Source organism: Phyllobates terribilis, unplaced genomic scaffold (genome assembly GCF_046119375.1).
Source record: "Phyllobates terribilis strain yellow unplaced genomic scaffold, ASM4611937v1 Scaffold_2__4_contigs__length_985480577, whole genome shotgun sequence".
In the NCBI taxonomy this organism is placed as follows: Eukaryota; Metazoa; Chordata; class Amphibia; order Anura; family Dendrobatidae; genus Phyllobates; species Phyllobates terribilis.
The window spans coordinates 908,674,202-908,818,380 of record NW_027362762.1 but is presented as its reverse complement, the minus strand read 5'-3'; the positions used below and the strand labels follow the sequence as shown (position 1 = coordinate 908,818,380).

Below are 144,179 nucleotides of genomic sequence, written 5' to 3'. Positions count from 1 at the left end.
CGCCAAGGCAAAATTTTTCCAACCCGAAGGATTGTATTTTTGACAGACATTTATAACCCCTTATTTGAGACCTTAGATTCTGGAGATAAGGGGGGATGACCAAAAAGGTTTTAAATGGTTAGACAAAAAAACAAATCGTTCCTCACTTCCCTACAGTACTTTTTGGTATTGCAGCCCTACTCACTTTTTTGAAGCTGGACTGCGATACTGGACACAACCCATGGAACGGTTTGGCAAACATGGTTTTTCTAATCTTATTCTACAACTCCTTAAATCCTATTTGCTTCAAGTAAAAAGGGGCAATCAAGGCATTCTCCTATCTCTTAAAGTGATGACCTATTTCTAGCATATGCCATCACTTTTTGATGGGTGCAAGCAATAATTTATTTAAAATTTGTATATGATGGTCAGCCAATACTGGTCATTTCGTCCTCCAACATTATTGATGATTTGTGGACCTATTGGAGGCTGTATCTCATTCTTTCCTACTAGCAGCAATCTCCAGTCGGTAGCTTGCTAAGCCATTGGTTATTTCTGAGCTGATGTTGACTGCCTTTTAGTCAAAGGACTACTTTCTGTTCCTTCCATGATGTAATAGATTACTGCCCTCCTGAATTATTGACCACACTCCCCATGAAGAACGTGATCCATGCACATTCAGCTACTCTTCAACGTAATGGTGGTTGTTCATCAGTATTTTGCACAAGTGCCCGCCTCTGCCTTTAGGGCACTTGCCAGTGTTGTGGTGTGAGGGTATAGTGCCATGTTACGTTTTTATTAGCCCAAAAAACTTACTATATATTGGTTTATATACTGATTTAACTTATGTCCTTTTTCTTCTTAGGAATAGCAAAATGTGATCTTCTTCACACCAGATCGTTACGAGGTCACAGGGACTGTTTCGAGAAATATCACCAGATTGCAAACCAAGACTGTTCCCGCTCCAAGCTTACCAAGAGTCCCTATGAAGAAGTAAAGACTATTCTCAGCAAAAAAATAAACTGGATTGTCCAATATGCACAAAATAAGGATTTGTATTCTGATTCTGAGTGTCACAAGACCACGCATCACAAACTTTACAAATTCAGACATCTGAATGACATAAATCCGATTCCTCAGCAGGACTCGCAGGTCCCCAAGTATTCCGAAAAGTGGCTGGATACTGGGGCTGGGGGTATATCCACCTGTGCAAAGGGGGTTTTAGAAAGAAACGGCAGGGATTTTAATATGAGCGTCCTACATAGTACACTGTGGCCGAGTTCCTGTAAAGAAAAGCCTGATGAGAACTCCAACCAGCCGTCTGGACCCAACGTTCGGAGAAGACACCAGCAATACAACAAAGAACAATGTACGTGTCTACTACTTTGCATCTTGTTTCCATTGTATTAAAGAGGGCAAATTGGGTGGGAATTGTTATGTATATAATCTTCATATTAAACCCTTGAGACTTTAGGTTCTGGAGATGAGGAGGACAAAGTTTTAAATTATTAGACATTAAATAAAATAGTGGTTTGCGGTATAGCAGCCCCGCTCACTTTAAAGGAGCTGGACGGAAATACCGGACACAACCCATGGACAGGTGTGGCAACCATGGTTGTTTGTTTTTTTTGTTTTTAATTTTGTACACCTCTTTTAATCATATTCGCTCCAACCGAAAAAAGCACTTAAGGCATTTTCCTATCTCATAAAGTGATGGCATATTGATGCATATGCCATCACTTTAGGACGGGTGGGGGTTTGAACTTTTGGACCCAAACCGATCCTTCGAATTAAGGGAATGCAACACTGGCCACCTGGCTGCGCAGGGAACTGCTGCGTGGCAAAATAATGGGACCGGCTGCAGCGCTTCCTGCAAGCCAAGAAGCGGAGGAGGTCCTGTACTGGGAAAGATTAGGAGCAGAGGCCGTCCTGCACCAGGACACTTTTCAGGAACATTAAGAGTCTTTTATAGACTTTACCCCAACCAGTCACATAGTATTGGTACATCCGAACTATCTGATGGGAGAGTGCTTTTCTAGTGGCAATCTAATAAAAAAAAAATGTAAAATTGGACCTATGATTTTTGTGGTTTTGAAATTTGCGGTCACATTCTTCAAAGAGGTATGTTCTGTCTTGAGCATTCTTCAATCAACTCTATAAAAAGTCCCTCTCTTCTTATGACAGTCAGAGGAAGCAGAAAACTTTTGCAGTCACTTTTTTTTAATCCTTTTTTTTTTTTTTTTTTTTTTTTTGAAATAGGACATCCCCTAGTTTTTATCTACTTTTTCTTGACCCGTTCATGATATGGGATAAATTGTTGTCTAGAAGATGATTTGTCCTACAGGCCATAACGTAGAGCAGGTGTCTCCAACGTGTGGCTCCCAGGTAGATGTTGTGTGGCTCACGGCTGTCTGCCAGCTTAGTGCATTAGCACCAGGTCTAGCAAACAACTATGGAGAGTAGGTCTTCAGATGGTGCCTTTAGAGTAGCACCACACAGGAGAGCAGATCTGGGTGTGCATATGCAGGTGTGGAGGGGAGGATAAATCTAGCAAATAGGAGGCAGAATTATATTGCCAGTTAGAGGGGGGGGGGGGTGCTGAAGTTGGATGTGATAGTGTGGTTAATGTGCTTGATGCAAGAATGCCAAAGAGGGTAAAGTGGGCACCCCTGGATGCAAGTATCCTGCCATAAAGGGAGGGGGTACAAGATTTTGGCGTGCTTTCTGTGGGGTTGTCTTGGCTGTCATTATGTCAGGACTGTGGGGCTTTTGGTGTCGCTATGGTTTAAGTAGGATGGGTCCCGCTGAATGTGGCTCACGACCATCTATCAGATCTGAACGTAGTGCTCAAGGTAAAAAAAAAAAAGGTTGAGGAGCACTGACGTAGAGTATAAAATATCAAGTAGATGCTCCTCTAACACACAGGCATTTTTTATGTCGACTTTAGAGAAATTTGAGTTTCACATTCCTAGTCTGGCCTGAAGCCGGTCCTCCGTACTAGCGGGCCTTCACATCTGCGCCTGGCATCTTCATGTCGCTGGGTCTAATACAAGTGAAAGTTGCACAGGATGCTGGTTGCGGAAGTAACGCGAAGGACCAGACTACGCTGGCCTATGGCGGCACGGAATGAGTGGCTTCTCTATAGTTGGCATAGGAGATTCAACCAATGACAAACTAATTGCCACTTGTCTGCCTGCGATATAGGCACATTGTTATTAGGAAGATTCAGGTGTTTCTCGCCCCCATGAAGATATGGTCATTCTCACTCTGTCATAGTGGATGAGTTTGCTCATTGCAAAGAACAATCCAAGGTCACATCTTCTTCAAAACCCTGCAACCCCATCAGCTGCCGTAGGATGTTTGCTTTACAACATGGTTCGTAAGATTGACGGGAAGACAAATAGATGGTGACTTGTGTACAGGAGCATTATCTGGGCTTAGCAGATCATACATTTTGTAGATCTGTGTTTTGCCAATTGATTCGTTTATTGCAGGGGATTATTCTACAAGTATTAATGTGTAGATTTGTGGTCTCCAACCTGAGGGGTCTCCTGCTTGACCATTGTCCATTGCATAAATCGTGGCGCGGTAATGGCTATGAGTTTAGTGGACTTCATGGCGAGGCTTTGGGTAGAGTGTAACTGATCCAAATCTGCACCTTGTGTATGAAGAATTTAACACCGGTCTGCAAACTTTCTCTGAAAGCTGGTTTTGTGGTCTCGTAAACCGTTTTAAGACTTCGCCGCACTGCTACTGATTTGGCTCCCGAAGCTAATGAACACCTCGGTGCACACAACTGCTCGGTCTTTCTCTCCTGCCACGCTATTTAGTTGCTGTAGCCGTACACTGTCTGAGCCGATCCCATTCAGAGATTTTATTCTTCACTTTTTGTTGGATGTTTTCAATTACTTGGATTACTGCGGTGACGGTAATTGATTTTTTTTGTATGTTTCTCCCTCGCTTCTAGTGAGCTCGATGAGCAGAGAAGAACTGGGACGATTAAATGAACATCTCCTCCGGCAACTCCAGGGTAAGTCTCGATATCGAATGGCTGGCACATCCTCAGGAGATCAGGAGGCTTCTACTTCGTGTGCTGTAACATCGCCTCTACCCTGCACCTCCACGTTCCATCAATTTAGTAGAAATATGTGGTGTTTTTTTGGGTTGTTTTTTTTCCTTAACAGCACTTTCTCCCCTGCCTATTGCTTTTAAAAAAAATTCTTGGCGTTAAATCAATACGTCAGCAAGTGCAGCTCAGCCCTTCCATGGCAGCTGCAGATGTGCTGTAATCTAAGCTGCCGGCTAAGTATAGGTTACAGTAAAGCTCATCAGCGCCTGATGCTATTACAGACGTATTTTTAGACTACACTTTACAAGCCAGAGTAGATTTAACCCAACCATTTTATACAACAAAATGCATCAGATAATAATCAGCTCGTCTGTAGGTCAAGATCCTTTGAATGAAAGAGCAAATAAAATCCTTGTATGATCATGGCAGAGAAATGAAATGGCCTTCTTGTAGTTGTGTGCTTTGTGAAAATAATTGGAGCTTCTAAGGCACACATGTCCAACTCTGGCCCTTGGGCCAAATTTGGCCCTCGTGTTGATTATATTTGGCCCGTGACGCCATATGGGGGGCCATTATTCTGTATGGAGGACTATGGGGGGCCCATTCTGTATGGAGGACTATGGGGGGCCCATTATACTGTGTGGGGATCACAGTTGGGGCAACATACTGTGTTGGGGTCACCGTACTTTGCCAGGGGAGTTGAGGGGGGGGGGGTACAGTGGGGTCATCATACCATATGTGTGGAGGAATTCACTGTGGGGTTATAGTACCGTGTTTGGGGAGCACTTTTGTTGGAAGATATGCTCCTCTGTGACCCCACTGAATATTAAGGTGTTTTGTTTTTTTTAGGTTGGCCCGCGACTTAGTTCGTTTTTAATTTTGGCCCTCTTGTCTATTTGAGTTTGACATCCCTGTTCTAAGGGCTGAAGTTTGTGATTTAAATTTATCCCAAGGGTGGTACGTTGGCTCAGTGGTTTAGTGATGTTGCATTGCAGCGCTGGGGTCCTGGGTTCAAATCCCACTAAGGACAACATCTGCAAGGAGTTTGTATGTTCTCCCCGTGTTTGTGTGGGTTTCCTCCCTCACTCTAAAGCCATACTGATAGGGAATGTAGATTGTGAGCCCCAATGAGGACAGCGATGTTGTATGTAAAGTGCTGTGGAATATGATGGCGCTATAAGCAAAGCATAATAAATAAATACTGAATCCCATATCGACTGGAGAGGGGATAACTTTGCAATCACTGCCTATCATGCGCACTGCAGCTCCATTTATTCTTAATGTGAGTTCCGGAAATTGCCAAGCATAGTAATCGGCTCATCTTTGCACCTATTTGAATGTGCACATGATCGACCTCTGCTCCATTCTCAAGGAGCTCTTCCTAGTTCTTATGATCGGTTGGACACCAATCATCGTAAAGTTATCCCCTATAGGATAGATAGGGATAACTTTTTAACTTGAGAACATCCCTGTAAGGAAAGTGCCAAAATGGTGAGGGGACAATAATAGATCATGCAATTATGTCTGGGAAATAACATATGCAAATGGCAGGCCACACCGAGAGTGCACCGCGCATCTGTGATTGGTTTGAACAATCATTTTTGAGAACAAAATGAGATTGTACGTCATTTTTTAACATAAAAAGGTTGCAAACGTTAGAATATGCCCTTGTACAAAGTCACAATGTCCTGTACTCTAAATTAACTGGTTCTGTGTCTTTGTATATGATCCCGCGTGTTTTTAGAATGTGGATAGAGCATGGTGAATTTACTATTTACTTGACACAATGTATGCAAAACTTTTCTTTTCTTTTTTTTTTTTTTTTTGTTGTCACAGATGTGTTTGAAGACCTCAGCTGTGTACTACAGGAAAAAGACACTCTGTCCTCAGAGCTCCACGTCCGTCATGTTTCCATAGAACAGCTGCTAAAAAACTGCTCGAAGCTTCCTTGTCTCCAGATGGGACGGGCAGGGATTAAGAGTTAATATGACAATCAATAATCAGCGGATGGGAATCTAACCTGCACAAGGAACACCCTGGCGGTCTCTCGTAGATCTCACGCGGCTCTTTTTCTTTTTTATACTGTCCAAGAATATGACTTATGTCAAGCAATGAATGCGGACGCTTGTTGGTTGGCATTTCTCTCTTGCTTTTTCTTACTAAAAAAGCCATTCCAGTGGGATTGAATGAAAGCGATTGGCAATTGATAATTCAGCCTGGGATAGCTTGAAGTCGTGTGTCTCCAAAATCGGTAGGGCTGAGCCTGTCTCCTCACCAGCTATTGTCAATTGAGGTTCTCTTTTGGGTCCACCGTCTAAAATAGGCCACTTGTCTTACCAAATCACATACATCAAGGCAATAATTCCAAGTTTTGCTCCTTAGGGGGGGGGGTTAACATTTCAGATATTTTTTAATACTGGTCAGTATTGTGACAAATCATACAACTATTGTGCCTACTTGTAAAATGAATGGACTAAGGACCAGAGCAGATGGGATGATGCATTATTTCTATAGGCATCTATAGTTGTACATTGATCTTCCAAGAAGCAGCCTCTGTCTGTGTATCATCTTTAAAAGAAAAATCTTGCAACTTGCAGACGACGGACTGTTTTTTTTACGATTATGGAGTTTTCCTTTTATGGTTAAAAAAAATGTAAAGAAAAGAACAAAATTCACCTTTGCTTGAAACGCTTAAATTGTATTGCTAGAAACTTAAAAAAAATGTTTACAAGGAGCCTTTTTATGAGCTACTGTTTTTTACAAATAAATATTTTGGGTACTTATTAATAGTTCTATAAAAAGTTTGCTTCATGTATGTATTCTGCTTTGCACATACTGTTACCTTGTCTGATGGGGGGTGGGATGAGGGGATATTTGTCGTATTTGGTCTTTTTGGGGTTTTTTTTGTATTATTTAAATGGGTCATTTAATGATTTTTTTTTGAGGGTGTAGTGACTCAAAAGAGCGAAAAGTGTTCAGAAGTCGTATTTGTAAAGAGGTCATCCACTACTGGACAACGTGTTTGCCTGTGTATTCTCCAGTTTCTTCCCAAACTCCAAAGACATACTGATAGGGAATTTAGATTGTGAGCTCCAATGGGGACAGTGATGACGATGTCTGTAAAGCGCTGCAGAATATGATGGAGCTATATGAGTACAATAAATAATAAATACCCCCCTTCTTAATAGGCACAGGGAGGTGAGAAATAAAAATTGCTACTTACTTTCTTCACCCTCAAATAAAATGTGAAGGGTGCAACCGATCAGCGGCCGATGGTTGGCTGAAGCGATCATATAATGCCCATGGTGGATGTCAATGACAATCCTGGAGACTTTATTTATTCATTTTTTTTCCTTCCTCCCCTCTCGAGACCCAAAACTAAGGGGTTGCCAACTACTGGACAACCCCTAAAGTTGTGTTGTGTGTTTTTTTTTTTTTGTTTTTTTTATAGGAATATCAACATTGTTGCCCTATGATAAGGATAGACAATGAATGTTACAGACCTGGAGAATCCCTTTAAGTGGTTACGAATAGTGAGATTTCAGAGCAAGTGCTCGTTACTGGAGTTTTCCGAGGGTGCTCGGGTATGCACAGAGTATCGCGGGTGGTCGACTGACATGTTCGAATCGCCGCGGCCGTATGTTTAGGCAGTCCACGTGTTTAACAGGCGCGAAACATGCGGCCGCGGGGATTCGAGCATGTCACCCGAGCACCTGCGATACTCGGTGCATTATCGAACACTCTCGCCAAACTCCAGTAGCGAGCATTTGCGCTCAACACTAATTATAAATGTAGGAATTAATCTATTCCGTTCTGAATAAGGCTAATTCCTGTAGTTGGTCGAAGCACACAAATTCCGGTAGCGAAATTGCTCTTCCAAAATAACCAACGACCTTCCATCTTCTTGAAACCTATGTCATGTTACGTAGAGTACCCAGAGTCTCTCTAAACTGTTGGCAATCTCCGCCATCTTAAGCGTCATTATGGCCCTGTCATAGACGATTAGTTAAATGGGTAATTGATCACGACTGATTTTTAATAGCTTTATCTCTTTACCATAAACACGGATTAGAAAAAAAAGCAACGCGCAGAGATGCTATACTTCAGTATTGGTGCTTTAGATACGAATTGTGATGAGATCATCATGATAGATTCTAGTTATGATCAGTAACTGGTGCTATGCAATATCTTTTAGATCCCAGTATATACTGGCGGATTCAGTGTTACCACAACATTTTTTAAAATGTAAAAATAAATATATATTATTTTTTTTTTTGCTGTTTCATTGATGTGCCGGTATGTTCATTGATGTGCCGGTATGTTCATTGCAACTCAATTATTCACAGGGTAGCAGTATGACTTCTATTAAATTCTAACTATTGGTCAAATTAATTAAAATCGGTCATTTCATTTATTTCTAGATATTTTCATCACTGCCAAAGAAAAAAAAGAATTCATGTCACTTTGGTTATACTTTTGTATAGTATTCTTGTTTGGTTTTTTTTTTCTAGTGTGAATTTAGAGTAGTTTTTGTAGTAATTTTTTTTAAAAGATTTTAAGCCTATTTATTTTGCGGACCGTGTGTGTTGTGCTGATTATTTAGCTACAGTTTGTAATATGTTTTTCCCGTCGTGCTTTCATATTGCCCGGTTCAGGGTAATATTACAGGACTGTGCGGCCCTCATTGATTAAAAAGAAGAAAAAAAAATTTGGCGGGGGTGTTACCCACTGTAACCAATCTGACTCCAGCTTTCATGTTGCAGTGATTTGATTGGTGACCACAGACACCGCCTCTTTATTTATATTATTTTTTTACTCTGTTTTCATATGTATATATTGTTTTTTTAAGATCTTTACACTGGTGAAAGCTGTGCTTTTCAGGAAGCCTTGCTGACAAAAATTCTTAAGACCGATTTCGCTTTATTAGAGTGAAACTTTATTGGCTTGTTTTTTGTGTTTTTTTTTTTTTTGTTATTGTTTTGGATGTATTTAAGTTTGTTTCTTTTTTTTTTGCTTTGTGTTGCAATGTATGCCATTTTTTTTCTTTCACTTTTGAAATAAAAGATATTTTAATAATGATGTATAAGTGTCTGAGTGATATTTTACAAATGAACTTCTTTTTCTACCTGTGTTTCTTACCTTAAGATAGATAGATATATATATATATATATATATATATATATATATATATATATATATCACTGTTGAAAAAAATAAAGGGAACACTCAAATAACACATCCTAGATCTGAAGGAATGAAATATTCTCATTGAATACTTTGTTCTGTACAAAGCTGAATGTGCTGACAATAATGGAGGCCTGGATTTGGAGTCACCCCCAAAATTAAAGTGGAAAAACACACTACAGCCTGATCCAACTTTGATGTAATGTCCTTTAAAACAAGTCAAAATGAGGCTCAGTATTGTGTGTGGCCTCCACGTGCCTGTATGACCTCCCTACAACGCCTGGGCATGCCCCTGATGAAGTTGCGGATGGTCTCCTGTGGGATCTCCTCCCAGACCTGGACTAAAACATCCACCAACTCCTGGACAGTCTGTGGTGCAACGTGACGTTGGTGGATGGAGCGAGACATGATGTCCCAGATGTGCTAAATCGGATTCAGGTCTGGGGAACAGGCGGGCCAGTCCATAGCTTCAATGCCTTCATCTTGCAGGAACTGCTGACACACTCCAGCCACATGAGGTCTGGCATTGTCCTGCATTAGGAGGAACCCAGGGCCAACCGCACCAGCATATGGTCTCACAAGGGGTCTGAGGATCTCATCTTGGTACCTAATGGCAGTCAGGTTACCTCTGGCGAGCACAAAAAAATGCCACTCCACACCATTACTGACCCACTGCCAAACTGGTCATGCTGAAGGATGTTGCAGGCAGCAGATCGCTCTCCACGGTGTCTCCAGACTCTCTCATGTCTGTCACATGTGCTCAGTGTGAACCTGCTTTCATCTGTGAAGAGCACAGGGTACCAGTGACGACTTTGCCAATCCTGGTGTTCTGTGGCAAATGCCAAGCGTCCTGCACGGTGTTGGGCTGTGAGCACAACCCCCATCTGTGGACGTCGGGCCCTCATACCACCCTCATGGAGTCGGTTTATTACCGTTTGTGCAGACACATGCACATTTGTGGCCTGCTGGAGGTCATTTTGCTGGGCTCTGGCAGTGCTCCTCCTGTTCCTCCTTGCACAAAGGAGGACGTAACCGTCCTGCTGCTGGGTTGTTGCCCTCCTATGGCCCCCTCCACGTCTCCTGGTATCTGCTCCATGCTCTGGACACTACTCTGACAAACACGGCTACCCTTCTTGCCACAGCTCGCACTGATGTGCCATCCTGGATGAACTGCACTACCTGAGCAACTTCTGTGGGTTGTACTGTAGACACCGCCTCATGCTTACTGTACCTCTAGGGGTGAGAGCAATGGCAAAATGAAAAAGTGACCAAAATAACAGCCAAAAAGGATGAGAACAGAGAAATGGTCTGTGGTCACCTCCTGCAGAACCACTCCTCTATAGGGGGTATCTTGCTAATTGCCGATCATTTCTACCAGTTGTCTGTTCCATTTGCACAACAGCAGGAGAAATTGATTCACAATCAGTGTTGCTTCATAACTGGACAGGTAGATTTCACAGAAATGTTATTGACTTGGAGTTACATTGTGTTTAAGTGTTCCCTTTAAAAAAAATTTGAGCTGTGTGTGTGTGTGTGTGTGTGTGTGTGTGTGTGTGTGTGTGTATATATATATATTTCCAAATAGCGGAAATAATTGGACATGGGATCCTTATTAGGAAAAATACACGTGTGTGTGTGTGTAATAAATATATATATCATACACATATATATTATACAGTTGTGCTCAAAAGTTTACATACCCCGGCAGAATTTTTCCTTTCTTAGCCTGGTTTCAGAGAATATGAATGATAAAATAAACTTTTTCTCCACTCATGGTTATTGGTTGGGTGAAGCCATTTATTGTCAAACTACTGTGTTTTCTCTTTTTAAATCTTAATGACAACCAAAAACATCCAAATGGCCCTGATCAAAAGTTCACATACCCCAGTTCTTAATACCATGTATTGCCCCCTCTAACATCAATGACAGCTTGAAGTCTTTTGTGGTAGTTGTGGAGGAGGTTCTTTATTTTCTCAGATGGTAAAGCTACCCATTCTTCTTGGCAAAAAGCCTCCAGTTCCTGTAAATTCCTGGGCTGTCTAGCATGAACTGCGCGCTTGAGATCTCCCCAGAGTGGTTCAATGATATTGAGGTCAGGAGACTGAGATGGCCGCTCCAGAACCTTCACTTTGTTCTGCTGTAACCAATGACAGGTCGACTTGGCCTTGTGTTTTGGATCGTTGTCCTGTTGGAACGTCCAAGTATGTCCCATGCGCAGCTTCTGGGCTGATGAGTGCAAATTTGCCTCCAGTATTTGCTGATAACGTGCTGCATTCATCTTTCCTTCAACTTTTACCAAGTTTCCTGTGCCTTTCTAGCTCACACATCCCCAAAACATCAGCAATCCACCTCCGTGCTTTACTGTAGGAATGGTGTTCCTTTCATCATAGGACTTGTTGACCTCTATCCAAATGTAACGTTTATGGTTGTGGCCAAAAAGTTACATTTTCTTCTGGCGACCATGCAGCACATTTTTCTTTAAGTGCATCTTGAAACAGCCACACCACTAGTTTTCAGAGTCCTGAATTTCAGCTGATGTTATTTGTGGGTTTTTCTTTGCATCCCGAACAATTTTCCTGGCAGTTGTGGCCAAAATTTTTGTTGGTCTACCTGACCGTTGTTTGGTTTTTACACAGCCCCTGATTTTCCATTTGTTAATCACAGTTTGAATGCTGCTGACTGGCATTATCAATTGCTTGGATATTTTTTTGTATCCCTTTCCTGTGTTATACAGTTCAACTACCTTTTCCCATAGATCCGTTGACAATTCTTTTGCTTTCCCCAAGACTGACAATCCAGAAACGTCAGTGGCTGGATGAAAGATGCAAGAGTCTGTCTGGATCCCAGAAACTCACTCAACTTTTATGCACACACACTGATTACAAGCAAACAGGGCACAGGTGAGGATGTTGCCTTTAGTAGCCATTCAAACCCATTTGTGTCAAATTCTGTGCATGTTATCAGTCGAAAATCACTAGGGTATGTGAACTTTTGATCAGGGTCATTTGGATGTTTTTGGTTGTCATTAAGATTTAAAAAGAGAAAACACAGTAGTTTGACAATAAATGGCTTCACCCAACCAATAACCATGAGTGGAAAAAAAGTTTTTTTGTTATCATTCATATTCTCTGAAACAAGGCCAAGAAAGGAAAAATTCTGCCGGGGTATGTAAACTTTTGAGCACAACTGTATGATATATATATTTAACACACACACACACACACACACACACACACACACACACACACACACACACACACACACACACACACACACACACACACACGTACGTGTTTACTAATAAGGATCCCATGTCCAATTATTTCCACTATTTGGGCCCCTCTGTTTTTGGTTGGCATGGTGTCATGTAAGTGACGTCGATTTTTAAAGCTCATAGACACCAGGGTCTGAATGACGTCCATCTTGGATGCAATGCTAACATCATAATCAGCAGATGAGTGACCTTCCAACTCTTAGAAAGCTTGTTCGTTCCCTTGAAGACCGCACTAATTGCAGAATATGGACCTCATACAGTAAAGGAGGTCTGGCAGATTTGATCCGGCTGTGTATTATATGGATGGCCATGCATAGGAAATGTGTGCCATGTCGATCCTCCACCTGGTTCCTGATGTGTCGGCTCCTTTCGCAACCCCTATAGTTACTGAGAGTACTTTTAGGTTTTAGCTACCATATTATCACAGTCTGTATTTAGTGGACCGTATACAAGTATCAAAATTGTCTCCCTCCCAGGTACTTTTTGCTTATAGGTAGAGATGAGTGAACCCAAACTTGAAAGTTCGGTGTTCATACCGGACGGTCAGTGTGCGGTGCTAAACACCGAAAGAAGTTTGTTGCAATGTTCGGAGTTCAGGGGGGAAGACAGAGTGTATTCCTACGTGTAAGGTAACTACGTCCTATAGGTGGCACTAGTGAGATTTTTTTCCCGTCTTTCTGGGAGAGAGCTAATTCGCACACTTTCTCCCGTGGACTCCATACACTGCATCTCCTTTAAGGAAAGCCGGTTTCACCCAAAAGCAAGAAGTGTATTTAGGATATAGAGTTTCTGGCGACACTGACGTCCACTGCCATCATCTGCTGTTCACATTAAGCAGCTCAGATCATACATCCACTGAGTACATAAGTCATTTCTTATGATTTTCTTCACTCCGGCTCCAGATTTATGCCACTTTACCCAAGGCTTTTTATCAATATGATAATTAGCTAATGCCGGCCATGCTAATCTGTGATGGGTTTAGCACATAATTAGGACGATGCTGCCCTGTCCCTGCCGGTTCCATCATTTCATTCTTCCTCTCGTCTTACACCAAATAATAAGAACTTTCGACATTTTAGTGGTTTTCTAATTTTTAGGTTCGGTCTCTGACAATATGAGTTTCTCATACAAGTTGAACCCTATTTTTGGAGGCCATTTTCCACATGACTCTGGTTTATAGCGTCTGTCCTGACGAGGCCTGGATTATGCTGCTTTCTGCTTCATTTAGTCTAAACCGCTGAAGATCGTCTTGCAGAAGAGTCAGGATGACATACAAAATGTGCCTTGTTTGGCTACAGCTCCGAATTCTGGGAATTAGTAATGGAGAAAAGTTCTCTTGTATTCACAGTAATGTATGTAAAGGAAATGTCATCCAAAAGCGACCCATTGTTTAAAGGGAATGTCATTAAAAAAAAAATTCCAATAATTGAAAAAAATGTAAAATATCAGTGTTTAACTTTTTATCTTTAAAAATTAACTTTTTTTTTTTTTAATGGTGTAAAATATGAAAAACTATTTGAAAAAAGTTTGATATTTTCAACCTTCTAAACACTATGGGGAGCAGATGCTGAAATTTGTTATGAAAATCTAGTGTAATGCTAGCTCGCATTACGACTGCAGTAAATCTGGGTGGGGTCTGTGACATCTCTCCTCTCCTCCCCTTCTGGGCGTTTGCAAAAGGATCAGGGAGGATGAAGTTTAGGATCAAAGTGTGGAGACATTTTATTGGTGATTGTAGTGTGATACTGCGATGTGGACAGTGTCACTGAGGATGGCTGGCAGCACCGATTCTGTTGGTGCTGCTAGGTGTATCACATGCTGGGATTAGATACACAGACTGCATCATGCCCTTGGATTAGACTGGACTGTGTCACACATGATGGAATTAGATATAGAGTGTACCACACATGATGGGGGTTAGATATAGAGTGTACCATACAGGATGGGGGTTAGATATAGAGTGTACCATACAGGATGGGGGTTAGATATAGAGTGTACCATACAGGATGGGGGTTAGACATAGAGTGTACCATACAGGATGGGGGTTAGATATAGAGTGTACCATACAGGATGGGGGTTAGATATAGAGTGTACCATACAGGATGGGGGTTAGATATAGAGTGTACCATACAGGATGGGGGTTAGACATAGAGTGTACCATACAGGATGGGGGTTAGATATAGAGTGTACCATACAGGATGGGGTGAGATGCACGGCCCAGCTCTGCTCAGTCAGTGTAATGCCTCATTCAGAGGTCTGTAATTCAAGGACGTCTGAATGAGGCTTTACTGCTGATTTCTGATGTGCTTTTCAGACGTCCACGCGGCTATTTTTGTTTTCCTCACGTCTTTCCAATAGCTATAACTTTATCGTTATAGCTATAGGAAGGTTTTTTTTTTTTTATTATTATTTTTGGGTTTTTTTAGGAACAAGTTATACTTTTGAATTACACCACTCATTTTTACATATAATGTATTGAAAAACAGGAAAACAAATTCCATGTGCACACAGTCTTTTTTGCTTAGTTTTTGGAGCAGAGACTGAAGTTTTTGAGGAATTTTGAGAATTGGAGGAGGATTTGGAAAGTTTCAGCCTCGAAAAACTGTGTGCACAGAGCCAAAAGCTGTGTTTTTTGGGGGTTTTGTTTTTAGGACTTTACTAAAAAATAACAAAAAAAAAAAAAAAAGTATACAAGTTAGATGAGACCGATACAAAATATATCAATCTCTTTATATAAGTTTAATTAAGTACAAAGGATATATTTAAAAAATGGATAACGTGGTTGAAAAAAAAAAGCAGTATCACCAGAGGGATGAAAATGAAAACATTATTGTACAAGCAGGATAATGAAAATAATTAAAAAGGATTATAGCGACAAATCACGGCAGACCATGCCTACGTTTACATCACGATTGGTACAAACCTGATCCAGAAAATAATGGGTGACATAATGACCAGAATACCATGACACAGGCAGACATATTAGTAATGGGCAAGATAAATAGGGCTTGTTTGCACAAATGGACTAATATCAGGCCAATACTGAATGATGGCAGTAGGACCCCATATGGCTAAATACATAATGTACTGATCCCAAGACCGATAACAGAGCCGGTGTAATAGGAGTAAAACTAAAATCTTAAGGCCTCTATAAAGATGGGTACATGGTATACCCATCACAAGTGGAGGGGTTGTTGGTGCATTGAAAGCGATCCACCTTTTCTCGTTTCTAACCTCTTAAATGCCACTACTATTGATGAGCGAGTATGTTCGGTTAACCCTTTCGGCGAGTATGCTCAGGCGAGTACCGAGTATTTACAGCGTGCTCGGTGATGTTTGAATCACTCCTGTGTGCATGATTTGCGACTGTTTGACAGCTTTAATACATGTGAGGAATGTCTATTTCTTACACATTCCTCACATGTATTAAAGCTGTCAAACAATCGCAAATCATGCACACGGGAGCGATCCAAACATAACACCGAGCAGCTGTAAATACTCGGTGCTCGCCCGAGTATACTCGGCGAAAGGGTTAGCAAAACATACTCGCTCATCACTACTACCTGCCTGTTAGTTTTTAGGCCCATAGTAAGAAAAAAAATAAATAAATAGTCCTAGACAACCCCTTAAAACAACATGTCATTTGTTGATGATACTTTCCCATTAACCACAGGCTGGGAGATGATGGCACTGCGGTGCACCACTCCATACACTTTACATCTGTCATCTGCTGGAGCAGAAATCACCTAATAGGTGGCGGCACCGGTGTCAGACCCCCATCCATCTCACACTGATGATCTATCCTGTGGAAATCAATGGCAGTTTCGGACAACGCTTTTAACCCCTTAGTGACTAATAGATGTCTTTTTACTGACCTGCGATATAAGAGACCAGCGTTCCCCGACAGGTGACAATTCTGTAGCTGTCACCTGTACATTATAGCTGACAACTTGCTGCATCAGATTAGTGTTGGCACTGAGCATGGACGTTTAACCCCATTAGTTTCTGCTGTCAATAGTGACTACAGAATCTAAATAGTTTGGGGGCTCCCTCTTTAACCTCATCTTCACCCTGAGATCTTGATCGCGTGGTCCTGATGTTTGCCATGGCAGATAACGGCCAAATAACGGCCTTAGAGTCTGTCGGCTATAGCGGCCTGTTCAGAAGTTATCAAAATTTAGGTGATAAAAATAAACTTTTTCATTCTTGTCATGCCACTTTCCATTACTTCCTGAAAAGAACCAGAAGGGTTAATGAACTACCTGAAAGCAGTTTTAAATACGTTGAAGGGTACTCTTTTTAAAATGGTATCACTTTTGGGTGGTTTCCAACATATAGGACCCCCAAAGTCACTTCAAAACTGAACAGGTCCCTATAAAAAAAGAAAGTTTTGTAAATTTCCTTGAAAAACTGAAAAATTACTGCTACATTTTTGAACCTTCTAAAATACTAACAAAATAAAACAACACTTAAATGGCGCTGATGTAAAGCCGACATGAGGGAAATGTTATTTATTCATGTTTTCCTGTGGTAGGACAATCGGAATTAAAGGGATAGTCATTCAAAGTTTGAAAATTGCAATTTTTAAAACATTTTTGTCAAATTTCTGATATTTTTCTAAACTAACGCAAAACATATCAACCTACATTTATCACTATTATAAAGTATCATGTGTCACAAAAAAAAAACAGTCTCAAAATCAATGGGATTTGTTGAAGCGTTCCAGAGCTATTATTACATAAAGTGACACTGGTCAGATTTTAAAAAAATTGGTCCGGTCACCAAGGGCTTAAAATATCAGTTGTATCATATGATAAACACTGTAAAAACTGAAGCCAAAAATTTCAGAATTGCTTTTTCAATTTTTCACTTGCAAAAAAACTTTTTTTTATAAATTCCAAAATGGTGGCAGTAAAACACAATCTAATCCTGAATGGATGGAGCCATGTACAGTAAAATCCTGAGTAACAACCTCCTTCCCTCCGCCAGGACATTAAAAATGGGTCATGGCTGGGACCAAAATTCCTCCTGACATGTGCGCAACCCTCATCATCAACTACAAAAAAAAGTCTGACTGCTGTGCTTGGGTTTTGCCACCAAGTATTAAGTGTTGTTTGCCAGAGGGATCAAATACTTATTTCTCACTGAAAAATGCAAAAAAATGTATCTAATTTATACAATGTGTTTTTCTTGTTTTTTTTTGGGATATTCTGTCGCTCAATGTTAAAATTAACCTACCCTTAAAATTATAGACTGTTCATGTCTTTGTCAGTGGGCAAACTTACAAAAACAGCAAGAGATCAAATACTTATTTCCTTCAGTGTATGAGATAGTCAAGATAATTGTCTATAAAATGATGGTAGTTTCACGCTGGAAGCAGTAGTGAATGGTGAGATATGGAGCCTGAAAGTCAAAAGTTCAAACCAATACCACCCTTTTGCTCGTCAATGTACATATATATTTTTTTTGTGTGTGTGTGTATATGTATCTACAATATATATATAATATATATACGTATATATACATATACAGTTTTTGGATGTATATTTACATACAGGTGCATCTCAGTAAATTAGAATATCATCAAAAAGTTAATTTATTTAGGTTCTTCAATACAAAAAGTGAAACTCATATATTATATAGAGTCATTACAGAGTGATCTATTTCAAGTGTTTATGGCTGTAAGCCATAATCATCAACATTAACAGAAATAAACACTTGAAATAGATCACTCTGTGTGTAATGACTCTATATAATATAGGAGTTTCACTTTTTGTATTGAAGAACTGAAATAAATTAACTTTTTGATGATATTCTAATTTTGTGAGATGCACCTGTACATAACTCGCCCAGCCCAAAAATATAAATAAAAAGGATTTCAAAAATGGCATCTCTCTCTCGGAATGCAGTAATATGAAAATGAAGATAGAAACATATTTAGATTTGAGAGTCCTCAGTGGTTGATACCTTTTCATGGATAAAAGGTGTTATTCTACGCCTGATGAAGAGACCTGAGTAGTTTTGAAAGCTTGTAATTTGTTACCTTTTAATGGCTAACTCAAAAGATGGTATCAACCACTGAGGACTCTCAAATCTTAATATTTTTCTATATACTGGCCAACACGGTATAAAGATATATCTTTTTCCTGTATCAAAATTAAGATGTTCACTGTTGCCTCAGTGTCCCAAATATCTGAGCTTAGGTATCTCTGGCCAGATTCCACTATCTACCTTACTTATTTTCACTGACTTGTTGGTAGATAATATTTTTTTTAGTCTCTTCAGATTGGGATTGACTTGGAGCTTTCCCTCTGCTCCTCTCTGTGCCCCCCAGTCAGTATGTGAGTCATATGCGGTGACAGGAATCATGATAATTGGATAGAAGGTCAGAGTCCCCAAATCGCTGCCAGACATTTACGGATTGATTACTGTAAAGAATTCTTCTCCCTGAGTTGTGTGACAGCCACCAACAATCATCAGTGAATCTGTATCAATCCAGACGGAAACATGGAAGTGACAGACTATTGCTAAGTATATCCCTGTTCTGTACCTCAAGGGATTAAGGCAGATGTTTTACCAAAAAAATACTGACGCCAAACTGCAGGGGGCGCAATACAGATCATATATATAGATAGGGCAATTAAAAAAAATAATTAAATTAAATAAGCAATTTTGTGGCAATATGCATATATCTTGAAGATTAAATGAAGGTCCTAAAATCGCCATCACAAAGCCTAAATCTGCACTATGGTATTTGCCGCCTTCATTTTCTATCAGGTGCAGCTATTGTCATGGAAATTTTTCCGTGAATCCAAATCACCAAATATTAACGCTATCCACATTGTACCTGTCTGGTGTAATGACGCTTATCTGGACATAGTTTGTAGAGACTCAGATGAAGTCATAATTTAACATACAATTATCTGTCAGCAGGTTTTTCCGATGGAATCTGAGATCAGCATAATGTAGGAACAGAGACTTTGATTCCAGCAATGTGTCACTTACTGGGCTGCTTGCCGTAGTTGTGATAGAATCACAGTTTTCTCTGCTGTAGATGTAGCAGTGCTCAGAATGCTGAGCTCTGTATAACCCCGCCCACACCCCTGATTGGCTGCTTCCTGTGTCCACTGTATATTGTGAACAAGCTGCCAATCAGTGATGGGGTCGGGGTTACACAGAATAGCTGGACTACCTGGCACTAGACTACTAGTCCAACAGTGATTATCTCCTGCTGATAAAACACTGATTGTTTTGAAACTACAGCAAGTACTAAGCAAGTGACACATCTCTGGAATCAGGCTTTCTGTCCCTACCTCATGCTGCTCTCAGGTTACATATCAAAAGCCTATTGACAGATTCCCTTTAAGTAAAAATTATTAAAACTCTTATTTCACCCCTCCATAGACTGTAAGTCAACAAACTATAGTTTGAGAAAGTTTTTTCTGATACTCATTTGTACATGACACAAGCAATTTTTCCAACAAAATTTTATCAACGGATCATTTCATTCATAATAAACTAGATCAAATTTTCAGTGGGTCAGACGTTTACATACACCAAGATGTCTGGGCCTTTAAAATTTTAAAGAGAATCTGTCAGTTGTCGAGAGCGCGGTATAGAGAGCGATCTGTGGACAGTGGGGTTTAGAAAAGGAGAAGCTGCGCAGAATGATATAGAAGTTTGTTGGAAAAGATTCAGTATAAGTTCAATTTTATTCATTAAAATCCCTGGTGTTGTATGTATATGAATCCAGTGGGCGGTCCTCTTAGTGATTGACATTCCGGCAGGCACAGTCATACAGGGAAGACTGTCAATCACTAGTAGGACCGCCCACTGGACTCATATACATACAATACCAGGGATTTCAATGAATAAATCACAAGATATAATGAACCTTTTCCAACAAACATGTTTCATCAGCTCCTCCTGCTCTATAAAATCCTGCTGGCAGATCAGGTATAATTTTTAGTATGATAGGTTCCCTTTAAGTTCTGCTTTTCAGATCTACTTGCCTCTTTGCTTGCCATCATGGGAAAATCAAAACAAATCAGCAAAGACAACAGCAAAAGAATTGTGGAGCCTGACATGTCTGGTACATCCTTGAGAGAAATTTCCAAACACCTTAAGGCACCATATTCATCTGTTTGAGGTACAAGATCATTAAGAGTGGGGACTCCCGAAATGGGGGCACTGAGAATGGAGCAAAATCTGGAGTAAGGGCACTAAAGATTGGGGACAACTAGAGCAAGGACACTAAAAGACAAGATATAACTGTAGAAGGGGCACTAAGGATTGAGGACACCTGGAACAAGGACATTAAAAGACAAGATATAACTGTAGAAGGGGCACTAAGGATTGAGGACACCTGGAACAAGGACATTAAAAGACAAGATATAACTGGAGAAGGGGCACTAAGGATTGAGGACACCTGGAACAAGGACACTAAAAGACAAGATATAACTGGAGAAGGGGCACTAAGGATTGGGGACACCGGGAGCAAGGACACTAAAAGACAAGATATAACTGGAGAAGGGGCACTAAGGATTGAGGACACCTGGAACAAGGACACTAAAAGACAAGATATAACTGGAGAAGGGGCACTAAGGATTGGGGACACCTGGAACAAGGACACTAAAAGACAAGATATAACTGGAGAAGGGACACTAAGGATTGGGGACACCTGGAACAAGGACACTAAAAGACAAGATATAACTGGAGAAGGGGCACTAAGGATTGGGGACTCCTGGAACAAGGACACTAAAAGACAAGATATAACTGGAGCAGGGGCACTAAGGATTGGGGACACATGGAACAAGGACACTAAAAGACAAGATATAACTGGAGAAGGTGCACTAAGGATTGAAGACGCCTGGAACAAGGACATTAAAAGACAAGATATAACTGGAGAAGGGGCACTAAGGATTGAGGACACCTGGAACAAGGACACTAAAAGACAAGATATAACTGGAGAAGGGGCACTAAGGATTGAGGACACCTGGAACAAGGACACTAAAAGACAAGATATAACTGGAGAAGGGGCACTGAGGATTGGGGACACACGGAGCAAGGACATTAAAAGACAAGATATAACTGGAGAAGGGGCACTAAGGATTGAGGACACCTGGAACAAGGACACTAAAAGACAAGATATAACTGGAGAAGGGGCACTAAGGATTGGGGACACCCGGAGCAAGGACACTAAAAGACAAGATATAACTGGAGAAGGGGCACTAAGGATTGAGGACACCTGGAACAAGGACACTAAAAGACAAGATATAACTGGAGAAGGGGCACTAAGGATTGGGGACACCTGGAACAAGGACACTAAAAGACAAGATATAACTGGAGAAGGGACACTAAGGATTGGGGACACCTGGAACAAGGACACTAAAAGACAAGATATAACTGGAGAAGGGGCACTAAGGATTGGGGACTCCTGGAACAAGGACACTAAAAGACAAGATATAACTGGAGAAGGGGCACTAAGGATTGGGGACACATGGAACAAGGACACTAAAAGACAAGATATAACTGGAGAAGGTGCACTAAGGATTGAAGACGCCTGGAACAAGGACATTAAAAGACAAGATATAACTGGAGAAGGGGCACTAAGGATTGAGGACACCTGGAACAAGGACACTAAAAGACAAGATATAACTGGAGAAGGGGCACTAAGGATTGAGGACACCTGGAACAAGGACACTAAAAGACAAGATATAACTGGAGAAGGGGCACTGAGGATTGGGGACACACGGAGCAAGGACACTAAAAGACAAGATATAACTGGAGAAGGGGCACTAAGGATTGGGGACACATGGAACAAGGACACTAAAAGACAAGATATAACTGGAGAAGGTGCACTAAGGATTGAGGACACCTGGAATAAGGACATTAAAAGACAAGATATAACTGGAGAAGGGGCACTAAGGATTGGGGACACCCGGAGCAAGGACACTAAAAGACAAGATATAACTGGAGAAGGGGCACTAAGGATTGAGGACACCTGGAACAAGGACACTAAAAGACAAGATATAACTGGAGAAGGGGCACTGAGGATTGGGGACACACGGAGCAATGACACTAAAGGACAAGATATAACTGGAGAAGGGGCACTAAGGATTGGGGACACATGGAACAAGGACACTAAAAGACAAGATATAACTGGAGAAGGTGCACTAAGGATTGAGGACACCTGGAATAAGGACATTAAAAGACAAGATATAACTGGAGAAGGGGCACTAAGGATTGGGGACACCCGGAGCAAGGACACTAAAAGACAAGATATAACTGGAGAAGGGGCACTAAGGATTGAGGACACCTGGAACAAGGACACTAAAAGACAAGATATAACTGGAGAAGGGGCACTAAGGATTGGGGACACCTGGAACAAGGACACTAAAAGACAAGATATAACTGGAGAAGGGACACTAAGGATTGGGGACACCTGGAACAAGGACACTAAAAGACAAGATATAACTGGAGAAGGGGCACTAAGGATTGGGGACTCCTGGAACAAGGACACTAAAAGACAAGATATAACTGGAGAAGGGGCACTAAGGATTGGGGACACCTGGAACAAGGACATTAAAAGACAAGATATAACTGGAGAAGGGGCACTAAGGATTGAGGACACCTGCAACAAGGACACTAAAAGACAAGATATAACTGGAGAAGGGGCACTAAGGATTGAGGACACCTGGAACAAGGACACTAAAAGACAAGATATAACTGGAGAAGGGGCACTAAGGATAGGGGACACATGGAACAAGGACACTAAAAGACAAGATATAACTGGAGAAGGTGCACTAAGGATTGAGGACACCTGGAATAAGGACATTAAAAGACAAGATATAACTGGAGAAGGGGCACTAAGGATTGGGGACACCCGGAGCAAGGACACTAAAAGACAAGATATAACTGGAGAAGGGGCACTAAGGATTGAGGACACTTGGAACAAGGACACTAAAAGACAAGATATAACTGGAGAAGGGGCACTAAGGATTGGGGACACCTGGAACAAGGACACTGAAAGACAAGATATAACTGGAGAAGGGACACTAAGGATTGGGGACACCTGGAACAAGGACACTAAAAGACAAGATATAACTGGAGAAGGGGCACTAAGGATTGGAGACACCTGGAACAAGGACACTAAAAGACAAGATATAACTGGAGAAGGGGCACTAAGGATTGGGGACACCTGGAACAAGGACACTAAAAGACAAGATATAAATGGAGAAGGGGCACTAAGGATTGAAGACACCTGGAACAAGGACACTAAAAGACAAGATATAACTGGAGAAGGTGCACTAAGGATTGGGGACACCCGGAGCAAGGACACTAAAAGACAAGATATAACTAGAGAAGGGGCACTATGGATTGGGGACACCTGGAACAAGGACACTAAAAGACAAGATATAACTGGAAAAGGTGCACTAAGGATTGAGGACACCTGGAATAAGGACATTAAAAGACAAGATATATCTGGAGAAGGGGCACTAAGGATTGGGGACACCCGGAGCAAGGACACTAAAAGACAAGATATAACTGGAGAAGGGGCACTAAGGATTGAGGACACCTGGAACAAGGACACTAAAAGACAAGATATAACTGGAGAAGGGGCACTAAGGATTGGGGACACCTGGAACAAGGACACTAAAAGACAAGATATAACTGGAGAAGGGACACTAAGGATTGGGGACACCTGGAACAAGGACACTAAAAGACAAGATATAACTGGAGAAGGGGCACTAAGGATAGGGGACACCTGGAACAAGGACACTAAAAGACAAGATATAACTGGAGAAGGGACACTAAGGATTGGGGACACCCAGAGCAAGGACACTAAAAGACAAGATATAACTGGAGAAGGGCCACTAAGGATTGAAGACACCTGGAACAAGGACATTAAAAGACAAGATATAACTGGAGAAGGGGCACTAAGGATTGGGGACACCTGGAACAAGGACATTAAACTACAAGATATAATTGGAGAAGGGACACTAAAGATTGAGGACACCCGGAGCAAGGACACTAAAAGACAAGATATAAATGGAGAAGGGGCACTAAGAATTGGGGACACCTGGAACAAGGACACTAAAAGACAAGATATAACTGGAGAAGGGGCACTAAGGATTGGGGACACCTGGAACAAGGACACTAAAAGACAAGATATAACTGGAGAAGGGGCACTAAGGATTGGGGACACCCAGAGCAAGGACACTAAAAGACAAGATATAACTGTAGAAGGGGCACTAAGGATTGAGGACACCTGGAACAAGGACATTAAAAGACAAGATATAACTGGAGAAGGGGCACTAAGGATTGAGGACACCTGGAACAAGGACACTAAAAGACAAGATATAACTGGAGAAGGGGCACTAAGGATTGGGGACACCGGGAGCAAGGACACTAAAAGACAAGATATAACTGGAGAAGGGGCACTAAGGATTGAGGACACCTGGAACAAGGACACTAAAAGACAAGATATAACTGGAGAAGGGGCACTAAGGATTGGGGACACCTGGAACAAGGACACTAAAAGACAAGATATAACTGGAGAAGGGACACTAAGGATTGGGGACACCTGGAACAAGGACACTAAAAGACAAGATATAACTGGAGAAGGGGCACTAAGGATTGGGGACTCCTGGAACAAGGACACTAAAAGACAAGTTATAACTGGAGCAGGGGCACTAAGGATTGGGGACACATGGAACAAGGACACTAAAAGACAAGATATAACTGGAGAAGGTGCACTAAGGATTGAAGACGCCTGGAACAAGGACATTAAAAGACAAGATATAACTGGAGAAGGGGCACTAAGGATTGAGGACACCTGGAACAAGGACACTAAAAGACAAGATATAACTGGAGAAGGGGCACTAAGGATTGAGGACACCTGGAACAAGGACACTAAAAGACAAGATATAACTGGAGAAGGGGCACTGAGGATTGGGGACACACGGAGCAAGGACATTAAAAGACAAGATATAACTGGAGAAGGGGCACTAAGGATTGAGGACACCTGGAACAAGGACACTAAAAGACAAGATATAACTGGAGAAGGGGCACTAAGGATTGGGGACACCCGGAGCAAGGACACTAAAAGACAAGATATAACTGGAGAAGGGGCACTAAGGATTGAGGACACCTGGAACAAGGACACTAAAAGACAAGATATAACTGGAGAAGGGGCACTAAGGATTGGGGACACCTGGAACAAGGACACTAAAAGACAAGATATAACTGGAGAAGGGACACTAAGGATTGGGGACACCTGGAACAAGGACACTAAAAGACAAGATATAACTGGAGAAGGGGCACTAAGGATTGGGGACTCCTGGAACAAGGACACTAAAAGACAAGATATAACTGGAGAAGGGGCACTAAGGATTGGGGACACATGGAACAAGGACACTAAAAGACAAGATATAACTGGAGAAGGTGCACTAAGGATTGAAGACGCCTGGAACAAGGACATTAAAAGACAAGATATAACTGGAGAAGGGGCACTAAGGATTGAGGACACCTGGAACAAGGACACTAAAAGACAAGATATAACTGGAGAAGGGGCACTAAGGATTGAGGACACCTGGAACAAGGACACTAAAAGACAAGATATAACTGGAGAAGGGGCACTGAGGATTGGGGACACACGGAGCAAGGACACTAAAAGACAAGATATAACTGGAGAAGGGGCACTAAGGATTGGGGACACATGGAACAAGGACACTAAAAGACAAGATATAACTGGAGAAGGTGCACTAAGGATTGAGGACACCTGGAATAAGGACATTAAAAGACAAGATATAACTGGAGAAGGGGCACTAAGGATTGGGGACACCCGGAGCAAGGACACTAAAAGACAAGATATAACTGGAGAAGGGGCACTAAGGATTGAGGACACCTGGAACAAGGACACTAAAAGACAAGATATAACTGGAGAAGGGGCACTGAGGATTGGGGACACACGGAGCAATGACACTAAAGGACAAGATATAACTGGAGAAGGGGCACTAAGGATTGGGGACACATGGAACAAGGACACTAAAAGACAAGATATAACTGGAGAAGGTGCACTAAGGATTGAGGACACCTGGAATAAGGACATTAAAAGACAAGATATAACTGGAGAAGGGGCACTAAGGATTGGGGACACCCGGAGCAAGGACACTAAAAGACAAGATATAACTGGAGAAGGGGCACTAAGGATTGAGGACACCTGGAACAAGGACACTAAAAGACAAGATATAACTGGAGAAGGGGCACTAAGGATTGGGGACACCTGGAACAAGGACACTAAAAGACAAGATATAACTGGAGAAGGGACACTAAGGATTGGGGACACCTGGAACAAGGACACTAAAAGACAAGATATAACTGGAGAAGGGGCACTAAGGATTGGGGACTCCTGGAACAAGGACACTAAAAGACAAGATATAACTGGAGAAGGGGCACTAAGGATTGGGGACACCTGGAACAAGGACATTAAAAGACAAGATATAACTGGAGAAGGGGCACTAAGGATTGAGGACACCTGCAACAAGGACACTAAAAGACAAGATATAACTGGAGAAGGGGCACTAAGGATTGAGGACACCTGGAACAAGGACACTAAAAGACAAGATATAACTGGAGAAGGGGCACTAAGGATAGGGGACACATGGAACAAGGACACTAAAAGACAAGATATAACTGGAGAAGGTGCACTAAGGATTGAGGACACCTGGAATAAGGACATTAAAAGACAAGATATAACTGGAGAAGGGGCACTAAGGATTGGGGACACCCGGAGCAAGGACACTAAAAGACAAGATATAACTGGAGAAGGGGCACTAAGGATTGAGGACACTTGGAACAAGGACACTAAAAGACAAGATATAACTGGAGAAGGGGCACTAAGGATTGGGGACACCTGGAACAAGGACACTGAAAGACAAGATATAACTGGAGAAGGGACACTAAGGATTGGGGACACCTGGAACAAGGACACTAAAAGACAAGATATAACTGGAGAAGGGGCACTAAGGATTGGAGACACCTGGAACAAGGACACTAAAAGACAAGATATAACTGGAGAAGGGGCACTAAGGATTGGGGACACCTGGAACAAGGACACTAAAAGACAAGATATAAATGGAGAAGGGGCACTAAGGATTGAAGACACCTGGAACAAGGACACTAAAAGACAAGATATAACTGGAGAAGGTGCACTAAGGATTGGGGACACCCGGAGCAAGGACACTAAAAGACAAGATATAACTGGAGAAGGGGCACTATGGATTGGGGACACCTGGAACAAGGACACTAAAAGACAAGATATAACTGGAAAAGGTGCACTAAGGATTGAGGACACCTGGAATAAGGACATTAAAAGACAAGATATATCTGGAGAAGGGGCACTAAGGATTGGGGACACCCGGAGCAAGGACACTAAAAGACAAGATATAACTGGAGAAGGGGCACTAAGGATTGAGGACACCTGGAACAAGGACACTAAAAGACAAGATATAACTGGAGAAGGGGCACTAAGGATTGGGGACACCTGGAACAAGGACACTAAAAGACAAGATATAACTGGAGAAGGGACACTAAGGATTGGGGACACCTGGAACAAGGACACTAAAAGACAAGATATAACTGGAGAAGGGGCACTAAGGATAGGGGACACCTGGAACAAGGACACTAAAAGACAAGATATAACTGGAGAAGGGACACTAAGGATTGGGGACACCCAGAGCAAGGACACTAAAAGACAAGATATAACTGGAGAAGGGCCACTAAGGATTGAAGACACCTGGAACAAGGACATTAAAAGACAAGATATAACTGGAGAAGGGGCACTAAGGATTGGGGACACCTGGAACAAGGACATTAAACTACAAGATATAATTGGAGAAGGGACACTAAAGATTGAGGACACCCGGAGCAAGGACACTAAAAGACAAGATATAAATGGAGAAGGGGCACTAAGAATTGGGGACACCTGGAACAAGGACACTAAAAGACAAGATATAACTGGAGAAGGGGCACTAAGGATTGGGGACACCTGGAACAAGGACACTAAAAGACAAGATATAACTGGAGAAGGGGCACTAAGGATTGGGGACACCCAGAGCAAGGACACTAAAAGACAAGATATAACTGGAGAAGGGGCACTAAGGATTGAAGACACCTGGAACAAGGACATTAAAAGACAAGATATAACTGGAGAAGGGGCACTAAGGATTGGGGACACCTGGAACAAGGACATTAAACTACAAGATATAATTGGAGAAGGGACACTAAGGATTGAGGACACCCGGAGCAAGGACACTAAAAGACAAGATATAACTGGAGAAGGGGCACTAAGGATTGGGGACACCTGGAACAAGGACACTAAAAGACAAGATATAACTGGAGAAGAGGCACTAGAGGGGAGTGAGATGAGAGGAAAAGCATCAGATGAAGTGAATCTGGACCATAGGCCTTTGAGGTAAAACAAGATACACACCACTATACTACCAGTAGACATGTCAGGAAAATAAGGACTGGTACCAGTGTTAATACAGCTGCAGGCAGAGAGGTTATTCCTGACCCTAAATGTGCTTCTGGACTCCAGTGCTGAATCTACTGACGCGGCATCCGGTAGCCACACACAGAAAACATTGGGCTGGGAAAGCTGTTTTTCGTGAGGTTGCAGAAGACTTCTGAGGCAACCAGGTGTCTTGCCAGCTCATCTATAGTACAGAAGGTTTCCACCTTTTCCGTTAGTCTCTCGGACATTTCAGGAAAGTTGGTAGGAGTGAAATAGTTTAGTCGTTGCCAGTCCTGGATGTAGACGGATCCTGGAGTCCTATGTTACTTTCATCATCTTTTACAGCAAGCAGTTTAGTAAGAAGAGGGAGTAGAAGTTGCGGATTAACACGTGACTACAAAATCAGACTACACAGGATTTATTTGTAGTCTGTTACCATAGAGGCAAATAGGTCTGCATAGGAGCTGTTGACACAAAATGAGATTCTTAAGGATATTTTCCACCCGCCACACTCTGGCAGGAATTCTCTAAGTACAGTAATAAGAAGAACGTTGTCAAACAGCAACGGGTGGATAGAGCAATCTGGCATTTATGACTCTAAGTTCTAATAAGTTGTAAATATAGCCAAACTGCAAGATATTCACACAGAAAACACACACAAATCAATGTCACTACATTTACCATTGATGACTTGGTGCTAGGCCATAAATATGTGATCTGTGGGGGTGATTAGCATGTAAATGTGTTCAGTACCCATTTAAAGGTTTATTCCCAAAGTATGAAGTTATCACTGGTCAATAGGATAGAGCAGTGTTCCCCAACTCCAGTCCTCAAGAGCCACCAGCAGGTCATATTTTTAGGATTTCTTTAGTATTCCATCATCTGTGCAATACTAAGGAAATCCTGAAAACATGACCTGCTGGTGGCTCTTGAGGACTGGAGTTGGGGAACACTGGGATAGAGGGTAACTTACTAATTGATAGGGGTCTTAATGCTGGGAACCCAGTGTCCCGAAGTAGAGATGAGCGAACATGTTCGGAAAACGTTCGGTTTTTTCAAATTCGGCACAAACGTTGCACATTCGGATTCATGCTCGGACCCTCGAGCACATTTCTCCAAATTGACAAAAATCGAGCAAGAACCCGAAGATCCCTGGTTTCCCACCGTGACAGCACGGGAAAAAGGGGCTTTGATCTGCAGTAACATAGTTACCGCCGGTCACAGCGCTGCAGGATCACGCAAGTGAGTAAGTGAGGCTTATTTCACTGGGGCTTTACTTGCTGAGAATGACCGGCGGTGAACTCTATGAAGTCACTGCTAGTCACTGAGACTGAGCTCGCAGCAGTGGCAGCAGCTCATTCCTCAGTGGTTTTCAGCTGGGACAGTCGCTTGGCACTGTCCAGGTTGAAAACTATTTATCCCAGACTTGGATTATGGCGTGGGACAGAACTTCGGACTGGTGAGGGGTATTGTTGTTTTTTATTTTTGTTTTCTTACAGGAGACAAGGGCATCGGGGCTTAGGTGTTAGGTGAGTATAGCTGTGTTTGTTATTTTTAAATCAAAAAGTAAAACTGTGTGTGTGTTTTATTTTAAATAAAAGAATTGATTCTGAGTGTTTGTCTTTATTTAAAAATTTGACTATAGGATTAGTAATGGAGAGGGGTCTTATAGACGGTGGTGGCGGTGGTGGCAAGTGGGGTAATAGGGTTGGGGTTCATGTCAGCCTTGAATTGGCAGCTGACATGAAGCCCAGGTTAGTAATGGAGAAGCGTCTATAAGACACCCCCATTACTAACCCCAAGAAAAAGCACAAAACACCCAGAATAAAGTAATTTATTTGAAAAAATGACACAGTCCTTTATTTAAGATTATTAATTAACCAAAAACAATTATACTAACCTAACACCTAATCCACTGAAGCCCATGTCTCCTGTAACAAAAATAAAATAATAAAGCAACACAATACTCACCTGTCTGACGTGATGAAATAATCCAGATTGTCTCACGGTGATCGGATCATTGATAAAACAGTCACATCAGCAGTCACTTATGTGACTGCCCAATCCATCAGTCAGCGATACACTGATAGGAGCGTCATCGCTCCTGCCATGTATAGCACTGAGCTGCCGTGAGAGAGGTCACTTGAGTTCATCAGCTGATGAACTCCTGTGACCTCACTTACGGCACCAGCACTGCGTGAGAATTTTCAAGCCATTAGCTTGGCTCTGGATGAGCTGAAACGTTTTGAGGTGTGTGGAATAAAGAGGCTTAATTCACCACACGTGAGTGCTGGGATTTTTTGTTTCTCCCTATAAGAAGACAGGCTAAGTATAGAGGCTTATTGGCAATGATCTGTGGTAGAAAAGTATGCAAATTAGCTTTTTCTGGAAGGAGAGAAGTAGTAGAAAAAATATTTGGAAGATATGTTCAGATACTTGTGCTGATTGTCAGGCAGGGAACACGACATATGTTCATGGTGAAGACCGGTGAGGGCTGGAGGGGTTAGGATTAGAATTTACAGTAAAAGACAGGAAAAAAAATGTTTGGAAATAGAATAAATTACCACCCTGCGGAGAAGACATTGTTGTAGGTGATTTGCATCTTATTTACCATCTGTCACTTCTCCGCTAGATGGGAGAGAAATAACCACTCGAGATGAACAGTTTAGCGATATCGTCCAATTAATTTGCTTATTAATGGTTTCCCATGTTGTTTTCCCTCCTTATTCCTACACGTGGTGCATCACTTGTTTTTAGGGCCCGCTCTGATCTCGTAGCGATCTCCCAGCAGTCTGTCTCGCTGTTGTAATATGAGATTTCCATGGATTTCCATTACAAACATCTGCGTGGAAAGTCTTAGTCCATTAAAGCAGCAACACCATGTTCACCAGACCACCAGTACAAGGTGCAAAGTTGTGGTGGGATCAGTCGCTAGACCTAGAATACCACAGAAATGAACAGGGATGGAAACTACCTTCTTTATGGCCAAATATATCTTAATTTTGCAGAAATTTATGGAAAAGTCTTCTATTATTACCAGAAAATCACATCGATCACAGATCCTTGGTAGACCATCAGCGTAAAATTTGTGTAGACCTACAGCACTGGTGCCTTTACACTGCAGTACTTGGCAGTGACACTCTACATATGTGGCTGTAACTGGTACTGAATCACAGCTTTTTTAACTGAAAGGGTTATTCACAAAAAAAAACATAGTGGTTTCCTCCTATTTCTAGTTTGTTTATTCCCATAGGTTGTATATTGTGCACAGGTCCTATTCACGAGGCTTTTAAAAGTCTCCCATTTGCTTTGTGTACTTTTATTTCTCAGGACATTGTCCCAGTTTATGGCCCTAAAATAAGGTCTTCACGGTTGGAAATTTGACTTTCTGAAGTTTAGTGTCCTTGTAGCCCCATTACTACCCATGTCTCTGTTATTTGACATCCAGCCACGTCTCTGTTATCTCTTGTCCAGCCATGTCTCTATTATCTGTCGTGCAGCTATGTCTCCATTAGCTTTCGTACAGCCACGTATCAGTTATCTACCATCCAGCCATGTCTCCGTTAACGGATACGTGGCTGGATGAAAGCTAATGAAGACATGACTGGCCTACAGATAACGGAGTTATGGCTGGACAAGAGATAACAGAGGCGTGGTTGGATGCAGGGCTGGACTGGGTCAAAAAAGCAGCCCTGCCACACAACCCCACCAGCCCACATACTATAAGGGTATGTGCACATGGTCGGTGTTGGCAGCGCTTTGAACGCAGTATACTTTATGCTGTGTCCAAAGCCTTGCATGCAGGTGAATCCGCATGTGTTCATTGAACCATTCACCGCATCCTATACTTTGCACTGATAAAATATCTCTTGCGGAAACTAGCGACTCCGCAAGAGAAATGGACATGCTGCGGTCTGGAAAGACGCACCACATATCCGTGTCCGCAGGTGATCCGCAGGTGCCCGGAGATACATAGTGGACATGAGATTTCTACAAATCCCATCCACTATGCTGTAACATCTGGCCGCTGTGGACTGCACGCAGTCTGCAGCAATTACTGATCGTGTGCACGTACCCTAACACTCATTACCCCCGATCAGTGAATTTTGCTTTACTTTGTCGTGCCCCCCACTCTCCTAAAAGGAGTTATTTGAAGAGCCGCATGTGAATGGCGCCACAGTGCGTATGATCGGCCACAGCTCCATTCACATGGTGCTCTACAAAGTTCAGATTCTCGGGATCATGGGGGTCCCAACAGTCGGATCTCCAGCAATTAGACAGTTATTCCCTATCCAGAGGAGAGGGGATTACTTGGGATAATCAATTTAAACAGGTTTTCCAATATTTATTCTTATTTGGTCATAGTAATATTGAAAATACTAAACTAATATTGACGCCGACAACAGAACAGGAGGAGTGGTACTGTGCAGTGTATATATACAGGACAGGAGGAGTGGTACTGTGCAGTGTATACATAGGACAGGAGAAGTGGTACTGTGCAGTGTATATACAGGACAGGAGGAGTGGTACTGTGCAGTGTATATACAGGACAGGAGGAGTGGTACTGTGCAGTGTATATACAGGACAGGAGGAGTGGTACTGTGCAGTGTATATATACAGGACAGGAGGAGTGGTACTGTGCAGTGTATACATAGGACAGGAGAAGTGGTACTGTGCAGTGTATATACAGGACAGGAGGAGTGGTACTGTGCAGTGTATATACAGGACAGGAGGAGTGGTACTGTGTAGTGTATATATACAGGACAGGAGGAGTGGTACTGTGCAGTGTATATACAGGACAGGAGGAGTGGTACTGTGCAGTGTATATACACAGGACAGGAGGAGTGGTACTGTGCAGTGTATATACAGGACAGGAGGAGTGGTACTGTGCAGTGTATATATACAGGACAGGAGGAGTGGTACTGTGCAGTGTATATATAGGACAGGAGGAGTGGTACTGTGCAGTGTATATATAGGACAGGAGGAGTGGTACTGTGCAGTGTATATATACAGGACAGGAGGAGTGGTACTGTGCAGTGTATATATATAGGACAGGAGGAAGGAGTGGTACTGTGCAGTGTATATTTACAGGACAGGAGGAGTGGTACTGTGCAGTGTATATATACAGGACAGGAGGAGTGGTACTGTGCAGTGTATATATACAGGACAGGAGGAGTGGCACTGTGCAGTGTATATTTACAGGACAGGAGGAGTGGTACTGTGCAGTGTATATATAGGACAGGAGGAGTGGTACTGTGCAGTGTATATACAGGACAGGAGGAGTGGTACTGTGCAGTGTATATATACAGGACAGGAGGAGTGGTACTGTGCAGTGTATATATATAGGACAGGAGGAAGGAGTGGTACTGTGCAGTGTATATTTACAGGACAGGAGGAGTGGTACTGCGCAGTGTATATATACAGGACAGGAGGAGTGGTACTGTGCAGTGTATATATAGGACAAGAGGAATGGTACTGTGCAGTGTATATTTACAGGACAGGAGGAGTGGTACTGTGCAGTGTATATATACAGGATAGGAGGAGTGGTACTGTGCAGTGTATATATAGGACAAGAGGAATGGTACTGTGCAGTGTATATATACAGGACAGGAGGAGTGGTACTGTGCAGTGTATATATAGGACAAGAGGAATGGTACTGTGCAGTGTATATATACAGGACAGGAGGAGTGGTACTGTGCAGTGTATATATACAGGACAGGAGGAGTGGTACTGTGCAGTGTATATATACAGGACAGGAGGAGTGGTACTGTGCAGTGTATATATAGGACAAGAGGAATGGTACTGTGCAGTGTATATATACAGGACAGGAGGAGTGGTACTGTGCAGTGTATATATACAGGACAGGAGGAGTGGTACTGTGCAGTGTATATATACAGGATAGGAGGAGTGGTACTGTGCAGTGTATATATAGGACAAGAGGAATGGTACTGTGCAGTGTATATATACAGGACAGGAGGAGTGGTACTGTGCAGTGTATATATACAGGACAGGAGGAGTGGTACTGTGCAGTGTATATATACAGGACAGGAGGAGTGGTACTGTGCAGTGTATATATACAGGATAGGAGGAGTGGTACTGTGCAGTGTATATACAGGATAGGAGGAGTGGTACTGTGCAGTGTATATATAGGACAAGAGGAATGGTACTGTGCAGTGTATATATACAGGACAGGAGGAGTGGTACTGTGCAGTGTATATATAGGACAAGAGGAATGGTACTGTGCAGTGTATATATACAGGACAGGAGGAGTGGTACTGTGCAGTGTATATATACAGGACAGGAGGAGTGGTACTGTGCAGTGTATATATACAGGATAGGAGGAGTGGTACTGTGCAGTGTATATATAGGACAAGAGGAATGGTACTGTGCAGTGTATATATACAGGACAGGAGGAGTGGTACTGTGCAGTGTATATATAGGACAAGAGGAATGGTACTGTGCAGTGTATATATACAGGACAGGAGGAGTGGTACTGTGCAGTGTATATATACAGGACAGGAGGAGTGGTACTGTGCAGTGTATATATACAGGACAGGAGGAGTGGTACTGTGCAGTGTATACAGTACAGACCAAAACTTTGGACACACCTTCTCAATTTAAGATTTTTCTGTATTTTCTTGACTTTGAAAATTGTACATTCACACTGAAGGCATCAAAACTATGAATTAACACATGTGGAATTATATACTTAACAAAAAAGTGTGAAACAACTGAAAATATGTCTTATATTCTAGGTTCTTCAAAGTAGCCACCTTTTGCTTTGATGACTGCTTTGCACACTCTTGGCATTCTCTTGGAAGTAATAGTTTGGATGTACAGGCGTGTACAGGCGCTTGACAGCTTTTTTTTTATAGAAATGTTCCAGTCATGAGAGATCTGATGTAGAAGTAATCTGCAAATTAGACTGGAAGTGCACTGGGGGCGTGTCAGTGCATTTAAACTGATACTTCCATGCGCACTGACATGCCCCTAATACACTGATTTGCATATGGCTTCTACATTAGATTTCTCATGACTGGCACATTGGATTTGTACACAAAAGGTGTCATTTTTATTGTGGGAAAAGCACCTACACAGTCGTACCACGACTTCTATAGGTAAAAAAGTGCTGACAGGCTCCCTTTAAGGGCGAATCAATGAGTCTTTATGAAATTTCCATGTAATTATACAGACTACATTACCCATAATCCCATCATTCTCTATATAATAAAGCATAACGACTTCAGTAGATGCTGTGGGCCGATCACTTGGGAGCCCTGCATGGACTCTTTGCAGCTAAAGATTTTAATATGATTCTTATAATTCCTTGACTGTCATCTTAGAATTGATGGAAAGCATCTTGTGTTAGGCAGGCTGCGTCTCACCATTGTGTCTCCCTGTTATTCCCACTATGCCCATTCTCCAACTTGTTTTGACAATTATTCTTTAGGCGACACACTGAGCAATTATCGAGGCTTATATTAAGCCTAATGATATGTTGGCCGTAAGTATGGATATTTATTACATCTACACATTACGTCCATGGACTTGTAGAGGGATAAGGAGGTGGGTGGATTCATACCAGATTATAATAATATTGTCAGCCCATCTCCTGCCATCAATTCCCCACCGATAGTAAAATGTGTAGCAGCTTGATAGATGATATCCTTTTAACGCTGATGTTTGGCAATTAGCATCTAATTAATCAACAACCCCCTCTTGTGGTAAATTGTGCTAATGACAGATAACACTGCAGTCGTATAATTAAGAATCATTTAATCAGCCAGATCCCGAGTGGATTAGCGAGCTTGTTTTTTTTTGCTGAGAAAGATATTTTGTGTGATTTTCCTCCGAATAGTTAGATACCAGCATAGCTGTCACCTGCAAACCCTGCAATTACCCTACGAGGATACTAAATATTTGGGCTTCCTTGAAATAAATAATTGGAGAATGAAAATTTCTACAACTTTTTTTTATCATTTGTAATCTATTTTCTATGTGTGAGATTTTGTCACGCCAGGTGTGTGGAAGACTTAGTGCAACACAGAGGGAAAAGGGAAAGGGAACCCAGACACTAGGGAAAGGGGGGAAGTGGAGACCTCCTAGTCTGGTCTAGCGTCACCCTATCTCAACTATCGTCCCTATATTGCCTCCTCAGCAATTGCCGCACGCGTGCCTCACCCTACTCTCCCTGGTGAATGGCTACGGCTTTGGATGGGAGGAGATGAGCACTAGTCAACCTACACTAAACTCTATAGACAACAAGGGTGGACAAAACAGGGGAAATGGCTTAGCTTTAGATGAACTCCAAATAAGCACATGGCCTCAAGCTCCAGAGAGGATGAAGTACTGCTCCTGCTAAGCTTCACAAGTAGAAATGGATATAGCCGGCGACTCCCTCTGAGACACACCAGGTATATATACACCCAGGCCAGGGAGCTAATTAGCAAGAGAGAGGTAGCCACTCGGTCCTAAAGACAGCCTCCTATCTAAGAAACTGTCTGCAATGCCAAACGTAGAGCTCTCCTGCAACCCACTGCAGGACGACTGTCTGTCACCTCTGACACAACCGTGACAGATATATCTGCTTTCTGACTGTGAATGTAAAGTCTTGTTTAAATCCAGGTATTAGAAACTGGATCAATCTGATACATCTGACAGCTCCAATGTATCCATTCTAGACCATTATTTGTAAGCTAAACATCTAGACCTATAGCTTCACTGATACATTGTAGCAAAGCCTCACACTAGCAATGAGACTTAATTCCTCCATAAACATTACATGGAGGCCGACAGAACGATGCCGGCAACCCCCAAACGCAGGCGTGCTTGTGCGGCCGAATGCTCCGGTGCTCTCTATGAAACAGCCGTCGCCAGACAGGTCTGCCAGTGGCTTTTTTCCAAGACACAATACGTTCACGTGTCAAATCGGACAACAGCTTCCTGTGCATGTGAATTAGGATTCTGCAATGAAAAAAGAAAGAACATTTATCAGTTCATTTTTGGTGCTTCTTTGAAAATTAAAATGTTTGTAGTGAGTCATACCTGTACTGCCCCATGGGTTCTAGAACCGCCTTTGACTAATCATCAGGGAACAATGCTAGAAGCAGTGAGTGATACCAGTGCCGCCCCGATGACGATTCGTTTGAGAGCGGTGCTACAAGCTGTTGTCACTCACTGCTTCTAATTCCGTTACTTAGCAGCGGAGATAGAATCAGAGAGCTGGAGCTCCACTCACCTCTCCTGCAGCATCTATCAGCACTGTGAATCCAGGACATCTTCAGAGGGTGCCGATGCAAGAGACTATAGTAACTGCAGTGCTGCCCCTGATGACATCTTGTTTCACAGTTAGAAGCAATGGCGGCAGAGATAGAAGCAGAGAGCTGTTGCTGCACTCACCTCTCCCGGAGCGTCTATCAGCACTGTGAATTCAGGACGTCTTCAGAGGGCGCCAATGCAAGAGACTACAGTAAGTAACTGCAGTGCCAACCCTGATGATGTCTTGTTTCACAGTTAGAAGCAACGGCCGCAGAGATAGAAGCAGAGATCTGGCGCTGCACTCACCTCTCCCACAGCACCTATCAGTGCAGTGAATCCAGGACGTCTTCAGAGGGCGGTGATGCAAGAGATTATAGTAAGTAACTGCAGTGTCGCCCCCTTATGACTTCCTGTTTCATGAGTGACAACAGTAACTGCAGGGAAGTGAGTGCAGCCCCAGCCTGCTGTGACGTCATGTCTAAGACTTCTCTCAAACGAAACGTCACATGGAGTGAAGTAAAAAAAAAAAACATATTTAGATATTTAGGGAATGCCAGGCTAGGGAGAAGTGTAGGGCATTGTGTAATAAAGCAAATTACAAAAATGGTTGGGATGTTAGGATAGATATTAAGAAAGGACATTGAGAATATCGCACCACCCCTTTAAGGGTTATATATAGGACTTGTATTTTCTGCAAACTCTTTGCAAATTCACCGTTACCCATATTATCTTAAGTATCCACCTCACAGGGAATCTGTCAACATCATTTCACACAACCTCAACTATTCATATGCGGAGGAGAAGGCAGCGCTGGGCGGGGAATAGAGCTGGAGTGACAGAGGCTTCAGCTCTTTGCATATCAATTCAAACACTCATTTCTCAGTAAGGGAAGAACGGACTGGCCATGTAAAGGTATTGCTGGACTTGTCTTTGAAAGAACTGCATGCACATTAAAATAGCTTATGGTGTGAAATCCCTTTAAGGTGCTATATATCTTGTCTTTTGGTTTTCATTTTGTCTTGTAGTTTCCTAATCTGCAGATCCCCTGATGAATCATTCGTGCCCTCACTCCCACATAGGATAATTATCATTAGTAATGAACGATTGTTCACAGCGAGTGCTAAGTATACAGGGGACACAATCTGCTTTCTGCACTGAATATAAAGATGGAGAATTCTGAATTTGGGAGGTTAATTATCAGCGTATTTGTGCTATTTTTTGCATAGAAAGGTTTAGAAAGGTGAACAATTTCTTTCCTTGCACACAATGCACTTGTAGCTAAATCCATGGGTGTTAAATTTCCATTAAAGAACCATCCCTCCACCCCAATGAATTCTCCATTGATAATGTGGAGGTGGATTCGTTTTTTATATTAGTGGCTTAAAAAATATCTGTCACTGAACAAAAGTGCCATCTAGTGGCTGAAAATGATTTACCAGTCTAGACAGATTTAATGGTGTAAACTGCAGCAGTGATTCTGAACTACAATCCTCACCCCCCCCCCTGCCCCCTAAAAGGTGATGATTTGAGGATACCCTTGAAAAAGAATTCTTGTTCTTTCCGAAACATTGGTAATAATTAGATAAATGCAAAATTCTAAGGAAATCAGCTTAAGACCACGGACCCCACTATCAGTATTCGGTCAGTATTTTTAAAGAAGCAGCATGTCCATTCTTTGTGCGTTTTTTCCATACAATGCATTGGAAAACCCACTTTGCAAATCCGCAGGCAAAAACACATCAAAAGCGCATGAAAACGCATCAAAATTGCTGTGGATTTTCAGCAGCGTTTTTGCTGCCAAGAGGTGCAGAACCTTGCAGAAACGCTGCAGAAATTTCTACAAGCAAATCCTGATCGTGCGCACGTAACCTCAAGTGTTTTTTTGGTCTAAGATGCTTCTATATTCCAGAAGTCGCATGCTCTAGGTGTGGACTTGTTTTCAAGCATTTTTTCCTATACTCTTCTCTATAGGGCAGGGTCACAAGAGAGTATCTAAAAATCGCTCAGAGTTTCTTCCAGAAAAGTGGGACGATTTTTTTCCTCATTTGTCATCCGAGTGCCGGCTGTTTTTGTACAGCAGTTATTAATCATTTACAGTCTCCTGTTACAGAATTGTAATGTATCTTTAAAAATCAGATTCTATACTGTGGCTCCGTACGGCATCTGATTTTTCTTCCGCACCCATAGACTTGAATGGCAGCGTCTTATATTTACAAAGAAAAAACCTGGGAGTCTGAACTGAAACGTAAATTGATGTGCATGCAAAATGTAAATGCATGTTCACATAAGGCCACTAGACAGAGAAAAACCAAAGACAAGCAAAATACCCAAATAACTTGAAGTAAATGGATAAATCGCTCAGTGCAAACATAATAATAAATAATAAAGGGTATTTAGTTAACAGAATTTTGATCAAAATAATGTAAAAGCCATCCCACCACGTCACGGTAACCCTTATGGGACAGTCCTAACTCTAATATTAAAACCTTACCATTTTTCAAGTGACATACATATGGATAAGGGCAGAGAGACTGAACCCCTAGTAGAAGCATAGACCTGAGAGGCAGAATGAACCTTTCAGCTCAGACAAAGGGCGGCCACACCCTTATATGCACTGAAGCACACTAAACTACAAAGTAAGTCTGTCTTATATTTACAGTAGACAGTAGTGCACACTGTGATTTTTTTTTCACACGCAGATTCGGTCAGTGAATAGAAATGCTCATCTGCACTGCTCCATTGGATAACATTTGTCCGAGTGCTGTCCACTTTTTTCACTGACGGCACTCGGACCGAAAATATGGTCATGTGAACACAGCCCACAGGAAAAGTGCAAATAAAAAACGAGTGTGAATTTGCAAAAAGAAGACACCAAAAAGATACTTTATTTGTGGCAAAAACCACAGTTGCCAAATGTTGGCTGTAAGTTAGTAGGTAAATATTAAATATTTCCATCTCCAAGATCCATGACAAATCTCTAATGCCCCTTTGGTTTTGGCACAAATTAGAATCTAAACTTAAAGGGGTATTCCCATCATAAAGATCCTATCCCAATATGTAGTAGGTGTAATAATAATATTAGTAGTAATACCTCCAATTAGAAATGTAGTATAGTTCTCCTGATTAGTTACATTGCTTACCCCATGTGCAGGGCATTGCAGTAGCTTAGGTGTCCATGGTTATGACCACTAACAGCTGTCACTATATGAGTGGTCGTAACCATGGATACCTCAGGAGTTTCATAAAAAGATAGCCACTTTTCTTGAACTAATAAACACAAAAGATTTTCTAGCAAAAATAATGCAGCGTTCACACTACAGGGGAATGTGGCCTAACTGTGGTAGGGCCTAGTAAGTTCATACATACGCAGACCAGGAGCTGACTCTAGGCCCCCTGCTGCACCCGTCACCCCTGACAATCACAGGGGAGCTGATGCAGTGACAGAGGGAGCCCTTAACCACTGAGTGGATGTAGATGTATGGCACGGCCTCAGGGAAGATGGCGGATGTGTTATATGGCCACCACTCAGAGTTAGCGCCAATCATTGCTGCATAAAGGCGTATTCTCATCCCAATATTTAGTAAGTGTAATAATAATAATATTGGCAAATGCCTCCAATTAGAAATGTAGTATAGTTTTTCAGATTCGCTATGTCTCTTTCCTCATATGCAGACATTGTAGGACCTTAGGTATCCATGGTTACGACCACTAGCAACTAGCTATCACTATATCAGTGGTCATAACCATGGATACCTAAGGTCCTGCAACGCCTGCACATGAGGAAAGAGACATAGCGAATCAGAAAAACTACACTACATTTATAATTGGAGGTATTTGCTAATATTATTATTATTACACCTACTATATATTGGGACGGGATCTTGGAGATGGGAATACCCCTTTAACTACTTAAATGCCACCATCAATCTCTGACAGTGGCATTTAGTTTGTGCGATTCAGCCGGGGCATTCAGTGAGGAACCGATGTGTTGCCATGGCACCCAAAGATCTATTGAAGGCCTTAGTCACCGCCATCTTGGTTCTCCCATGAAGAACATCCTGCGGCTGAGGGCTTCACAGGAGAGCGTGATTTTCCCAATATATTTCGAGACTGTGGTACACGTGATCGAACCATAACAGGTGTCAAGTCCCCCAATGGGGACTAAAAAATAAAGTTTAAAAAAAAAATCAGATTAGGTAAATACCGTCAAAAAAAAAATGGGTGCAGCACAATTGCCAGTTTTTTGCTCACCGCACTTCCACCCCAAAAAAAAATGCAATAAAAATCGATCAAAACGTCGTATCTACCGCAGAATTGTATCAATAAAAAACTACAGCTCGTCACACAACAAAACAAGCCCCCACACAGCGCCGTCCACAGAAAAACTAAAGAAGAAAGGATCCCAGAAAATAAATTTTTTCTTTTCTTTTTTTTTCAAAAGTTCAGAATTTTTTTTAAAGCCACTAAATAATAAAAAATAAGTTTGCCAGGGCCGTAGTCAGAGTTTTTTGTTTCCCATGTATTTTTTATAGCACAGTGAAAGCCACAAAAAAAAATGTAAACTCTATAAAACAATGGCGGAATTTTTTTTAACCGTATTTCAGAGCATTTTAAGGTAATATATATAAACCTTAAAGAAGTTGGCCACAACTTTTTATTATGGCCCCAAAGAATTCCCCCCGGGGCCCATAAGTGTCTTTGTAATTACCTTCTGTTGCAGTTTTTGCCTGTGAGCGGCGCTATCGGTGGCCGCTCACAGGCATCACGTGACCCACATGTCACACCCACATCCACTGCGCACTTTCCCGATGAATGAGGAGAGGGAGAGCGCGCGGTGGATGCCGAGTGTGACGCAGGGGAATAACCCCACCCACAACCCAGCATCCACCGTGGAACGCAGAAGTAAGTCACCCCCGGCGGCATCTGGAACTTGACGTGACATCAACCCCTTTAATATATCATTCATATATACACTGCTCAAAAAAATAAAGGGAACACTCAAATAACACATCCTAGATCTGAATGAATGAAATATTCTCATTGAATACTTTGTTCTGTACAAAGTTGAATGTGCTGACAACAAAATCACACAAAAATCATCAATGGAAATCAAATTGATTAACTAATGGAGGCCTGGAAAAACACACTACAGACTAATCCAACTTAATGTCCTTAAAACAAGTCAAAATGAGGCTCAGCATTGTGTGTGGCCTCCACGTGCCTGTATGACCTCCCTACAACGCCTGGGCATGCTCCTGATGAGGTTGCGGATGGCCTCCTGTGGGATCTCCTCCCAGACCTGGACTAAAGTGTCCGGCAACCCCTGGTACAACGTGACAATGGTGGATGGAGCGAGACATGATGTCCCAGATGAGCTCAATCGGATTCAGGTTTGGGGAACGGGCGGGCCAGTCCATAGCTTCAATGCCTTCATCTTGCAGGAACTGCTGACACACTCCAGCAACATGAGGTCTGGCATTAGGAGGAACCCAGGGCCAACCGCACCAGCATATGGTCTCACAAGGGGTCTGAGGATCTTACCTCTGTACCTAATGGCAGTCAGGCTACCTCTGGCGAGCACATGGAGGGCTGTGCGGCCCCCCAAAGAAATGCCACCCCACACCATTACTGACCCACTGCCAAACCGGTCATGCTGAAGGATGTTGCAGGCAGCAGATCGCTCTCCATGGCATCTCCAGACTCTGTCACGTCTGTCACATGAGCTCAGTGTGAACCTGCTTTCATCTGTGAAGAGCACAGGGTGCCAGTGGCGACTTTGCCAATCCTGGTGTTCTGTGTCAAACGCAAAGGGTCCTGCATGGGCTGTGAGCATAACCCCCATCTGTGGAAGTCGGGCCCTCATACCACCCTCATGGAGTCGGTTTCTAACCGTTTGTGCAGACATATGCACATTTGTGGCCTGCTGGAGGTCATTTTGCAGGGCTCTGGCAGTGCTCCTCCTGTTCCTCCTTGCACAAAGGCGGAGGTAGCGGTCCTGCTGCGGGGTTGTTGCCCTCCTACGGCCCCCTCCACGTCTCCTGGTGTACTGGCCTGTCTCCTGGTAGCGCCTTCAGCCTCTGGACACTACGCTGACAGACACAGCAAACCTTCTTGCAACAGCTCGCATTGATGTGCCATCCTGGATGAGCTGCACTACCTGAGCAACTTCTGTGGGTTGTAGAGTCCGTCTCATGCTACAACGAGTGTGAAAGCACAACCAACATTCAAAAGTGACCAAAACATCAGCCAGAAAGCATTGGTACTGAGATGTGGTATGTGGTCCCCACCTGCAGAACCACTCCTTTATTGAGGATAATTGCCAATAATTTCCATCTATTGTCTATTCCATTTGCACAACATCATGTGAAATTGATTGTCAATCAGTGTTGCTTCCTAAGTGGATGTAACATACCTGGCGGCGTCCTTGCATAGTGGTCCATCTCCCACTGTGCAAGAGCGCGCACTTGATTTCCAGTCCAGACTGTCACTTTGGCTTCTTTCCATGTTGTCTGCTCTGCTCTGCTCTGTCTGCTTAGGGCGACGCCCGCTGAACTTCCTGTTTCTTGTAGCTGCTGCAGACCCACCCCTAATACGTCCTCAGCCTATTGCTGTCATTCACCTGGTATTTAACCCAGCTCCTCCCTGGAATCCATGCCTGAGCATCTTGTTCTATCAGTTGGCTTCTTGTCACTGATGTGCCAGGTCCTGTCTATGTTTCCTGCCTTGAGGTATCAGTTCCCGTGTCTGAACTGTGTCCTGTCTGTGCACTCTTGCCAGCTGTCTTTCTGCCTTTCCTGGAAGCTGTATTTCCAGACCCGAGTGAACACGCTCTTAGCCTGTTCGTCCTGCCCTCTGGGGGCCGCATACCCAGACTTGCTCCTGTATCTTGGTTCAGTAACAGTTCCTGTCTGAACTGTCTCCTAACCTGCTTCCTGTTTTTCTCTATGTCCGTACCATCCCTTTCTCCTGCATTGTCTGAACCAACACTTGGCTTTACCTTGGCTCGTTCCTGTATTTGTTGCAGTAACAGTTCCTGTCTGAACTGTCTCCTAACCTGTCTCCTGTTTTTCTCTATGTCCGTACCTTCCCTTTTTCTGAAGAGTCTGAACCTGCACCTAACTCCTACTCGTTGTCACTGTACTTCCGTTTGTGAGTTTAGAGTCCACTCGCTACTTCATTGCAAGTATCTTGTGTGTATCTGGTTCTGCCTTTCCCTTCCTGTCTGTTCCGTGTGAACAGAGCCCTGTCCCCTCTGCTCTGCCTTGCTCACCGCTCCGGCGGTTCTAGCTCTGCTCTGCCTTGCTCACCGCTCCGGCGGTTCTAGCCCTGCTCTGCTTTGCTCACCGCTCCGGCGGTTCTTGCCTGCTTTGCCTTGCTCACCGCTCCGGTGGTTCTAGCCCTGCTCTGCCTTGCTCACCGCTCTGGCGGTTCTAGCCCTGCTCTGCCTCGCTCACCGCTCCTGCGGTTTCCGCTCTGCCTTGCTCACCGCTCCTGCGGTTTCCGCTCTGCTTTGCTCACTGCTCCGGCAGTCTCACTCTGCTTTGCTCACTGCTCTGGCAGTCTCGCTCTGCTCTGACCCTTTGCTCACTGCTCCGGCAGTCTCGCTCTGCTCTGACCCTTTGCTCACTGCTCCGGCAGTCTCGCTCTGCTCTGACCCTTTGCTCGCTGCTCCGGCAGTCTCGCTCTGCTCTGACTCTTGCTCACCGCTCCAGGCGGCCTCGTTCTGCTCTACTCTTGCTCACCGCTCCAGGCGGCCTTGTCCTGCTCTACTCTGGCTCACCGCTCCAGGCGGCCTGGTCCTGCTCTACTCTTGCTCACCGCTCCAGGCGGCCTCGTCCTGCTCTACTCTTGCTCACCGCTCCAGGCGGCCTCGTCCTGATCTACTCTTGCTCACCGCTCCAGACGGCCTCGTCCTACTCTACTCTTGCTCACCACTCCAGGCGACCTCGCCCTGCTCTACTCTTGCTCACCGCTCCAGGCGGCCTCGTCCTGATCTACTCTTGCTCACCGCTCCAGATGGCCTCATCCTACTCTACTCTTGCTCACCACTCCAGGCGGCCTCGCCCTGCTCTACTCTTGCTCACTGCTCCAGGCGGCCTCGTCCTGCTCTACTCTTGCTCACTGCTCCAGGCGGCCTCGTCCTGCTCTACTCTTGCTCACCGCTCTAGGCGGTCTCGTCTTGCCCTGCTCTTGCTCACCGCTCTGGGCGGCCTCACTCTGCTGTTTGTCCACCGCATCTGCGGTTCTGTTCCTGAGTTCCAGTCTGTACTGGGTCCTATCCCGTCTGTGCTCCAACCTGCTAGTGCCTCCCTGTCTGCTCTCTAGCCGTGCTTGCCTGTACCCCCCTGCCTGCATACCCGCCTGCCTGCATACCAGTCGTGCCTGCCTATACCCACCAGTCAGGGTGCCAGCCGAACCAGCCTGTTCCTGTATTCCCCGGTATGGGTCAACAGCCGTGTCCCGGGTCTGACCTGGAGTAGCACCTGGTCCCTCTGCTCGGTTCCTCCCTGGTGCACTGGCGTCGTATGCCGTCGTGCGACCTTGGTCGGATCGGGCAGATACTTAGTTACGCCCCTCCAGGCACTCTCCGGTTCATGGTCCAGTGGGATCACTAAACACGCATACGCCAGTCAGTCCGGGCGTGTGCATTACAGTGGACAGTTTGATTTCACAGAAGTTTGATTTACTTGGAGTTATATTCTGTTGTTTAAGTGTTCCCTTTATTTTTTGAGCAGTGTGTATATATATATATATATATATATATATATATATATGTATATATGTGTGTGTTTGTGTCTGTAAAGCACTGTGGAATTAATGGCACTATACACACGTGGTCAAAATTATCGGCACCCCTCGTTTAATGAAAGAAAAACCCACAATGGTCACAGAAATAACTTGAATCTGACAAAAGTAATAATAAATTAAATATCTATGAAAATGAACAAATGAAAGTCAGACATTGATTTTCAACCCTGCTTCCACAGAATTAAAAAAAAATTAAACTCATGAAATAGACCTGGACAGAAATGATGGTATCCCAGAAAATAGTGTGTCGCACAAAGACATGGTGGTTAGAACCAAAGATCTCAAATTTGGACTCATCAGACCAAAGCACAGATTTCCACTGGTCTAATGTCCATTCCTTGTGTTCTTTAGCCCAAACAAGTCTCTTCTGCTTGTCGCCTGTCCTTAGCAGTGGTTTCCTAGCAGCTATTTTACCATGAAGGCCTGCTGCACAAAGTCTCCTCTTAACAGTTGTTGAAGAGATGTGTCTGCTGCTAGAACTCTGTATGGCATTGACCTGGTCTCTAATCTGAGCTGCTGTTAACCTGCGATTTCTGAGGCTGGTGACTCGGATAAACTTATCCTCAGAAGCAGAGGTGACTCTTGGTCTTCCTTTCCTGGGGCGGTCCTCATGTGAGCCAGTTTCTTTGTAGCGCTTGATGGTTTTTGCAACTGCACTTGGGGACACTTTCAAAGTTTGACCAATTTTTTGGACTGTCTGACCTTCATTTCTTAAAGTAATGATTGCCACTCGTTTTTCTTTACTTAGCTGCTTTTTTCTTGCCATAATACAAATTCTAACAGTCTATTCAGTAGGACTATCAGCTGTGTATCCACCTGACTTCTGCACAACACAACTTATGGTCCAAACTCCATTTATAAGGCAAGAAATCCCACTTATTAAACCTGACAGGGCACACCTGTGAAGTGAAAACCATTTCCGGTGACTACCTCTTGAAGCTCATCAAGAGAATGCCAAGAGTGTGCAAAGCAGTCATCAAAGCAAAAGGTGGCTACTTTGAAGAACCTAGAATATAAGACATATTTTCAGTTGTTTCACACTTTTTTGTTAAGTATATAATTCCACATGTGGTAATTCATAGTTTTGATGCCTTCAGTGTGAATGTACAATTTTCAAAGTCATGAAAATACAGAAAAATCTTTAAATGAGAAGGTGTGTCCAAACTTTTTTTTGCCACATTTCTGGCTTTAAACATTTATACGGAGACTTGATTACACACAGGTGGATTCTATTTATCATTACCAGTCATTTAGGACAATATTGGATCATCCAGAGATCCTCACTGAACTTCTGGAGTGAGTTTGCTGCACTGAAAGTAAAGGGGCCGAATAATATTGCACACCCCACTTTTCAGTTTTTATTTTTTTAAAAAGTTTAAAATATCCAATAAATTTCGTTCCACTTCACGATTGTGTCCCACTTGTTGTTGATTCTTCCCCAAAAAATTAGAATTTTATATCTTTATGTTTGAAGCCAGAGGCAAGAGGTAGAAAAGTTCAAGGGGGCCAAATACTTTCACAAGGCACTGTATATATAAATATAGAAGCCATTCGGCTACATCAGCTCCCAGACGAAAAATATATGTGTAGAAATGAAAAATGTGAAAAATTGTGAGCTGGTGCCTAAGCAGAAAGTATGTAAGAAAGTTTTGGAGCTTTTTCTTTTTGTCTGATGTCGCTATACATTATCCTGATGTAAGATTTATTACAACTCAGTGCTCAGCCTCCATATTACAGAGAAGTGAACACTGTACAGTTTGTCCACAGCCCCCCTCACCTTCCAGCGTCTGAATTCTCTGCCCACAGTAAAAATGGCGGCAGCGGCCTTCACTTCCTCGTCAAGACGATTGGACGAAAGTTTCTGGCGCCACAGCGGCATCTAGCGGTGGGAAAGTAAAACCGCAGTGGAATGTGGCCCGGATGGCGGCTGACGTCAGAGAGCGGCAGAGCAGGCGGGAGCTTCTCCAGTGAGCATCATCTGGTCACGGTCAGCGGCGGCAAAGTCCCGGACTCCATGAAGACTGCCTGGGGTGAGAGGTTGTGCGCGCGTCTTCCGGGGGGACCAGCTGCGGCCGTGCTCGGCGCTGTGTAGCTGAGTGCTAACAGGTTTGCGGCTCATCCTCCAATCCGGGAGGTAGAAACCCGGGAATCGTGTCCCATCACGGCCCCGTTGGTCAGACGTATTAACCCCTTAATGATCAACAGATTTATTTATTTATTTGCACATGTTTTCCCTCCCATATTTGTCAATTTTTTTTTTTTTTCGCTGGCGAAACTTTAGGGAGAAATGTATTTTTTTTGTTTTGTTTTGTTTGGGGGGTTCATATAAATTACTTTGTCATTTTATTTAATTTTTAGATGAACTTATAGAAGTTTTATTTTTCTTCTTTTTCTCTTGTCTGTTTTTCTGTTGGTGTTCTATTACCTCTTCAGGTTATTCTGGTGGTGGGTGGCGTGGATACCTGATGGGTGTAGTTTTTCTTTTTTATGCAATATATATATATATTAATGGTTTTCTTTTGTTTAGTTCTTTAAACTAAATATTTGACCTTTTTGGGGGTACATAGAGATGTATAATATGTCTCTCTCTATCTCTATGCACCCGCAGAATATATCTTTTATATATATATTTTTTCTCAGGAGTTGGTAATAAATGCAGAACTGGCGACTTGTTTCAATCACCCACTCCTGAGACAAAATACTGACCGAATACTGATAGTGGGGCCGTGGCCTAACTGGGGCATCCATAGGGAAAACCTTTGCCCATAGTGCCGCTGAGCGCCGGAGACCTGACCTGCTAGATTGCAACAAGGCCAAAAGACACTGGGCAGTAGGGAAAGAGTTAAAGTTGTCAATCAATGGTGCTGTTTTTTTTTTTTTTTTAGTTGTCGTGCACCTTTGTAGCCCCCCAGTAACTCTCCAAATGGGAATATCTTATATTAGTCAGTGTATTGATTTAGGTGCATCCCTGTCCTATCTGGACCGAGCTGATGGTGGGATGAGGGTCCTTATTTTAAGGTGCCATATTAAAACAATATGTTCATAGTTTGCATCAAAGATACTAATGTTTCTTAATCCTGTATTACATTACAACAGACATAAACCTCATTTATTTATACTGGTGAGTATAAGAAAGAAAAAAAGAAACTTATTCCAGGATGGATTTGCACCAAAATTTGCAAATTTCCCCTCTATGATGCTGCTCACTAATAATAGGGCAATGACATACAGGGGAAATAGAGATAAAAGAAAGCTGCTGCTCGAGAGTATCAGAACAGAGTTTTGCAGTGTGATCTAGTGATACTTTGATGTGCCACTTGACCACCCAGAGATCTCACTCCCACCGCTTACTGGGGGAGGAGAGCGCTGAAGCTGTGAAGATCATGGTAGCGGTGTTATACCTGTAGTAGGTCCAGCTGCTCTGGCACTCTCCTCTGGCACTCTCCTCTGGCACTCTCCTCTCCTTTCCCAAGGCTGCAATGACTGGAAGCGGTGGGAGTGAGGAGATCTCAGCGTGGTCAAGTGACACCTGGTGGTTCTCTGGTGGCTTTTTTTTTTTTCTTTATTTCCCCCAGCTCTGAAACTGCCTTATGATACAGCAGCGTCAAACAGGGAAAAAGTAATTGCCCCCAAGAAAGAATCTGTTTCTGCCCCCTTTCCATTGGTTGAAGATTAAATTTACATATTGTGTGCCCTAGATTTCAGGAGCCCAGATCACCTCAATGCAGTTGAGAAAACTCAACACCATTGGATCAGCCCCTTTTTAGTGAACTATACTGTTTAAAAAAAAAAAAAAAATGTAGTGAATGGGGTCACCGTGTCATTGTTGGCACTGACAGTGCAAAAGCCGGGATCAGTCATAACTTTCATCTCGGCCGGTTAATGTCCCAAAGATTCAGGGTAATGGATACGTCATGAAAACCTAAGTATGAGTTTAGTGGAGCGGACGGTGGAGCATTCTTCCTACAGCTCCATGCATTGTGTATGGCATTGGTGAGGATAGCCGAGACCTGTGCCTATGGACAGTGGAGAGGCAGGAGCGCATGTGAGAGTGGCCCATTCAGTAAGCGCCTCCACATGCAGATCTAACAAGATGACAGTCTTCACTTCTACAACTGCCATTCTTGGCCATGCCGAAGATGCTAACCGCAAAAGGGAGGACCTGCCATGGAGAACTGGATACCGGACTGGGGCACAGAGAACCTTTTTGCAAAATTTAAAGGGATTGTCTGGGACTTTTTTTTTCTCCCGTATAAGGCTGAGCACTTGTCTGCAGGTAGTTACTAGCTAACTGCCTATCCTGCTCTGCGACCTTCTCTTCCAACTCAGAGCAGTCACTGATGACCGCTCCTGCCGGCATTTCTCCTCCCTGTGACGTCACGTCAGTAGAGCAGCTTCTTCTCTTTTGCTCTGTCGACAGGGTGTCATTGCTGACATAATTCCAATTGATAGCCGTCACCCAGCAGATAAACCACGGGGAGCAGGCTGCCGACCTTCATGACGATGGTAATGACGCCCCATCGACAGAGCGGAAGAGAGAGAACTGCTGTATTGACGTGATGTCAAATGAAGCCGCAGGATCGCTTCCTGAGCTGGAACAGTCATGTAGTTAGCAACTACCTTATGTCAAGTTCTTGGCCTCTTCGCAAAAAAAAACCCCAAAAACCCTTTAATTATGCCCTATCCAGAGGCGTTATCTCATGAAGAACCACATATGTGATTGGTGCGGGCCACGTGTGAATGGAGGTGTATGTATGACCAGTGCAGCAGAGTGTGCATTGTGGCTTTATTCTTGTGATTGTGCCCTCGCCCATCCTACATTTATCACCTGATTGTGGGATGACCCCTGATTGTTTTTACCTGTTGTACTTTACTTTGTTGCACGGCCGCTGCCGGTAACTTGAGATTGCTCAGCTGCACCTACAACAGTCCAGGTTGGGTGCCGCCATCACTCTGCGGTGGGTGCAGCTCTGCGCTTGTGACCTCGGCTGTGTCCTGTTCAGATCACTCTTATTTCCTTTGTTTGTCTGCTGTCATACTGCCGCTGTGGCTGTGTACAGATTACAAGGGAGGCCCAGACCTCAGCTCCTTCTTTTTCCTGTCAGATTATCATGTCACTCCTGCTTTACTAAGGAGATTTCAACCTGTAGAATAATGTCTATAACAGGGAATCGCGTGATCTCCCTATAAGATCTGTTATACACCATCTGTACAGAAATATCGGGAGACCTACACGTTACATCTTATTCCTCCTCCACAGAAATTAACATTGAGTTGCCCCTCACGTCGCTCTCACTCTTCTGGGAAGACTTTCTACAAGATTTTGGAGATGTCTGTGAGAATTTTTTACCCGTACATCCAGAAGAACATTTGTGAGGTCAGACCTTGATGTTAGGGAGACACTTGGCTCACAATATAGTTCATCCCAAACTTGTTGGATGGGGTTGAGGTCATGTTCTTCCACACCAAACTCCCCCCAACCATGGGTTTATGGACCTTGCCTTGTGCACTGGACACAGTCATGGGGAACCGAGAAAGGGCTTTCCAAAAACACTTCTGACAAAGTTGGAAGCTACAATTGTCCAAATGTCATGTGCTGAAGCATTAAGGTTTCCTGTCACTGGGACTTCAGGACCCCTGAAAAACATCTCCATAGTATTATCCTTCCTCCACCAAACTGTACTGCGGGCACAATGCAGTCAGGCGGGTAATGTTCTCCTGGCATTCGCCAAACCCATCCATCACATGCCAGATGGAAAAGTGTGGTCCATCACTGCACAGAAAACGTTCCCACTGCTCCAGAGTCCAGTGATGGCGGCTTTGCACCATACCATCTGACACTTGGCATTATTCTTGGTAATTTAAGGCTTGCAAACAGCTGCCATAAAAACCCGTGTCATAAAGTCCCATGGACAACATGCATCTGCTGCCATCATCCCTTTCCAATGAGTCATTTCAGAGCTTCGTTCTCAAGATCAATGGGGTTGAACCAATGTGGTTAGGTATTAACTTTGTGGGATGGGACAATATCCCAGATTTATGAATGTCTACCTTGAATTAAAATGCGTCAACAGCCTTGGAGGAGAAGTGTCCGTCAGGCTGCTGATGTCTAGAAACGTCTTGTTTGGTCTCTGCTTGGAAAAATCATTGTATTTGTCAGTGATGACACATGAAAAACAAGGAACCTGCACAAATTAACCTTTTCAATAGGTTTGTGAGAAGTGTCTTGACCACAAACACTGTGCGGAGAATGAGACATTGCGCCTCAGGCGGTGCTCGTGTATCGGGGCTGTCGGGTGACCTTTTTAAATCTCTGAGCCTGTTTCTGGCTTGCTGGAACCAAGCACAATGTTGGGTGACGTGAGATCATTGTGTTTCACCGACAAGACCAGACATGGATCTACGCAAAAAAACAAAAAAAGAACACTCCTCTCATCTTCTGTCCTCCCTCCGATTCAGCACTGACGTTCTGGCCATCCTCCCAGTCTTTGTTTCCAAGCAGCCAGCGTGTGACCGCAGAAATCCAAGCTGAATCCTCGGTGACCAGAGCTCTGGATTTCATGTTGGCAGAATGTCACTTTATGATGTGGATTTTACCTTTTGCAATGAAGAGAATGAGCTGTGCCATCAGTCTGTAGCATTTTAACAACAAAAATCTGCGCACTTCTGTAATTTTAGTCTCAGCGGATAATTCTACAGGGGCCAAGCCCCAGTGTGGTCGTACCCTTAAGATGCTGAGACACTTGGGGTATGTTGACATCAGGTTTCCTCCACACGTTTGTGACTCTTATCAGGGGTTACATTCCAACCCCTAAAAAACTGCGCTATTATTTCTCGGTTGAAAGAGGCATACCGCCAAAAAAAGCTCAACCGACATGACATCACATCGACAGCGTGCATCACCACTGCAGATAATCACTGAGCGCTAGATAATTTGAGGTCCACTTCTCTGCAAGTGAAAAATCCCTTTAATTTTCTTTTAAATATAGCCATTTCTGTTTTGGGAAAGGAGTGATTTTAAACTTTTTTTTTTTATTCTCTTTAGGCAGACCTGGGCAAAGTGTGGTCTGTGAGCCACATCTGGCCCTCTGGCTTTTCCAGTCCGGCTCACGGACCGAAACAGTCAAGATGCTGACAGCGGTGACTACATTGGTGGAAGATGGAGCCAACGGCTTCTTCCACCAATCAGTGCGTGAGCCAGCAGAATCAATGACGGGACAAGGAGAGTTTTTTTTTTGTTTACATGTGTATAGGAGGGGGCTGTGGGGGGGCTCGCACTCAGATAAGGGGCTGTTGGGGGGGCTCGCGCTCTGTTAGAGGGGGGGCTGTGAGGGGGGCTCGCACTCTTAGATAGGGGGCTGTGGGGGGGGCTCGCGCTCTGTTAGGTGGGGGGCTGGTGCTCTGTTAGGTAGGGGGCTGTGGGGGGGGCTCGCGCTCTGTTAGGTAGGGGGCTGTGGGGGGGGCTCACGCTCTGTTAGGTGGGGGGCTGGTGCTCTGTTAGGTAGGGGGCTGTGGGAGGGGCTCGCGCTCTGTTAGGTAGGGGGCTGTGGGGGGGGCTCGTACTCTGTTAGGTAGGGGGCTGTGGGGGGGCTCGTGCTCTGTTAGGTAGGGGGCTGTGGGGGGGCTCGTGCTCTGTTAGATAGGGGGCTGTGGGGGGGCTCGCGCAGTGTATGAATGGGGATATCGGCATACTTAATTCTGCTCAATATTAAGTGATATAAAATAACTCTAATTGTAATTATTTTGTTAATATTAATAATGAGCAGAATTCATTTCAGCCTATTGGTTCGGCCTCCACAACAGTCTCTCATGTAGCCCTTCAGGAAAATTAAAGGGGTCGTGGGTCTAAAATGAAAAGTTTGCGGTCACTCTGCGCACAGTGGGCGCTCGTGCAGAATGTAGTGGACACATCTCCTGAACACACTTCTATTATAAATGTGCCACAATTGTTCCTTTGCTCTTCGTTTGGCTGCTTTGCTTCTGTATACGGTGTGTAGAAAAAGAGCACCATATTGCATTTATCTATACAGAGGGTCACCATAATAAACCTATAGGGGCCCATTCATCACAGCAATTTCGATAGAATTCTTGCGGGATTCTCTTGGAAAAGTGTCAAATTTCTTGCGCAACTCGAAGTTACACAAAAATGTTGCAGCTTTTGGCGTTTTCACACCAGTTAATAATAATAAAATTAAATTTTTTATTTCTATAGCGCCAACATATATATATTACTCAGCACTTTACATTTTAGAGGGGACTTGTACAGACAATAAAGATATTACAGAATAAACATAACTCAGATACCAGGAGGAGTGAGGGCCCTGCTCGCAAGCTTACGGTCTATGAGGAAATAGGGGAGACACTAAAGGTAAATGGTAAAATATGCTTATATTGTACATTTTCTCCCAGATCTGCCAAAATTGGCTGGACGAGGGCGTGACGCCATAGTTCGTCTAATTCATGACGAGCTGTGACGCTCCTTACTCCAGTCCTTGACCATCATGGTGACCAGGGCTGTGGAGTCGGTAATCCAAACCTCCCGACTCCTCAATTTCCATGACTCCGACTCCCTCATACACGGCTTATGTTTAAGTGATAAATTTACTGTAGCACAGATTCATCTCAGCTAAAAGTCTAGACCCTCAGATCAGGAATAGGACAGACATTTATAGGACATTTCATAACTTTCCCAAATTCTTATGAAAAAATATTCGCCACAAACTGCATTGAACTACTGTACCCAATTTATTATATATTTTAGGAGTCGGTCCATTTTATTCTGACTCCACAGCCCTGATGGTGACAGCTTTATTAGAAGTAATTACCATATTTTTCAGACTATAAGATGCACCTAGGTTTTAGAGGAAGAAAATAAGGGGGAGGGGGTCTGCTGCTGACACTGGTATATTGGTAATGTCCCCCAATTCTAATAATATCCCCCATCCTGGTAAATATGCCCCCCTTCCTATTATATGTGGCTCCCCTCCATCCTGGTATGCGTGGCCCCCCTCATCCCCCTATCCTGGTATGCATGGCCCCCCTCATCTCCCAATCCTGGTATGCATGGCACCCCTTATCCCCCAATCCTGGTACGCATGGCCCACCCCTAATCACCATCACACTGCACATAAAAAAATAAACACTCCTACTCGCCTTCCTTCTCTCTCCTCCAGCGCTGCGTCCTGTCTGCCTGCACTGATCTCGCCATGTGAGTTGCGCATGGCGCCACTGCCAAGGGACTGTGTGCGTGGGGAGCGGTGACTTCATGCTCCTTAAAAGCCGCCACACAGTGTAGCCGCAGCGCGGCTCCTGCTGCTGGGTGATCGCGTGTGCCCGCTATTAAAGGGCATGAATATTCACCCCCTCTCCACGCCCATGGGAATGGAGAGGGGGTGAATATTCATGCCCTTTAATAGTTGGCATATTCAATCGCCCAGCAGCAGCAGAAGCCGCGCTGCGGCTACACTGTGTGCCGGCTATTAAGAACAATGAATATTCAGTGCTCCCCACGCCCATGGGCGTGAGGAGCAGTGAATATTCATTTTCTTTAGCAGTGGGGACAGTGTAGGCTGCTGCCTCCTGTGCCCCGCTCCTCCGCCGCTACCACACCCCACACAGTGAAAGTGAAAAAAGTGCGTCTTGTAGTGCGAAAAATATGGTATACGGTTTTGATGCCCTTTTTTTGGTGTTGTACCACCGCTATGTGCAAATTGAATGGATTATAGCCTCAAAGTTCTCCCGGCCGGAGCGGTCACTGACATATAGGAGTTTTCTTTTCATATAGACTTTGCATTTTGTAACGTTCGAATCTGGGATGGATTAGTTGCTGGTAACATGAAGTTTTTCCACCTCAGAGCAGATTTGTTGTTATGCCGATCATCCACAACAACCAGACTGTCGGACATGACTTGGTTTTTCCATTTTATGGCTGGATTGGGACTGGAAGTCATCTTGGCTGCAGTCACAATTTTGTAATCCGTGGTTGTTACAAACCAGAAACTTGGGAGAATCCATTGTATAATCCGATCTGCTGCTTCTAGAACACACAAATCCTGGGAGCAAATTTGCCACGAGGCCCTAACTTTTTTTTTTTCCTGTGTATATAAAGCATCAGGGTAATTCTGAAGATGGAGTCTAGAAACAATCTGCACCTGTAGGTCCTATATGACGAGCGTCAGAGCTCTGCAACCTCGTCTGACTCTGGGTCAGAGAATTTCCGTGTTCCGAGGCTCAATTATGTACGTGATGAAAACCACGAGAAGAATGCAACGATGAATAGAAGACTGCTTCATTCACTGACGTTTCCACGATCGCTCGGAGATGACGGAGGATCCCGACATGAACTTGCTCTTTTGTTTATGGAAAAAAAAAAGTAGTTCCAGGCAAATGTATTATTACTGACAGAAATCCTGGTCCGAATGCAGGAGTAAGCCCCCTAACTGGTTTATGAAGTTGTCTGGTTGGGTGCTTAGACATTAATGCAAACTTGGATGGATGACCAATATATTTCCATTACAGCCACCTGGAGTTTATTGTAACTCTGCTTGTCCAAGCTACCAACTAATTCAGTGACACCTTCCCTGCCACTTTGGCAAATCTATTAAGTTATAGATCAACCTTTCTGGACTGTGAACGCTGGGTAATGACCCACCACTAGGGATGAGCGGACCCGTGGAAGTTCAGGTCTCTCTAACTCAAACCCCAATGTTCGGGTCCACTCATCTCTACCCACAACATTCCCAATGACGAATGCGGTCTTCATTTGGACTCCCTTCTATTTAGCAAAGGATCAGGAAAGAGGTTTTACTCATTTCTTCTAAATGCCTATGACTGAGGCTGGCCACACACTTAGCTTTATTTTTCGAATGTAGCCGATCAGTCTTCTGTCGAATGCTTTATACAAGTGATCTGACCGCATCAAGATGTCATCTTTAACTCTTGGATCAAACACTTGTCTATATAAAAAGTAGTGATATGATCTTGTGGAAAGTGGTACTCGGATCAGCCCAATTTAGTTGATCATGCCGTACAAACGATCTTAAGTTGACAAAGGGAGAAGATTTTTGTTACAGAGAAGTCCATTTCCAGGTTAAACTGAAATCTCTTCATGGCCTCTATCGCACCGCCGATAACCAAATCCTGATTATGTACAATATGGTCACTGTCAGGATTCTGCTCTGCTTACTCGAGCTGTTATCACGTGACTCCGCATATACAATTTTTACGGTTGGGCTCTCATTCCACTTCTCTCAATAGAACATTGAGAGAAACAGGAGAAGTTACTATTTGGCATGTGACCATAATTATGCACATCGCTTATATGATCAGTCCGATGAGAACAGCTTGAGTAGGCAACAGAGTGGCATCCTGACAGTGCGCATATTGTACCGTGTCAGGATTCGGCTATCCGCAGTGCGATAGAGGCCTTGAAGAGATTCAGTCTTAGTCTGGAAAAACCCAGATGATGATTTGCAAACAATGGTTGGTTAAAATCAGCCATTTCGGCTGACTTTTATGTTATGTATGGGCACGGTATAGCTCGTAGATTTTTCAGCGTTGGATGTTCAATGTATTTATGCGTTTTTCACTTGTTGGAAAATATTGCTAATTTTTCTAATATCATAATTTTTCATGTTGTATTTAAAGGGGTTGTCCTATAAACAACATAAATTACCTGTCTACTGGATGGATGAAAATTGTCTTATTGCTGGTGGTCTGATCATTGGGACCCCCACCAAAGTCTCTAGTGTGACTGAAGTGTTACTGAGCATGAGCAACCACTACTCCTACCGGTCTGTAAGGGCTGAAGTCACTTCACAGAGGGTGTACTTGGGATCATTGGTGAATCTTGGTGTTGCTTACTACTAGTCAAGCCATCGCCCTACTTCTGTGCTGTGTGTGCCCCCTATAGCATGGATCATTACATAGGCTGGCCGCGTGGCTGTGGCGAGTGACTGCGTCACTCAGTTTGCTGGAGATACAGATTTGCGGGGACTTGGGTGTTTTCGTTACGTTCCCATGAGCCGCCTGTCAGCTGTCCATGCCCAGCAGCATTTCTCGGTGCTCCCCTCTAATGAAAAGCTTCAATGTATTCCACTTTACAGATCCCTTACATTGCCCATAGGCGCCTACATTTAAAAACATACACTGCATAGTAATCTTCTTGTGGGATATCGCTGCAAAGAAAAGATCCGATACTGACAATTACCAGCCGGAAGAAGGCAAAAAATTATATTTTTGGCTTCTGTTGGTTGAATGGATATGTTTGATGGACGGTCATGCACTAATGATGTGACTCTTAGACTAGCGCTCCGTCCTCGCTGCCTCCAGGCTCATTATGGGTCCTACCAGAATCTTTTTCAGGGTTCTTCTCTTCCATCATAACCAAGTTGCTCATCAGTCATTTATTATGCTTGATATATAGCACAAACATGTACCGCTGCTCTTTACAAAGACGATTATCACTGTCCCCATTGGGACTCATAATCTAGATTCCATATCAGTATGTCTCTGGAGTGTGTGAGGAAACCCATACAAACTCATTGCAGATGTTGTCCTTGGTGGGATTTGAAACCAGGACCCCAGCGCTGCAAAGTAGCAATGCTAATCACTGAGCCACCGTGTCCTGTAGCATGAGGATAGATATGCTCTTTGCAGTGTATTTCTGCAATAATAAAAAAAATAAAAATACATTATTTGATGCAGAAACTTAGTTTGCTTTTGCTGCTTGGGCTATCTGGAATTGCTCCTCATATTTTAGCATATTGCAATACCAGGAACAGCCTGTTGATATGAGAGGCGCTGTTTCTGTTAGACCAAAGATTTCAAACTGAAATACACAGCCAAAATTAAAAGCTTTGACAAATTTACGGGCCAACATTGATATTAAAAAAAAAAAAAAAAAAAAACTTTTTCATATGGAAACAAACTTAAAGGGGTTGTCCCACCAACAAAGTACATTTTAATTAATAGATCTTAGAATAAAATATTGGAATAATATAATATGGTATGTAAGAGCAGAATAAAGCATATAACCCGATGGCCTAATTTAAATATGTAATAACAAAGGATAAAAAAAACCTTGAATAATACAGATAATTTAGTTTGATGCAAACAAGTGACACCCCAAACACAGTATGGTACCCTCCACATGCACGGAATGATGACCCTAATGTATCCTCCTCCCTCAATCCCCCCGACAAAGAATGTTGACCCCATCACAGTGTGTCTCCAACTGTAATCTCCACACAGCCCTCTTTACAGTAAAGTGGCCCTCGCGTAGTGCTCCACGCAGTCCGAGTGGCCCTCGCGTAGTGCTCCACGCAGTCCGAGTGGCCCTCGCGTAGTGCTCCACGCAGTCCGAGTGGCCCTCGCGTAGTGCTCCACGCAGTCCGAGTGGCCCTCGCGTAGTGCTCCACGCAGTCCGAGTGGCCCCGCATTAAAAAACAAACTCGCTTCTACCCATTCCCCTGCTGCTCCGGTCTCTTCATGGTGTCTCAGTACAGTGGGCGCGTACAATGATGTCATTGTGCCCGCTGCGCTGAGATGTCAGACGTAAAGAGGGGAAATAATGGGAGAGGGAATCCTCCATCATTGATTTCAACTGTATTGTCATCCAGGATGCTGATATAGTTGAAAGTGCGATGCTGGGCGGGAGACCGACCAGGCATCGCCGGCCAAATCTACCCACCCTGTTTTCGCCATATTTGGCCTGCGGGCTAGAGTTTGACATATATCTGTTAGCGGGCATAACGTTATTATGCAAGTATGGCATATAACAGAGAGAAAAGACTCACGAGATCTATGGATTCATGTACATAACAAAGGACTTTATGGTAATAACAGGTTCTAAAAATAATGCTAAAATGTGTATAGATTTGGTTCTGGTGGAACATGAGATTATAGTGTTCCTGTGCAAAACTCTTCATGCTATAATAAAGGGCTTGGCGTTGGGTGGGGGTGGTGGACAGGATTGAGTTCACAGCGACGCACTGTAATGTGATAGCATCCTGGGACGTCACAGGAGAAGGTGCAGCAGACAGCAGGCTGTAGGATAGTCCCCAGACTTATGAGGCGTCTGTTACTGTTACCATGGATGTTGGTCACTAGATACATAGCTTTACTCCTCCTAGTTTGCTGCTAGAAGTTTATAAAAGTATAGATGTGTCCACCCTTAATTGCCTGCAAATTTAATTCGGTAACTAACAAATTAAAGCTGCACTCTGTAGCGCTATAGTATGCAAACATGGAATATATGAAATTGGATTTACATTGCTGCTCTAGAAAAAAAAGTTAAAATGTGCCCAATAGCCAGCGACAAGGCGACCTTCTTTGCTGGGAACCTAACCTAATATGAAACCTCTCTTGGGCTAATAGCCTACAAATATATGGAGAGGTAAGATCAAACTGTGATTAAAAGCGCCATAGGCTGATGGGTGGAGTGCTTGTTCAGAAAGCCTACGTATACAAATATCAACACTGACCTTCACTTCCAAACAGAAAAACAGGTGTGAATAGGTGCAAGCTAAGAGAGCCACCTCCATATTGGTGATGGATAGTCTTTGATATTTGCAAATTTCATTAGAGATTTTATTTTCCTGAATTGTCCTCCATGACAGCACCACAGAAGAAAGTTGACTCGATGCCCTAATTGGGAAAGCGAAACACAAAGAGGTTAAATAACCCGTCACACCTCCAATTTTCAATGTGTCTCCAAGTACCCAGACTAACGTGAGTGCTTCGATTTAACTTCAAGGAAAACTTAAGATGGGAAAGGAATATCCAAGCCTTCATGGAGGTTCATAAAAACAGTTACCAGGAAGACTAATTTTATTTTCTTAAATCTCCTTCTATGACCGCACCACAGGAGACATGTCAAATATGCAGATTTAGGTTGGGACAATACCATGGTAGATTTCTTCCCATATGTAAGAGCTTTCAAAGATATCTTTAACCTGTAAGGTTTGGAGAAGCATGGCCTGAGGATGACCAGGTGGTTGGAGAAGCGTGGCCTGAGGAGGACCAGGTGGTTGGAGAAGCGTGGCCTGAGGAGGACCAGGTGGTTGGAGAAGCGTGGCCTGAGGAGGACCAGGTGGTTGGAGAAGCGTGGCCTGAGGAGGACCAGGTGGTTGGAGAAGCGTGGCCTGAGGAGGACCAGGTGGTTGGAGAAGCGTGGCCTGAGGAGGACCAGGTGGTTGGAGAAGCGTGGCCTGAGGAGGACCAGGTGGTTGGAGAAGCGTGGCCTGAGGAGGACCAGGTGGTTGGAGAAGCGTGGCCTGAGGAGGACCAGGTGGTTGGTGAAGCGTGGCCTGAGGAGGACCAGGTGGTTGGAGAAGCGTGGCCTGAGGAGGACCAGGTGGTTGGAGAAGCGTGGCCTGAGGAGGACCAGGTGGTTGGAGAAGCGTGGCCTGAGGAGGACCAGGTGGTGGGAAAAAAAAGCAATGGCCTGAGGAGGACCAGGTGGTGGGAAAAAAAAGCAATGGCCTGAGGAGGACCAAGTGGTGGGAAAAAAAAGCAATGGCCTGAGGAGGACCAAGTGGTGGGAAAAAAAAGCAATGGCCTGAGGAGGACCAGGTGGTGGGAAAAAAAAGCAATGGCCTGAGGAGGACCAGGTGGTGGGAAAAAAAAGCAGTGGCCTGAGGAGGACCAGGTGGTGGGAAAAAAAAGCAATGGCCTGAGGAGGACCAGGTGGTGGGAAAAAAAAGCAATGGCCTGAGGAGGACCAGGTGGTGGGAAAAAAAAGCAATGGCCTGAGGAGGACCAGGTGGTGGGAAAAAAAAGCAATGGCCTGAGGAGGACCAGGTGGTGGGGAAAAAAAAGCAATGGTCTGAGGAGGACCAGGTGGTGGGAAAAAAAAGCAATGGCCTGCGGACCAACCCAACTTGGAAGCTGGAAGCCCTCAGTGCAGTTGGGAGACTTTTCCCCAGTGGTGATTATGATAAAGAAGGTCACAAAATTGTTTAATGTAAATTAATGAGAATGAAGATTTTATAAAGAGGTTGAAGATCATTGAATTTTGTGCTGTGTTCTTTATGCTAAGGAGTTTAGGTAATTGGAGAAGGAGGTTGCTGTCATCAGTGATGCACAGCACAGGCACCGAATATTAAAAACATCCTCTTGTGGAAAAGCATGGCCTGACGACCAGGTGGTTGGTCTGTAGACCTGTTCAATCGAGATGACCGGTATGAGTCCGGTGGAATGAGCCTTTAATGTCTCAGGAGGCATTTACTCTAGCTTGGTAGGATCTATAAATGGCTTTCTTGATCTGGGTGGCAATAGTGCTTTTAGACACTATCGTGCCAATATTAGGTCCACATTATTGGATGAAGAGATTCAGATTTTTTTTTTCTCTAGGTAACTGAGAATTATTCTGCACACATTGAAAGAATGGAATAACTCTTCTTTGCTGTTTGACGGATTCTGGCAAAAAGAGGATAAAATGATCTCTGGGTCTAGGTAAAGAATAGTCTGGTGGTCATCTAAATTTTTTTTTTAGGTAGTTACCTGGTAGAGGGCCTGGCTTTCACACAACCTTCTTGCTATAGTAATGGCAATTTAGGATATGTGCACATATTGTTTTTTTGGGGGCAGTCAAAAACTGCGAGTTTTCTAGTAAAAATGCACATCAGGAAACACTTTTTGTTTGGAGGAGCTTTAAAGTTCTAGAAGTGTTTTCTTAATCAGTTCTGAAGCATTTGGGAGTTTGATGGGGCTTTTTGATCTGACAGCACTTAGTCAGGAGCCGCTTGACAGATGTGACATGCACTTTTTTTTTTCTTTTCCCCACCAGGTGATTTTCAAAACCTGAAGTCGGAATAACAAACGCTCAAAGGACTGAACATATGAGCAGTGAAGTGGTTTTACAATAGAAATGACTAGGAAGAGTCTTTCAAGCGTGTGCTCCAGTGGTTTTTGAAACTTCTCAAAAACTTTGTGCACATAACCCAAGAGTGCAGAAAGTCTGTTCAGGTTATACCTAATAGAGGTTTGAAAAAGGAGATTATTGGGCTTTTAAAAAAAGTTCCGAGCGGAAGCAAACCAGAGGCCATTGGAGATAGATGGTTAGGTGCTTTCATAAACCTTTTTATCCGTAGATGACTCACGAGATCCTGATCAAAGTGTGCATTTATAACAGAATTATTTAAGGCTGGGCGCCCACAATAGGTTTTTGGGTGAGTTTTTAACTCTGCACACTTTCAAAACAAAAATGCATGTTTCTACTTAATGCGTTGATAAAACTTCAACATCAAAAGCTCATAGTGGGAACATAGCCTTAGTACGTTGAGACCTTTGTCCAGCCTGTTTTGGAGGAAATCCAAGATTCTAGAGATGTCTAGATGTAAACGGGTGGAATATTGCTACACAAAAAGATTTCCAGATCTTGCTGTTAATGACATTTGACTTTCATCTTACTTTGCTGTAGAGTCGGAATGATGCCCCAAGGAGACATTTTTTATTTTTGAACATCACTCTTTCATAAGCCATGCTCCTAAATGTAAGTTTTTTTGGATAGAACGTGATGAGTGCCATTTGATCAAGAACCTGGGTGATTGCAAGTATAAATGGTTCTTCTACCTGTTTCTTGTTTGGCAGCATGAACCATAACACTTTTTGGCCAAAGAGGTGCAATTAGAAGCTTCTTGACCTTATTTTGTCCAGATCTTATGGAAAATTCTCTGAAGACGAATTGAAAACAATGCAACAGACCAAGTTGAGTTTCCAGTGATGTGTTGAACCATCTACCTCCTATACATGATGGATCTCTTGGATCCAGGGAGACGAAGAGAGGTGTCTGAATTCTGTTGCGAGACAAACTTGTCTACACCTGGATAGCTCCATCTTCTGGATAGGTGAAGACTGACGTGTGAACTGGATTCTCCTTGGTTTAGGTCTCTCTGGTTCAGAAGGTCTGCTTGTATGTTGGATGGTCCTTCTGGGTAAACTGCAGACTGGGAGAACCAGGTGGTTCTCCCATCTGACTGAAGTTGGGGATTCTTTTGTCTTGTTCCACCCCGATGAACGCACAGTGTAGGAGTAAATTCTGAAATGAGTGCCCTGAATGGTGCTCTCTGGCTTTCTTGTCCTTATGGGGTCACAGAACTCTGTAGCTAGTGACAACGAGTGCTGTGAAATGGATAGGCATAGGGAGGGAATATGTTATGTGTCGTTGAGGGTTCCTGGAAACCAAATTACCGGTAAGCCAAATTCTAGCTTCTTACTATACAAATTCAATACATTTTAGCAAGACCCTACATGCTGCAATGCGCATCACAAATGGACACCTATATCATAAACCGCTCCCATCAGAGTATTACAAAAACATGTTTTTGATTGGTCATCTCCGTATAAGTTGAGCCTAGATGAAAGGTAAAGAGGGGTACATCTGTAAATCTCAAGACGTAATGAATGACAGAAAAAAAAACTCAAGATGACTGTGAAAGTGAAGAACCTATTACATCAACTTCTCTACGCTATCAGGGATGTTGCTTGTTCATAGTTCATGTAGGACCAGCTGTTTGCTCACTATAGCTGCTTTTACTAATGTAACAGAAATCATTGAGTTGGGAGCGGCCATTGGGACGGCTATGGGCAGCTGCCTGTCACCCGGTCATAGAAAATTCATGCAGGGAAAGATACTCCTATATTTAGGTAGGAGGCCCACAAGATGGACAAGAAGCCCATTGAGGTGTCAGAATCCATAAACAAAGCCCAATTTAGTCAAGACTGGCAATGTTCACGTCCTTGATGAGGGGGCGTGCTGGATTTAGACGCACCTCGTTCACTAAGAGGTCAACATTTCTTAATGAATCTGGAGCGTCTGATAAACTATGTGCGCCTCACAACAAATCTTACTCCAGTTATTGACTGGAGAAAGGTTTCTGGCGTAAGGAACGGCACCTGTTGTCATGAACTAGATGAGCTGTGATTTCCCGCCACCACTCCAGCTCTGCCCATTTTGTCTGAGCTGAGAGAAGCTGGTGTGAAAACGCCAAAAGTCTCCAAGATTTTTCAGAAACTTTTCAAAGCTTTTTACACCAGAATTCTGGCAATATTGCTTTGATGAATCTGTGCCTTTATGTCCATATAAAGAGGCTCGGGGCTGACTGACTTTGTGACATGGGGCCCTCTACCCCTTATTAATAGTGACGCAGATGCATTTCTTATTCTTCATCACATTAGTAATTTCTTGCCTCTTCTCTTTTTCTTGCAGGTCCTTATCCCAGTCCTATATTTCCTTATTTTTAATCCTTTTTACATGTGGTAGAAGATGAAGAACGAAATTTCCGCAGTTGTGTTATTTCTTTCCAAGCTATTGAAAAATAATAACAAGTTAAGGAAGGAGGAGATTGAGATATTTTCTGAAGAACTGAGCAGGATTCTCCACGACAAGTATGTCAATCACTGGTACCCCGAAACCCCAGCAAAGGGACAAGCGTACAGGTAATGTAGCTGAAAGGTACAAACTGACCATCTGTTGCCTCAACACAATGTGGTTTCTTGTTATGTAACCTGTGGGTTCCCTTGTCTTAGAGGTGGTCCACCCCTCGTTTATTTTAAAAATGGGCTTGTAGTGGTCTGAGAAGTGAAATAACACAAAAAAAAAAATCCTGTCCATTCCCCTCGACTGGTCAACTGCTGACCATAAGAGGTCACCTGCTGTCTTGAGTCAGAAGACTGTCTCCTTGGTCGGTTAGAAGGAGAAAGACCGGCACACTGTCCTTTTGAAAGAATTGTGTGCTTTAGGAAGGGACTCATGGTCCAGACTTTATTGAGGTTGGAACATCAGCACCACAAAAGAAAATGAAACTGTGGGTCTTGCTGCGGTGCAAATTTATTTTGATCCGGCAAAGAGTCAAAAACAGATTTGTTCAACATTTCGACCGGGAGTGGCCTTTGTCAAGGGCATCTGTTGCGGGTGCAGGTAGGTAGAAATCTAATAGAGCAATAATGTAAAACGTAAGATCTTTCATGTCAAGGAGGACTTGTATGGAGCCAGGAATCAAGAAATGCAGCAAGCAGGGGTGTAGGTCGTGGGTCTCCTTGGTTGGTCCTCTCCTGCTAGAAAAGGAGGAGACGAGACTGTTAACAACGCACAGTTAACAGAAGGTCTTCCTTTCTATTATTCATTAGTTATTCAGCATAGTGTCTGATTTTAGGGCCTGTGACATCCCAGGGTAGTTGTGCAGATGACTTCATATTATGACTACCACACCTGGATAAGTTGTCCAGACCTGGAGTAAAATCCCATGAGAAAACAGTGGAAGCAGTCTGCAATATTCCTATTTCTCTAACGGGTCGCTGTCTGTTTCAGATGTATCCGTGTAAACAGATTTCAAGGTGTCGATCCCGACCTCCAGAAGGCTTGTTTCAACAGTGGTCTTGTGTATGAAGATTTAGGGCTGCCTTGGGAAATGACGCTGTGGGTAGACCCTTGTGAGGTGTGTTGTAGGTGAGTGATGACCAAACCTGATGGCCGTGAGGATTGCCGCCTGCAGTAAGTGAGCGTGCAACCCGCAGATCCGTCAGCCCCTTTCCCTCACATCAGGGAGGGGTTTTCTACTTTCTAATTATTACAAATGTGCAGAAAACGGGCATTTAATCCACGTATTACTGGTAAAGCACCTATGTCCTTATGTGTATCATAACAATTTATACTGTTACCAGAGACCTAGTACTCTTAATTGGTTCAACACAATGATAAAACAATGTATGGCCACCAGTACACACTATTCTTTGTTTGCATAAAACTGCACATTTATGATTAAGGTATGATTTCAAACTTGTGTATTTGCTGTGAATTAGCAAATCTATATAGAAGTGTCCGTTCTGAAATCAGTATGTCATGGCTTCCATCATGACTGACACTTGATTTAGCTGGCCATTTAGAAGGTGCCTTCTTGCAAAGTGCTCGTGTGCGTATCTACCAGTTAGTCGGGCTATGCATTAATTGAGAATAGGAGGGGGAAACCTCCTTATAAAGTGCTTATGTGCATTTTGACTGCAAGACAATCAGGCTAACCGTATAAGGAATACCACATAGATAATGGAAAGTGCCACTCTTAATCATTGGTTTCTACTGTCAATAGACAATCATAAGGCTAGAGCATAACTGGCCCAGAGATCAGCATGGTATTTACCTGTAGAATAGCACGCTGTGTAACAAATAGCTCCTGCTTTCTGCCCCTGGAGAAAGTTCATTTAGAAGTACAAAACTTTGTGTAATACCTTTGTATGTCCCCTTTGTGTATGTGAAGTCAGTGGCACTTTGCTGCTGCTACACATTTATAATAATTATTAAGTGAGCAACCCCTTTAAAGGGAATGTGTCTGCCCCTGGGTGATATCAGACCTCTACTATGGCCATACAGGTTATAGAAAAGTAAATCTATACGTACCTGTATGGCCCATAGTAGAGGTCTGATTGCAGAGAAAAGTGTTTTTATACACTCGGTTTTCCACAGGCTTGGTGTCCCCTGGATGCCAAGAAATCCCCACCTAACTGTTTATTATTCCCCAAAATCCCCACCTATCTGCTTGTCATATTCCCCCCTCCCCTGCACATCACAGGGCCCTGTGACATGCACTGTGCTCCCTGACTTCCCAGACATGCACAAAGTGCTGCTCACATAGAGCTCACATAGAGCGCGCTTTGCTCCCTCCCTGCCCCGTCTCTGTGCATTGTGCCGCAGGTTTCTATTGCGCAGGCGCCGGGGAGTCACTGTCACTTCTTTGCTTCCTCTAAGCCCGTCTCTGTGCATTGTGCCGCAGGTTTCTATTGTGCAGGCGCCGGGGAGTCACTGTCACTTCTTTGCTTCCTCTCAGCCCGTCTCTGTGCACTGCGCTGCAGGTTTCTATTGGGCAGGCGCCGGGGAGTCACTGTCACTTCTTTGCTCCCTCCCTGCCCCGTCTCTGTGCATTGTGCCGCAGGTTTCTATTGCGCAGGCGCCGGGGAGTCACTGTCACTTCTTTGCTTCCTCTAAGCCCGTCTCTGTGCATTGTGCCGCAGGTTTCTATTGTGCAGGCGCCGGGGAGTCACTGTCACTTCTTTGCTTCCTCTCGGCCCGTCTCTGTGCACTGCGCCGCAGGGTTCTATTGCGCAGGCGCCGGGGAGTCGCTGTCACTTCTTTGCTCCCTCTCGGCCCGTCTCTGTGCACTGCGCCGCAGGGTTCTATTGCGCAGGCGCCGGGGAGTCGCTGTCACTTCTTTGCTTCTTCTCGGCCCGTCTCTGTGCACTGCGCCGCAGGGTTCTATTGCGCAGGCGCCGGGGAGTCACTGTCACTTCTTTGCTTCCTCTCGGCCCGTCTCTGTGCACTGCGCTGCAGGTTTCTATTGTGCAGGCTCCGGGAAGTGACGGCGCCTGCGCAATAGAAACCTGCGGCGCAGTGCACGGAGAGACGGGCCAGGGAGGAAGCGAAGTGTGTTCAATAGAAACCTGCGGCGCAGTGCACGGAGAGACGGGCCAGGGAGGAAGCGAAGTGTGTTCTATGTGAGCGGCACTTTGTGCATGTTCGGGAAGTCTGGGTGCACAGTGCACGTCACACTTGAAATAGATCACTCTGTTTGAAATGACTCTATATCTCATATGAGTTTCACTTTTTGTATTGAAGAACTGAAATAAATTAACTTTTTGATGATATTCTAATTTAGTGAGAAGCACTTGTATAGTAGATATCACAGGATCCAGCATTCACAATAGGTGATGTCACAGCTCACCTCCTCCTCCTGTACAATGACACCTCTATATACAGTGCCTACAAGTAGTATTCAACCCCCTGCAGATTTAGCTGGTTGACACATGCGGAATTAACTTGGCATTGTGACATTTGTACTGTAGATCAGCCTGGAAGTGGGAAATGCACTGCAGCAAATTTTTTTTTTTTTTTTTTTTTAAACGCAAAAGGTTAATTCAGAGTGTCATTTATTATTCAACCCCTCAAACCACAAGAATTCTGTTTGGTCCCCCTAAAGTATTAAGAAGTAGTTCAGTCACCAAGAATAATGAGCTTCACATGTGTGGATTAAAGATCTCTTTTGCCAGCCTTTTCTGACTATTTAAGACCCTCCCCAAACTTGTGAACAGCACTCAGACATGGTCAACATGGGAAAGACAAAGGAGCATTCCAAGGCCATCAGAGACAAGATCGTGGAGGGTCACAAGGCTGGCAAGGGGTACAAAACCCTTTCCAAGGAGTTGGGCCTACCTGTCTCCACTGTTGGGAGCATCATCCGTAAGTGGAAGGCTTATGGAACTACTGTTAGCCTTCCACGGCCAGGACAGCCTTTGAAAGTGTCCTCCCGTGCCGAGGCCAGGCTTGTCCGAAGAGTCAAGGCTAACCCAAGGACAACAAGGAAGGAGCTCCGGGAAGATCTCATGGCAGTGGGGACATTGGTTTCAGTCAATACCATAAGTAACGTACTCCACCGCAATGGTCTCCGTTCCAGACGAGCCCGTAAGGTACCTTTACTTTCAAAACGTCATGTCAAGGCTCGTCTACAGTTTGCTCATGATCACTTGGAGGACTCTGAGACAGACTGGTTCAAGGTTCTATGGTCTGATGAGACCAAGATCGAGATCTTTGGTGACAACCACACACGTGACGTTTGGAGACTGGATGGCACTGCATACGACCCCAAGAATACCATCCCTACAGTCAAGCATGGTGGTGGCAGCATCATGCTGTGGGGCTGTTTCTCTGCCAAGGGGCCTGGCCATCTGGTCTGCATCCATGAGAAGATGGATAGCACGGCCTACCTGGAGATTTTAATTGCAAAAAGAACTTCGGCACTCCATACATGAAAATATAAGAAATATTGTATCTAGACTGTCACTTTGAAAAATGAAGGTTTTTTGCGCATAATTTGGCCAATTTATGTGTGCCCATCAACCACGACAAGGTCACCTTCGTATGATGGGAAACTACGCTACGCTACCACTGGATATGCCACTCTTGGGCTGTAAGCCTGTATGGACAATATGTCTATGCTTGGGCTTTTAACCTACAATGTATGGGCTGGTAGAGCTAGTTAAAACCACCTGTGACTGAATGGGAGGGACACATGGTCAGAAAAAAGGCTGTCAAACTTCTAATAGTGTGAACACGTACCTGCTGCAATGCTCCAGGAGCGGGATCCCAAAAATGATTAATAGATTGTCGTGGTTGATGGGCACACATAAATTGGCCAAATTATGCGCAAAAAACCTTCATTTTTCAAAGTGACATTAGTCTAGATACAATATTTCTTATATTTTCATGTATGGAGTGCCGAAGTTCTTTTTGCAATTGAGATTACTTTTTTCTTCAGAGCACCCGAATAGACCAGTGAGCGACCCCTCTCTTTTTTCTATTAATCATTTTTGGGATCCCGCTCCTGGAGCATTGCAGCAGGTACGTGTTCACACTATTAGAAGTTTGACAGCCTTTTTTCTGACCATGTGTCCCTCCCATTCAGTCACAGGTGGTTTTAACTAGCTCTACCAGCCCATACATTGTAGGTTAAAAGCCCAAGCATAGACATATTGTCCATACAGGCTTACAGCCCAAGAGTGGCATATCCAGTGGTAGCGTAGCGTAGTTTCCCATCATACGAAGGTGACCTTGTCGTGGTTGATGGGCACACATAAATTGGCCAAATTATGCGCAAAAAAACTTCATTTTTCAAAGTGACATTAGTCTAGATACAATATTTCTTATATTTTCATGTATGGAGTGCCGAAGTTCTTTTTGCAATTGAGATTACTTTTTTCTTCAGAGCACCCGAACAGACCAGTGAGCGACCCCTCTCTTTTTTCTACCTGGAGATTTTGGCCAAGAACCTCCGCTCCTCCATCAAGGATCTTAAGATGGGTCGTAATTTCATCTTCCAACAAGACAACGACCCAAAGCAGACAGCCAAGAAAACCAAGGCCTGGTTCAATAGGGAAGAAGTCAAGGTGTTGGGAGTGGCCTAGTCAGTCTCCTGACCTTAACCCAATTGAAAACTTGTGGAAGGAGCTCAAGAATAAAGTCCACATGAGACACCCAAAGAACCTAGATAACTTGGAGAAGATCTGCATGGAGGAGTGGGCCAAGATAACTCCACAGACCTGTGCCGGCCTGATCAGGTCTTATAAAAGACGATTATTAGCTGTAATTGCAAACAAGGGTTATTCCACAAAATATTAAAGATAGGGGTTGTATAATAATTGACCCACACTTTTATGTTTAAAATTTAATAAAATTTAACTGAGCAACATAACTTTTTGGTTTGTAAGATTTATGCTTCTGTTCATAAAACCTACTCTCGTTTGCAGTTTGAAGGCTCTAACTTATTTGCATCTTATCAAACCAGCTAAATCTGCAGGGGGTTGAATACTACTTGTAGGCACTGTATATATATATACAGTAGATAACACAGGATGCCCCATTCACAATAGGTGATATCACATAAAATTGTCATGTTGTGGATTTGAAACACTCCGCAAGTCAGTACTGTGTTAAAAAGCCACAGCGGTCGGAGATTTTCCACTTTGCTGCAACTATAAAACGCTGCATTTTTTTTTTTTTTTTTAGTGCGGTGTCTAAAGCTGTGTGAACTTCATCTAACTTGTGATGTGCCTTTTTACAACCGTAGCGGGTCCGATTTTACCCCTTTCAATGTAGAGGCTGCACATGGCAATTTGCAGCAAAATCTGCTGGTAATGATTTATTTTCCCTCGGTGTGGACATCCCCATATTTTTCTCACTTTTTCAGCCCTTCTTCCTTGAAGTCGCAGCTTCTCCTTTGTGTAATAAATCTGTTTGCTGCTGATTTCTGGGGCTCCTGTAAATAGGGTGATAAATCACGGCGTGGCGCCTCCTCTCCAGAATACCCGTCTGCCAGGTCTTTGGTTTTGCGATGAGGCAGCTGCGCCCGTAGACGCCGCTGTGAGAGCGACTTGGCGGCCACGTCCCTTACTATTGAAGGATGCGGGGAGTTTGGCTGTTTGTCATCAGATCGGTGAGGATTCGGCGCGCTCCATCTGGAGGGCGGCATTGATCAGCGGGCACTCGGTTGCCAGGTGCTGATGAATAGCCAAGAGCTATTTAAATACATTTACAACATGGACAGATGCGGAGAGCACCCTGTAATCCGGAGATAATATTCAGAGCGGAGATCTCCAGCCGTAGAAACAAGAAGTCTCCTGAGACAAAACCTCGGGGAAAATGTCATCCGGACGCGACAGCGGAGCAGACGCTGCGGACGTGCCGTGTGTGCTCTGTCTACATTAGATTAATATCCGGCCGTCTGTGTTTTTTCTTCTGTAGTGAAGGGTAATTATTTTCATGCCATCCGTAGCCCTGTGAGATGGCGCGGGCTCCGCTCTGTAATCCCTGCACTTGGCTTCTCTTCTTTTATGGAAAATTCTGTAATCTGCCAATCACAGAGTCTAATAATTGTAGGATTAGAGCGCGGCAAACATGTAAGACCTACACAGACGGGCCATAAAGTAACGTGAACCCAGGCACAGTCCTTGTGGGGGACCACGGGTAACTAGGTAATGACCTTGCATCCTAAAATGACTGTCGTGTGCTCCAAACCTGGGTCTTGCATTCAGAATGAATGATGATGGGTGTGCCCATATGTCTGCACCCAAATACTTGTGTGAATACCATATACATATTTTATATTCATATCTTTAAAAAAAATATATAAAAAAAAAAAGTCTGACCAGCACCTCCAAATGGCATCGAGTAAATGTGAACTGGTGCAATCTGCTGTGACTGCATTATATTCATAATAAGGAGCCCAGCTGCATATTGTATGTGCCATGATATGTGCAGACATCCAATATGTGAATTGTGAACTGCATTACTGCAATATACACTATAGTAACAATATTGAGGTACCTCATATACAAATAGGCCAGTTTATGTGTGCCCACCAGCCACAACAAGGCCTAAGTTTTATTGATGGGAATTTACTCTCAGACTTTCCTCTTTATGGGCCAAAAGTCTACAAATTTAAAGGGCAAGTAAGATCCAGCTCTAATTTTATTAAACTGTTGGGAGGGTAGGTTCCCATTAAAGGGACCGCGTCACTGATGTCACGCCTCACTTGATGTGACATCAGCGGAAGAAAAAGCCGGCTGCAGCCAGAGTCAAGTGATGCTTGTGAGTGGCCTGCGATAGCGCTGCTCACAGGCCATAAAGTCATAGCAAGGGAATTACAAAAACCGCTTATGGATCCAAGGTAAATACATTGGGGCATTTGTCAAAAGTACTGGACAACTCCTTTAAGTACACCTTCCCATCTCCACTCTCCCCTCTTCTTTGATTGACAGCTTTGGCTTCATCAAGCCAGAAGGGGCAGAAAAAGATGGAAACCAAGCAGGTGGGAAAGTGGATTTAAGTGATTGGCTCCGCTGTGAAGCACCGAGCGACTGTACTTGATTTGAACAGTCATTCTGTGCTGACAGTGTCCTTTTAACAGTAGAGGACACCTTGACATGGCCGGTGGGCGCACACAAATTGGCCAATTTGTGGGCTGAGTACCTCAATTTTATAAGTATAGTCTATAGGGCAATCATGTAGATCAAAATGGATATATTCAGTGTTTTTCATGTTTTGGTTCTGAAAAGTAAATGGGTAAGATCAGTATAGGTTATGTTTATATTGCAACTAATAACACTGTTCATCCTGGTTCATTAATAAAATGCAAACTAATGAAGGAATGACTAAAGCAGAACAGTAGGGGTGAGGTGGAGGGGTCCCCAAACCTTTGAAAATTTTTCTTTTTTTCCGACCACTGCTCAAAATTTAATCATAAGGAGAAAAAAATGATGACAGTGAGAACATTTATAGACTTTTCCATGTGAAATTTGACACACTGACATTATTCCATCCAAGTTTTAAACCATTTTGTGGTTGGGATATGAATGCAATTACTGCCATGGGGTGATATAGCAGGCAAGGAGTCATGAGCCACCAGTTGGGTACGACTAATTATTATTTTTTTTTTTTTGCTTTTTTTCTCCTTATTTTCTGCCGTTAAACTTGCATAAAAAAATCACATTCTAAAAAAGAATTGATTTCTCGAAGGAAGGATTACCTAGGACTCTGCATGGTATTGTATTGTTGGCCAGCAGAGATCATTGTAACTATAGGTTGTGTAGTGCTGAGTGCTGAGCAGCAGGTGGCGCTGTTGGCTGTCAAAAAATAGCTGCGGCTTTGTGTTCTGCATCATGTATACTGGAAAATGGATGGTAACCGAGACAAAGGCAAGGGGGGGAATAAGGATTTTTTTTTTTTTTTTTTATTGATTACTTTATTAATTTTAGATATGGAGAGAAAAATCCCTCGTTTGTGGTGGCAAGCTTTGCAAGTAATAACGATAAGATGGAGATATCTCAGAAAGTGAAGTACGCCATGGAGAAAGTGACTTCAGACTATCACTCCGGCTCCTCCTCGGATGATGAGGTCTATATAAATAAGAAGATGCCGCTGCCGCCTCCTCCTCACATGATGCTCGGTGCCGGTGCTTCCTATCAGGTCTTTGCATTCATTATATTTTATTATATAGCCATGGTCGTTGTTCTAGTGGCTTCCTCTTATTCTATAGTATATAGAAATGGCATCTTCTTTGTCTCCTACGATCTCAGGTGCCAGAATTCAGACCTCAACCAACTCCTTCCTGGAACAAGAATCCAAAGAAAAAGCAAGGTGGCCATTACCAGTACCAGCCCCGTTATGCTTCCGGCTACCAGCAGGGAAGAAACAAGGCTTATGGCCGCGTCCCATGGCTGCCGCCGGTCCTGCAACCCGAACAGAACCACTGGCAGAGTCTGCACATGCTGGGCGCCGGGCACCAGTGCTTGGTCTAAGCCGTCAGGATCTCTCTAATCTTCTGTGTGCAAAACTAACGCTGGACCAAATCATAGGAGCAGCTTTTTCTATTAGATTTTTTTTTTTTTTTTTATGATTATTTAACTCCAACTTTGTTGCACTTTTGTACATTTACTAGTCGTTTCAGAAACACTTTTTGTGGATAGGGTGAATAGTTAAGTGCCTAAAAGTAATTTTTAATATTTATATTCTACGACTTGCACAGAATCATGTTAATCTATTGCTATTCTGGAAGTTTCAGTACCAAATGTATTTATTTGCAAATCTCAATTTGATATTTTATGTATTAGACTAATAAATGATCTTTTATTAATATGATAATAAACATAATGTATTATCGCAGGTTACTTTGTAATAATGCTACGAAATGTTACTAAATAATAATAATAATAATAATGCACATTCTGGTCCTGGTTATTTATATGGTATAGTGAATGCATCGGCAGCCTCACCTCTGTGAGCTCCACTATTGACTCACCACATGGGAATTTTGTTTGTTTTCAGACCCCTTGTTTTGGCATGCTTGTTTTCAGACCCCTTGTTTTGGCATGCTTGTTTTCAGACCCCTTGTTTTGGCATGCTTGTTTTCAGACCCCTTGTTTTGGCATGCTTGTTTTCAGACCCCTTGTTTTGGCATGCTTGTTTTCAGACCCCTTGTTTTGGCATGCTTGTTTTCAGACCCCTTGTTTTGGCATGCTTGTTTTCAGACCCCTTGTTTTGGCATGCTTGTTTTCAGACCCCTTGTTTTGGCATGCTTGTTTTCAGACCCCTTGTTTTGGCATGCTTGTTTTCAGACCCCTTGTTTTGAGACCCCTTATGTACTACACAGTCAAAAGTATCCTCCTCAAATTGGATTCGTACATCCGTGAATCACAGTCAGAGTAGGCATGTGTGATGCTACTGATTTCGGGTCAGGAGACCCAGTGGCAGGGCCGTATAGTTTGGGGCCAGATACACATCAACCATTCATGGTCAGAGTATGGACCGCGATGCACAGACTTGGCTGCAGGTCTCCTGATTGGAAATCACCAGTCTCAGATGCATACTTAAGGCTCATTCATGCCAGACCGGGAATCATGGTTTGTATTCTGAAGAACCCAAAACTCTATAATTTATTTATATTTTTTTTAACTAAAAGGTAAGGTTGCCGTCAAACAACTGTGTGGTTAAAAGGAGCCCTTAACAGTTTTTTTTTTTTTTTTTTGTTTCTTTTTATGGAGTTAGCTAAGATTTTTTTTTGCCCTACTATGTGGCTAAGCATCTCTGTTATACGCTGATCTCTCCCGGCTCAGAGATCCACTCCTGGCAGCGATTTTCCTACTTCGTGTGATGTCACGTTGACGGAGCAGTTCCTTTTCCTTTGCTCCGTTGATGGGATGTCACTGTCGGTCATGTTGGTTTACAGCCGGCTGCCCTCTACTTAATTGAGAGGAGGCAATTTACATTGCATGAGCTGGCGTATTAGCAGTGCGAAGAATTCTGCAAGTGACTGATATCCAGCACCGACGGTGGGCGTCTGTGCCACTAGAGACTTATCTCGCCACACTGTTCATGCAATGTAAATCGCACTAACTCTGCACGCCTGCACCGGGATAGGCAGCAAGGAGCCGGCTGTCAATCAACATGACGTCTACAGTGATGCCCCATAAGCAAAGGAACTGCTGTCAACGTGACGTCACAGGAGCAATTATGTGCCGGCCGTGCACTGCCCTCTCCTGGCTCAAAGTAAAACGGCAGCCAGGTAGCAACTACCTGCTAAGTGCTTAGCCCCATAGACAAAAAAATCTCCGATAATACCTTTTTTTAATAGGCTTTATGAGCCACATACACTGCTGGGAATTGCATGCATATATCTAATATAGGGGGATAAAAGTGTGTGAAAAGTTCTATGAAAATTGTCTCTTCAGAGAGGAAGAGGACTAGAACTCTATTACCACCTACAGGAAGCAGCAATCCTACAAGTCAATATCGACCCTTTAACGAGCCTTGTCACATGACTTGGGATAAAAGCCAAATCAGCATCTCAATTTGCAGATATGGTGTCATGGGGTATTTTCCCCTCGTCAGTACAAAGTATGAGATCTGATTTGACTGGGTGAATAGTTCTAGTAGTACATGGGTCCATCTGCGTTACATTTTCGAAAAGGATATTATGTGAATATGCCCCAATAGAAAGACTGAGGGCGCACTTACTTTTTACAGTTCATAAAGGGAGGACAGACAATGGTTGCTATGTGATGTGTAAAGCTCGTGTACAAAACACCAGGCGGTGAGTGAATTTATTGTGCTCAGTAGTAAACTCATTTTCATACTATTTTTATATCTTTGCTTCATTCTGTCTGACCATAAACCTTTCCCACACTGATAAGGCTTGGCACAGTCATCCATCATCCGGAATCAGACTGGCAGGTGTGTACAAACCTTCACATGCTCAGGAAAATGTGGAGGTGTCAGAGGTCTTCAGCTTTAATACAGCGAAGAGCAGGTATGGTTCTGAAAGATGAAGTATCAGGAGATAGTCACAGAAGTTTCTGCACCAAATCTGCTATATGTGAATATTCCCCGTCTAGGGCAAAACAACTAGATCGTCAGGCCCAGGTCTACACCATGGCTCTTCCATGGCTGGGTTCATAAGCTAGTGCCCATAGGTTGCTGAAGGCTCTTATGGTTCCTCTGAAGACCTAGTTTGGGATACTCAATCACTTGTGTTTGTAGCAGTAGGACAGTGATCCAGCGGCCATGCATGCACGTTACTGCTCCCACCCAAGCGGAAAAACAGTGGGCAGATAGGACTTTAGGGCCCCTGTTTGTGTGATTTATGAGGGTCTTTATTGGGTGCTCAACCACCATCATAAGCTTTTTTGTGAGACAATCCCTTTAATAATTCACTGTATTGGGTCTTTTTGTCCCCGATTCTATGACCATTTGGCAATAGAACATGAACCTTCAAGATTCAAGGGCTGTCACATTGTAGAAGGATCATCTTTATTCTCATTTGCACAAGAAAAGACTAGAAGCAATGGGATGAAACTGAATGGGAGGAGACACAGATTAGATATTAGAAAAAACTTTTTGACAGGGTGATCAATGAGTGGAACAGGCTGCCACGAGAGGTGGTGAGTTCCCCTTCAATGGACGTCTTCAAACAGAGGCTGGACAGACATCTGTCTGAGATGATCTAGTGAATCCTGCTTTGAGCAGGGGGTTGGACCAGATGACCCAGGAGGTCCCTTCCAACTCTACCATTCTATGAAGATTGGCCTAGAACCTGTAGGTCCGGACTTAGAAATGACGACCAGTTCTGCTGTAGGTTTAATTACTAGTAACAGAAATGTGGAAACTGAAATAAAATATCTTTATTCATATTTACATTGAATACACAGGTCAACATCACAATCCCATACAAATGTGGAAGAACATTTCCGATATAACATCTGGGCGTCTCCTACTGATGTGACGTCAGACCTGAAAGACTCCAGCAGTGCATCAGATTTGCCGAGAAGCTAAACGTGTCGTCTTGGCCATAAACAGACCCTTCTAGAAGTAATGACATGATATACCCATCATCTGTTATCACAATATACTTCCAGGAACTTGTTCTATAATGCCCTTTACAGTAAACTACAGTGCCCCATGCTCTGTATCAGTATGGGGCTTTCTGTAAGAACTTGTGTGTGTGCCCAATGCAGCTTGGATAGACTGCTACACCCATAAATTGGGGAGTGGGTTCTCACCAACCTCCATTTATAATATTTTGCATAGGAGGAGATCATTTAAGATAGATGAGTGATTGGGATATTGCTTGGTGTGCAGACATTGGCATTGGAGTTAGATAAGGACTCATCTACATGTATGAAATAAAAAAAAACATGGATGTAAAATAGCTGGAAGATTTGATTAAACCAGACTCATGAGCACAAGAGAAAAAAATCATGCCGTGTCTACCTTTCCTCAAATTTTAAGGGGTTTTCTCAACATGAAGTTTCAGCACCCAGCTCCGATGGTCCAAACGTTGCTCCCCGACGCTGCGAGAAGAGATGGCTTTAATTCTGCAATATGGGAGAAGTGAAGGGACATGGACACTGGATCTAAGTAGGTTGTAAAGAATAAAAGCCTACGTGTGACATGTGCTCTGTACCTCGGTAACTGGCCAGGCCGTTCCTGCAAGGGAGCGGGAAACCTTGACATCACTCTGTAAACTATAACATTAGAAATCCCTTCATTCTTTACCTTAACATGTTACTCTCCGCAAGGCGAAACATTGTACCTTGGATACGGGGCAGACGCCTCCGACCCAGCCAAACCAGATCTCACACTTTGCACTGATGAGGGGCAGTACCCCAAAAACCAGCATCTGCAAATTGATATTCTGGTTCTGGCTTTTATCCTAAGTCATATGACAAGGCTCGTTAGAGAGTCGATATTGACTTTTAGGATTGCTATTTCCTATAGGTGGCACTAGAGTTCTAGTCCACTTCCCCTCTGAAAAGACTATTTAATAATACATTTGTGAGGCCTAGCCCCCAGTATGTTAGTGTAGGGAGTACTATTGGGGGAGAAACGTTGAACTGGATGGACCAAGGTCTTTATTCAACCTACATTACTAATTTGCATGAAAACAAAAGAGAATTTTTTTAGTAAGGTATAAACTGCAACGTTTTTGTTTTTACACCCCTTTGTAATTTTGCCCATTTAAGAACTTGAAATGACCCCCTTGCAGGACCCCAATTTCTAAAAAATTCAAAACAATATCACAAAATACTAGCAAAACCCAACAAGATGCAATGCACATTATAGCCACCGGAGGACCACATATAGCATAAACAACTCCTGACAGAGTATCACAAAATCAATATAAAACTATATACACATATATTTCGATTTTTTTTTAATCCTAAATTGGTCATAGCCTGCCACTTATCACAGGAAATATTGAGGAAAGAGAAGCCAGTGTACAACTGTCAAGGAAAAGTAGGTCAAAATTAGGAAGGATCTGCAGATGGGGAATAATATAATGGTCGCACCACGTCACCATTTCAGTAACTATAGAGGCAGGAATGCATTTCAAAATTATATATTTGGAGATATTAAAAAATTATATATATATATATTTTTGTTAGAGGATGAGGAGTTGCGATCTAGCAAATGAGAATAATCTGGGTAATACACACGTGTAGATCATGTATGCATATACAAAAGCCAAAGGATTTTTTTTTTTTCTTTACATAGAGGCTTTGAGTTATTAGAGGTAAAAACTGACCATACACAACTAATCCAGACTTGTTCATACGGCTGTAAATAATGGCGGCGGCTGATAGCCAGCAATCAGAGTCCAATATTATCCAGAGAAGAAGGACCACATCCAAGTCCCTACCCCAAAGGAGCTTACAATCTAATTTCTCTTTGCTATAGAGCTATAACTCTGTAAGGCAGCAGAAGGCGCCGGCCAGGACACCCGCCGGCCAGGACACCCGCCGGCCAGGACACCCGCCGCCACAGTTACTTCTGTTCACTTTTCTCCACCAAACAGACACCATTTTTTGGAAGTAATCGTCTCTCACAGTCTCGGCATTCTTCAGTATAAACGTATTGTAAATTTGTTCTTTTATCTAAAAAAAAAGGCACCATTCATAACAGGCAAAGTCATAGAAATAAAACCAAAATTTTACATACAATTGTTCATACAATACATTAAAATTCCTTTAATCTGCCATCTAATAGTCCAGAGATGAGCAATGATGAGCCTCCTTGGTAACCCGTAGACCTGTTAGTGTTCTGACCGGCGTACGAGGAGCTGGATTACTTTTACCTGTATTTCTAGCTCCATCTGATCATTCAGAATTATCCGCTTGATAATCCAGAACTAGGGTCATATTAATGGAATATTTCTGCTGAAAGGGCATGGGGCAGATTTTTTTATTTTTTTTTTACTAAGTATTTTTTGCCTTTAAAAACCAGAGCAATTTAAGATGAAAAAAAATAAATAATTATTAACCAGTTTTTATAAATGAGGCCCCATAGTTAGATTAAAGGCTTATGAGAAAATGCCTCACCCCAAGAAATACATACGATGAATGTATCATTCAGTTACTAAGACAAACTATAAAAAGGCTCAGACACGATCTATGTAGTAACTGAGAATTAGCAAAAAAAAATAACCAAACACTGCAAAGACAGACTAGGCCTCATTTATCAAAACTGGCTGTGTTGTCCATAGCAACCAATCAGCACTCAGCTTTCATTTCCTCAGCAGCTTTGGTAAAATGAAAAACTGTGCTGTGATTGGTTGTTGCAGGAAACATTCGTTTTAGGCAGTTTTCAGAAATTTTCCCCAGTATCTCGGGTCCTACAAATAGTTTCAGTAAGGCAGTGTTCAGACAGCCAGATGAAAATTTGAGCCAACTCACATCCGCAAATCGAGGATGGGACTTGTTTCTATGTGCTCATCTGCCCAGCACAAAAGTGTAGTAGCTGCTTGCTATGTACATGCACTAATCTGGTCCTTAAAGTGGTGTTCCCATCTCCAAGATCCTATCCTATAATACTACTAGCAAATACCTTCAATTAGAAATGTAGTATAGTTCTTCTGATTCTCTATGCTACTTAAGCTACTGTAATGCCCTGCACATGGGGTAAGCGGCGTAGACAATCAGAAGAACTATACTACATTTCTAATTGGAGGTATTTGCCAATATTATGATTATTACACCTACTACATATTGGGATAGGAACTGGGAGATGGGAATACCCCTTTAAATCAAACCAAAGTAGTGCTGCTGCGATTTTTTTTTCTTCCACGCAGCCATTGGCTAGTGGAAAGTTATCCATGTGTACAGATGCAATGGCTATAATGAACACGTGTGTTCTCTATGTGCAAGCAATGGTGCACACAGAGCATTTACATGTCCATACATCAGGCTCGTCTGAACAAGGCCTTAGCCAGAATTACACAATGCCCAGACTCGGTGTGGGTCTCCTGCCCTGAAGTTACAGATTCGGGTCAGAAGATCCACTGTCAGTCCGGACATTGCTGTCTGTGCCGTCTGAACATGGCCATAGGGTCACAAGTGATCTTGGCTTGCTTTGCATGAATCAAAAGGGGTAAGGGTTTGCTAAAATGCAGACACATTACTCCCATCTGAACAAGGCCTTATTTTATGGAACCCATCTGGTGTTCTTAAAGGGATGTTCTTCACGAACCAATGTAAAAGTAGGAAGCACTAGAGAACCCCTTTAAAAGGCTTGTTCACACATGGCACATTTGATGCGAGTTTTTTTCAACATTTTCCCATGTAAAAAATGCAACGTTTTATAGCATCACAAACAATTTTTTTTCTAAAATGAATTCCCCCATTGCATATTTTTTCCCTTGAGTTCTTAGCCCGCAGTGCATTTATTTTTTCATGATACAGCAGCCATTTCTTTATTTTTTCTTACCCATTGAGATTCATTAAGGTTTTTTAAAAAAAGAAACCGCAGTTAAAAGTTTACACGTTTTTTCGTTATGTTTTTAAGATCGGAAATTTCGTCATCCAAAAGGAGAAACAGTGAGACAATGACACTTCGAAAATCCACAACAAAAATGCATTACATGTAAAAAAAAAAAAAAAAAAAATCAGATTTAAATGGGTGTAATGTAAGCAGTTTTCTTCTCAATACTGTAATTATATCATGCAGGGAAAAACCGCTGCAAAAACGCTACATGTGAACAATACCATGAGAGGACAATCAGCGATCACCTTGTTTTCTCTACGTTATAACAGAAGAGGAATAAAAAAAAAAACAAAGACGACAAACAGCACACCAGATCTCAGCACCCTAAACACGTGTGATGGGGCAGAGAACGGACAGCTGTTGGGTCAGGCATCATGTATCATATCTCTGTGAAATATCTAAGACGATGATGGGGGCAGCACCCCCAAACTGTAGGTTTGGATATGTCTCCGAGGTACAGTCATTCCTTCACTCATTTTTAGGACTCCTCCGGGCGGGCGGGCAGGAGGCCACGTAAACGAGACAAGTCTGTGGGTGGCGTAAACCTTAATGTACATAAAAGTGCATCATGTCCCAGTCGCTGCTCATACTGGAGGCGAGGTCCGCTTTACACCACGGTTAAGCCATGATACTTGAATGAAGGAAACAAAATGGATGGCATTAGATGGCGGCATGCAAAAAAACAATTTTTTCCCACATATAGTAGATGAATGCGAGGGGATGATTAACAGGGCTGGATTCAACATTAGGCGTAGTCTGGTGCCCATAGGCTCTGCACTATTTTCAACTTATAAAAATCAGACAATATCAGATAAAACCTACAGTTAGTTTGTAGTGGCTCCATATACCTCACATGTGCAATGGACATGGCTAATTTTGCCAAGACTTAGGCTGCAACTTGTACCCACCCCCCCTCTGCCCCTACCCCTCACCTCCCTCTTCCCCTGCCCCTACCCCTACCCCTCACCTCCCTCTTCCCCTGCCCCTACCCCTACCCCTACCCCTCACCTCCCTCTTCCCCTGCCCCTACCCCTACCCCTCACCTCCCTCTTCCCCTGCCCCTACCCCTACCCCTCACCTCCCTCTTCCCCTGCCCCTGCCCCTACCCCTCACCTCCCTCTTCCCCTGCCCCTACCCCTACCCCTACCCCTCACCTCCCTCTTCCCCTGCCCCTACCCCTACCCCTACCCCTCACCTCCCTCTTCCCCTGCCCCTACCCCTCACCTCCCTCTACCCCTACCCCTCACCTCCCTCTTCCCCTGCCCCTACCCCTCACCTCCCTCTTCCCCTGCCCCTACCCCTCACCTCCCTCTTCCCCTGCCCCTACCCCTCACCTCCCTCTTCCCCTGCCCCTACCCCTACCCCTCACCTCCCTCTTCCCCTGCCCCTACCCCTCACCTCCCTCTTCCCCTGCCCCTGCCCCTACCCCTACCCCTCACCTCCCCCTGCCCCTACCCCTCCCCCTCACCTCCCTCTTCCCCTGCCCCTACCCCTACCCCTACCCCTACCCCTCACCTCCCCCTGCCCCTACCCCTACCCCTCACCTCCCCCTGCCCCTACCCCTCCCCCTCACCTCCCTCTTCCCCTGCCCCTACCCCTACCCCTCACCTCCCCCTGCCCCTACCCCTCCCCCTCACCTCCCTCTTCCCCTGCCCCTACCCTCCCTCTTCCCCTGCCCCTCCCCCTCACCTCCCTCTCCCTCTGCCCCTCCCCCTCACCTCCCTCTCCCTCTGCCCCTCCCCCTCACCTCCCTCTCCCTCTGCCCCTCCCCCTCACCTCCCTCTCCCTCTGCCCCTCCCCCTCACCTCCCTCTCCCTCTGCCCCTACCCTCCCTCTTCCCCTGCCCCTCCCCCTCACCTCCCTCTCCCTCTGCCCCTCCCCCTCACCTCCCTCTCCCTCTGCCCCTACCCTCCCTCTTCCCCTGCCCCTCCCCCTCACCTCCCTCTCCCTCTGCCCCTCACCTCCCCCTCCCTCTGCCCCTCACCTCCCTCTCCCTCTGCCCCTCCCTCTCCCCCTCCCCCTCCCTCTCCCCCTCCCCCTCACCTCCCTCTCCCCCTCCCCCTCCCCTCCCCCTCCCCCTCCCCCTCCCCCTCCCCCTCCCCCTCCCTCTCCCCCTCCCCCTCCCCCTCCCCCTCACCTCCCTCTCCCCCTCCCCCTCACCTCCCTCTCCCCCTGCCCCTCCCCCTCCCCCTCACCTCCCTCTCCCCCTGCCCCTCCCCCTCCCCCTCACCTCCCTCTCCCCCTGCCCCTCCCCCTCACCTCCCTCTCCCCCTGCCCCTCCCCCTCACCTCCCTCTCCCCCTGCCCCTCACCTCCCTCTTCCTCTGCCCCTACCCCTGGTAATTTCAAGTGATTATATTATTTAAGAGTTCCCTCTTAAATTATATTGGAAGGAAAACTCATTCATGTCCTATCCAGAGGATACAGTTAAATGTCTGACCAGAGGGGGCCTGACCACTAGGACCCCTGCCAGTCATGAGAACGGGGGTCCTATGTGACTGGAGTGGCAGTGCTTCCACTATGGAAGCGGTGATCATACACGTGCACGCCCGCTTCCATAAGCCATGTAAGTGAGTAATGTAGAGGCGGCTGAGCATAGTCAGTCACTACTGCACCATTCACAGATGGGATTTTGTGACCCGGATTCTAGTGATTGGTATAGGTACAAGCAGCCAGAGCCCCAAAGATCGTACATTTGAAACTTAACTGGAAAAAATTAACTGGAGTATAAGTTATTTACGCAAAATAATGGAGCATGTTCACACTGGCCATTAAATAGACAAAACCAAAGATAGAAATAAAATTAGCATATACCCCGCTGTAAGTAAAAGCAATAGTACATATAAATAACAGGGCACTTTGTAAAACACCATTTGTGATCAAAAAAGCGCAAATGCCATCCCACCAGCGTCAAGGTGTACCCAAATCGGGATGGTCCTAACCTCAAGTATTAAAACCTTACCATGCGCCAAATTGACATCAATTTGAATGAGGGACCATCCCAATTTGGGTACACCATGACGCTGGTGGGATGGCTTTTACACTTTTTAATCAATACAGTGTTTACTAAGTACCCAGTGTTATTTATATGCACTATTGCCTTTACTTACAGCAGGGTATGTGTTCGTTTTGTTTGTATCTTAGGTTGCAAAACCTCTCATTCTTTTTGAGAAGAACAAAACATACTTGGATGTGTCAGGTCTGGGAATATATGACATGGCCAAGAAAATTGCAGCCCTTTCTGTGCACAAATACTTTTCTTTTATGAAGTTTCTTTTCTGAAAAGTGATCCCACAGTTAAAGGAGTAATCCGTGCCCATTCCTGCATCAGGTGGTGAGCGGGACCGGTGACGTCACTTTTACAGATCTCCTCGGGCTAGCGCAGGCTGGTCGGGAGGCATCTGTAGATGGGACATCACTGGCCCTGCTTACGTCCAGATGCAGATTTAAGCGGAGCTGGATTACCCCTTTAAATTTACCTGAATGCAGGAAGCTGGCCACACACACTTACAACTATCAGAATTGTGCTATCCTTGTAATGTCATATCAGGACATGCCATCACTTACAGGGAGTACCCCTTTAATTCCACTAGATGGCAGCAACGTTTTCATGTCACAAACGAACTTCCTAACTTTGCAAATGATTCATAGTAAAGTCCTTGACCCAAAGCTGCATCATCTGAAAACTCCTAATAGGAGCAGTTTACAAGGCAAGGATTTTTATGGAGCCATATACTGACTATTTTATCCATATACTCCGCTCAGCAGATGTAGAAGAACCTTCCTATTCAGCTACCATTACTTCTACACTCTATACAGTGCTTGTGCTGCTCTGCTGCCGCCCGGATGTCAGCGCAGGTCACTTACCAGTCACTAATTAAACAAATGCAGAGTTAACAAATATAACTAATCTATGACGATAACCTATCAGCTGTTTACTCCTATAATAACCTGAAACTAAGAGGCGTCTATAAATCTCATTCCGTGACCTGCGATCTATTCATACAGGCATATAGAATTATAGAAATGGAAATCAATCAATTCTTCATATTCCTTCATTTACAGCATTGTTTATCACTCCAGAATACATGTTCCCCAGGCCAATGGCTCTGACCCCGTGTCAGAGGACCTGAAGGAAGTACAACTATCGTTTTTTGTTTGACAGTCTCAATGGTCCCACTCCATTCAATACAGTTACATGGTGATCCAGAGCCATGTTTTCAGGATCACGGGGAGTCCCACTAATCAGACCCCCAGCAATAAGAAAGTTTTCCCCAATTTACAGTGGTGGGAAAGAGTTTGCCCCTTCTTGATTTCTTATTCTTTAGCATGTTTGTCACTTAAATGTTTCAGATCACAAAACAAAATTTAAATATTAGATAAAGATAACACAAGTAAACACAAAATGCAGTTTTTTAAATGAAGGTCTTTATTATTAATGGAAAAAGAAATCCAAACCTACAGGGCCCTGTGTGAAAAAGAGATTGTCCCCTAAACCTAATAACTGGTTGGGCCGCCCTTAGCAGCAACACCTGCAATCAAGCGTTTGCAATAACTGGCAATGAGTCTTTTACAACGCTCTGAAGGAAATTTGGCCCACTCATCTATGCAGAATTGTTGTAATTCAGCCACAAGCATGAATCACCTTTTTAAGGTCATGTCACAGCATCTCAATTGAATTAAGGTCAGGACTTTGACTAGGCCACTCCAAAGTCTTAATTTTGGTTTTTTTTTAGCCATTCAGAGGTGGACTTGCTGGTGTTTTGGATTGTTGTCCTGCTGCATAACCCAAATACGCTTCAGCTTGAGGTCACAAACAGATGGCCAGACATTTTCCTTCAGGATTTTTTGGTAGACTGCAGAATTAATGGTTCCATTTACCACAGCAAGTCTTCCAGGTCCTGAAGCAGCAAAATGGCCCCAGACCATTACACTACCACCATATTTTACTGTTGGTATGATATTCCTTTTCTGAAATGCTGTGTTACTTCTACGCTGGATGTAATGGGACATACACATTCCAAAAAGTTAAACTTTTGTCTCGTCAGTCCACAGAGTATTCTCCCAAAAGGCTTGGCGATCATCAAGATGTTTTCTGGCAAAACTGAAAAGAGCCTTTATGTTCTTTTTGCTGAGCAGTGGTTTTAGTCTTGGAACTCTGCCATGCGTGCCATTTTTGCCCAGTCTCTTATGGTGGAGTCATGAACACTGACCTTAACTGAGGCAAGTGAGGCCTGCAATTCTTTGGATGTTGTTGTGGGGTCTTTTGTGACCTCTTGGATGGGTCGTCGCTGCGCTCTTGGTGTAATTTTGGTCAACAGGCCACACCTGGGAAAGTTCACCACTAGTGATGAGCGAGTATGTTTTTAACCCTTTCGCCGAGTATGCTCGGGCGAACACCGAGTAGTTACAGCTTGTAACGGGTCTGGGAGGCGGAACCTCTGAGCTACTATACAAGGGGACGGTCCTTGTAAGGGAGCGGGTGGCGACCAGGGTAGACGGGCAGGCAGTCACAGCAGGTGACTGGGACAGTCTCTGAATGAACGGACAGGAGGTCACGGCAAGTGACCGGGGCAGTCTCTGGATGAACGGGCAGGAGGTCACGGCAAGTGACCGGGGCAGTCTCTGGATGAACGGGCAGGAGGTCACGGCAAGTGACCGGGGCAGTCTCTGGATGAACGGGCAGGAGGTCACGGCAAGTGACCGGGGCAGTCTCTGGATGAACGGGCAGGAGGTCACGGCAAGTGACCGGGGCAGTCTCTGGGTAAAGGATTGGTACGACCTGTGGCGGCAGATGATAGACGTGAGCTCCCAGGTGAGCAGGCGAGAGTCTCTGGATAATCGGGTGGTCACAGCATGTGACGGCGGAGCCTCCAGGAAGACCAACAGACAGGTAGCAGATGAGCGCTCCCAGGTGAGCGGGCAGGAGTCTCTGGACAGGCGGGTGGTCACAGCACGTGACGGCAGAGCCTCCTGGTAGGCTAGCAGACAGGCAGCAGATGAGCGCTCCCAGGTGAGTGGGCAAGCTGGTCCTTAGACAGACTGACAGGAGTTGGAAGGCAGACCGTCAGACCTCAGGCAAGCAGGCAGGTAGAAGATGTGCGCTCCCAGGTGAGCGGGCAAGCTGGTCCTTAGACAGACTGACAGAAGTTGGAAGGCAGACCGTCGGACCTCAGGCTAGCAGGCAGGTAGCAGGATATCAGGCAGGAATTAGACAGCAGACTGGCAGGAATCTGGCAGGTAACTGGCAACGGGACCTGAGGGCTGAAGCAGAGTAGTGAACAGTGCTACATTGCTCGGGCACCTCCATTTTGGAGGAGGTGCCTTTTATATGGGAGGTCCTCCGGCAATTGGCCGGGGACTCCTTAGGACGGCGCGCGCGGTCCCTTTAAGAGAGGGGGAGCGCGCGCGCGCCCTAAGCACACTGCCGGGGAAGGAGCGCGTGCCGGAAGCAGCGGGGAAAGAAGCGCTGGAGGACGCCGCGCCAGGAGCGGGGAGGTGAGAGGGACGGCATCTCTGCCTAGAACGGGGCAGAGACGCCGATGCTACAGTACCCCCCCCCTTTAGGCCCCCTCTTTTTTTGGCCAGAAAGAAATTTCTCAAGGAGAAGAGGGGCGTTGATGTTCTCCTTGGGTTCCCAAGTTCTCTCCTCAGGACCAAACCCCTTCCAATCTACCAGAAAAAAGGTTTTTCCTCTTACCCTCTTGGAGGCCAGAATACTCTCTACCTCAAAGATGTCATCAGCGGAAACCGGAGCAGGAGGGGCACCTGGATTTTTGGAAAAAAAAGTTAAAGACAAAGGGTTTGAGAAGAGATACGTGGAAGGAGTTGGGGATCCGTAGGGTGGCCGGGAGTTTTAATTTGTAGGCCACAGGGTTAATTTGCCTGAGGACTTCGAAGGGGCCGATGAATCGAGGACCCAACTTGTAGGAGGGTACTTTGAGCCGCACATGTTTGGATGAGAGCCAAACCTCGTCTCCCGGACGGAATTGGGGCGGATCCAGACGTCTCTTATCAGCATATCTCTTCATCCGCTCAGAGGAGAGAAGAAGAGCGGACCTGGTGCTCTCCCAAATAGTAGAAAATTCGCTGACAAGAGACTCCGCAGCAGGGTTGTCCACAGAAACGGAGACAGGAAGTGGAATCCGGGGATGTTGGCCACCGACTATAAAGAACGGGGATTTGGAAGAGGACTCGCTCTCATGGTTGTTATAAGAGAACTCGGCCCATGGTAGGAGATCCACCCAGTCCGAGTGGTGAGCATCAACGAAGTGCCGGAGGTAGCTGGACAAGATCTGATTGATCCGCTCCACTTGACCATTGGACTGAGGGTGGTAAGCGGAGGAGAAATCCAGGGTAATGTCCAGCAGCTTACATGTGGCTCTCCAGAAGCGAGAGGTGAACTGAACCCCACGATCCGACACGATGTGGAGGGGCAGACCATGGAGACGGAAGATGTGGCGGATAAAGTCTTTAGCCAGCTCGGGTGCAGACGGAAGACCAGGCAGGGGAATGAAGTGGGCCATCTTAGAAAAACGGTCAGCGACAACCCAAATGACAGTACAACCGGCAGAAACTGGAAGGTCGGTGATAAAGTCCATAGCGATGTGTTGCCAAGGAGCAGTAGGTACGGGAAGGGGCAGGAGATGGCCGGCAGGTAGATGTCGGGGAACTTTGTTACGGGCACAGGATGAACAGGCCGCGACGAAGTCTACCACGTCCTTACGCAGGGTAGGCCACCAGTAATGCCGGGTAATAAGTTGGAAGGTCTTCTTTTGGCCAGCATGGCCAGCTAGTTTAGAAGAATGTCCTCAGCGAAGAACCCTCTCCCGATCTGGCACAGCTACGAACGTCTTACCGGGTGGAAGACGAGTCAGATCCAAGGGGGCCACATTCATCACCTTGGAGGAGTCGATGATGTGCGTAGGTTCCTCCTCTTGATCGGAGGACAGGAAGGACCGGGACAAGGCATCAGCTTTGACGTTCTTGTCCGCCGGACGGAAATGAAGAATGAAGTCGAAGCGGGCAAAAAACAACGACCACCGGGCCTGGCGAGGATTGAGTCTCTGGGCATTTTGGAGATATGCCAGGTTTTTGTGATCCGTGTAGATAATTACCGGGTAGAGAGCCCCTTCAAGCAGATAGCGCCACTCTCCCAGTGCCAATTTGATGGCTAACAATTCCCGGTCTCCAATGGAGTAGTTGCGCTCCGACGAGGAGAAGATTTTGGAGAAGAAGCCGCACGTTACCATTCTCCCGGTAGAAGACTTCTGGGTGAGCACCGCTCCGGCGGAGGAGGCATCAACCTCCAGGTAGAATTGTTTATTACAGTCCGGACGGTGAAGGACGGGAGCAGAGGCGAAGGCTTTCTTTAGTCATGTCAGACTAACTTAATTTCCTTCTATGACAGAATCACTGACTGGGTGGATCAGGGAAATGCTGTAGATATAGTATATCTTGACTTCAGCAAAGCATTTGACAAAGTATCTCACACCATCCTTATTGAAAAAATGACCAAGTATGCAATGGACCAGGCAACTGTTAGGTGGATTCATAACTGGCTTAGTGATCGGACTCAAAGGGTGGTTGTAAATGGCTTCACATCCAGCTGGATGAATGTCTCAAGTGGGGTACCACAGGGCTCCGTCCTGGGACCTGTATTGTTCAACATCTTTATCAATGATTTAGATGAAGGAATTGAGGGTAAACTGATTAAATTTCCTGATGACACAAAGCTAGGAGGGATAGCTAATACTAGAAAAGAGAGAGAGGATTCAAAAAGACCTAAATAAACTGGAGCAGTGGGCAGCAACCAATAGAATGGTTTTTAACAGGGAAAAATGCAAAGTACTACATCTGGGCAATAAAAATGAAAAAAGCATATACAGAATGGGAGGAATAGAGCTAAGCAACAGTACATGTGAAAAAGACTTAGGTATACTAATAGATCATAGACTGAACATGAGTCAACAGTGTGATGCAGCAGCAAAAAAGGCAAATACAATTCTGGGATGTATTAACAGAAGCATACAGTCTAGATCACGTGAAGTCATTATCGGTCTTTACTCCTCTTTGGTCAGACCTCATCTGGAATACTGTGTACAGTTTTGGGCACCACATTTTAAAAAAGACATAGACAAACTGGAGCAAGTTCAGAGAAGAGCGACCAGAATGTTGACTGGTCTGCAAACCATGTCCTATGAGGAACGGTTGCAGGATTTGGGAATGTTTAGCTTGCAAAAAAGAAGACTGAGAGGAGACTTAATAGCTGTCTACAAATATGTCAAGGGCTGTCACATTGTAGAAGGATCATCTTTATTCTCATTTGCACAAGGAAAGACTAGAAGCAATGGGATGAAACTAAATGGGAGGAGACACAGATTAGATATTAGAAAAAACTTTTTGACAGTTAGGGTGATTAATGAGTGGAACAGGCTGCCACGAGAGGTGGTGAGTTCCCCTTCAATGGACGTCTTCAAACAGAGGCTGGACAGACATCTGTTTGAGATGATCTAGTGAATCCTGCTTTGAGCAGGGGGTTGGACCAGATGACCCAGGAGGTCCCTTCCAACTCTACCATTCTATGATTCTATGATTCTATGATTCTAAGGCCTCCTCGGCTTCAGACGACCATGTCCTGGGGTTAGCCCCCTTACGGGTAAGTGCAGATATGGGAGCAGTCCGAGACGAGAAGTGTGGGATGAAAAGACGATAATAATTAGCGAAGCCCAGGAATCGCTGTATCGCCTTCAAACCTTCAGGACGAGGCCATTTTAGAACGGAAGAGAGCTTCTCGGGATCCATTTGCAGACCTGTTTGGGAGATGACATAGCCCAAGAACGGAAGGGAGGTCTGATCGAAGAGGCACTTCTCGTATTTGGCGTAAAGGTGGTTCTGCCGAAGCCTAAGCAGGACCTGACTAACATCCCTCCGGTGTGTGGGGAGATCCGGAGAGAAGACCAAGATATCGTCCAGGTATACCACTACGCAGGAGTACAGGAGGTCACGGAAGATGTCGTTGACTAGTTCCTGAAAGACCGCGGGAGCATTACAGAGACCGAAGGGCATCACAAGGTACTCGTAGTGACCGTCCCGGGTATTGAATGCCGTCTTCCACTCGTCTCCTTGACGGATACGGACCAGATTATACGCTCCTCGTAGATCCAGCTTGGAGAAGATCCTGGCGCCCTTGAGATGGTCAAACAATTCGGAGATGAGTGGCAGGGGATATTTGTTTTTTACCGTGATGAGATTGAGTCCTCTGTAGTCAATACAGGGACGTAGCGAGCCGTCTTTCTTTTTGACAAAGAGGAATCCGGCTCCAGCCGGGGAGGTAGATTTTCGGATAAATCCCCTAGCCAGATTCTCTTCAATGTACTCAGACATGGCTCGGGTCTCGGCTGCAGACAACGGGTAGATACGCCCACGGGGAGGAGTGGTGCCAGGTACCAGGTCGATCGGGCAATCGTATGGCAACATCTCAGCTTCCTTCTTACCGAAGACGTCCGCATAGGGCCAGTAGGGAGCCGGGAGACCAGGTAAGTTAGCTGGAGTAGGCTGAGGGCGAAGTGGACGGACTGGGACCAGGCAGGTCCTATGGCAGTCAGGACCCCATCGGAGTACTTCACCGGACCGCCAGTTCAATACGGGTTCATGTGTCTGGAGCCAAGGTAGACCTAGCAACAGGGAGTGAGAAAGTCCGGACAGCACATGGAATGAGATCTCCTCAGAGTGCAGCATTCCCACCTGCAGGGTTATGGGTTCGGTGACGAGCAGGATGGTCTCCGAGAGAAGTCTTCCATCCACGGAGGCGACTGACAATGGTTCAGCCAGGGACTTGGTGGGAATATGGTATCTCTCTACCAGAGACTGGGAGATGAGGTTTCCAGCAGCTCCAGAATCCAGATGGGCGAGTTCAAAGAGACGGTTTTCTCCCCAAGCAATAGAGACCGGTAAGGTCAGAGACGGAGAGGGCTTACTTTCGTCTAGGACGACCTCTCCGAGTGGTCCTAGACACTGGCGTTTCCCGGCTTTTCCGGGCAGGAACGGATGAAGTGCTTCATACTGCCACAATAGAAACAGCTTCCCTCGGCTCGGCGAGATTCTTGGCGAGAACCGACCATCTTGGACTGGTCGACCTGCATAGGCTCAGGAGAGTGTAGCTGAGGAGAGACGGAGGGAGTGACGGGTTTCTGAAAAGTAGGAGCTAGACGTGGAAACCTCCTCTCACGGGTGACCTCTTTGGCACGCTCCTGGAACCGCAGGTCAATCCGGGTGGCAAGAGTTATTAGGTCATCGAGAGTGGTAGGAATGTCCCGACCGGCAAGTTCATCTTTAATACGGCCGGACAGACCCTCCCAGAAGACGGAAACCAGAGCGTCATTATCCCAGGCCAGCTCCGAGGCAAGGGTACGGAACCGTATGGCATATTGGCCCACGGTGAGACTTCCCTGACAGAGGCGTAGCAGAGATGATGCGGATGAGGTCTTCCGTCCGGGTTCGTCGAAGACTTTCCGGAAAGCCGTGAGAAAGGCAGGCAAGTCGGACACCAGGGGGTCTCCTCTCTCCCATAGAGGATTTAGCCAGGCCAGGGCCTCTCCGGTGAGATGGGACATGATGAAGGCAATTTTGGCCCGGTCGGAGTTAAACTGGTGAGACAGGAGTTCAAAGTGCAGGGTGCACTGAGATTTATGAAGCCCCGAGCCTGGGCGGAGTCGCCTCCGAAACGAGGAGGTGCAGAAAGCCGGGGTCCGGGGTAGGATACCATGTTATTAGAGGGCAGTGGAGCTGCCGGATTGCGAGTCATGGCACTGGCGGTGGTTGCAGGCAGAGCAGTCAGAGTGTCCAGGCGAGAATTGACATTCCGCAGGTGACCCAGGATGGACTCCTGTTGGGACCTCTGACGGGACAGTTCATGACACAGGTCCGAGAGCGAGGGAGCTTGGGTGCCACCGGGTTCCATGGCCCGAGCAAACTGTAACGGGTCTGGGAGGCGGAACCTCTGAGCTACTATACAAGGGGAAGGTCCTTGTAAGGGAGCGGGTGGCGACCAGGGTAGACGGGCAGGCAGTCACAGCAGGTGACTGGGGCAGTCTCTGAATGAACGGACAGGAGGTCACGGCAAGTGACCGGGGCAGTCTCTGGATGAACGGGCAGGAGGTCACGGCAAGTGACCGGGGCAGTCTCTGGGTAAAGGATTGGTACGACCTGTGGCGGCAGATGATAGACGTGAGCTCCCAGGTGAGCAGGCGAGAGTCTCTGGATAATCGGGTGGTCACAGCATGTGACGGCGGAGCCTCCAGGAAGACCAACAGACAGGTAGCAGATGAGCGGGCAGGAGTCTCTGGACAGGCGGGTGGTCACAGCACGTGACGGCAGAGCCTCCTGGTAGGCTAGCAGACAGGCAGCAGATGAGCGCTCCCAGGTGAGCGGGCAAGCTGGTCCTTAGACAGACTGACAGGAGTTGGAAGGCAGACCGTCGGACCTCAGGCAAGCAGGCAGGTAGAAGATGTGCGCTCCCAGGTGAGCGGGCAAGCTGGTCCTTAGACAGACTGACAGAAGTTGGAAGGCAGACCGTCGGACCTCAGGCTATCAGGCAGGAATTAGACAGCAGACTGGCAGGAATCTGGCAGGTATCTGGCAGGTAACTGGCAACGGGACCTGAGGGCTGAAGCAGAGTAGTGAACAGTGCTACAACATTGCTCGGGCACCTCCATTTTGGAGGAGGTGCCTTTTATATGGGAGGTCCTCCGGCAATTGGCCGGGGACTCCTTAGGACGGCGCGCGCGGTCCCTTTAAGAGAGGGGGAGCGCGCGCACGCCCTAAGCACACTGCCGGGGAAGGAGCACGTGCCGGAAGCAGCGGGGAGAGAAGCGCTGGAGGACGCCGCGCCAGGAGCGGGGAGGTGAGAGGGACGGCGTCTCTGCCTAGAACGGGGCAGAGACGCCGATGCTATGTTTGAATCGCTCCCGTGTGCATGATTTGCAACTGTTTGACAGCTTTAATACATGTGAGAAATGTGTAAGAAATAGACATTCCTCACATGTATTAAAGCTGTCAAACAGTCACAAATCATGCACAGGGGAGTGATTCAAACATCACCGAGCACACTGTAACTACTCGGTGCTCGCCAGAGCATACTCGGTGAAAGGGTTAACAAAACATACTCGTTCATCACTATTCACCAATGTTCCATGTTTTCGCCATTTGAGGATAATGGCTTTTACTGTGGTTCGCTGGAGCCCCAAAGCTTTAGAAATGGCTTTATATCATTTTCCAGACTGATAGATCTCAATTACTTGCTCATTTGTTCCTTCATTTCTTTGTATGATGTCTAGCTTTTGAGGATCTTTTGGTTTACTTCACTTTATCAGGCAGGTCCTATTCAAGTGATTTCTTGATTGAGAACAGGTGTGGCAGTAATCAGGCCTGTGTGTGGCCAGGGAAATTGAACTCAGCTTCTTAAAGATGTGATAAACCACAGTTAAAACATAAATTAGGGGGGGGCGGGGGCGATCACTTTCACACAGGGCCCTGTAGGTTTGGATTTCTTATTGCCTTAATAATGAAGACCTTCATTTAAAAATTGCATTTTGTGTTCAGATGTTTTATCTTTGTCTATTATTTAAATGTGTTTTGTGATCTGAAACATTTAAGTGTGACAAAAACATGCAGAAGAATAAGAAATCAGTAAGGAGGCAACACTTTCTCATCCTGGAGATGGAGGAAAATTATATTGGGAATTAGCCTCTAATATGAAATGTACCTGTGAACATGAGAAATGGGAAGCTTCACACCCACCCTGAACATGAAGATGTGCTCCCAATGGACCACGTTTGTATGATCCAATACTGGAGATACCAGGGGTGCTGAGGTAAGAAGAGACTGCTCACACTGCTGTCCACCCTATCTAATCCAATATTGGATACAAGGGGTGCTGAGGTAAGAAGAGGCTGCCCACACTGCCATCTACCCTGTGTCTGATCTAATATTGGAAATCCCAGGGGTGCTGAGGTAAGAAGAGTTAGCTCACACTGCTGTCCAATCTATCTGATCTAATTCTAGAGATAGCAGGGTTGCTGAGGCAGCTCAAACCGCTGTCCACCCTGTCTACCTGACCCAATACTGGAGATACCAGGGGTACTGAGTAAGACGAGGCTGCTACCACTGCCATCTACCCCACCTATCTGATCTCAACACAGCATCCCTGGTATTTCCAGTATAAGATCAGATAGATTGGGTGGACAGAAGTGTGAGCAGTCTCTTCTTACCACAGCACCCTGGTATCTCCAGTATTAGAAGAAGATGCTCACATGGACATGTATTTAATCTCTGGAGATCCCCTTTAAAGTGGCCATACACCTTAGATAACCGGCAAACAGTTAGCTCTCCTGAATTCCCCTCATGCATGGCCACTTGGCTCTGCCTATACGAGTTCTCTATGGGGAGAGCGGGTAAGACATCAGACGCCCGTCAGCGACTTAGCTCCTTGAAGAACCAAACAATAAGGCATTGAAATCTAAATACTTGATCGTTTAGGCTCCCATACACTTAAGATGGTTGATTGCATAAACTAGAGCTATGGCATAGTCACATTTTTATATACCATTCTCAAAAACAGCTAAAAGACCGTGGTGTATCACATAGACCCTGCTAAGGTACAATAAGGCACGGTTCACGTCTGTCAAAGAGACACCACGTCACAGTACCTGACTATCCGGCCCGGGGCTTTATTTGCATATACTATGGAGCCATTACACAGGCACTCTGACATATGCTGACTTTACCTTTTATTTGCATGCTAAATATAATTACTTGGCACAAGTGCTCACGCCTTGTATGGCATTTATTTGCTGTCTTTTTACATTATTCCTACATTCTCCGGTTCTGTCATTTACACACTATACAATAGTAGTCTTTGTGGTTTTTTTGTTTTTTTTTTCTTCTAAGTCTATATATTGATTGATTGATTCTAAAAGGATGATGTAACATATTGCTGGGAAACAAATGATGGTGCTAGTAATCCATTAATGTGGACTGACTCGTGCAGAGGCGAGCTTATCCACAGCTTATCCCCGGCCGAGGCTTTATAGTACAGGAGATGACACATCACAGGGCTGGGGCCAATAATATTCGTCAATGTCAGAGAAGAAGTTTATGATCCCTGTAAAGGATTATGAAGGAAGTGCCTGCACTCGTAAAGACGGCGCATTGACTTAAAATGGTGCTCAAGTAAGAAAATTAAACCAATGGACTAGTTTAGTTAAAGGGCTGTTCCATTTTTGAACAATTCAGTTTAAAACATAGAATGTCACATTTCTGTGGGTTACCAGAGAGAAGGGCATTTGATTTTTTGGAGACAATTTATAGTTTAAAGGGGGCTTGAACAGCTTCCAGATATTGGTTTATCCGTAGGACAGGTCATTATTATAAGCTCTGGCAGAACAAATAGGCCATAAATTTAGTTCAGCTGGTTTAAAAGGACAGCTTGGTTATCCATGTAATGCCTAAATCTTCCTCTAGTGGCGCTGCAGGGGAAATGAACACATACTGCCAAGTTCACAGATTACAACTAATTGCTGAGGGTTCCAGGAGCGACTGTGGGGGGGATAGACAGTTAAAGTGTACTTCTCTTCAGATACATTGTCAGAATAAGCAGTCACGTGTACATGAATAACACGATTCCTGGTCGTTATATAACCTGACTTCTGCAGTTTTCGCCTCTTTAGGTTCCATCTCTAATTTTCAGTTGTCTCAGAGCTAGTGGGTAGAGATTAGCTGCAATGTCGTCTCCCAGATATACAGTGGACCCAGATTCCTGCTCTCCAGTCTTCTTTGTAGCGAACGTTCAGAAGCGGCAGCATAGCAGACATTATACAGCAGTATCAAGCAGTGTAGCTGTAATTCCAGCTCTGAGGGGAAACACTTACTAGAAAGCTCCAGAACAATTTGCCCTCTGGTTTTCACTCGGCTCTTCCTCACTCTTTTCTCTCTATAGACTTCAATAGACAGCTGTGTAGTGATCAGTAAGTTGACCCTGCATCTTGATTTTAAGGCCACGGCCCCACTATCAGTATTTGGTCAGTATTTTTTCTCAGGAGTGGAATCCAAAACCAGGTGAGGAACAATCAGAGAAAATGTATAATAGAAACAAGTCACCAATTCTGCATTTATCACCCACTCCTGGTTTTGGCCCCCACTCCTGAGAAAAAATACTGACCAAATACTGATAGTGGGGCTGTGGTCTATGATGGATTGTAGCTATTTTTCTCCAGACTGAAACAGTGAAGTGGCTCATAGATGGAGAAAGAAGACGAGTTCTCAGGTAAGAGAAAGTTTTTCTTTTTTCATATTTACTTGTACTATTGATTTATCCAAAGATTGTTGATAGATTTAAAAGAGGTTGTCCACTACTTTTTCATTGATTAACTATTCTTAGGATAGGTCATCAATGTGATCGTTCGGGGGGGGGTCAGACACCCGGCACCCCCGACGATCAGCTGTTATTGGTGGCTGCTGGCCAGAAGTACTCACTTGCGTAGCTGGCCATCTTCTAATAGTGGTCGTGGCTTGGTGCCATCTTCTGATCAGTACCCGGCCGCAACCACTCACATTCATGCCTCCTATTCAAATCACCGCCACAGAGAACAGCTGAGATATAGATAGAGATATATATATATATATATATATATATATATATATATATATATATATATATATATATATATATATATATATATATATATATATATATATATATATATATATATATATATATATATATATATATATATATATATATATACACACTAAAAATCAGAAATTAAAAAACTCCCTTCTGAGCCACCTTCACTGCAATGACCGTTCTCCAAGACAGGAGCGCAATAAGAACAAAGCCTTGTAGGACAGGACTGGAGCGATGGCTTAAACGCCTCACATGAATCATGCCGACCAATATGACCCCCACAGGAAGAACCATGATTTATAAAGTGATGAAACAGAAGACAGACATGAAGACCCCGGTTAGTGTTCTCAACCCCCAAGAAAGTATGAAATCACAGACACAATGCTTAAGAGACATCTGGATTATACCAAATTTTATTTTAAAAAGAACATTAATTTCACAAAACCATGAAAAAAAAAAAAAAAAAAAAAAAAAAAAAAAAACTTTACACGTTTGAAAGCCCTTCGTGTACATAAAAAAAAATGAAAAAATAAAAAGCAACACAAAAAGGTGTTACTCAAATTCATTAGGAAAGCTGTATAAAAAAGGAGACGTAATCGTCAGGCTCTGCCAGATCTCCCGAAGGAAACGACAAAATCGTCCTAGAGGAACTGGAGACGGGCCTTAAAGGGAACCTCCACCTTGTACCATCATCTTGTTTTCAGGTCCAAAATGTCTGCAGACTCGGCCCTGAACATATCTGCACAGGGGCCAGAGCAAATGTTTGTGATACGGAGCTGCAAAACCCCTGCACAGACCTAAAACTTAAAGGGGTTGTCTGGCCTCTACATAAGTGCACTTTTACTATGTGAATTATCAGCTCTAACCCCTGTGGATCCAACACAAGCTGTGCCGACGGTCTGTGCCAGGACAGGAAGCAATCATGTACCGTACTACGTTCCCCTAACTGCTGCAGCCCATCATGGGGCTCAGCGATCAGGTGACGGAACACTACCTCATTGCTTCCTGTCCTGTCACAGATCACTGGAGTGGGCTGGATCCCCGGGGGTGTAGCGCCTCCATCCCCGGGGGTGTAGCGCCTCCATCCCCGGGGGTGTAGCGCCTCGAAATTAATTGGGGTCTGGGCAATCAACTGATTGTCAGTTCTGGTGCACCACAACCCATTCAAAGTGCCACGTACTGTCTAGTGGCCAGTTATGGTACAGCAACGCTTTCCCATTCACGTGAAACTAGAGCTGCAGTACCGTCGGGGGCGAGACATACAGAGATGTCCAATTGCTGCCTTTTCAAGCAGCTGATCGGTGAAGGTGCTGGAACTTGAACCCCAACCAATAGGATATTGTTGACCCACCATAAGGCAAGTCTGAAACACCCCTTTAAATGATAAAATTGTGTTAACCTGCAGCGGCTAATAGGGGAGATGAAGGAGGCTACTGCAATACAGCAAACTCTATAATAATAATATGCAGTAAATTACTAATCTCTCTCTCATCACAGCTACAAGCAAAGTTATCTAACAGTTTCTGTGCAGGGGATCTGGTGCCATGTATCAGACAAGGATTTGCTATTTAAATGGTGGACATTCACTTTAAGGAGAGCTCCACACACTGCATCGGGGTCACATTTTCCACTTTGTATCCCAGCTTTATCTTTAAAACAGAGCCCCCAAAAAAGAGAAATACAAGTTTTTCCCATTTGTAAAAAAGGATACAAGAAGCTGTGACCCAGCAGCGATCTGTGGACCCGGCCGTCATGGCGGAAGCAAGAAGCCGTTTATTAGAGCTGCAGCTCGCGGTATGATGAGCACTGTATATTTACACACTTACTTTGGGAATTTAGCGATCAGGTCTTACAGATAAAAATCAGACAGGATTCAATTTCACTTCATATTTTTTTCATTTAAATATCTGAACAAATTTACAAGTAGAGAAATATTTGTAACAGAAAATTGTTAGGACTGAAAAACAGCGGAATCAGACAAAACATTTACCCCAGTTACACTTCAGAAAGAGTTTGGCACAGTCCATCAGAAGTGATTTACAAAACCAATGCATTGTAGAGCGGATCCAACCAGCACTCAGTGTGGCGTCATTGTGCAAAATGTATGTATGTATGTATGTATGTATGTATGTATGTATGTATGTTAACCAGTAATCTGACAATGTACAGCTTCAAAGGGGAGGTCAACCTAAAGTAGAACTGCAATGAGGAATTGTTTGGTTGGGGACAGAGGCCACCTTGGCCCCTCCATGTCAGGAGCAATGGGACAGAGGCCACCTTGGCCCCTCCATGTCAGGGGCAATGGGACAGAGGCCACCTTGGCCCCTCCATGTCAGGGGCAATGGGACAGAGGCCACCTTGGCCCCTCCATGTCAGGGGCAATGGGACAGAGGCCACCTTGGCCCCTCCATGTCAGGGGCAATGGGACAGAGGCCACCTTGGCCCCTCCATGTCCGGGGCAATGGGACAGAGGCCACCTTGGCCCCTCCATGTCCGGGGCAATGGGACAGAGGCCACCTTGGCCCCTCCATGTCCGGGGCAATGGGACAGAGGCCACCTTGGCCCCTCCATGTCCGGGGCAATGGGACAGAGGCCACCTTGGCCCCTCCATGTCAGGGGCATGGGACAGAGGCCACCTTGGCCCCTCCATGTCAGGGGCATGGGACAGAGGCCACCTTGGCCCCTCCATGTCAGGGGCATGGGACAGAGGCCATGCCTGTAATTATGCTACTAAGGGAGTGGTCCACCTTCAAAAATGTCTTTCATGACCCATATAAAAATACTTCCCCTTATTGATCTCATGTTCCCGTTTTATGCAGCTAGTCTGTGCTTCCTCATCCAGCGATACAGGTACTTGACACTTTCAAAAGAGGAGCAGTTGGGCTTGACAAATTTTGCATTTAGTTTTGTTTCGATTTTTGTAATTTTACCCCGTGCTATTTCCGGAGAGGCCTTGGACATGAGTCGCTCTTGTCCATGGGTCATGTTACAGATTACCGCCTCTATGGCAGAAACGGACCATTTTCTAGAAATCTTGTCACTCCTGGCAAAAGACGAAGACCCGTTTTCTAATCTCAGACGGTCGTCACACGTAACTGTAAATTGTAAGATCTTAGAATGGCCGCCACAACTTTTGGTAGGGGATTTTAGAATGTAAATGATGAACTGTGCCAAAAAAAAGCAGGAAAATAAACTCAAGCCGTCGTCATACTCAAGATCACAAAATGTTTTTTAGCCAATTAAAGGTCCCATTAAAGAAAACGCCTCGTGCAGACATTAAGATTCATTTCTTGGGTATGAAAACTGCTTTAAAAATAGAGACAAATAATCGTCAGAGAGGTGAGCTCCCATCTTGAAGACCGTGCCTTCAATTCATATAAAGCACCTTTAGAAAAGTCAAATGTAGGCACAAGCGTGGTCACAGAGTTACATTCCTGCATAAGGGTCATAATGATAAAGGCACCATCTTAAGGAGCCGACGCATGAATGGGTATATATACACCTATCCCAACATTTGTAGTAGAGCTTCCAAAAAGATCTGTGGTGGTGGGACAACCCCAACTGACAGCACTATTTACATATTCATGTACAAGTTATTGTGTAATGGGATCTAACCGGCCTTCACTACTTGCAGAATGAAAACTTTGGGCCAAATGGGCAATAAATGTAATCACAAGAAAAAAACGGTCAACTCAAAGACCATAACTCCGGCACTAGTGGAGGAAGAGACCACCATTGATAAACTGTAGAAATCTGCCTGAACTTGGCCAATGACGACAGCATATCTACTCTACAACATTATTGGTGGTCTCCAACCCAACGCCAACAGGGCTTTTTTCCACCCAATCAACACAAAATTACCAGTTGCTTTGACAGTAAAAGACACTACAAATCTGGTGCAATCAGGTTCAGCAACAGACCAGAAATTACCTAGGCGGCCAAAAACGTTGCATGTCCAACTAAGGTCAGCTTCACATCATCATTCAGTCTGAGAACAGACCACGATAAAAGGACTAGTCACGAGTCTTCCGACCTAGGCTTATATGAGATAGACAAGTTCAGACCATGAATGACGTGTCTGAAGTCGGCCTGAGAGGCCCAGAAAGAACAAGATTCATGCCGGGACATCTTACGACACCAGAGGACTTTGCCGACTACTTACTAAGTGTCAGCAACGAAGCAAAATAAATAAGAACGCAACGAGCAACTTCCCTGCACCCGACTCAAATACATTTCATGCTATGGACAAAGGCTTTTCTAAAAAACAAAATCGTGTTTTATACACTACAAAGGCAAAATTATACAAACTATACATAAAAACGCTAATACTCGACTGGTAACTCCCATGAGAGAAATCAGAAATCTAGGACAAACTGGCCGACTTCTCAGCTCTACCCCCCTGACCCTCATTAGACCTGAAATTGGTTCAGTGAAATTCCTAACTGCAAAATAAAAAAATAAAGACATTAACTTCATGTGATAAAAAAGTGAATAATAAATGTGCAGAACCAGCCGTGTGACTGCAGAGGAAGAGCAGACATGTCTCTCCACAACAGTCCAGCGAGAGGTGTCCATCTGGAATGTAAGGGGAAGGAACGCGACCGACAAAAAGTCTGAGGGACGCCCTGACAACCACTTATTCACCAGATCGGGAGACTTAAACTATTGAGCCATCCTTGCTTTGTGCTGGGATCATGACAGGGATGGCTCCCATTCGACTCAGATTAGGACCGGCTACCTTGGGCGGTACGTAGCTTGCTGCTTGGCTTGGTGGCTTCTCCATCTCTTCACTGGGGACGTGATTGTATCGAGCCTTGGAGTAACCATCCATATTCGATGGGGACAAAGAACCTAGCGATGAGTGGTTGCTTCCTATGTTGCTTCCTATGTAGCTACGTGCTGTCGAAGTGCGGCTCTTGGGGGGCGCCACGTCTTCTCTGTAAAGACAAGTTATTTCCAAATTACAACCTGTTTACATTAGCAGCTCATTCATTATTTATAGCTGTCCCTTTGAATAGGGTTTCTAAACAAAAAAAAAAAACCTTAAAAAAGGTATATCCTATTATAATACCCCATTAAAAGTTCAGTACCCTCCTCTAGTATCCAGGACAGAGAAGTCCTCCTTCAAGAAGCGTCATTATAGTAAAAGGTCAAGGATATCTGCACCCAAGTCTGAACAGAGTCTAAAGAGTTTGTCACAATTTGTCCAAGTCCCCCCAGGGACCTCATTATTCATTTCCGTTGAGTATGGGACCTCCCAGGTCACAACACGCAGTTACCTGATTTCATGCTGAATTTCTTTCTCATACTTTTTCTCCTTTTGTTTCCTGCAGCAGAAAAAGATCAAAATCCCTAACACAATCAGGAATAGTAAGGTCCCGATGATGGCTCCGGCGATGATCCCTGCTGTATTGGAAGCTGGGGAAAGCAGAGCAGACAGATGATGAAACGTACGATTTATCACCTGGTGGCTCACATCCATGTAATCCTCCATTCACACGCTATAGGGGTAAACCTCCTCCAACCTCCGCTCTGCAGTGAGGTGGGGGGCATGGACGCAGGTCATGTCGACATATGGTGGTCCTCAGCCAAATCCACTTAATATCGGAGACAAAGCTGCTAGGAGGCGACACATTCGGTTGGCAAAGTGAAATAACAGATGAAGTCACATCCCAGCACCTAATTCTGGTGGAGGGGGAACGGCTACATTCGAATTCAAAGGGCATCATAAAGCCAATAGAAGCGTGTAATACTCACGTGGCACAACTTTCAGGATTACGAGGCAGTCATCAGTGCCAACTCTGTTTTTGGATGTGCATCTGTATGTACCGCTATACTCCTGAGAAGCATTTTTTATATGGAGAATGCCTCCAGTAACATCTAAATGAAGCAGATATGAAAAAAAGTCAGGAACATCTTCCTATACAAGGCTCCATCCAGCATTATTTCTGTGTAAGAATCAGTGGCGGCAGAACACATGGCCGCTATGGCACCAGGCCACCCCCGCATTGAACTTACAACCGTTTCGGCATCATTCCCCCTCTGAGTCTAAGCTCTGTGACGTCTCAGCACAGAGGGCGCGATGATGTCACTACAGAGCGCCCTCTGTGCTGAGCAGGACAGAAGGTCAGAAAACACTAAGGAGAGGCAAGTTTTTGTTTATTTTTTTATACATGGAGCGCACTATGTGGGGCCCATCATACCGCATGGAGCGCACTATGTGGGGCCCATCATACCGCATGGAGCGCACTATGTGGGGCCCATCATACCGCATGGAGCGCACTATGTGGGGCCCATCATACCGTATGGAGCACTATGTGGGGCCCATCATACCGTATGGAGCACTATGTGGGGCCCATCATACCGTATGGAGCACTATGTGGGGCCCATTATACCGTATGGAGCACTATGTGGGGCCCATTATACCGTATGGAGCACTATGTGGGGCCCATTATACCGTATGGAGCACTATGTGGGGCCCATTATACCGTATGGAGCACTATGTGGGGCCCATTATACCGCATGGAGCACTATGTGGGGCCCATTATACCGCATGGAGCACTATGTGGGGCCCATTATACCGCATGGAGCACTATGTGGGGCCCATTATACCGCATGGAGCACTATGTGGGGCCCATTATACCGCATGGAGCACTATGTGGGGCCCATTATACCGTATGGAGCGCACTATGTGGTGCCCATTATACCGTATGGAGCGCACTATGTGGTGCCCATTATACTATATGGAAAACTATAGAGGAGGAAAATGTAAGGGCTGCAAAGTTGTGAGATATACTCTTCTGCGACCACACTGAATATTAAGGGGGAGGGGGGATAAAATGTCTGCAATGGAGCCCTATGATTTCTATGGACGCCCCTGATTAGGATCATAAAACCTGAAATAAAATGTTCCAGTATGGGACCTCATTTTGAATGAGAACAAGTGTAATAAAATGTCTTGTTTGCCTCCTTTCCATTTATTTTTTTTTTTATTTGTCAAACAAAAAAAAAAAAAAAAAAATACATAGCAACTAGATTTTTTTTCATTTCATTTATTTTATATTAGTGTTGCACAAGTCCAGGACACTAGAGGTGCTTAGCGACACCTCTAGGAAAAATAAAAGGGATCAGTTACAGACACAACAAAAGTGGATGAAAAATGGAAACCAAAGTGATGTTAAGTAATTAGTAAGAACATTAGGCAAAGAGACAAATGGAAACTTAGATCATAAAATACAAGGTTCTTGTAGATGGCAGGACTTACCGGATGTTGCTGTTGCCGGCAGCTTCTCTTGACCACTGATCTTCTGCCAGGTGTATGTGAGCGGGGAGGACCCTTCAACGGCATTACACCTCAGGTTAAGATCCTTCCCGATCTCCTGCTTTCCATCAATTTGGCACTGCGTCTTTGCAGGTTTGACTGTCAAAATACATTATGGATAATGACACCATTAAATCTGAGACCTGATGATCTATGAACAAGGAAATGCGAAGGGGGGTGGGGGGAAAAAAAAAGGGAGGAGAAGGGGGGTGGGGGAAAAAAGGGAGGAGGGGAAAAAAAGGGAGGAGGAGGGGAAAAAAAGGGAGGAGGAGGGGGAAAAAAGGGAGGAGGAGGGGGAAAAAAGGGAGGAGGGGGAAAAAAGGGAGGAGGAGGGGGAAAAAAGGGAGGAGGAGGGGGAAAAAAAGGGAGGAGAAGGGGGGAGGGGGGGGAGGGAGGAGAAGGGGGGTGGGGGAAAAAAAAAGGGAGGAGAAGGGGGGAGGGGGGGGGAGGGAGGAGAAGGGGGGTGGGGGAAAAAAAAAGGGAGGAGAATGGGGGAGGGGGGGGGGGAAGGGAGGAGGAGGGGGAGGGGGGGGGGGGAAAGGGAGGAGGAGGGGGAGGGGGGGGGGGGAAAGGGAGGAGGAGGGGGAGGGGGGGGGGAAAGGGAGGAGGAGGGGGAGGGGGGGGGAGGGAGGAGGAGGGGGGGAGGGAGGAGGAGGGGGGGAGGGAGGAGGAGGGGGGAGGGGGGGAAGGGAGGAGGAGGGGGGAGGGGGGGGAAGGGAGGAGGAGGGGGGGGGGAAGGGAGGAGGAGGGGGGAGGGGGGGAAGGGAGGAGGAGGGGGGAGGGGGAAAAAAAGGGAGGAGGAGGGGGAAAAAAAGGGAGGAGGAGGGGGAAAGGGCGGGGGAGGGGGAAAAAAGGGCGGGGGAGGGGGAAAAAAGGGCGGGGGAGGGGGAAAAAGGGCGGAGGAGGGGGAAAAAAGGGCGGAGGAGGGGGGAAAAAAGGGCGGAGGAGGGGGAGGGGGAAAAAAGGGCGGAGGAGGGGGAGGGGAAAAAAAAGGGCGGAGGAGGGGGAGGGGGAAAAAAAGGGCGGAGGAGGGGGAGGGGGAAAAAAAGGGCGGAGGAGGGGGAGGGGGAAAAAAAGCGAGGGGGAGGGGGAAAAGGGAGGAGGAGGGGAGGGGGAAAAAAAGGGAGGAGGAGGGGAGGGGGAAAAAAAGGGCGGAGGAGGGGGAGGGGGAAAAAAAGGGCGGAGGAGGGGGGAGGGGGAAAAAAAGCGAGGAGGAGGGGGAGGGGGAAAAAAAGCGAGGGGGAGGGGGAAAAAAAGCGAGGGGGAGGGGGAAAAAAAGCGAGGAGGAGGGGGAGGGGGGAAAAGGGAGGAGGAGGGGAGGGGGAAAAAAAGGGAGGAGGAGGGGGAGGGGGAAAAAAAGGGAGGAGGAGGGGGAGGGGAAAAAAAGGGAGGAGGAGGGGAAAAAAAGGGAGGAGGAGGGGAAAAAAAGGGAGGAGGAGGGGGAAAAAAGGGAGGAGGAGGGGGAAAAAAGGGAGGAGGAGGGGGAAAAAAGGGAGGAGGAGGGGGAAAAAAGGGAGGAGGAGGGGGAAAAAAAGGGAGGAGGAGGGGGAAAAAAAGGGAGGAGGAGGGGGAAAAAAAGGGAGGAGGAGGGGGAAAAAAAGGGAGGAGGAGGGGGAAAAAAAGGGAGGAGGAGGGGGAAAAAAAGGGAGGAAGAGGGGGAAAAAAAGGGAGGAGGAGGGGGAAAAAAAGGGAGGAGGAGGGGGAAAAAAAGGGAGAAGGAGGGGGAAAAAAAGGGAGGAGGAGGGGGAAAAAAAGGAAGGAAGGAAGGAAGGGAGGAATGGGGGGAGGGGGAAGTAAAAAAAAACACAAGAAAAAAAAAAAAAGCGAGAGGAAAAAACAAAAATAAAACAAAAAAACGCATCTAATGGGGTAATTAATCAGGTTTTGAACAAAAAGTATTGCTGGAGTACAATCCACAAAAATGAAGAGGAACACACCTGGTTGTTCACGACATACAAATCATAACCAATCTCCAATCTGTAGGATAGGATGTAGAGGACTATACCTCATCCCCTATTAAAAGTGAAAGATCGGGTGCAGGACCAATCAGCAGACATAAAACAATATAAGAGGACGTTTTGATGCACCCTGTACACTGCTTATACTCAATAATCGCCAAAGCCAATGACAGCTGATCAGTGTGAGTGGCGGACACCCTCTGATCTGATATTGATGATATATCCTACTGATCTGTAAAGGTCATCAATTTGCAAGTCCTGAACAACCCCTTCAATGAATTTGGAGCATTTTTTCCAGTTTCTTGTGCACCAGTCAGAAAATGTTCTCCAACCGTGTACTAGAAATGAAATCACGGCAATTTACACCACTTTGTTGTAAATTATAGTGAACAAGTTAGGGGAAGCTAATCTCCCTTTACTTTCCAGAAAAATGCCAGCATTGGGAGCAAAATGACCAAGTGTCGCAAAATTTCTGGGCAATCAGGTGTTGCGCAAATATTTTGCAGCTTTTATAAACCAGTTGTCTGACAAACCGATTGATGAATTCCCTTTATATCTTCTCATTACAGCCATCTTCCGTTAAAGAGAACCTGCCATGTAAAATAATGCTATTGACCAGCAGATATGGGGTTAATCTGCAGGTTAGCAGCGTTCCGACACCCCCCCCCCGGCAGCCTCACTCATAGTGACTCCGGCACTGACTGATAGCAGCTCAGCATGAGAGCCGGCTGTCAGTGTGGAGGCACAGGTAGCGCCACCGCTCTTTATACACAGAGCGGTGACTGAAATGTTGCCGACGCCATGAGTGATGCTGAGATCATTTCCTGCTGGCAGCGGGGCTCTCAGTGCAGGCGCCACACAGTGTTAGAACGCTGATAACCTGCATATGCACACTATATTTGCAGGTTAATAGTGTTATTTTACATAACAGGTTCCCTTTAAAAAGCCATTTTAAACTTTGGCTTCAAAAAACTTCCCATTAAAAAAATGTTTTTGCTGATACAGTAATATGCTGTGGACGTTCTGTATCCTTCCCTTGTGCAGGTACACAATAAGACTCAGACCTACCGTCAACGCTTCTGCAAAACGCTATTGGATGCCCCTTTGCCTAGCACACGACTTCTCAATAGTTTGTTTCCATTTTGATTAGTAGAGACGGCGATAACTTACTGTAGACGTTCAGCGCCACTTTCTTGTTCTGGGAACCTGGCATCTTCTTCACTTTGCACTGATAAGTGCCGGTGTCCGATTCCTTTAGGTTAGAGATGATTATGGAGGCGTCACCTTCTTCAGGAGTAGGAGACACAAAATCCACTCTGCCCTTTAGCGGCCCGTCCTGAGGATATGGTTTTCCATTAAAAGCAATTATCTAATATGAACAAAAAATATATATGCAAATTAAAATAGAAATTATACAGAGATTGAGACAATTGCAAGGACTCATCGAGGCATGCAACCATTAGTTACTGAGCCTGTCCAGACTCTACAATGACATTTCTTCATCTCTATCCTTCATTTTTAGCAAATTCCAGTGAGGGCTGGAAAGCGGGATGAGAGCAGACAGGTTGGGCGTTTAGACCTGGCTTTCCCTGTAAGACATGTAATGACAGCTCTGCTCCATTCATTGATCTCTGCACCTATTGTGCTAGCTGTCATTACAAACTCTGCTGTACCCCTCCCACACTGACTGCAGGGAGATGAAGACTATAGGAGGTGTTTGTAATGACACTCAGCTCTACTCAACACAGTAAGTTACAGAGCAGGGCTGTGTGTCATCACACGGGAGGAGCACGGCTTTCATGGATGCTAAGTAGTGCAGTTCAGCTCTTATTCCCTACAATAGGAGCTGATATATAGTACCTCGGAGCAGAAGTCTTCCTCCCTGTATATTGTGAACATTCGGCTGCCACTGGAGCTAAACCAATGCGGAGGGGTGCTGAACCCAAACCAATCTTCTTTTGACTTATCCCACTGATCATTCATCAATATAAAAAGTAGTGAACCAGCGCTTTAAAGAATGCTCCTCATATTGCCCACAGCTCGCCCTCTGCCCTTTACCTATATGGTGGCTATGTACTCCTGTATGTCACCAGCAGCCACCACTGAACAGGGGAGATCAGCAGCGAGACTAATATTCCACCAGCAGAACCAGCTGTTCACTGGGGGGTTTGAAAGGTCCTGAGATTATAAGTGTAGTCTAAGAGGAGACAGCTATATTAATACTCGCTTTTTCCCTGTGATTCTGGGGAGGGCTCACTATGTCATGTCAGACTGTATGAGTAAAATAAATCGCCATGTGATGGAAATAGCAGGCGTCATCACCGCAGCTTGTTATGAACTACTTCATACTGTAACATGAATACATTATTGGTGAATCTCATGTAAAATTATAAGGATGCCACATACATGCAATATGGCTCCCAGCCATATGAGCAGATCCATCCCCAACAAAGAATTGCATAGTTGGATTGGTCAAGCTTGTTCATTTAAAGCAGCACCACAGCATTTTTTTTTCACCCCTGGAGTGGCGTTTTAAATGCAAGTCCCCTGTCCGGCGTCTTCACCATTTTTCAGTGCCGCTTCGGTCACGCAGCGTCATCTTGTGAGAACAGCTTCTGAGTGGCCGGAAGTCAGAAGCTACGTCACACGCTCTCAATGCAAGTCTATGGGAACAAGTCAGAATGAGGCTCTCAGACTTGTATAGAGAAGTGACTTCTGCGCCATTCCATGAAACACTGGAGCTGCCGACAGGTCACTTTTCACCAGAGACCAAGCAAAGTGACACTGGAAAACGATAAAGTCGGCAGCAGCTGAGGATCAAACAGGGGGCAGGGGACTCTAGCGGTGCAATAAAAAAAAACCCTGGAGTGGTGCTTTAATTAATAGCGTGAGGAGGAGCGGCACAAGGACACCTCTGGGTGAAATGACCAATGTGAAAGCTATTTTACAAGAAATGAAGCATCACAACTCCTCCATGGATGACGATTATTGTGGGGTAACCAAGACGCACAGAAGACAACCAGGGCTTCATATACGTACCATTTGATCGGCCTGTTGGGAATCAGGAGCCACCAAGAACCATTCAATATCCAATGTTCCTGTATCTTCTAGTGCTAAGGTGAACTTGCAGTCCAGAACCATTTTATCCCCTTGAGTCCCTTCATACCTCTTCTCTGATGGAAGCAGCTCCAGAGAGTTCAACAAGGCTGAAAACAAGACACACGAGACCTTAGATGTGACACTAAAGACAACGTACAGATGAAATTTTGTTTTTTAATGCACCCATTCCCACCATGGCCAATTCCCGTTTCATTTCTGCGCTTTCGTTTCTTCTTACCTTACTTTTTAGCTAGCACTGAAAAACGGGGAAAGTGCAATGAAAAGGTGAAAAAAAAGCACAATTCCGACAATGTTTTTGGGGTTTTTCTTTACCTGTCCCGGTCAGTACAATTACGATAATTCCAAACTTTTTTTTTTTCCCTCTTAAAAATAAAACATAAGAAACACTAACACTTTTTCTGTTAATGGACCTGTACGAGGGCTTGTTTTTCACGTGCCAAGCAGAGGTTTTTATAGATACCAACTTGTGGTACATACAGTGTTATCGATTTTTTTTTTATTGAATATTTAATAAAATAATTTTAGAGTTTTGATTTTGGTTTTTCTTACAGCGTTTATTTACCATACAGGTTAATTTAATTTTGATCAGTCTTTTATATAAGCGACACCAAAAATGGTTATTTTTCATTAATTTATTTTTTTTAAAGAAGAGAAAAAGGGTATTTTTGACTTTGTTAATCTTTAGGAGACTTGAAGCTGTGCTACTGACACTTAAAAATAGTTACCCACCAGCGATCAGAGCAAATTCAATCACTGTTGTAGGCAAATGCCAGCTGTTTAAAACACAGCTAAACTTTGCAGAGTACGATGCGGGCTCGGTTCCTGAGCCCACTCTATACACCAGGACCAGATGTGTGACATACATTTACATCACATGTCAAGCGGTTGACAGAGGTTAACCAGATTGGCTAATTCTTACTTTATCAAATGGGCCCTCATCAATAAACCATTCACAAAATGTTCTCTGGCTGTGACCCACCAGAGATCTATTACAATCTGTAGGGAACAAAGCACCGCATTTCCATGCAAGGTCGTCTATGAACTGAGAATTCCTTATCAGGGCATTTAAAAAACAACCCCTACAAAACCACTGACGTTAATGGCATTTCAGCAGAATATTTCATAAAATGTCTCAACATTGTTGGGAGTCCCACCTCTTAGACCGCAATTATGAAGGGATTGTAGGTCAGACAAGGAAAGGAGGAGGGGACAAGGTGGGAACCCATGCTGCTCCTCACATTTAAATGAGTTTTCCCACAAACAGAAATTCTCAGGATAAGGGTACGCTCACATCCACGTATGTAAAGTAGACATATACTTGACTCATGTCACCGCTCAACACACCATCCAGATGTACCAGAGTTGGAGATCGTTGTGGGACACGGGATGGATTTACGGCAGACCCCTTTGGAATATTTGGTTCATTAAAGGTAATAAATGGGTAAAAGGAGGTCCAGGAGTACTTTGTACAAATAAAAGACTTTGCTCTGTGTTTGTTTTTTGCTTTAAACTTACGGGGGTAATGGGGGCGTCTTATAGATGCCTCTCCATTACTAACCCCTGGGCTTGATGTCAGCTGACATGAACCCCAAAACCATTACCCCGTTTAACAACGCACCAGGGCCAGCGAGAAAAGCCGAGGCTGAGGCTGTGTGCCCACGTAGCATTTTTCAAGCGTATATGCTGCGGAATTTCCGCAGCGTAAACGCTTGAAAAACGCATGTATATCCGCACCCCATGGTCCCCAATGGGATTCCGCAAGTTCTATGCACATGCTGCGGATTTTTCCGCAGCGTTTATGCCGCGTTCAAAAATTCGCAGCATGTCATTTAATTTTGCGTTTCCGCAAGCGGAATTGCCTTTGTCCAATGCATAAAAAACGCAAGGCAATTCCGCATGTGGAAAACGCGTGATGAACGCGCGAAAAATGCGCGATAAACGCGTGCGGAATTCCGCATGCGTTTTTTCCGGGAGAGGACTTGCATTTATGCAGCAGAAATTTTCTGCTTCATAAATGCAACGTGGGCACATAGCCTGAGTGCCATTTCTGGGGCGGCTGGTGCTATTAGTCTGGGAGGGGAACAATATCCTTGGCCCCTTACAAGCCTATTAATATCAGTCCGCAGCTGTCTGTGTAGCCTTTGCTGGTTATTAAAAATAGGGAGGACCCCCTCTTAATTTTTATTTGGGGGGGTCCTCCCTTTTTAATAACCAGTGAAGGCTATGCAGACAGCTGTGAGCTGATATTAGTCTGGGAAGCTTCATGGATATTGGCCCCTCCCCAGAACACCACCACTAGCGGGTTTATAAAAATGTGTAGGATCCCATGTCATTTTTTTATTTTATTTACTTAATTATTTGCTAAATACAAGTACAGTAAGCTACACACGCAAAGCACTAATTATGTATCTCCATGACATCTATCCATCTATTCTATTGTACCTGATGAGAGCCGAAACGCGTTGTGCCATTACATGCTATTATATGCCAACCACACATCACTTGAGTGGTTTTTAATTCAAAATAGATTTTAAATCTTGAACCTATGCCATTTGGAGCAGTCACCTGCGAGCCTATTGGAACGTTTCCAATAAACTTACAGTGGAGTCTCGATCATTATCCACAGGAGCGCCTCCGGTAATCTTTTGTCACATCTAATCTATTTCTGAAGGTTCATGCTGTGAATTTACTGTACTTGGCTGATGAAATGTTGGGTTTCCTATGAGTGCGTAAAAATCATGGTCCGTGTGCTGCGCAATTTTCTCTCTCGCACCCACTGCCTTGCATGGGTGAGTCTCGGCCGTTTTACACGGCCATACACAGCATGCTGTGATTTTTTCCTCACCCCAATTCCACTGTTGCAAGTGCAATGCAATTTTTTTTCACACTGCACTCGCCGATTTTATACGCAGATATAAGAGAACCCCAAGTGACAGATCACTAGGGGTCAGAGTGCTGGGACCCCCAGCATACCTAGGAGTGAGGCTCTGCAGAGCACTGATTGGAGAGGAGGCAGACCATCGGTACCTCCAGGGCTGTGGAGTTGGTAAGCCAAATTAACTTACAGCAAATGGCCTATCGTCAATATAGTTCACTAATGTATGATGCATTGAGGTCTGACGTCAAGGGCACAGGCAATTTGCACTGGCACAGTACCGTACATACAAGTACCACTCAGATCTTGATGCGGAAAAATAGTTAGGCCACGTGCACACGTTCAGTATTTGGTCAGTATTTTACATCAGTATTTGTAAGCCAAAACCAGGAGTGGGTGAGAAATACAGAAGTGGTGACGTGTTTCTATTATATGTTTCCTCTGATTGTTCCACTACTGGTTTTGGCTGAACAGCCCATCTCGAAACCAAGTCTGCTTTGACATCTTTCCCTGGGAGAGACCCTGCCGATGCTGTACAACTACCTTGTGTCTTGTTGCTGTGCTCAGTCTTGCCATGGTGTATGACTTGACATGAAAGCAGAAGTTGGCTGTTCCTCACCCAGGTTTAAACCACCAACAACTGTATCTGTTTCAATGTATGACTGTTTCAACCTACATATCAAAGTTAACCATTTATACCAAAACAAATGATAATGATGATCATCATACAACTGACTATAATCCTACAAATCTCTCATTTTGTGCAAGTTCACCTAGAAGAACGTATGCGGTTTTGAAGGAAAAGGGCGGCCACACCAAATATTTGATTTAGATTTTTTCTTTTCATTCACTTTGTATTATGTTAATTGAGCCAAATAAACTATTAACACTTATTTTTAAAGCATTTTATTTGGCTCTTTATGGATATAAATATAAGACAAGGAAAGAATAAGAAGGTAGAACTCAAATAGGAAGCAAGACAATCAAGAAGATCCTTGAATACATTTAGTATAGTGTTTAAAAATCAAATGGCTTAAAGAGGTTGTCCACTACTTTTACATTGATGGCCTAGGTCATCAATGTCTGATCGTCCGGGGTCAACACCCGGTACCACCGCTGATCAGCTGTTATCAGAGTCGGCAGCCGGAAGTACTCGCTTGTCGAGCTGCTCCGTCTACTTGTAGTGGCCGCCGCAGGGTACTGCACATCCGTCTCCTATTGATTTGAGGCGGATCTGCAGAACCAAGTCCAGGTCACTACAAGTAGACGGAGCAGCTCGGCAAGTGAATACTTCTGGCCGCCAGCCACCACCACTGATAACAGCTGATCAGCGGGGATAGGTGATAAATGTAAAAGCAGTGGACAACCTCTACGTTTTTTTTTTCTTATTTTGGACATCTCAGAGCTAGGAGGGAACAACCGGGTTCCGAAGAACAAGAAATGTATGACCAACCAGACTGATAATGGCAACAACTAAAGAAATCATGGAATCTGAAGACCCAAGCAATCTCGACTTTATATATCCCATCATCTTACGTGTATACCAGACCTGCCATTCTGGCTGACAACTCATGTGGAGCCTGTAGCAGAGGCCATATTGGTTGTCACCTTGCCTTTACTGACACAAAATAGCAGACAAGAAGATTGTAAAAAGAGAAAAACTTCAAAGCAGAAATGTCAGAGTTCGGGTTATGTACACCGCAGTAGTGAGTGAGAACAGATAACCTGTAAAATACACAATACACCCAAGGCAAAGTACAAGAGACCGCTCCTGCGAAGACTTGGATCTGAACAACAAGGAAAACACCAAAGAGATTTTTTTTTTCATTTTGAGATAAATCCAGATATTGAGAACCTGTGGGTTATAGCATGCTCTGCAACACTGCCGCTTTTCATCAAAGATTAAAGTTTAAGATCATTTTTTTTTTACTGAAACAAAGATCATTTTCAAAGAACTACATTTATAAAACTATGGGAAAATAATGGCAGACGAAAATCAAGGACATTATACAGGGGGCCCGAGTTCTCGCTCCTGTGCAGACAGATATTCATTCCTAAATAAAAATATTAGACCAGGCTTTTACAGATAAAGGGAATCTGTCACCACTTTGGAGTTATCAGACCTCTACTACGGCCATACAGGTTATAGAAAAGTAAATCTATACTTACCTGTATGGCCCATAGCAGAGGTCTGATTGCAGAGATAAGCACTTTAATCAATTCTATTTTGTACAAGCTTGACGTTCAGGGGACGCCAAGCAATCCCCGCCTATGTGCTTATTATTCCCCCAAATCCCCGCCTATATGCTTAATTATCACATTCCCCCCTCCCCTGCACGTCACAGGGCCCTGTGACGAGCACTGTTCTCCCCGATTTCCCGGGCATGTGCAAAGCCGAGCTCACAGAGTGCGCTTCGCTTCATCCCGGCCCCGTCTCTCTGTGCACTGCACCGAAGGTTTCTGCTGCGCAGGCGCCGGGGAGTCACTGTTACTTCCCAATGCCTGTTGGATCGCTCCAGTGATCCAGAAGTCACAACTCAGAGCAAGTTGAGTCTCGCATAGACAGTTTGTGACCGTCACCTCTAACTTCCGGTCAGATCTGCCATTGGAGGAAAGTCAGGAGAATCATGTCCCGCTCTCATTGGTCAGCACCGGCAGATTCAGATGATTTTCATCGAATGCTTATGGGCACTTTCGCTTCCATTCAGATATATCTGTCATGGTGAACAGACCTGAACTGTTTAATCCTGGAGCACAACCAAGGCAAAATGCCTATTTGCGGTAATGAGTGCAGAGGGCAGGATCTGACTGATCTCAGACTCTCTTGTTTGTAAAACTGCTTCATACAATGATTCACATTCATATTAAATTTGTAAAAAATAATTAAAGTGTCATCATCTCCTTTAAATAGACTCTAGAGTGCCATCATATGAAACAGCCGGGCACGACAAAGGCACGCTGCCGCACGCTCGGCACCGCAGGAACCACATGGCAATTACTGAAGCGAGTGGTAAACACATTTGTGCGGCTCGTCCCCCGATCCCGGCATCAGGGCAGCGCTGAAGGTAACCGGAGCAGGAATAGTTTTAGCAATGAATCACATTAATCCCGTATTAAGGCAGTGCCTCAAAATTTTACAAGCACAGCTAAATCTTAACTCATTCTCCTCCGGACAGAGGCAGAACATGCTGCAGGGTGGACATACAATTGGTGCAACTTGTGCGCCTCCAAAGCAGCACATAAAGGGGCGCATTCTCATGAGCTTTTGGACTGCCAAGGGCCAATATACTATTCTTGCACAGGGGCCCTTTCCTGCTCCAGGCATAATCTTTTCAGATGTAAGGAACAGATTTGCAGTGACAGAAAAGCCACCGGTGTAAATATATGGATTTCCAATACATGCCAGAGGAAAATCTACAGTGGAAGGTGACCGCTGCTGTGACCGCTATTTTAGGCTGCGGATTTTAATGCTTACAATCCAAAAGGATGTGAACAAGACCCAATAGGTACTTTTTAGGGTATGATCACATATGAAAAAAAAAAAAAAAAAAAGTGTGCTAAAGGTCAGGGATTTTTGTGGCAGATTTGCTGCTTATCTCCGTCTATGGCTGCAAACTAAGGATATGTTCACACAATGCATTTTTTGCCATTTTTTATGCAAATTAAAAGCTGCTTTTACAGTAGCAGCAAAAGCTATGAGATTGCAGAAACCTCAGGCTTTTTTGAAAACTGCAGCATGTCAACTCTGTTTTTTCCATAGAAAGCAATGAGAAAGTGCAAAAAACACTGCAAGAAATGAAACCATGTTATTTTGGTAAATCTGCACCAAAAAGGCAAAAAAAAAAAAAAAGCACAGCTGCAATCCTCTGTAGATTTTTTTTTTGTCCACAAATCTTGAGTGAGAATCCACAGAAGCATGTGAACAAGCCCTAATGGTGCACATAAAGTCGGCATGGCGAAAACGTGTCCTGATTCATGGTTATTGCACACAGGTAAAAAAAACCACAGGAGGTGGGAACAGTACCAAAAAATAAAAAATCTATAACTAATGACCCCTGATCCTCCTGGTGTCTGGAGTGAGGCAATAGCAGCCTGGTATCACAGGAGGCAGGATCTGTGTACACAGCACCCGCTGTTTAGCCGCTCGCCGGGTTCCTAAGCAACAAGTGGAGGGATGACCGCACTCCTCCAGGATTACAGCAAACAACTTATCCAGCACAATAGCGGCTCTGACACCCAGGAAAACACACACACTGAGCCTGAGACCAAGGGACGATACTGTATACGGGCATTAATTGTCTACACTGAATATACAGAACTCCCCACAGCACTACACCTGTGTATGGTGTTACATACAATAAAGCCAACTGGAAACCAATGTATCAAACCAGTGACTTCTCCCCAACCGCTGCCCTGGAGTGACAGGTCTCTCCCCATCCATGCCCACATGTATAGGAAGAAACCTGTCACTCCAAGGCAGAAGTAAGGAGAAGACGCCGGGAAACTCACCGTCCGACTAGTCTCCTGGCGGCTATTGAGCTATGTATTTCCCGCAGCGTTTCAGAGCTAAACATATATGGGTGAAATCATGTGGCCGGAGGATCAGGCGGCATTGATCGGCAGTCAGGTTCCCTTTACAAATGTTGCACCATTTTGCCTTTACTGACGCTGTGTCACAAATCAAAGGAGAGAAGACGACAGATAAGAGTTACAAACCGCGGCCTGACGGACGGATTCTCAGTTAGCTCATTGTGCAGCCAGTGATGGCGCAACAGAGGCCACAAAAGGCAAAACGTCCAAAATGTTTAATGAAACTCAATTACAAAATGATTTAGTCCCAAATACAAGCAAAATAAAAAATAGGCTATAAAAAGATGGTGAACAATCCCTTTAAGAGGCTCAGTAGTGTCCTTGAACATGGAGGAGCTACACTGCCAGGCACAGTTATATGTATAGACGGGATGATGTGCCTGGGAAAACATAACAGAGGTCCCCGTCTGGTCAATGGGGGGGGTCCAGTAGGTCCTATGACTCTTACAGAGGAAGTCCAATATTAGATCTTACAAACGGGTCCCCGTTACTCCCCTGCCAGATCCCCCCTTTCCTCTACACTAATCGGCTGAGTGAGGATTTTCTAGCCAAGTGGCATAGAGAGCTGGTAAACGTTCTCTTCTGGCTCGGATACAAGGTCACCGCTGCAGCCAATCGGGTCACTGATTAACTGCAGCAGTCACAAGGTGCCCCCTGGTATAAAAGAGAAGCAGGGGCCCAGTAGACTAATATTTTTTAGCATTTGTTCATTTCAAGACCATCATGAGCCCCTTGGAAAAATAAAATATAATGATGGATAAAAAGCAGAAGTCAAAATGATTACAAAGCAGTTATCAGGCCAACAGTGATACCCCCGAACCCCCCATATATTTGCATGGCGAAGCTTTAGTTGTGCTCTTCTGTGAAGTTGGAGAATGTAATCCGCCTCCTTTACGCTACCTGGAGATCTGCTCCTAAACCCTCAGTAACTTGAGCTCCCACAGGTGCGGTCACTGGAGTCAGCTCTGCCGGCTTCATCCGCCACAGTGAAAAGCAAAGAATCAATCAGACGTTATTGATTTTCAGAGTTTTGGATCAGGTTTTCATTAATGTCAGTTTTTACCAATCATCAGATGTTTCATCAGTTTTTCCTTTTGCAAGAAAGGCGCTCACCAGCTGAAGAGCAAGCGAGAAAGGCGCTCACCAGCTGAAGAGCAAGCGAGAAAGGCGCTCACCAGCTGAAGAGCAAGCGAGAAAGGCGCTCACCAGCTGAAGAGCAAGCGAGAAAGGCGCTCACCAGCTGAAGAGCAAGCGAGAAAGGCGCTCACCAGCTGAAGAGCAAGCGAGAAAGGCGCTCACCAGCTGAAGAGCAAGCGAGAAAGGCGCTCACTTGTCAGCTAATTGGATCTTTATACTGCATGAGAATAATCACTGATCTCTGTGTATAGACTGTGGATGTGCTGTCAATAATATGCAAACTGTATGGGGACCAAATGAACTAATTAACAATCGTTCAGTCTCCATATTGATTGTATCAGCCTGTATAAAGGAGAGTAAACGAGCTGGCTGGTGTTAACCCATCTGGACCTATGGGCACACCGGCTCCCAGTAGTCACCAGCCCTAATATAGTTTATTCAGTGTAGCCCAACCAGCAACAGTGGGACGCACAGAAAAATCTCACAACCTGCTCAAAGTCAAGGCAGCGGCCATGCTTCCGTAAAATGCCTCCATTTCTGCAGGATAAGGCAGCCATAAGGGGGAACAAGCAAAAGACAGAGGTACCCCAGCCCTTAAACTCAGTGCCCTGCACAGTATTATGAGCAAAAAGCGAGTACATCACTACAGGTTTCATTTACTGGAAATCCGGCACCACATCCGAAACGCGTCGCCATATACATCTGACAACCCGATTTGTTTAAGGTTCTCAGTAACAGAGACCAAGGACGGGATGGCCAGATTACAGATCTGGTACCCTGCAACGACCGGAGCGCACAGATCTTCTGTCATGTAGCAGAAAATCATTCTCAGACAAATTCCTTTATATAGTGACAGAAAGATGCAATTTACTGCAAAGGAGTCTAGAATCATAGAGGGATGTGTGATGTTTGGGGAAATCACTGAAGAATCACTAAATCCACCAGAATCTGTAACCACGTATGATGCCAAGTGGCGGCAACATGGTAGAGGTGGGCACCATGGGGCTGTTGTCCACCACTCACTGGCTAAAGATCACAGGTGTCCATGAGCCTTCAAGAAAACTGGGTGCATTCTGCGTCGGATTTAGCAAAAGTTGCCAAAAGAGAAAGGTGTCGGGGGTGGGGATATCTAAATACATTTTTCCGATATATTTCAGTCAACCATACATTTAATATACAGACTGGAAAGCATAAAGCCAATGTATACATCTATATACCATATAAGATCACATCTATACGGATATATTCACACTCATTTGCATGCATGACTGTGTCTAGGAGATAGACATGGCGGATTTGTTCCGGTTATGTTACAATTACCATTCGCTTTGTGAACATGTTCCAATTGCAGAAAAGTGAATCAAACAAAAATTGGCTTATGTGCCGATGCCATTAAAAGCGCAGACATCTGCAGAGGGAATTATCCACCAAGGTGGCAGGAGGAACCGCGGCAGCACCTTACCGGTTCTCAACAACTGAAATGGTAGCAGACGTCTCCATACACTTTGCCTGATCTGATGGCCAATGCAATGACTAATAAAACTGCAACCTGCTTTATCTACCCAAAATGACATATGGAGTCAGTAAAATCACTGAAGAGTGGTCCCGGGGTGCCTGGGAGATGCACACCCAGATGTAGTAGACTGCGCCTGAGTAGCTGCGTCCAGTAGGCGTATACGATGATGCACGACAGAGCGCATGTCCGCTCTGCCAGCACCATATAGTCTATGGCTCAGTCAGCACATACATCCAAATCCTGTTATGCGGGGGGTCCGGACCCGGTACCCACAAACGTGTAACTAAAAGCAATGTGAAAGCACCCTAACAGAGGCAAGGCAAATTATAGGATAACAGTAGACAATGCAAACTGAAAAAAGAAAGGTCCAGCTCCTATAGTGCTGCAGAATACAGGTCACTAGGAACCATCCATGCACAGATTGGATGACAAGTTACAGAGAACGAGAACAATTCCTTTGGTCTGCTACGTACCTAAAAGCGGTTTTAACTTGTTGTGGGGTTTCAGGGCTGCAGGACTTTATTCTTTTAAAACAGTTTTTTTTGTATTTGAAAATACTGCACATAATACAGAAATGACACCACCGTACAGACTGCAGAGGATGCTAGCGCCACATCCAGCCTTAATTGAACATTACATGAGTAAACACCACCATGGAACAAGCAGCGCACACATTACATCCAATGATGCTCGTGTTTCCTAATAATTAGTGAAATATGGGAAAATGAGAAGGAACCCAGGCCCAGAACACAGAATGATGAAGTCACACAGGAGGGTCCAGTAAACATCTGACCCGGCTAGCACATGTGCAGGAAGCCGAGGCCGGCAGGTCCTCTTACCAGAGCTGATGATGAACATTTCCCCAGTAAGTCCAGGTGACGCCTAACCTCCTGTACAGACACAACCTACAATACCCGGCAGGATTGCTCGAAAATACATCACAGCTTTCCTGCTACAATGACTGACAAACATGGATCTCTTCTCTTATTTTCTCCACAATCCACTAGGTTTGTGCCCCCTCCGTGGTTCCCAGTGACGTGTGCTTTCCTTCCTCACCTCCCGGCGCATGCACAAAGCGCGGATCTTTTAGACCGCGCTTTGTTTCCTCCCAGCCTAGGCTGCAACAATCCCCTTCAAAGGGGCTAGTCTCAGGTGCAACAATCCCCTTCAAAGGGGCTAGTCTCGGGTGCAACAATCCCCTTCAAAGGGGCTAGTCTCGGGTGCAACAATCCCCTTCAAAAGGCTAACGTACACAGCAAGGCCATGTGAGCCTTGCTGTGGGGGGGAGGGAGGGTAGATACTAAAAGGGACAGATTACTGCCTGTAACTGGTACTGATCAATGACATTGATTGGCGTTCATTTACACTGTCATGTAAAGATGATGGTAAGGGGGTTCTTACTGACGAACGTTTATGATTGTCCGCCACCCTCACTTTTGTTGGTGACATGTCTCAGACTAATGATAATTTTATTGTGTGTGTAATAGATGTGATGAACAAGCACTAATCAATGATTAACATAAGGGCGATCATCAACTCATGTAAAAGGGCCTTTATGAGTTTGTTGCAGATTGCCGGAATTAGACCTCATCTGCATTGTCCTGCTCCTCGTCCACGGCAATTATTTGCTGTAGTTCATAGTAGAATATTACTTCTCGCCCGGCTATTTAGCCATTTGTGAGGAGTATCATCAGTCAAGTCCAATATCATGCGCGCTGATCTGGGCACACAGACCACATCAATCCTTACACAGAAGTAAATCTCTTATTATTTCCAGCAATCGTGTAACAAGGCAGGAAGCGGCAAGAGTCAGAGCATGAAATTGCAGCGAGCGCCTCACATGATAGGATCTAATCAGCGCTGTTGTTCCAGCGAACTATACCAAATCAGCAGAGCTGCGCTCGCTTCCTTACAGCGGATGACTAATGAAAGAGTCCACCAGGGACAATGCTGTGACTAACGGCGCCCACAATGGTGGTAATGAAGTAGAGCAAACCCATGCCCATAGCACCCAGACAGCCCGAGGCTCTCATTTATCTAAAGGCAAATGCCACAGGCCAGTGATCTCCAACATCGTCTACTAGGCTATTGGTACTGATGGATATCAGCCCAACTGGGCCAAATCAACACGCTCTTACACTCCATTGGAGCAATTTAACCCTATGAAAACATTGTCCAGGAGCCTTACAGCAAAGCTTGTTCATTGGGTGAAATTACCTTTTATGCAGCATAAATAATGATCGTTCTCGACGGCACATCGTCCTGGGTAAACAGGGCTCGCACTGCTGAGATTAGCAGTCCACACACAGTGCACATCATTTACTTTGGTCTGCCTGGGATAAACAAGCATTCATACGACCGACAGGTAATGTTTTACAGATTGGAGGTCGTATCGTGCCGACGGTCAAACAGTGTAAACAGATCCTTAGTAGTGATGAGCGAGTATGCATCATTAACCTGAGGGTGCTCACCGAGTATTTTGGCATACTCGGGGTTTCATTCATTGTCGCCGTGCCTGCAACTGTCACAGCTGTTAGACCGCTGTGACACATGCGGAGATAGCCTGGCGAACAAGCTATCCCCGCATGTGTCACAGCAGTCTAACAGTAGTGACAGTAGCAGGCACGGCGACAATGAATGAAACGCCAAGCATGCCAAAATACTCTGCGAGCATCCGAGTGTGCTTGTCGAAAGAGTTAAGGCATACTCGCTCATCACCAATCCTTAAGGTTAGGTTAAAGCCCGCAGGCACTTAGACTTTGCAGGTTTTGGCCATCTTTAGTCTAATAAATGTATGGGAGCCTTGCAATTCTTCCCCAACAGATAATGTCATGGTAGATAAAGTTATTGTAGTCCAAATTTCAACTCTTAAGCCTTCCATACACAGACTACTGTCGGCTGAAGCCGCCAATATTGAAGCGTTTGGTTGACTGTTTAATGAGTCAGCCAAATGATGGTTGGAAGAGATGTCAATGTCTAATTTCGGACTGCCAAGCGCACTGTGAACTAAGCTACCGGCTGAAGGGTCACTGAGAACAAAGGAACTTCAGGTGATCGAGCGCTCGCGTATGGGAGAGTCGGCAGAGTTGACTATGGGCCGAACAATTGTCTGGAGCACTGTTCAGCCAAGTCACGTAAATCTTTCCTTCTAGGTGAGATGACCCGCTGTCAAAGCTGCACCCTTTGAAAACACATGAACATTTAGCCAAGCGCCCCTTGGTATGGGGAATTTGGGAGAGAGCGTCATCTTGTGAAGGTGGCATTTCCTTGTGGCACAATCTTCTTGTGAAGCATATAGCTCTATGAGATGTGGTGGTCCATGCTGCTGAATATTTATGGAGGAAGCCTCCATTTACCCCTATGTGAAATCATGGATACACTAAGGTATAACACAGTTGGATGTGTTCGTCATCTATGAACGACAGAATTTAGACTAGAAATTTGAAGAGCCTTTGACTACGAATCTGAAACTTCTGAACACTGAAAGGGTTGAATCTCATCACCTGCTTCAGTCAGACAAAGGGACTCTGTAGGGTGCTGCCATGCACTGCCCACAGAAGAAAAGCCTCCACAGATACTCATTGTGTATGGTCTTGCATTGTATGGGCTGCTCTCTGATAGTTTCACTGTCCGCGGCCATAAAACATGAGGTCCTGAGTGTGATCAGCAGCAGGATGGGATAATAAAGCTGGAGAATGAACCAGCATTTGCATTTGAAGATGCTGGAAGTTTCCTACACGTCGTCCAAATTTTTGGCAGGTACCATCAAAGCAGGACAAGTAGATACGAGTTTCCAGACAACACGTACGTCTTTCGGTTAACATCAGCAGTGTACAGATAAGAAGCGTGAGCTGGGGTTTGTCAGCACATAACTCCAAGCTGAAGACTGAAAATACACAGATGCCCACTCACTGGAAGATAAGCGGAGCTCAGGGAGGACAAAGGGCACGCTGGCATGGCTGAGGGAGGGGCGCCGCCTCCACAGAAACTATTTCACAATACAAACATTGGTCCACATGAATAACAAGCCGGATCGGACGCTGGTCCGGTGTGAAGACTATTACTCCACCAAATACAACTCCTCTGTTACCTGCATAGCGGACGGCACCACCATGGGCGGCAAGCCAACCACTGCCATAATAATTTACATTCTTACATTTACTGTGGGATTTGGTAAACTGCAATAGAAGTTTGTAATCATTAACAATTCAGAAAAATACCAAAGTTTCCCAGAAAACTATCTTGCTCACTGAGCAGTTATGAGTCAGAGGAGCACAGACCTCTAGCAGAAGCAGGACATTACCGTAACTTTTTACCTTCTACACACCAAAACTATTTTACACATTTAGAGCCAAAGACGCCTTTACCCCAGAAACAGGACACTTGTATAAAAACCGGTTTACAGAGACCTGTAGGATATACCCTGCTGTACACGACTCGTATACTCCAGGCACTGCCTGCAGCAAACAGCAGGACCCTGACCGCACGGAACAAGGAACCGAGGCGGAAAACAAGATCTATGCCCCGACATACACCCCAGGTGCCACGATGCATGCACATTGCAGTACAGAGACATCACACTATATACACACACCGGTATATTTAAAGGGACATTTCTGGGAAAAAGTAATCTCTAAAAGGAAAGTGAGATAAGCATCAGCAATGTCATGCCAGACACAAGGAGGAAACAAGATTAATATTTACATTTCCCCTTTAAGTGGCACTTCACCAATCTACATAAGACGACTGTCAGCTACCGAATCATGGATTAGTATCTCACCTGGATGCAGGGGGGAGGGGGGGCACATCTCCTCTCAGGGGGTCCTGTGGATATCTCAATGATGGAAATACACCTTTAATAGCTATAGAAGAAGCTAAGTTTTCCAGGAGGAAACAAGTGAATCAGCCAGACTGTTTCTCCACCAAACCCCTAGGTACTCGAGAGGGGGCTCTGACAGCCCCTACAACCACTGGATAGATAGCAGATATGCTAAAAAAAAATGCCTGGAACTGCTGGTATGAATACAATTTTAATGGCAGTGGTCCCTATCTGTTGACTTCAGCTGATACAAGACTTGCCGTCAAGGATGCTAGGAGTTATAGTGGAGCTGGAGAGGCACAGGCTGGAGATAACATGGCTAAAGGTGGATGATAAAAGAAAAAACTGAAATAATTCTGTTCTGTGACAATGGAGGCTGAAGGGACGAGATAAACAGTGATGAGCACCGGGAATAATTAGATGTGTACGAGGGAGATAAACGCCACCGCCTGAGCTGAATAAATAATTCACTGTGCCAGCTGCGAGAATCCACCCCGCACGGGTCAACAAGAGCTGGACATAAACATATATACCCAGCAACAGATCACACCGCCAGGGATCTGTCATGTTGGTAACGTTCTGTTCAGCCTCTTACAGATGTATTACAAGTGGCGGCAACAGACACACGTCAGCCCTGAGACTGTCCATCTTTCCTTGAGTCCTGAATGGAAGGGCATGTCCCTTTCCTTTAACCTTGGAACCACTGCAGAAAATCCAACAGTCACACAAAGTTTTTTGCAATTTAGTAAAGTTGTTTTTTTTTTTTTACTGCTTGAAATGGCAGACAGATATGAAGTTCTGGTTGAGCAAAAAGTTTACAGGACCCTGGTCCATCAGCAAAATTGGTAGTCCAGGGTCCTGCAAACCTCCCTCGCGGATCTTCTGACTACTAGACTCAGCGATGTCATTACGCAGCGCAACACACGAGTGACGTAGAGATTGGTCTACTAACCAGAAGAGGAGCTGGGGATGCGTAGATCGGAGGAGGTTCACAGGGCTCGGATCCAGCGACCACAGGCTACCAAAGTGGCCACGGGACCAGGGTCCATAGAATTGTTTTGCTCAATTCTGCATGAATGCCTAAACTTGGATCATCTCACACTCCATTTAATTCCCCTTCTCTCCCTTTTCATACGCTGACTGATAGATATTATATACAAACAATGCACTCGTCATTCACCAGTACCACCTGTCAGATCCCAGTTCTGTATAATGGGAGCTGGTACCGGTATCATGACCTCGCCCTTTCCAGTCCTCATCCTTTCCTCCTCTATTTACAGTTGGGTCAATGTTGCTACAAATAGGTAAATAATTGATACATTTCTGACACCCAATGAATGTTTCATCAAAGGAAGCGAGAAGCGGCAGACTGCAGAGCAGACTCTTTGTCAGGCAGCCCCCTCCTCTCACCTCCTGTTAAGACCCCTCTTATTTATTGTTTAATAGGATCTGGTCACCATCCCCCAATTTAAAAAACCCCCAGTGACCATGATGGGAAGAAGAAAGCACGTGGAGGAGGGAGGAAGGGGGACGCTGGTAACTTTCAGCTAAAAAAAACAAACAGGACCACGGGGAAGAGCTACAGATAGAAGAGCGGAATCAGAGACCCTCGTGTAAGGCGCTGACATATGCTGCAATCTGCTACACACAAGCAGTATAGAGCATGGTGTCAGTCAGTGCAGGTGAGACGTGGGGTCTTGGTTCAATAGCTGCAAGTAACAAGGAGACTCACTGCTAAGGGTCACCAGCAGCCATAGACTTATAGGGGATGTCCACCCCATAAAACCTGTTGGGTCATATAACCCTTCAGGAGTGAGGGAGGAGCGGCTATCTGGTCCTTTGGGCTCATCTCATCTAAGTGGCACATAAGCACAGCGTATTTCCACGTTTCTTGTGATATATACGTGTCCGCTGAGCAAAACTGGGTTCAGAAAGCGGGCGGACCCCACCAACACCTCTAGAGCTTGTCATCCGGGTTCCATGCCTAAGCTTTGTAACCCTGTACCCATATAATCAGATCACAAGCACCCGCTAGACACACGGGGGCACTGCCAGGGGGCAGCACAAGCTGTAACTCTAAATTAAATAATCCTTTACTGTAATAATGCACCAGAAATACCATCCCCCTCCCCCGATGAGATACTCACTGTACGTGATCACAAAACATTTGCGGATATCACATGCCCCGTATCCCAGATCTGTCTGATAGACGTCACAAGAAAGAATATAACAGTCAGGTGTAGGGATATAAGAGATCACTATAATAAGGATATAATGGTACACAGCAGCCAGAGCACTACAACCACGTCTACAGGGATGTATTGCATCAACTCACTGACCGTTATATGCTTATATCCTACCATTATATCAGCATAGCCCACCTTTATATCACTACAGCACCAGCCCTCCCCCATTACCGAAGCCCCAGATACCGCCCCCCCTTATTACCAGTACAGTACAACCCCTCCCCCCCATTATATGTAATGGGATAGGAGAGAACAAATATAGGCTGATGACCCCGCAAGCAGACATTTCTTCTATACCTGATGATGACCCCGCAAGCAGACATTTCTTCTATACCTGATGATGACCCCGCAAGCAGACATTTCTTCTATACCTGATGATGACCCCGCAAGCAGACATTTCTTCTATACCTGATGATGACCCCGCAAGCAGACATTTCTTCTATACCTGATGATGACCCCGCAAGCAGACATTTCTTCTATACCTGATGATGACCCCGCAAGCAGACATTTCTTCTATACCTGATGATGACCCCGCAAGCAGACATTTCTTCTATACCTGATGATGACCCCGCAAGCAGACATTTCTTCTATACCTGATGATGACCCCGCAAGCAGACATTTCTTCTATACCTGATGATGACCCCGCAAGCAGACATTTCTTCTATACCTGATGATGACCCCGCAAGCAGACATTTCTTCTATACCTGATGATGACCCCGCAAGCAGACATTTCTTCTATACCTGATGATGACCCCGCAGCAGACATTTCTTCTATACCTGATGATGACCCCGCAGCAGACATTTCTTCTATACCTGATGATGACCCCGCAGCAGACATTTCTTCTATACCTGATGATGACCCCGCAGCAGACATTTCTTCTATACCTGATGATGACCCCGCAGCAGACATTTCTTCTATACCTGATGATGACCCCGCAGCAGACATTTCTTCTATACCTGATGATGACCCCGCAGCAGACATTTCTTCTATACCTGATGATGACCCCGCAGCAGACATTTCTTCTATACCTGATGATGACCCCGCAGCAGACATTTCTTCTATACCTGATGATGACCCCGCAGCAGACATTTCTTCTATACCTGATGATGACCCCGCAGCAGACATTTCTTCTATACCTGATGATGACCCCGCAGCAGACATTTCTTCTATACCTGATGATGACCCCGCAGCAGACATTTCTTCTATACCTGATGATGACCCCGCAGCAGACATTTCTTCTATACCTGATGATGACCCCGCAGCAGACATTTCTTCTATACCTGATGATGACCCCGCAGCAGACATTTCTTCTATACCTGATGATGACCCCGCAGCAGACATTTCCCCTATACCTGATGACAATGACGACGACCCTACAGCAGACATTTCCCCTATACCTGATGACAATGACGACGACCCTACAGCAGACATTTCTTCTATACCTGATGATGACCCCGCAGCAGACATTTCTTCTATACCTGATGATGACCCCGCAGCAGACATTTCTTCTATACCTGATGATGACCCCGCAGCAGACATTTCTTCTATACCTGATGATGACCCCGCAGCAGACATTTCTTCTATACCTGATGATGACCCCGCAGCAGACATTTCTTCTATACCTGATGATGACCCCGCAGCAGACATTTCTTCTATACCTGATGATGACCCCGCAGCAGACATTTCTTCTATACCTGATGATGACCCCGCAGCAGACATTTCTTCTATACCTGATGATGACCCCGCAGCAGACATTTCTTCTATACCTGATGATGACCCCGCAGCAGACATTTCTTCTATACCTGATGATGACCCCGCAGCAGACATTTCTTCTATACCTGATGATGACCCCGCAGCAGACATTTCTCCTATACCTGATGATGACCCCGCAGCAGACATTTCCCCTATACCTGATGACAATGACCCTACAGCAGACATTTCCCCTATACCTGATGACAATGACCCTACAGCAGACATTTCCCCTATACCTGATGACAATGACCCTACAGCAGACATTTCCCCTATACCTGATGACAATGACCCTACAGCAGACATTTCCCCTATACCTGATGACAATGACCCTACAGCAGACATTTCCCCTATACCTGATGACAATGACCCTACAGCAGACATTTCCCCTATACCTGATGACAATGACCCTACAGCAGACATTTCCCCTATACCTGATGACAATGACGACGACCCTACAGCAGACATTTCCCCTATACCTGATGACAATGACGACGACCCTACAGCAGACATTTCCCCTATACCTGATGACAATGACGACGACCCTACAGCAAACATTTCCCCTATACCTGATGATGACCCCGCAGCGGACATTTCCTATATCCGTGCCCCTGATAAAGGTAAATGGAGATTTATTGTTCTCCGGCTGAAGCCAGAAACCCCAGAGACCTGGATTATCGGTCGCTGATCGGTGAACCTTTGTCCCGCACGGCGCACAGCAGCGGACAGCTCCGACCTGCGCCGATCTCAGGTCGGTCTGTGCGATTTGCATCACGAGCTAAGAGACTTAGGGGTGAAAAAGTCGCAGACTCTGCTGGAATAGATAACAGTGTCTGAGCGGCGACTGATGAGGACGCAGGATGGAGCCGGAGGGCACTTACTGCAGCTCAGGCTGATGAGGAAGATCCGCACAAGTAGCGCCATCCCGCCGAACAGTTCACAAGGTGAGCCCGGTAGTAATATCCGGTCCCGGCAGCCACTAGTCCGCGGTGAGGTGTGAGGTGCAGGACCGTGCGCAGCGCCGTCTCCTCCGCTCTCAGTGCGCTGCCTCCCGGCTCTGCCCAGCCAGCAGCAGGTGAACGCTGACGTCACTTCCGGCCGGACACTCCCTGCCCCCCCTCTCCCGTACTACAGGGAGATAATTGGCAGGAGACCCGTCACGTGACCTCTGTCCGGCACACCTGACTTGCTGGACTACAAGTCCCAGCATCCCTTCTGCTCTCTTAGAAGGCAAGAGGGAGAAGCAGCATAACGGAGCATCAGGCGCTGGTCTTACAGGTGTCAGGAGAAGCTTTGCGTCTGGCAGGGGGCGCTGGGAGTTGTAGTTCATGGAGTCACCTGTCCTTATCATTATAGAGGCGATTACTCCAAGTGTTATTCCTGAAGAGAGTAATAACAGAATAAAGTGAGCATGATGGTGGCTGTGTACTATCTGCCAATTATGAGGGCGAATACTACTCCCAATCAAGGGCAACTGCTACGCCCAACATTGGGTGTGTCTGCTCTGCTCCTATATGTGGTGCTTATTATCACACGGCGAGCACCGACCACCATCACTTACCAAGCTCCCTGCATAGCCACAGCCGGAGCCCCCTGCAGAGCCAAAACCTGAGCCCCCTGCAGAAACAGAGTCAAAACCGGAGCCCCCTGCATAGCCAAAGCCGGAGCCAAAATTGGAGCCCCCTGCGGAGCTGGAGCCAAAACTGGAGCCCCCTTCAGAGCCAAAACCGGAGCCCCCTGCAGAAAGAGTCAAAACCGGAGCCCCCTGTGGAGCCAAAACCGGAGCCCCCTGCAGAGCCGGAGCCCCCTGCAGAGCCAAAACCTGAGCCTCCTGCAGAAACAGAGTCAAAACTGGAGCCCCCTGCGGAGCCGGAGCCAAAACCGCAGCCCCCTGCGGAGCCGGAGCCAAAACCGCAGCCCCCTGCGGAGCCGGAGCCAAAACCGCAGCCCCCTGCGGAGCCGGAGCCAAAACCGCAGCCCCCTGCGGAGCTGGAGCCAAAACCGCAGCCCCCTACAGAGCCGGAGCCAAAACCGGAGCCCCTTGCAGAGCCAAAACCGGAGCCCCCTGCAGAGCTGGAGCCAAAACCGCAGCCCCCTGCGGAGCTGAAGCCAAAACCGGAGCCCCCTGCAGAGCCGGAGCCCCTTGCAGAGCCAAAACCAGAGCCCCCAGTAGAGCCAAAACCTGAGCCCCCTGCAGAAACAGAGTCAAAACCGGAGCCCCCTGCGGAGCCAAAACAGGAGCCCCCTGCGGAACCGGAGCCAAAACAGGAGCCCCCTGCGGAGCCAGAGCCAAAACCGGAGCCCCCTGCAGAGCCGGAGCCAAAACCGGAGCCCCCTGCAGAGCCGGAGCCAAAACCGGAGCCCCCTGCAGAGCCGGAGCCAAAACCGGAGCCCCCTGCAGAGCCGGAGTCAGGCCTTCTTCATCTGTTGCAAAAAAAAACATTTTCTGCACCAGTCTTCTATCACATACCCAGGACGGGGCAGGGAGTCTTGTCAGCGCCCCCTGGCAAAGTCAAAAAAGTGCTCAGGAAATGTCCGAAAATCATTAATAATCACTCATCAGGTTTCCAAAGCTTCAGGGAAAAAGAGTGAGTCCTGAAGAGACTTTTACTATAAAAATTGACTTTTTGACCTCAGGAAAAAGATGCTATGTGAACATACCCTTATATTTACTGCATTTCATTAACACAACCATATCGTGTCATATATGTCTATGAGGTAGTGAGTTCGGGTCAGGAGACCCGGGGTCCATGTGCAGACCGTAAAACATGGACGTCTGCACCTGGCCTAAAGGTGGAGCTGAGCCATCATGGATGTGGAGCTCTTAAAAAAAAAAACAACAATATTTTCTGAATGCCGTAAATTTGCCAAAATTCATTCATTAATTTGTATCTGTGAACACCCAAACTAATAGATCCAAACACATGAAAACCTCAATCAATGATTCATCCTCTAAATCCTTTTTTATTCTTGTATACAAGGGAAAAACAGAATTTTTCCTCGGTTCTCTGATCCGAGTGCTGCCTGTTCTTCATCGACCCATTGATTTAAATGGGAGAGTTTGATCTGTGACTCAGATCAAAGACGAACGTCTGCATTTATCTTATTGCCTACCGGATAAGTGATGATTTATTAATCTGTGGGTTCCATCCGCTGGGACCCGCACCGATCGGCAGGACAGGGCACTTCTGTCCCCATTAGAATGGAGCAGCATGCCTGACCGCCCCACAATTCATTGCCTGTGGGGCTGCTGAGCGCTGCACTTTTCTTTTTCCGGCGGCCCCATACAGAATGAATGGAGCCGCGGTCCGGTATCAGACCTGCCACTCCATTCTGTAAGGGGGATAAAAAAAATTGCTGATCGGTGCGTTTCCTAGTGGTCGAACCCCACCAATTAGTCCTTTGGTTAGGTGATAACTTGTTTTCACTGGACAACCCCTTTGACTGTCCTAGTTTTGGATTTGAAAGCATTGATAAGCACATGGCCATTGTGGGATGTGTTTGGTAATCTGACCAATGGTAAATGATAATTTACTGTGAGACACATTCAGGTGGAGAATTCTTAGTAGTAGATCGAAACACCCACTAAATTGGTGTGACGCTGAGTCACTACTCACGGGCAAGTCAGGAGGTCTGAGATCAGATACCAAGAGGGCTCACAGTACAGAGGGGTGAGACAGTCGTGGTCAGGTAACAGTCTGAGGTCAAATGCCACGAGGGTACATCAAAACCAGGGAACACAACAAATGGATAGTCAGAGGCCAAGTCCGGGGTCAGATAGCTGAAGTCAGAGAGTGTCAAAAGCAGAAGGGATAATCCAAAAGAGTAGTTACAACAAAATCCAGGACTTTCAACAAGATCAGTAGTCAGACACAGAGCAAACATACACACATATCTATAGCAAATCTACAACTGACAATCTGCTGCGCACAGCAACCAGCTAAATCCCCTCAAATCATACGAGGACGGAGGCACCTGAGGAAACGCCTGCAGGCTAAACCAGATTTAAAAGCGGAGCTGTCAATCAAAACGCTGACAGCCCAGCACGCCCCAGAATCAGATTGGATGATTGGACTGTCACTCACAAAACCCACAGTCCAGCACACCACAGATCCCATAGGGTGGCAGAGCTGCCACTCACAGAATCCCTAGGCCACAGTCAGATGTGAAACCATGACAATTGGCTTATATTACCCCGGATGATAACCCCGAGATCAGCAATGCCATAAGTGAGGCTCGGCAGTGTCCCATCTGATAGGAGCAGCAGTCGAGCATGGGACTGCCGGTTAGAGCGGAGTACAGCTAGGGCAATTTGTCCCAATGATCTATGACCTGCTACAGGGTTATTTCCATTTTAGAGATTTGTGGGATATTGGCAGAATACACTGTGTTCCAAATTATTATGCAAATAATATTTTCTCAGATTTTCCCAAATTACCTATATGAATTGCAGTCATTGTAATTTTCCAGTCAAATAACTATTAGAGTACAATTGAAAGGTTTTTGTACAAACTGCCTATGATAACAGTATATTTTTAAAAAAATAAAAAACTCAAACTGCACTCAAAATGCATATTCCAAATTATTATGCACAGCAGAGTTTTCAACCTTTTCATTTTAATAAAAAACAAAAAAAATGTCATTTTTGAACTTATAAGCATTAGTAGGTTATTACAAACTGAAATCAAACAGTTTTCAACTCAAAACTTTATTCTAGGTGATGTTACATTTGCACATAGGACCCCTTGTTCGAAAGGAGCTTCTGAACTCTCTCGTCCATTGAATTTGTCAGGTTTTGGATGGTTTCTGCTTCAATTGTTTTGCATGAGGACAGAATACCCTCCCAGAGCTGTTGCTTAGATATGAACTGCCTCCCGCCATCATAGACACTCCTTTTGATGATGCTTCAGAGGTTCTCAATGGGGTTGAGGTCAGGGGAGCATGGGTGCCACACCATAAGTTTGTCCCCTTTTATGCCCATAGCAGCCAGAGATGCAGATGTGTTATGTGCAGCATGAGACGGTGCATGGATGGGCACTTTTCATCCGTGAACAGCCCCATAGACTATAATGGGTCTACGTTCTATGGGTGAAAAACACGGACGTCAGAATGAGGCCAAACAGGGACTGATATTTAGGCCTCATTCACACGATTTTACCACGCAGAGAAAAACGGGCCGATTATTCTGATCAGAGTTTGGTCCAAGTGTCATCTGATTTTCTCGTAAGTAGTGAAATAAAAAAAAAAAATCCACTTTTTCCTTTCTGACGTTATCTGTGTGCAGTCCGACCCTTTGATCAAAATCGGACATGTCTCTCCATGAAAAATCACGGACATGCCCTATAGACTATCACAGGTACGAGTGCCAGCTGTGAAAATCGCAGATAGCACTCGTACGTGAAAATCGGGCGTCTTAATGAGTCCATACTCATACTTCATGTATACGTTCTATCCGTGTTTTTATAGTCTATGGGGCTGTTCACATGTTAGGGAGGGAAAAAATCGGCAATTGCCCCAGCCAATGACAGACCACGTGGCCGCTATGGAGCCGGTTGTGGGCACCCACCCCCGCCCGGCATCACACATTCAACCGTATCAACATCAAGTGGGTCGCACCAAATCAAGGAGACATGTTCTACTTTCATCTGATCAAATTCGCCAGTGCAAGTCTATGGTCTGCGAAAAAATCAGACAACTCTGGGACGCCCTCCGTGTGCCATCCTATTTACATGGTTGATAACTTATAAAAACTTCTGATACACAAAAAAGTAAAAAACAAATGAAATTCTGATGGTAAAAAACCGACACCCTGAACAAACACTGATGAAACGTGGACTGTTTTGAAGCCTAATGGGGACTTTTCCTTATTTGGGCAGGGCTCTATAATTCTTACCGTGTTGGTTTTCTATCATGTGCATTGTGATCTGGTGTGTGCTTGGGTCGATGACACCAGGGATCTCTGCTGTGTTTGCCTTTTGTACATTTTATTTTTAGCTCCATTTTGGCAATGATCCAGCTTCACCTTGGTGCCGGCTGCTACCTTCTCCGGTGCACGGGATGGAGAAATAACACACGAGCAGCGATTTATTAGGAAAGTTTACAGACATGGCCGCTGTGTTTCTATGGCCTGCAGCTTCTCTGTTCTGGTTATTATTTTGTGCTATAATTTATACAGCAGGAAACAAGCGAAGTGCAGCAGCCATCTAATGACACCGCTCTGCACATCCACGGTAATCCACTTATGTGCGCAGACGGCAAATAGGGAACACAGGCTGGAATAAAAAGAAATTAGATTATTTATCCCCTATAGTTCTGTAGATTAGATACACCGCGTTCCAAATTATTATGCAAATGCATATATTTTTCTCTGATTTTCCTAAATGGTAGATGCAAATGAGTCAGTATAATAAATAATCAAACGTTAAAGGATAGATCACATTTTATTGGACAAACCTCAAAATGATGAGGATTTTTTTCAAAATTTAAAAAACTCAAAATCCACTAAATTATTATACACAACAGAGTTTCCGAACATTTTATAGGTGGTAAAGAACTGAAAATGGTCATTTGTTGAATTTGCAGCATTAAGAGGTCACATTTACTAAAATCAAAAGCTGTTTCAATCAAAAACATCTTAAAGGGAACCTGTCATGTAAAATAACGCTGTTAACCTGCAGGTAAATAGTGTTCTGGCACAGTGTGATGCTCGCACTGAGAGCCCCACTGCCGGGAAGAAATTAACTTTATTCCCACAGCAGGTTGCTCTTTTAGTGGCGCAGGCACGATTTCTTTGATATCACCTTCACAATCCTTGCATCCATTGAACTTGTGAGTTTTTGGATATTTTTTTCTTGAATTTCTTTGGAGGATGTCTGAATCACCTCACAGAGCTGCTGTTTTGATGTGAACGGCCTGCCACCCACATAGATTTTTTGCTTGAGGATATTCCAAAGATTCTCAATAGGGTTGAGGTCACAGGAGGATGGTGGCCACACCATGAGTTTCTCTCCTTTTATGCCCATTGCAGCCAATGACTGAGAGGCAGAAGCGTAGCTATTCAGCTCAGGAAGTCGGGAAATATCTTAGTGGGCCCTTTACCTGATTTCAACTACGGTGGCACATCCTAATGTGGGTAAACCACTATACAAAGACCAACACTGATATTATTGCCATATGGTGATTATAAAGTGGTAGAACATACAAGAGATCACAGTACAGTTACAGATAGTGACTTACAGCTAACGTTCTTTCTGATGGAGTCATTCACTTTTTCTGTCTTTTCCATCTGGCCCAGACCGACATGACGACTTCTCCAGCCCGGACTCATCCATAGATTACAACAAAGACACATATGACTTCTCAAATTTCAAGCACCGTCCCCTTCTATTCCCAGCCTGCACAAACTCCTCATCCTGCTGATACCCCAATACTGAGCCACTTCTGCCATATGTGTCCCTATTACTGCACCTGCTGTGTGGCGTAATAACTGTGCTCCTCTTACTGCCCCACATAATAATGCCACCACTGTGCCCCTTACATAATAAAATACCTCATTTGTACCCTCTATTTGGTAAAATTGCCCCTTAGAAAATATTAATGCCCTGTGCAAGTGCCCCAGAAAACTGTCCAAATTTTGCCCTTAGAAAGTAATATTGTCCCACATGCACCTTTGATGGTCATAATACTTTGTGTGTCCCAATAACAACAATAATTCTTCTTAAGTGCCCTCTTAACATATAAAAATATCCCCTGAGTCTCCTCATGCACAAATCCCCTATACACCATATGATGGTTCCACGGCTCCCCTCTACATAGTATACACACTGTATAATGGCCCCACATTAGCTTCCATGCTGCATAATGGCCCCCATATTAGCTCACACACTGTTTGATGGCTCCCGCATTAGTTCCCACTCTGTATAATGGCTTCTATGTTAGCTCACACACAGTTTAATGGTCGCCATATAAGCTCCCACACTGTATTATACGCCCTTGCATTAGTTCTCACTCTGTATAATGGCTACCCCAATTTATGGGGGGCCCCCCACATTAGTTTCTACAATGTATGAGGGGGCCCCCATAGTAGTCCTTACAATGTCTGAGGGGCCCCCACAGTAGTCCCTACAATGTATGAGGGGCCTCATACTTTATAATGCCCCACAATCACACCACAAGTTGTGATCAAAATAGAAAACATCATACGGTTACCTAATCCAGTCCAGGATCCTGACGAGTCCTCCGGCAAAGCATGTGCTGACCAACCACTGATGTCATAGTGCCGGTGCACGCACAGGACGTGCGTCCTGGCACTCCGCAATGGCATCATCGCGCCGGCACTCTGACATCCTGGGCTTGCATCGGTGCCTCGGCCAGTTCTGTAGACCGAAGGCTTAAAGCCACCTGCTGTCTACAGAAAGGAGAGTGGTCATGTTTCCCTGAACTACCACAGGGCTTAACTGTATCGGCGAGCGCAGCTAAGGTAAGATCAGCTAAGGGTGGCGGTAGCTCCGAGTGGGCCCCTCTGACCGTCCCCTCTACCACCCCCCACACCCGTAACTGCGCTACTGTTCAGTGGTATTCTTTGCAGCATGAGATGGTGCATTTTCATGCATGAAGATGATTTTGCTATGAATTGCACCGTTCCTCTTTTTATACCATGGACGAAAGTGGTCAGTCAGGACCTCAATATAAAGGGACCGTCTGACGTTTTGATTTTCTATAGAAATATGGTAGTATTGTGCAGCACATTGGATATTGATTGCTTCTCACATACTGAACCTTGGACTAATCCTACCAATCACCAGAACATGGTGTCGGCAGCTATAGGAAGCCTTCATGGCAGGGGCACCCCATAGCGAAGTGTGGAATTGTGTTCCGCTAAGGCTCTCCGGGGGTGGACAGAGGGAGTGACAGAAGGCGTGTACTTGTCTACTTCCTTCTTGCTGAACTATCATGGTCACTACACACCTCAGCGTCTTAGGGGTTAAACTGCTGCAATCAGAGCTGGGTCCAAAATACAAATCATCCCAACTGCAGCCATACATGTACGGCAGATCTCAGGAGCGGGGCGGCTGGCACTGGCCCGTCACCACCCCATGGGCCCCACAGCAGTCACGTGGCATGTTACCACTGGCAGGATGCCACTGCTTCATGTCCCCGTGCCTCTTACTAGCTCCACTTGTTTTTTTCATAGACTGCATGATCAACCCTATATATTTTTAGTAAAAACCAGCTGGTGATATTCTTCTGATTAATTAATGTTTCATAGCTTGATGTCTTTTTATTGTAAAAAAAACCCTGATCTGCTGTAAAAAGCCATGTTCACACATTGCTTTTTTGCTGCGTTTTTTTCTGCTCTCTTGGCAATAAAAAAGCTGCTTACAAAAAACAGGTTTCACTGCATTATTGGTGCAGATTACATGTGTAATTTGTCAACTGTACATGTTTAATAACTTTAGTTTCATTCACCAAAAAACAGCAGTAAAAATGCATGGTTGTAGTTTTTTTGCAGCGTTTTTGCACTTTCTCATTGCTTTCTATGGTGAAAAAAAATGCTGCAAAAAACTGAAAGAATGGACACGCTGCAGTTTTAAAAAAAGAAGCACTTTTCCAATCCAGTCACGAACAAAAAAACAAAGCAATTATGTACAGGAGATTTCTGAAATGTAATAGCTTTTGCTGGTACTGTAAAAAGCACCTTTTAATTTGCATTAAAAAAAAACATAAAAAACTGCAAAAATGCAACGTGTGAACATACCCAAGCTAATGCAAATGGATGCACTGAAAAAAACGGATGCAAACTTAAGACAACACATTTGCATCTATCTTCTATAGGGTGCAATGTTATTTAAAAAAAAAAAATGGTTTTTATTAGTCTTTTTAAAGGATTAAACAGCGCGGCAGACTGCGTTTTTCCTTTGTGTAATTAAAATGGGTCAAAAAACAAATGTGTGCACAAACGGATACCAATTTAATACATTTTTTTTTACCGTACAATGGATGCGTCAAGTGCATCACAAAGATGTGGTGTGAATCGGACCTTGCTGATGCCGTCCCTTTAATAACCTATTTTCTGTATACGACCAATGTTTGTCTTTTTTTTATTAAGTTTCTTCTAATCTTTGTACAAATCTTGGAGTTTGATTACTTCCTAATTAGATCTGGTTAATGATCCACTAATGGCCGGCGCTCGCGGTGATCCCAGCGTTTTACATATAGTTTATGTTGTTTTTTTGTAACTTTCTAAACTCCGGACGTCTCTCTGAACTTTGTGCATGAGTGTCCATGTTCCGTGACAGATTGCGTAGTCATGTATTTTCGGCTCACACAATGATGAGCTGCGACGGATTAGCGCTAAGAGCAAATCTTTGTTGCTACAAACCCCTTAGTCAGCTGGATGATTGTGATGGGAAATAATGCTCCCTTGTTACAGGACGGCTAAAGTCTTCCCTCCTGTCTGTCAGGATAATATCCTGTAATTGGATAAGACATATCTAATTGAGGTACCGATACATTTCTTTGTTTGCAGGTCAAATGGTCAGAGATTCCCAGGAAAGAAACGTGAAATACATTACATTGTAACATCGGATAGGAAATACTTGTAAATAAAAGCAGACATTGCCGCTCCCTCCTCACGTGGGGTGTACAGGGGTAGGAAGTACCCACGGTTTCTGTAATGTTTTCAGTAAACAGGGTAAATATTTCATTTGCTGCCCTTGTACAGAGGTAACATTAAAGGGATTGTCTCGAGTTCTTAAAGGGATTTAATTTTTTTTTAATGAAGAGCCAAAAGGCAGGTAGTTGCTATTCGTCGCCGTCTCCTACTGGTCACCGACTGCTCCTGCCGGTGATTCAGGTGCTCCATGTCAACAGAGCAGCTCTTCTTTTCTGCTGGGCTGCTCTGTCGACAGGAAATGACTGCCGACCTCATGCTATTTGACAGCTGGCTCCCCGCAGTAAGGCAGCAGGGAGCCGACTATCAATCAGCATGATGTCAGTAGTCACACACTGTGAACAAAGCAGAGAAGAAGAGAAACCGCTGCTCTGTCAACATGTCAGCAGAAGCTAAGGAAGTGCCGATAGGAACGGTCTGTGACCACTCTGAGCCGGCTAGCATATTCGCTGGGCAGAACAGGTGTAACGGATGTATCGGGTTTGACACACAGTCATTCTGGATCCGGCTGTAGAATGTCACTGCGCTTGGCCTTGCAGACACCTTCTTGATCCTTTCATCATCCCTCCCTCTCTAGGACCCAGCGGTGATCTCCACCTTCTGCTGCTAATTAACACACCCTTGCTGGATCTTTAAATACCCTCAGTTTCTCCAGAGAATTGCTGGTGATAGAGTAGATTCCTCTGTTCAGGTCTGGAGTTCTAGCAGTCGACTAGATTCTTCTTGAAGTTCCTTTGTGGATTATTGTTGTGATCTCTCTGATGTCTTCTCAAAGCTAAGTGTATCCCCTTGTCTGTTTCCCTTGTTTGTCTTTAGTTGCAGTGGGGCTAACTAATGCTCACCCCACTGGCGGACAGAAAAGGGCCCCTGTGCAAGAACATTATATGGGCAATTTGCAGGCCAAAAGCTCCTAAAAATGCTAAATTTCGCCTGCTTTGAGGTAGAAATAGGCCCCTTTACCTCTTGGGCCCCTGTGCGGCCGCACAGGCTGCACCAATGAAATGTCCGCCCCTACCCCTCCCCCTCCATTCCTAGGGCTTAGCTCTAGAGACAGCCAGGGCTAAGGTATCCTGTTCGGCAATAGGTGCGGAACCTATTTAGGGACGATAGGGGAATCAGGGTGTTGTTAAATCTGCCTAAGGGTCTCCATTCTCCCTTTCCCTAATTCCTGGGCTTCCCTTCTTTTCCTATTGTCGTACGTTGGGTCTTTCCCATACCTAGCATAACAACAGGCCTTCCTGTAAGTTCTTAGGCCCATAGTTAAATATTCATAAAGTCCTGGATGACCCATTTAAATGGATAAAATAAAAAAGTGCTTGCAAAACAAGTAACTTTGCCATTTACATTTTATTAAAAATACTCTCTATTCTCAAGAGTAGAGGGATTTTTAATTTTATGATTTGCCAAGGTTATCGGCCACTTCTGCAGTCTCAGTGAGGGCAGTGACCTAAGCGAGGGGCATGTGCAGCCTGCAGGCTCTATGCTTTAAAGCTGATTCGCGCCGGTCATGCCAAATAAGAGGAGCACACCACTTAATGAACACGGCGCATCTTCTCAAAGGTGTGTGCCACCGTTCACCTCACCAGAAATGCTACTCCTGTTAAAGACTAGAGTAACACCGGCACTTTTGCTAAATCTGACTGGCGGGCATAGCAATGCCCCGTGCCGCTTTAGCTTCTTCATATCCTCGTCCACATTGGCAGAGCTACTTCAAACAGGCGTGAAAACGTCAAAAGGTGCACAGTTCTGCATTGTGCAAAATATCTTTGACTTTTCCAAAATGATTTACGACAGTTTTTTGGCATAAAAGCTTTGTTAAATCAGGGCCATAGTCCTCGGCCGGCGTTTTCTGAACTCTTCAGCATTTCAAAGTGAAATATATCCGCAGCCAGTGTCTGATTCATGCTGGACATGGTTCGGGCAGCGTGAGTCTGCTGACAGGTTCCCTTTAATGTGCTAAAGGAAAACAACAACATGGGTAAATTGAAAATTTGTTGACAAAATTGATCATTCGTGGAAAAATTGATGACTGTCCACTGGAAAATT

General features: G+C 44.9%; 3 protein-coding genes across 10 annotated transcripts in view; 2 read left to right on the top strand and 1 right to left on the bottom strand.

Annotated features, from left to right (window-relative positions):
• The window catches only part of CUNH21orf91 (chromosome unknown C21orf91 homolog), a 38,026-nt gene extending 28,957 nt beyond the window's left edge, over positions 1–9,069 (top strand). For 2 of the 3 annotated variants that reach the window (XM_073668261.1, XM_073668262.1), the window contains exons 3-5: positions 845–1,348; positions 3,947–4,009; positions 5,885–9,069. In XM_073668261.1, the coding sequence (XP_073524362.1) occupies positions 845–1,348; positions 3,947–4,009; positions 5,885–6,033 (716 nt within the window). In that variant the 3' untranslated portion in view covers positions 6,034–9,069. The remainder of the gene's footprint in view (positions 1–844; positions 1,349–3,946; positions 4,010–5,884) is intronic. The other variant, XM_073668260.1, reaches the window with a different exon arrangement.
• A 39,898-nt stretch (positions 9,070–48,967) lies between these two features.
• BTG3 (BTG anti-proliferation factor 3) lies at positions 48,968–76,289 on the top strand. 2 transcript variants are annotated; one of them, XM_073668258.1, is made up of 5 exons: positions 48,968–49,121; positions 66,302–66,531; positions 67,403–67,540; positions 75,388–75,598; positions 75,709–76,286. In XM_073668258.1, the coding sequence occupies exons 2-5, from the start codon at positions 66,359–66,361 to the stop codon at positions 75,928–75,930; spliced, it is 744 nt and encodes a 247-aa protein (XP_073524359.1). In that variant the 5' UTR covers positions 48,968–49,121; positions 66,302–66,358; the 3' UTR covers positions 75,931–76,286. The 2 variants fall into 2 exon arrangements, with proteins under 2 accessions (XP_073524359.1, XP_073524360.1); XM_073668259.1 differs by having other exon boundaries at positions 48,972–49,197; positions 75,709–76,289.
• A 2,995-nt stretch (positions 76,290–79,284) lies between these two features.
• CXADR (CXADR cell adhesion molecule) lies at positions 79,285–132,576 on the bottom strand. Of its 5 annotated transcripts, none has more exons than XM_073668255.1 (8): positions 132,343–132,576; positions 112,448–112,614; positions 110,579–110,777; positions 107,394–107,549; positions 105,887–106,009; positions 105,409–105,547; positions 104,868–105,066; positions 79,285–81,561 (listed from the first exon to the last, which is right to left on the bottom strand). In XM_073668255.1, the coding sequence occupies exons 1-8, from the start codon at positions 132,383–132,385 to the stop codon at positions 81,367–81,369; spliced, it is 1,221 nt and encodes a 406-aa protein (XP_073524356.1). In that variant the 5' UTR covers positions 132,386–132,576; the 3' UTR covers positions 79,285–81,366. The 5 variants fall into 5 exon arrangements, 2 of the variants coding, with proteins under 2 accessions (XP_073524356.1, XP_073524358.1); XM_073668257.1 differs by having other exon boundaries at positions 81,419–84,077; positions 132,343–132,574; XR_012302216.1 differs by lacking the exon at positions 79,285–81,561 and adding an exon at positions 102,007–102,366 and having other exon boundaries at positions 102,727–105,066; positions 132,343–132,574.
• Positions 132,577–144,179: the final 11,603 nt, after the last annotated feature.

Excerpts from the sequence above, each read along its gene's own strand:
- BTG3 (XM_073668259.1), top strand. The coding sequence starts at position 66,359 with ATGAAGAACGAAATTTCCGCAGTTGTGTTATTTCTTTCCAAGCTATTG. Across the intron at positions 67,541-75,387 it reads CCTTGTGAGGTGTGTTGTAG|ATATGGAGAGAAAAATCCCT; the intron begins GTGAGTGATGAC and ends TATTAATTTTAG. Across the intron at positions 75,599-75,708 it reads GTGCCGGTGCTTCCTATCAG|GTGCCAGAATTCAGACCTCA; the intron begins GTCTTTGCATTC and ends CTACGATCTCAG.
- CXADR (XM_073668255.1), bottom strand. The coding sequence starts at position 132,385 with ATGGCGCTACTTGTGCGGATCTTCCTCATCAGCCTGAGCTGCA. Across the intron at positions 107,550-110,578 it reads AGTGGCGCTGAACGTCTACA|TCAAACCTGCAAAGACGCAG; the intron begins GTAAGTTATCGC and ends GTATTTTGACAG. Across the intron at positions 105,067-105,408 it reads GAAATTCAGCATGAAATCAG|AGAAGACGTGGCGCCCCCCA; the intron begins GTAACTGCGTGT and ends TTGTCTTTACAG.